The sequence below is a fragment of the Tinamus guttatus genome, unplaced genomic scaffold (genome assembly GCF_059628265.1).
Source record: "Tinamus guttatus ecotype Peru unplaced genomic scaffold, ASM5962826v1 Tinamus_guttatus_pri_ptg000459l, whole genome shotgun sequence".
In the NCBI taxonomy this organism is placed as follows: Eukaryota; Metazoa; Chordata; class Aves; order Tinamiformes; family Tinamidae; genus Tinamus; species Tinamus guttatus.
The window spans coordinates 5255926-5395039 of record NW_028288993.1 but is presented as its reverse complement, the minus strand read 5'-3'; the positions used below and the strand labels follow the sequence as shown (position 1 = coordinate 5395039).

The following is a 139114-nucleotide window of genomic DNA, read 5'->3' as shown; positions in this document are numbered from 1 at the left end:
ACTTCTCCCCAGGTGGCACCGTGCAGCTTCCTGCTCTCCCTCATCAAACGATCCACTGTTCTTTGTGTTGGCAGGCAGCCTACAGCCTTCACCAGTCAGTGCATCGTTGTGCCATGCTCTGGAAAGAGAAGGCACTCTGCAAGCAACTAAATAAGACTTCTACTCCTCTGTTGCTTCCGAAGAAGCAAGTAACATTTAAGGTGCCTGATGTTAACCCAGGAACAAGAGGGTGTTCAGCAGAGGAAGTGCCGTGGCCCTCAGAAAGCAGATGTTCACCCTTCCTCCTCGCTGCTGGGGACTCGATTCTCAGCGAGCTGTGAGTTTATAGCTCATGCGGCTTATGCTAATTTAAGATAATTCTGAAACTATGGCATTATTGGTCCTGTTCATTCTTTCCAGAAATGTTCTTCGACAAGCAAGGTTACCGCCACGAAGACCTGACTTCCTTCTGGAATCTCTAGAAAGCAAAGAACTGCTGGGAATGGCTTTTACTAGGTAGAAATGTAGGGGGTTTTGTGTGTTTTTGTGTGTGGGTGTTGTTTTGTTTTTAAGTAAATACTTAAACTGGGCCTCATGCTATGTTTTATTCCCTCAATCCCCTTCATAGTACAGAGCATTTGGTAATTATGGGGCTCTGCATTTGTCTATATTATCAAAAGCATATGGCGAACTCTAAAACTTCAGACTTCTTATGAAGTGGACAAGAATAATAGAACTGTCAGGTTAATTAAATAGCAACCAAGAGCTTTGTTTCATTAGTGAGGAACTTGCAGGGAAAAGATAAGGCACCTCACTGATTTCCAAAATTTTATAGGCTTAGTTATAAGCAAAGTTTATTTTTTCAAAGAAAACGAACCTAGAAGTCTGAGTTGTAATGATGCTTTTTTTGGCTCATTGATTGCACTTGCTCCACAACAGGCTTGGATCTGGATTTAACTAGTCTGTGGGGCAGCATTAATAACTGCTAATGTGTGAGCCAAAATTGAATATTTCTGTCTTGGCAGAATCAACTCTGCAGCTCTGAACAGAACTACTTTTTTGTAGTTACTTTCTCAAAAGATCTGTGTTGCGGTTACAGTATCACTTCTTAGCTCTGAAAGTGAGGGAGCTGAAATTGCTCTCCTCGTAGAAGCTAAAATTGCTTTTAGACTGAAATAGACTATATGTTCTTTCTTTTATTGTTGTATAATTAGCTGTCCCTTGTTAGTTTTAGAGAGGTAAATATGTATTTCCTCCCAAAGCCTGTCTGTGATTGCTGCTTGCTGCTGCTCCCCTCTTGTCCCCAAAACAAAATAAGTCAGGGTTTTGTCTGTGGTTGAAGTCACAGCTTCTGAAGAAGTCGTTTCAGCCTGGGTTAATGTGGAGGGTTTGGAGCAGGGCAGGTAGGGGTAGTGAAGACCTTTACCAGTCTGCTGCTTTTTTTCTTTTGTAGCCTGTTGTGTTGGGGTTTTTGTTCTTTTTTGTTTTTTGTTTTCCCTTAGTTGAGGTTTCCCCTGCATAAGAAGGCAGCCAGTGGGAAAGCTGCTCTAATGGGATTGCATTTGTTCCTTTGAACTACTACTCTCTTGCAGCAGGGCGAGTGCAGGTCTGGATGAGACAAGTTTCTAGCAGTCCTGTGCTGGAACTCAGTACTGTGGGGGATTTAGGAGGCTAGCTAACTCAGCAGGGCACAAATTCCCTCCTTATATGCAGGGGGCTAGCAGGATTCTTTTTTTTTTTTTTTTTTTTTAAACACTGACTGAAAAGAACAAGAACAGTGGGTTGAAATGTGGAGACCTTATTTTCTTTTTCATTTACAGATCAGAGACACCCTCTCAGCAAACAGCTGTGAACAAATGTTCTGCTCATGTTGGGCACTTAGTGCTGTCAACTCAAACAGAAGGAAGTATCTGCAATCAGCTGTCCCAAGTGGGCAGTACTGCTCACGCCCACCCATCTTCTGTACCTGCTGCTCTCCCCTCTGCACCAGCATGGCCAGACGACGAGTACCACACCGTTCAGCTCTGTCCAAGGCCAGAGCTGTGGCCTCCGTCGTCATTCATCCCCCAGATGAAAGCTGAAGCAAAAAAGGTGAGTGTTTTGTTGAGAGAAACTATTTACCAGGCTACTGCCAGCACAGGGTTGCTTATTGCTGCTTCTTCCTGTGGCTCCTCAGGGATGGCCCTTCAGTGAGCAGCTCTTGTTGTTGTTGTTGTTGCAAATTAGCTCTCTGGATTCATAAAAAGCTCCTTTTCTCTACCATGAATCTGAAGCAGCGCTTCACTAATAGGCCAGCCTGTGTGTTTTGTATTTCAACTCATGCCTTTTTCCTGCTCTTGTCTCCTTCCCAGCAGGATGATGTTCTTAGCAATTGATTTGAGAGCACAAAAGAGTTCACAGCATTACAGTTTGCCAGCCAAATTGCAGGAAATTTGAGAAACTCAGCTTAGTAGCTGTGACTATGGCTTGTAGTCTCAACAATAAAATTTAAATTCAGTTTACCTGCAAGTAGCTGTTTGTAGCTTACTCTTCTGTTTCCTGTAGAATGGGAAGCACTAACCTTGGTGAAAGATCTCTCTCACTGTTATGAGTGAAAGAGCTCCAATTTCTTGAGACATCACAGAATAAGCAAAGCTGTTGAGAGGTACAACAATTACAGGGGACTTCTTAAGGGGAGTAGGGCTTAGTAGCTTGGGTCAGGTACATCCCGGTTTGTAAGACTCACTCAGGAAAACCTTTTGAGAAAGAAATAATGTCATTTGGTCTTTTTAAGAGAGGAGGCCAGCCTGTGGATGGTCACACAGAAGCACATTCCCAAGATTCTCAACAGGGCTCTGGGGGGAAGAAATTGCAGCCAAACTTGCAGCCACATTTGCTTTCACCTGAGGACTTCATGGGAAAACAGTGTCACCAAACCACAGGTAGGTCCCCCAGCTCTAAACTGTAGCAGTTACAGGTCCTCCTCCAATGCATACAGGACTGCAAGGGCAAAGTGGTTAACTTCCCAAAAATGTCAGGGAGGCAAAGCAGTCCCTGCATCTGTATCAGGAGATAAGGAGCCAGTCATTCTTTTTTGGGATGGTAATATAGTTTTGTGGTGCCTACTGAATTGGGGAAGGGCTAAAGTTCTAGGCCAGAAGAGTGCTGGGGGTAAGCTTTTTTAGCAAGATCATACTCTATTGCAGGGCATTCGAGTACACAAAGCTGAAAATACAGCTGAATTCTTTTCTGAGAGAAGGATTCAGCTAGGAAGGATCTCTACAGCAGTGCTGTAATTACTGAGGAAACGTAAAGACTGTGTCCACCTCTCATTAGGGTGTTTTTTCATGAAATATGAGGCCTGAAATATTACAGGTTCCATGGGACCATAAGGACTGACTACTTCTAATGTAGATGTTAACCTCTGTATCATGGATAGGTCAAAACAGCCTTTGTAGCAATAAAACAGGTGCCAGACTGTTTCCTATGTTTTCTGGTAGGCTTAAAGTGGGTCTTGAGACCTTGTAATTCTTTGTCAAGATCCCTGCCCTCTTGCTGAAACCAGTCCTTTGGGTCAATCCTTTAGTGTGACAAACTGGAAGAGAAGGAATTAGGTAGAGAGTTCCATTAACCTGAACCTTCCTGAGAAGAATTAAAAACAGACAGGACTGCTGCACTTCCAGTGACTGTGCCTTGTATCATCTTTTCAGCTGAAGAAAGCAAGCACAACCCCAGAAAAGAAGGGGTGTTACAAAGAGAGCTGCAAGCAGAGCTCCAATCTATCCAACAGCAAATGCAATACTACTTCAGCAGGAAGCAGGAACTCAGGTAGTTTGCAAAGCCCCTTTATCCACTGTTCTTCATGCTCTCAACTCAGTATTGTACTTTCATGTGTGTATTTACTTTGAAACCAGTCTGTTTCACAGCAGAACTGTGACTGAAACAAGTTCTAGAGATTTTGTGCTTTCTTCTTTTAGAGCCCACTCTGAATGGGAGAGAGTATGTGTACAACTTCTTTAACAAAATTAAATTTATACAACTAATACTATTCTTTTGGCCGCTATTGGAGAAAGCATAGTAAAGATGCCACTGGCATAATCTAAATGCACTGCAAATGAACTTGGCAGAGCAGCAAAAAATTATCTTTCAGCTCTTTTATCATGAGGAGTGAAGACTTAGCTTTTCCAACTGTCAATTAAAATAACTATGGCAAGAGTTTGACAACAGATTACTTGTCTGTTAGAGCAAGCACAGACTTACAAAAATGCTTTGAGAATGGGTCTTGGAGCGGATCCAACTGTGAGGAAAGGAAGAAGTTGGGAAGTGGGGATAGGCTAGGGCACCAGCTTTCAGTCAGATTTCAGCAGATTTCTCTGCTTTCCAGCATTCCTTTTTTGAGTCCTAGCAGTGGGTCTCCTTGCAAGTATCAATTGCAAGTCCAAATTGCTTAGACTGTTGAGATCCTCCTGGGATAAACAGTCCTCCTAATTCCTTTTATCAGGTCCTGTCAGGAGCAGGCACAGATTCTGCAGAAGTGGCTAGAAACGAGCACACAACCAGAGGACCAAGATGCTATACAGCAAGTACAAGAAGAACTGCACCAGGTGAGTATCTAGCAAATAAAGTGATGTTACTTAAGGGATTATCACTATGCTATGCATGTAGGCTGAAGTTAGCTGTAGGGAACTACATAGCAAACTACTATCAACATTTCCAGAGAGAAACTTGTGCTCAGAGAGGGAAGAAGTGTAGTTTGCTGTTCTCAAGGACTGCAGTGTCTGTGCCTCTTCATTCAAAAATGTGACTGCAGCACCTATAGCTATTTTTCAATACCAGCCCTAATTCCCCCATCAGGCTTCTGCAGTTTAGCATCAAGATTTTTTTTCTGTGGCTTTTTAAGTTACATCCACTGCAGTGCCAGCATCTGCATGACTCTCAGTTCCCTCCTTTGTACAGCAAAGTCTGAGGGTCCTGTATCAGCTAACTGATACTTGACTGGTCATACGTAACGCAATTCTGTCACTTCATGGTCCTTTATTTAAGTGGGTTAATATATAGGCTGTTAAGAGCTCATTTAGTCTTCCTCAATCAAAAAGCCTGGAAGCTTTCTTGCTATGCAAATAGCTTATGCAGTCCTTCTCACTTCCAGTTGGAGATGAGGGTCAAGACTCTCACCAAAGCACAACTAAAAGAGAGACATCATGTGCAGAAGTTGGTTGCCCGTCTCCATGATATCCACAGTGCTCTGGAGCTGTAATGTTTAATCAATCTTCCAGCTTATGGGTAGGAATTTCTGCTCAGTTTTTGCCTCGTTTGTAGCGGAGGGAAAGGGGAATGGAAAAAAATGTATACCTTCTCTTCAGTCATGTATGTCATTTTTATTTTGTAAGTTAACTTAAATATCTCTGCTGTATTTTTTAGCTATAGCTGTTTTTAAAAAAATGGAGCTAAAAATACCTTATGCTGCACTTAGATTATCTACTTTAGGTGCCCCTGACATTGCAGAAATATAAACAACACTGATAAGACTCTTTATTTCAAAATGTTTGCAATTAAATGAGTTAATGTCAGTAAGTCATACACTTTGACATACAAAAATACCGTGCTACTGATACAGTTGAAGAATTAAATGGATTCTCCGTGCAGGAGAAATTCACAGCATTATCAGTACCCTCCAGGAGCTTTGCTTCCACTTCCAGGGCTCAGGGGTAACTAGTGCCTAACATCTCATGTTTGTTAATCAGCTGCATAATATTAACACCATCACAACCCCCCTCCCCCAGCCATTTGCATGTTGAACCCTGTTCCTCTTGGATTCCTACTGAAGTAAACATCAGGCAACTCATTCTCCACTCCTAGGCTAACAGTGATCTTCAAATACTGTAGATAATGATGCCAAGTAGCAAGTAATTAAAGCTTAAAGGTGCTTTGGCTGTGTCAGGTGCCATAGGTGGCAGTGGAGAAGGTGGAAGGTTTTAATTCTTTTTTCTGATTCACTGGAACAAATTTGCTTTTGACTATTAGCAATGCTGTCTTTGAAGCTGAGGCAGGAACAAGCTACAGCTTTAACCTGGGGGTTTGCCTTTGTGTTTCTCACTCTCAAATGTTTTTAAGAAGTGTACATTTCTAGAACCTGTATATACTTATATACTACTGCAGGAGTTAACTTGCTAATACCAAGAAATTTAACAAGATAGGTGGCTGAGAGCCACTTCAAGCTTTTCAAACTCCCCCCCATGTAATGTGAGGAAGCATTGACTCTTGGAGCCAAATGAATAATTTTCTCCTGCTTGCCACCCAAGCATCATCTTAAAGCCATCCTTGAAACTGCATTTCCTGATGCAGCCTATCACCCCTTCTTTCCTGATGACAAGCTAAGCATACAGGACTTGGCAAACTGGACATTTGTACAACAAAATTATATTCTATTTTCTGCAGTGCATACAAAAGAGAAATTTTTCTTTAGGAGATCAGAGATAGTCAAAGCATCATACCATCTCCTCAAAGCAGCAGCGAAAAAACACCCAAGGCTTAAGCAAGTAAATAGTATGAGAAATCTTTCAGACATCAGAAAGGCAGGTTTCATAAGCACATCCATTCCCACAAGCTCGAGGCAGCAAAAGTCAGTTCTAAGCATGGGGTGTGCCTGGCCTCAAGAGAAGAGTTTATTCTTAAAGAACAAGTGATAGATTTTCTTAAAAGTGAAATCCTCCTCTTCACTTGGCCACCAGTTTCTGTCAGTGCTATTTAGTGCCAGTTCAACAGACCCAAGGTGTTAGTATTTGTTACAACTTTTTCTCACATGAGGTTACGAAGAGGCTCTGAAGTTTCGCTGCAGGATGACGATTCACGTAGAGCTTACAGGGCCCAGCACAGTGCCAGTGTGAAGCACGAGGGCAGAAGTCAGAACAGGTGTGGCTTTTTGTATTTCGAGCAAGATAAAGAGTTGCCAGCCCATAGAAGGGTCAGGCTAATGCACCTGGGAGGCAACTTTAGATTGATTCAAAGGTCTGTAATAGTTTAATACACAGTCAGTGCATATGGCATTTCATTCCGTGCAAATTAAAGTTGGTCCTTAAAACTCTGAAACTTTCTTTAAATAGAAGAATGAACTTATCAAGAATTCAGTGACCATACAACAATTAAGATATACACCAAAAATTAAAAACCTATGTTGGCTGCCACCTTGTTGCATCACAGATGATAAACATCTTCTCTACCTTCCTACCCTTAATCCTGTGTTATTTTGTCACAATCTTGTTTTATCATTCATACAAACAAAATCTTTAAGGCCTGGAATGGCAAAATAAAACCATGGATTAGGAGTAGGACACATGGATTTCCCTGCTACTATTAAAAAAAACCTCAAGATGACCAGTTTCATTGTATGGAATGTAGACACAGTGTTTTCAGGTTTAAAATACAGTGCAAAGTCCATTTTTAAAGAGACAATGTCAGATAAAAGATCTAAAGTTATTTAATATTAGAAAACAAACTGGATGAGTCTATTGTACTGGTGCTGTCTGTTGTGCATATTGCTTAGTTTGGTCTGTAAAGCCATACTAGCCACTTTGACTGTTTGACATCCTGTGCATTTACAGGCTGCCTTTTATTTAAGAACTTTTGAGGATTGTTTTAAAACAGAAATGAGAATACATTCTCAACTCAAGGTCTGTCAACCAGATACTACAAGTCTGAGGTACAAGGTCTGAATCAACCTGTCAGTGTCCCTTTAAATATAGCTAATCTCTACCTCCACCCTTCCCATTGCACCTGCAAAGCCTAGAAAGGCTTAAAAGGGACTTACGAGCTTGGAGAACATAATTAATTACCTTGTGGCACACTGAGGGGGAGAACATAAAAGACTGCAGGCACAGGGTGGGACTGAAACCTCCCTGGTCAACGTTTTTAAAGGCAACTGTACCTGATACATATATGACTATTTGACTTTCTGCATTCAGCAGCCTTATGTAAATATAGGGCAAATACTCTCAAGTCCACCCCAGCAATGAGACCTATTTTTCTCACCCAGGTCCTGCTGAGTGATACATACTTGTTAAATGAAACACTCAGTGGTGTGATCGAGTTCCTCCATATATAAAACCTTCTTGCTGTGAGTTTCTATAGAGAGCCCAGTGCCTCTCCAAAGCGGATTTTCTGTCCAGCTTTGAGGTGGAATTTGAAGTCCTTGGGTGCCTCAAAGATGAGTACGATGGTGGAGCCTAAGTTAAATTCCCCTAAATGTTCTCCTTTCCTCATGGAGATTCCATCCTTGTTGTTGTTGGAGATAAAGCTGAAGTCGTTGTAGGAACCTTTTGAGTAGCTTGGACTGTTGGTATGCAAGTCCTGCACAGAGAATGAAGAAACCATTGCTGAGGGATTAAGAGCATTCAGCGTTCATTCCCACAACTGGAAATGGTGCCTAGCCAGGTATTTTCAGTATACGAGCTTGCACGTCAAGAGCACAAGATGAATATTTTAAAAAGTCTATGCTGAAGATGACAATTTAAGTTAGTCAACTTTCATTCTACTTTACTACCCCCAACCTTCAAAAATGGGAAGGTACCCTGTGACTCACCTGGTCAAAATAGATTCGGATGGAGCCCACGTTTGTTGCTCCTACTGCTGTTAGGGAGAAGAAGCCATGTTTCCAGTCGCCTGTAAGGACAACCCGTTCATTGTGGCAGAAGAGTTCCTTGATCCAGCGGGCAACCCCAGGATTCACAGACATCAGAGAGCCTGCAACAGTGAGAATATACTCAAGGGAGGCTTTCAGGGCTCTCTGCCTGTAATGGCCTAAAGGGTAATTTCATTAGAACTGGCCCAGTAAGCTGTTCTTTTGCTCCAAATAGGAGGGAGAGACACAAATGCTAAGCAGAGCAAATGAACACAAGGCAGTAATAAAAACAACAGGTCACAGAAAAATGTCATCTTTAGTCTTGTGGCTGGAAAAATCAACACTGCTCAGGAGGTGCTTGTATTACTTTGCTTTTTGCTTTGCAGTTACTGGGAAACAGGGAAGACCCATCTTTCAGTAGAAGGCTGAAAGCAACCTGGAACGTGATCTACAGTTTTATCTGTTAAGAGAATGAAAGGTTCAAATTTCCTACCTGAGAATGATTCTTTTCATGCTGCCCTGCTCCCCTTTCACTCATTCACACCTACGACTTCACCTTGACAGGTAGTGATGACCTGCTATTAAGGAGCAAAGTCTCTGTTGGGAACCCTGTCCACCCCTGCTGAAGCCTGTTCTGTATCAGTCCTGCCTACTCCCTATCAGCAGTTTGAGGTACAGGGACTGATATCCGCACTCTGACACTGCTACTCTACAAAAGATGTAATTAACTTCACCCTACTTTCATCTTTAAGTTCATATGTGGTAACTACTGCTGTCATCAAATCAGCCCTCGAGAGAGATCGCCAGAAAGGAGCTAGGGCCTAGTCTCAGGCCTGAAAGAAGTGAATGCAGCCTTCTAGGATCAGCTTAAGATCCATCTAACAAAAGGCCACAGTCTGCTAAAAGCAAGTCAAATAACTTTTTACAGTTTAGGAATGTGCTTTAGTGATTAACCATCCAATACCTGAAAGCCCCCCACCACGGTTCTCTTTGGTAACGCAAAGAGGTGGATCCCACATCTGCAGATGAAAAGCAAGGAGCTAGCTAGAGCTGCCAGGAAATGTTAATAAAGTAAACAAGTTTAAAAGGAAAGTTGATTACAGCAAGAACCTCCAGGACTTCAGCCTTTTCATCGTATGTGATTTACACAGGTAAACTCTATTACCTTACAGTTAATTACTGTGTGACAAATTGCTTTCCTCCAGTTATCTATCATGACTGCGCAGCTGCTCCAAGGCCCCTGTCCTTCAGCAGGGCCCTCTGCAGCTGCTCTGCATTCATCTTCCAAGAGCAGGAGCTCACCTGGGAAGTGACGTCGGTGGGACACCCTCCAGTCCGTGGGCGAATGGAAGCAGTGATAATCCCCGGGCGCAAGGTAGATCACACAGTGGTAGAGCTCATTCCCTTCCTTGGTGACAAGTTGTTGCTGAAATGAGTTGCCAGGTGGTGCTGCAAGGAAACCATGGAGAAAGGGGTTAAAAGATATTCATGCAATCATCTACTGTAGCCTGGAAGTGTATATTATAATTAGTGGTTAAGAGCAGAGCACTAAATGCAGCCCACGTGTATTGTTGAGACTATCACAAGATTTATTCAGCCACAGAAATCCAACATTTTAAGGTGCTTGTTTCTTTTTACAATAGAATTGGATCCTATACTGAATTTTAAACATTTTGGAAATTTATTAGTTTTAGAACTTTACCTTCCTCAAATGGCACAACAGAAAATGAAGTTCAGTGAAACACAAGAATTCTTGCTCAAAGTCACCCGTTCAAGAGTAAAATTTGTAGAGAGGCCTCAGGTTTACATCTGTGTATGTATTGAAATGGAGTAGTTTGTACAATCTTTGCTAACCAGGTGCTTGGGCACATTCGAATGATAAGCAGCAGTGCTACAGTGTCCTTACAGAGCAGGATCGTGAAATCTGTTTTAAGCATTACTAGAACCACACATAAAGGAACCAAGTATTTAATGGAGAAAATCAGAATGATTGGGGCAAGACAGTACAAAGCTACTATACAGTGATATGTTTATCATCAAGTGCAAGATATACATTACAGAGAAAAAAGAAGGGGGGGAAAAAAAAGAAAGCACAGAACTATTTTTGTTCCTGGCACTGTGAAGGAACAGAAAGATCTGTGTTCTCTTGCTCTCTGAGAGCACAGAAGTGGCAGAGCAGAGCACATGCAAGGTCCAGCAGATGCACAACTTTACCTTGCCTAAAATGCAACTCCTCCGTGCTGATGCGAGGTCCTAAGAAAGATTCCAGCGAGTAAGTGACACCTTTCACCTGCTCCACTTCACAGTTTTTTACCTGCCCAAAGTTAAGTATCTTTCCATCAGAGGGACTAATCTACAGAGAAGAAAAAAGAAATGAAACACATAAGAAATGAATGGCTACCTCATCTGTTCAGCCACCAGAGCAAGCAAAAAAAAAAATCTATCAACTGATCAAACAGTGAATACACTCTTATTCCTTCACATCTGGCTCCTGTATAAAGTGAAGTTGTGAAAACTCTTTGTGGGATTCTAGTCTCTGCTTTGTGTCTTTTAATTACATAAGACAAAGCTTAGACATGCTCCTTCTCTGGGGGATAAAGGCTGTAGTGTAAAGCCGTCGTTTCCTTTTACTCACAACACTGTGCAAAGAGCAGACAGGCCGGGCTTGCGGTTTCAGCTTCCTGCGGAAGAATTCGCTGAGGTTTCTGTAGTGATGCAAATCTTCAACAGCTGCCTCCTTCATGTTCACTCCAAAGGTCCAGATGTAGAGGCTGTACACAGGCTTCCGGAGCCATGTAGGCAGCTCCACCTGGTTCAGGCGCCCCCAGGCCCGTGAGAGCAGCCGAGTTGGTACCGATTTGTAGAGAGCAACCTAGAGAAAGAACAATCACACCATGTCATTCACTGTTCTCACTGCTGGCTTCCATCACCTCTCCCCATAAACCAGAAGGGCTCAGACGGCTCCTGCTGACACTGCCTTGAATTCAGCAAGTTAGATTATGCAGGAAGTAGCCTTGACATCTGCAGGAAATTACACTGCGCTTCTCCTTTCTGCCATCCCAACAGGAACAGAGGAAGGGAGAGGATGCAGCCATGGAGCTTACTATAACTTTATATTGAAGCTAGAAACTCCATTCCCTTGAAGCTTCACATTAAAGTTACCGGAAACTGCCCCTGTGAGCTTTAATAGTAAAAAAGAGACATTTCACCAGTCGAACCCTCATTAGAAGGATTTAGCATTACAAATTTGTTCATTTTTGTAAATAACCAAAAGAAAATTGATTGAAAAACCTTCTCCATGTTTGGTAAGGTACTTCTCAAATGGCTATCCACTAGGGAAGGTATTTCTCTAAACCTCACAATTGTACCACTTCATGATACTGGGACAACTCAAGAAACACAACCCTGTGGGTCCTCCCACACTGGTGTAAACTTCTGTCACTCGTGCCCCTTCTCTTTCAAGGGTGAGAGTTTCTATTAGACACTTCTACTTTGGGACTTACCCCAAAGCATAAGTTTCAGTAGGAAGAAACACAAATGAACCTCTGCACTGAGTTATGCTATTTCTGCAACTGGGCAGATGGCAGGTTTTCCTGCTGGGTATTTCCAGGGGCTAACTCCCCTGAGGTCTACGGGACTTGGTTTCGGCCCCAAAAAAAAAAAAAAAAAAAGGCAAAAAGCTTGTGTGAGCACAATGTAACTGTGCAGGTGTTTTGGTAAGTCTGGTATAGTCTTTGTGAACAGTACAACAGGCTAGCTTTCACTTTAAAAGATTAAAAAAACAACTTTTTTTTTCCTTAGCAAAAGTCATCATTTACTCCCAATACTAGTCATCATATCCTCTGCTATTAAGCCTTGCAGATTACAGTAATAAAAACACGTAAAAGCACATGCCATTTGAGAGTTTGTCCATCCTACCAAATACACTTATTTCACTCCCCAATTATCTTCCTGCATCAGATCAAAATACAGTGAGTGATATTCAAGAAGGAAGCCACCAATTTAATTTTACTTCAAATAAAAGCTTTTAAATTGGTGGTACTTCAGAATAAACTGAAATACTAAAGAAAAATATATTACCATTTTAGCTGACAGGCCTTAAACAGTGCCAAATGCCAAAATCAATTCTGCTCAGTTTTCTACAGTGAAACTGTAGACTTTCCACAGCTGCAATTCACAAAAATTATCAAAGTGACATTTCCCAGTGACCCACTCTTTTGCCATGCTACTTTTCAAATTCATGGGATCAAGAATAGCTGTTAAGAGGAAATCATTTCAAAGAACTGCAGTTTTGTTAGTTTTCAGTTAAAGGACTTGCACGGTTCTTGCATTTGTAGTTGCGTGATGCATTTAAAACACTATTTATGTGGATGGCTTCCTACTCACTGCTCTCAGTAGCTTCAGAGCAGAGATTTGCATTAGCGTGTCATTCCGACAGCCTGAAGTACATATGCTCAAAGACCTTGACAAACAAACCCTTTTTATGCAAAAATGCCAGCAAACAGACTATTCGAAGGTGGCCAGGAAACAGAACTGGAGAAACAGTCTGGTCTGCCCTGTCCTAGCCCTGGCATGCAGAGGGCAAGTGACTGGATCAATTCAAAAGTTTCCACTGATTTTCCCGATTCCCATGGCCAGGAGAAGACATACAGAAATTCTCTGTACTGAACAATCACCTCTCTGTGAAGCAGTTAGGCACCAGAATTACCAATGGTAAAACCTCAAGAGAAACATTAAATGCATCTCTGTTTTCATACTAGTAATCACCACCCTGGTCTACATTAAGGATCCCTCCACCCCACTGCTGCCACCTCCCTGCAATATAAAGCAGCTAAATATGAAGCACAGCAGAGACCTGCTCACACTTACCCTGCTCATGGGCCTCCATCCCACTCTGGTCAAGGGTTTAAGAGCACCGAAAGGCAGAAGATAATAAAGAATAGTCAGAGGCCAAGAACGGAGTTTCAGAGCAGGCCTAGACATACAGCTCAGCTGGCCCAACCTTCGCCTCAGGGCCAGCTGGGGGAATTGCAACCTGAAAGATCACATACACAACAGGAGAGGGTCAGCATCTCGGCTTCATCACCCCCAGCTCCTCACGGCTGGCAGTGATTTATTTCTGCTCATCTTTAACTATACCTAGTTCTACAAATCCCTACTGCTCTATTTTGGTCACTTCTTCCCCTTTCCCAAACAAAAGATCAGTTATCTCCAAAAAAAAAAAAAAAAAAAGTATTCTGTCCAAATAATGGCATTTACTGTCACTGGTCAAACTTCATTAACCACTCCCTCAAAAATTAAAGGCAAAAGTCACTTGCAGGGGACATAAGAAAACAAAATAAAAACTGATTCATCCAACAAAAATGGAACAGGGTAGTTTGCAGTGGGAAAAAAAATGATAACAAAACTTGGTAGGAGTATCAACAGAAATACCTCCCCAAAAAGTGTTGTTTGTGACTGTTCCAAGTCTTGTACAGCCAGAGGGGGCAGCAAAGTGAGTATTCTAAAAGCTGGGAATCTATCATTCTGGAACATTATACCCCAAACTGCATGCAAAGGCAATATTGAGGGAAGAGCAGATATTCTAGTGAAGGAAATTCCTGAAGCCTAAGAATTGTAATCCCTCACACATTTCCTTCGCTGGAGGAATCCTGACTGTATCGTGTCTTAAATTGTGTTCTCCATCACAGAAGATGTAGGAGCCAAATTTACATAGACCTGTTGGTCACTGACTGAATTCAGGAAACAAGTACTTAATACTTGAGAGACAAACAGGAATATAATTCCCGAGTTCACTAATGCAGGTTCAAATAACTGATTCCAAAAACAGCTTTGCAGGCCTTAAAATCTTCATACCTTGGATACCTTGGCTCTGAACAGAGCATACACAGACTAAGTAGATACTGCTGGAGCTGCAAGCTAATCTGGTCTCATCACTCTCTGGCCTCATAACCAACTGCACCTACTCAAAGCAAACTCTTCTTGTGCAAGTGGCCATGAGCAGAAGTTGAACTTTGGAGGCTGAGAAGGGGAAAGCCCCTGATCTTACTAGCAAGAGACATCTTGGGTCTCAGTTCAGACTGCTGTGGGGGGTCAGGACAAGAGCCCATTTAGGTGAACTGACTCCCTATTTATTCTTGGGCCTCTCCTCATGAAGAAATTCTTGACTAAGCTATTTCTTACATTTCCAGAGTGATATTATCAAACTGAAGTCTGCTTGTCTGAGAACAAAACATTCAGGTCTTCTGAGCACTGACCCTTGGCTAAGAGCCCGTTCTCCCACTATGCCTGCAACCTGAACTCAGCTCTGTGCGTGCTGGCTGCAGGCAGAAGGCTCTGACTGCACTCAATAGCTTTCTTCTTCACTGGATTCCATTACATGAAAGGTAAACTATAACACACTGTGCATTTCTTTCCAAAATGGAAAGAAACTAGGAAAGCAAGCCATAATTTTGTGCCAAACTGTTCCTTTCAAAACCTGGCTCAAAAGAGCACGCACAGCATCGTCACTTGCAGATGCAAAATGGTGCTTTTGGCTCAGATTTTCTCTGCAGCAAAACCACCTTCCTCCCTGCTTCCTCCTCCCAAAATAAGAGTCTGATCTGGGCAGAGCACAAAACCCCCGGAGGATGACGTCCTGCCTGGGCGCAGGGGAAGCCGGGGGTGGCACCATGTTCTGCCCCAGGGCCCCGCGCCGGGCGCCGCTCCCCCCCTTCACTGCAGTCGATCCCGGACCAATCCCGGCAGAGCTGCGTCCTGGCAGCTGCCTCGGAGCCCTCCGGCTCCTTGCTGCCTTGGCCTCCTTTCAGAGCAGCCCCTCACTAATTTTTCCTATTCTCCTAGTCCAACGGAGTAGAAAGGAGAGAAACCTTTGTCATTCCCCTTGTCATAAAACATCATGCCCTTCTCTGCCAATTCAATGCATAAGGAGCTTTATAGTAATTAGGCCAAACAAAAGCTTTGCAGATGGCTGTTGCTGTGCCCAGAAACCTTCCCATCCTCCCTCCCTCATTTCTCCCTTCCTGCCAAGCAGAAAACACTGAACAGTACCTGAAACGGCTTCTCCTATTTGGTGTCCCCCCGGCAGAGCCGGCAGGGCCTGGGCTCTCCAGTTGTGGGTGCTGGTCCCCGGCACAGCTGCTGCTGCCGCCGTTCCCTGAACGTAGCCTCCGGACATGGATTTTAACTTTGCGGAGGTTGTAGCAAGAGGGTGGAGGGTTAGATAAAGCTTTATAGCATCTCACCATTTCCCTGTGTGTAGATCTGGTCCCTGCAGGGTGTTTGACTGACACATCGTCAGGGTGACGGTTGCTTGCAAGGCTCAGTCTTTTTTCCTCTACCTCTCCTTCCTTTGCTTGCTCCGGCACAGGAGGGAGGGCACGTCGTCACAGTTCCTAATTCCCCCGCCGCTTTGTCTCTGGATTCCCCCTCCGTTTCCCACTTGAATCTCTGCTACGAGGCTTGCAGCTATTGCAAACAAACAGGCATTGGGTCATATTTCAATATCCCACTACAAAGACGACTCTGCACAAAACAAAAGCAAGCTCTCCGCATAAGCAGTCCTCGCTTCTCCCTAGCCAGGGTGGCCATTGAAGCTCAGCTCTCCGAAGAACAGCCCGCAGGGTCCGGCCGGCCGCAACGCGCTACAGTCGGAAGAGCCGCCGGCTGGCCCGGCACAGCTAACCCCAGCGAGTGGCACTTGGAATACGGGGCTGGAGGAGGAGCACGGCAGCGAAGAGGAGGGGATAATCCCTCGCTTCGCTTCTGCACTGCAGCAGCCGCAGCTAAAGCGGCGCCAGACTGCTGGGCAGTCAACCCTGTACCGCACCGGAATCCCTTCCCTGCTCTTCTTATCCAGCTTGGAAAGAAGGAGGAGTGAAGGAAAGGAGCATCTTTGCATCTCACAAATTCTTGCCAGACATCAATATCCATCGCCTGAAGGCTTCCAATCTCCAAGCCCTCGCCTAGGGAGCAGATAAAGGACATTGTTCTGCAAATCCCCAGATGCATAATGGAATAAGCCAATTGTAGGGCCACTGAGAACTGAAAAGGAGTGTTAATGAGTTTTATGTGGCTCCTAGGACTGGCAGTTTTTACATCCACTAGATGAACTAGAGTATGAAGCATGGATGAAATAAGATTTCCTTCCCTTCAGACTAAAGGCTGTAGTATCAGCATTCTGAGAATATATAAATTCCGCTGTTTAGCTCTGCTGAGTACACCTCAAACCCGGCTCTTCTCTATCTCCTGTTGACTAGACTTGGATTGTTAAAAAAAGATTAGGATCCATCTCGAGTAGGGCTTGAGGGGAATATTTTCTAACAAATGTCATGTACTACGACTGGCCTTCCACTCTAAATATTCCAGATGTTCCCTAGAAACAAGATCAAACTGTTACAAGATCAGTGTTTAACTTGTTGTTTTAAGATGGATTTTAACAAATACATAAAGAAAAGGAAACAAAGAACAATAAAAAACAGTAAAGTGAAAGTTAAGATTGGTTAATAAGCAGACAAAACATACTCCTTTTTTCCTGAGCCCCCGCCAGGTTTTCCGTTTTCCTATTTCAGTTACTCCTCACTCTTTCTTTGGCTGGCACAAGAAACTCCTACACAGACACGGAGTAAAATGGAAGCAGTTACCCAAAACATTACCAAAATTCACAAAGCAGTGAGAAACACAGAGCAGCCATTCCTCTTCATTTTCCACGTACATTAGAAAACCTCACTATTAAATATTAGAATTTAAATATAATCTGAAACTAAATTCACAACATCCTTTTCCAAGGCACTTGATGGGAGCACAGTGGAAGTCGCTGTTAGCCAGGCACATCCCTGAACACGTGTGGCCACCGCACACAACCGCAAGGAGGAAGATGCGTCTGAGTGCTCGGGAGCTGTGGGGAGCAGAGACCCAGCGCCCTGGGCCGGGGCCGCCTCCCTGCTGCTGCCGCCGTCTCCTCCTCAGCCTTTCACATCCGTCTCCTCCTCAGCCTTTCACATCCGCCCAGCTCCGCAGGAAGGCACGGAGCAAACACGGCTGAGCTGCTTTCCCTTGGGGGCTCTTCGCTTAAGCACGCGGAGGGAGACAGAGCCTCAGGCTTTCAGTCTGATCCCTGCACATATGCTCAAAAGTTACGATGCATTCCTAGCATCAGGCATGCTTGATCTAGGGTATGGGGCTCGTTAAACAGCTAATCTACTGTCTAAGTGTTCTGCTCTGTGATACTGCTGCAAATTAAAATAGAAAGGGACCTATCACCCTTCAGTGCAAAACAAAAACATTTGGAGCAAGAGATTCCTCTCCAGGAAGAGAGGAACGTCACCATTACGAGTTCTCTTTCTCCTCTTCTTCAAAATCTCAGTTCAAATAAGATGACCAATGTCTCTCATCCATTCTGTTCTACTGACCTAATGATGTTCACCAAGATGCAAATACCCGAGTCCTGCTCAAACACCGACATAAAAGTAGCCATTCTTGTCATTTCTGCACCAGCAGCAGCTTTCAGCTCCCCTCTGCAAGAAGGGCGGAATGAAACAGCCACCCTGGTTTACCCACTGTCAAGAAGACCAAGGAAAGGAACCTGAATTGGTGATTAACCAGCTCAAAACAGGAACTCATACAACAGTGTCTCAAAGGCTGGACTTCTCGGCATCCAGCAATGCCACAAAACGGTTTATTAGCTTAGACAAGAAGGTCATGGATGTTGGTTAAGTATTAGCTTGGACATCAGTACCAAATTCCCCAGTCTGCCTGAACACATCCAGAATCCATGCTAAGTAAATAAAGCAAGCAGTGGCCATGAGGTATAAATCCCTCCAGAATTATTATCTAATAATGCACTGCTAATCTGCCAGCAATGCAACACCATTCTGCTCTGTCAGCTCAAATAAGTGTCAAATCCAGTGACCCCATCTCATTACCGGTTCTCTCATCACTGGCTCAAGCCCTTCCCTCGGGGTTTCAAAAAGCAGCAAGCCGGGGCCTTTGCAAGAGCAAGCGGCTAGTGCACAACTGTACTTAACGGTGAAGCAGCACGTTTGAAAGCAACGGCGCCAATCGTGAGGCTGGAAGCACCCCGCGCGAGTGCGTAACCCTCCCAGTCACGCTGCATCCCTTGGGTAACCGTGGCTGTTTAAAAGATGCACCAAGGGCCTCCAAATAGGACACTGGGAGCAGCTTTCCAGTTAACGGAGGAGACAGCAACGTACAGCATCGGTTGCTGACAGTGCCAGCCCCTTCCCAGCAGCATCTGTTGAATTTCAGACTCACGTGATCCCTGCTCCCATCCCACCTCCTTGTGAGTCACCCCGCACCCAGCCAGGAACTCCTGGACCCCAGGAGCGAAACCACGGAGCCGCCCCGCGGGCCGCCCCGGTCACATCACGTGCGCCCTGAGTCACTTCCAGCCTGCGTGGGGAGCGCCCCGCTCGCTGCCCACGGACCGCACCGGCTAGCGAAACGTACCGTTAACTGCCACAGTGCTTTACTTTTAACGTGAAGAAGCCTTTTTACAACTTTCCTTGATTTATTAAGCAAAGGGCTTTGGTCATTTTCCCCTGTGGTTTTACACTGCTGACTTAGTGGTATTCCCTATATAGAGAAAGAAAAAAAAAAGTGGTATTTTAAGCTAGCCATAAAAGGAGTGGATAGTCTTGAAGATGTCTCCTGTGAAGCCAGGAGAAAAAAGAGTAGCTTCACCCCTGAAAATGTAGCGTTCTGTGTTAGTATCCACCTCAGCAACCACCTCTTCCCGTCCACACGATCACGATGAGATAAATCTCTGGGGTATTTGCAGAGCGAACTCGCCCCTCCGCAGAGACGTTCACAGGGGCCTGCGAAGGCGCCACCGCTTCCGCCGGCGCCGCGAGCAGCCGCCTGGGGAAAGCGGGGGCTGCTCGGAGGCTGCTCGGCGGCGCCCGCAGCGCAGCGCCCTCCGCGCCCCGGGGCGCTGCCTCCGGCCACGCGGGCCGAGCGCCTCCCGTTCCCCGCTCCCGCCGCGCTCCTACCTGCGGCGGCGCCGCGTGCCGGGCTCCGCTCCGCGCCGCCGCTCCGGCCGCCTCGCGCACGGGCTCCCCGCGGCCGCGCGCGCCCTTAAGGAAGCGGCCGGCGGGCGGCCCGCCCCGAGCCGCCTCGCAGCCACTGGTGGCGCCGCGGCGGGGGCAGCGCCCGGGGCGGCCCCCGAGCAGGAGGAGCCGCGGCTGGAGCGGCGGCCACGGGGGGGAAGCGGCGCGGGAAGCGCCCGGGCCCCGCTGCGGGCACAGCCCTGCTACGGGCAGGGAGCTCCGAGCGCCATGTGGACAGCACAAAGCTTTTGTGAAACTGGACACGGTTATATAGTCAAAAAGCCACCGCACTAGTGGAGAAAAAGGCTTCATTTTACTCACTTCGGTTTTCCAGGCCAGCCAAGAGAAGCATTTACAAAGTCACCCTCATACCCTGCCCTTCTCGGTGTTAAAGCTTCACCCACCTCGACATGTTCCCAGCACCTTTGCTGTGCATTTCGAGAAGTGCAGGAGTCCTGCAAGTGCCCCTTCGCTCAAGTCAAAACAGCAGAACACAGCAGCAGGTTTGCAGCACGAGAGACCAAGTCACCTTATTATGTTTCATGCCTCCAAGGGCAGAACTGGTTGGATACAAGGATACAAAATAAGCCCCCAAATTTTCCATTTTGGGGTGTTTTCCAAACTGGATTCATATCTCTTACTGCAGGACAGTACTGTCTGGGTCTGTTCCTCTGGGCCAGGACAAAAGCACATTATGTGTTGCACTGTCAGGGCACCAGTGCACTGGTTATCCAAACATCAACCATTTCTAATATCAACAGAAAAGACTTTTCTATTACCTTGGGGAACCAAGATCGTCAATCCGTACTTTTACGGCACTTCCCCAATGTCTTAAACCATTTTACAAGCAGGGAACTGGGCAGAACCGTAGGTTATTTGCCACCTGCATCAGATGTGTCTATAGGCAGTTCCTCTCTGTGCTTTTCTTGATGCTGTCATTCCAATAGCTGAGACACTTTCACTAGAGCCGTACTTAAATCACTTCATTAGATACAAAAACAAAACAAAACAAAAACGCTATGGAAGCAAAAGGACAGCAGCCAAAAAATCCTCTTTCTCCACAGAAACTCTGTCCATCAGGTCACCCTGTTCTCCAACAGGGCCAAGGTTTCCCTGAGTAAACTGTGCTACCCATTATCACCCTGGCCCCAAAAGGCAGATGAGAGGAAAATGCCTCCAGTTAGCACATCAACAGCACACCATGCCTGCAGGCCCTGGGCAGGAGGCAGCGTGTCCCAGCAAGGATTTGAAGCAGCAAGCATTAGCTTTCCATCCACCTGATAAATATCTACCTGCCTTCCCCCAAGCCCTCTGCTTTGCCTCATCTGATTAAAACAAAGCTGATCCTCACTGGTATTCACAGAGCAAGAGGGACTAAGGCTTTAATCAGCTCAAGCTATTAGCCACATAATGACTCTAAGAAACTAATGGTATATGCTAAAGAAACCAGAGTTCTCTCTCTCTCCCTATAAAAGAAAATGGAGAAAACTTGGCTTAAATCAGATTCATTTTGTTCCTCAGTTCTTTTATAAAGTTTGGGCCAAATAAAACCACGCAGGAATATATTTGTTGTTTAAATTCAGTCCACACTATGCACACTTTTATAATGATACCCCATATGCATCTCTGCAACAGGGAGATCTTCTGTACTTCTGTAATATTATGATTGTTACCTATTTATCTTTGGTTTCTGTTCAGAGCAGCAGGAATCCCCTCTGTGCTTGGAGCTGGAAGATGGAGCATTCTCAACGGCCACGAGCTGGGCACCGTGAGAGCAGCAGGCTCGGCAGCAAGGTGAGCGCAGCGCGTGCTTGCTCCACGCCACCCTCTCAAAGCCCATCCTGTCACACTTGGGCTCTTCTTGCCTATGCAAAGGCGCATTCTGCTCCACACACAACATTTTTCTCTCCACTCCTAACTTTGCTTCCAGGGATTCCAAAAACACTAAGGGAGAATAATGGAAAATGATAGGTCAGCAGAAAGGACACTCTGCTTTCCAATAAAAAGGAACAATGCAGCTCTTATTTTTTTCCTTGAATCCTTCATTGTTTGAAATATCTCTTGCAATGCCTGAACACAGTTTCCCTTTTTCCTCTTAACTGTCAAGCTTCCTTTCCCTCCCACAAAAGCATTCAACAGAGCTTAAATGTAAGGGAAAGGACTAGGAAAACCTGCTAGTGTCTCCCCACTATCTGCTGCATTTGGGGTCCTCCTTATCAGTCTGAAATTCTTTGTGAGGTTTCCTGCTGCAAATATAAATCCTTCTAGTGCTGTTTATTCAAAAGCAATCCTGGTAGCTCAAAATGTATTAACCACCATATAACAATAACCAACAATCCAGTATAATGAGAGAAAGCAAATTTGTCCAACCTTATAACTAGAAGTATGAACAACAATAAGAAAAAAGATGTTTTAAAGAATCAAAACTGATATGACATTGTCTTTTTGATTAAATACTGCACAGACACTTACCAGACTTTATTCATTTATTTTTAATGAGGGCATCAAACCTGTCTGAAATAAGCTTTAACGGGAGAAGAATAAATGGAAGATAATTTTTCAGACAAATTCCTCAAGAGCTATCATAGCCTAAGCTGTGAGCATCTGGACCCTGTGTATCATATCTGATTTGGGTCACTAATGAAAATGAATTTAAGGATCCCAGTCTAGCTCCTTATTGTCCTGTGGCTAAAAACACTCACAAAATCAAAGAGTTCTTAGGAATGCAAAGAAAAAAGGGATGCTAAAGATCATACTGAAGCATCTCCTACATAAATTCCTGTCTTTAACTCCTCCCTTTAGAAATGGCACTGAAGCAGATACTCACCTGGCTGTTCTGCAGAATATCACATCTATTTTTAACTGTCTCATATAGAACTATACAATATATTTAAGTTTTCAAAGGAGACATACAAAGTTTTCAAGAAGACATGAAACATTTCTCCCCTCAGTGTTGCAGGGAACATTTTACCCATTAATCTGATATGCATAGTTCAATTCCACAATATCTACTAAACTTGTTCAAGTCCAGAAAGAAGAAAACAAGTATCTTTCAGGATCAGCAAGAATCATTGCAGATTTAAAGCTTACCTTAAGGGAAACAGTCTTACTACACAGTCACAAAATAAAACAAAAAGCAACACAACACGGAGGTAGGTTTTTAATTATTAGATATTAATTCAGTCTCTGCTTCCTTGCAAAGTGTATGAGGCATGAAAACATAAAGGAAGCAAACTGTCAAAGTAGCATAGATTCATCAGTGAGTGAAAAACAAAAAAACCCTCCTACAACTACAGCACATGCTGTACCCGACAGCTAGAATTGCTAGGACAATAAACTCAGTAATCACTGTCTTTTTGAATGCTACCACATGTAATTTCAGTCTTGAATTACTAATTCCCGCTAAATGATCTCACAGATGATTTTGGTAGCCTTGCATTGATTTCACACCAATACAATTATCAGCAAATTCTGTAAACTTATTTGTCCGTTTGGATTTCTGTATTTAAATTCTGTAAACTATAAAATGCTTAACAATTTGCTACCTTGCAACAAGAGGTGGGGAAAATGAGAACATTGCTGCACTGAGCAAAGCCACCACTTCTGCAGCGTTGCTGTGGGTGCTTTGTGTTCCCTAGGGCTGCAGGGAGACAGGGGTGCTGAACACGAGCCAGCCGTGTGCCAGGGCTGTGATGAAGACCAACAGCGTATGGGGCTGTATCACCGGGAGCAGAAGCCAAGAGAAGCTCAAGGCAAGTAACTGATGCCCTAAGGCGCTCGTCAGAGCACACCTGGAATATCATGTCCAGTCTTTGGGTCCCTCAGGTCAAGAAAGATATTGATAAATTTGAACATGCCCAATGAAGGGTCACCAAGATGGTCTGAGGGTCGGAGCACATAGTATGTGAGGCTTGTTCAGTCTGGGGATGGCTTGCGGGGGACCTAGTGGCAGCCCTCAAATATCCAAGAAGATGTTGCTGAGAAGATGGAGCCAGCTCTTTATGAGGGAGATGGGGAAACAACAATCATAAACTGAAACTGGAGAGTTTCACTAGACATAAGGAAAATATTTTTTCACTATGAAGATAATTAAGTATCAGAGCAGGCTGCCCAGAGAGGCTGTGAAATCTGCCTTTGGGGATTATCAAGGCCCAGCTGGACAAGGCCCTGAAGAACTCAGTCTGAACTGAACATTAGCCCTGCTTTGAGCAGGGAGTTGGACTGCATGACTTCCAGCCTGAGTCACTCTATGCCTATCAAACATCCTTTTATTCCAAACACTGAGCACAATCAGGGAACAATCATCTGACTACTTAACCCCTCTACCTTCAATTTAACAAGTATTAGACAAAAATGTGCAGGTCTTACTGAAAGATGGGGCTACAGTTTCTAATGTATCATTACATTGACTTTGGCAGAAAGGACAGTTACTTAGGAGATAGAAACTTTAGTTCCATGATTTGTCAGAACAGGCACTGGCAGTAGAGCACAGACTACATTTTCCCTTGCTGGAATGAAAGCAAAGTAATGTTGCATCAAACATGCCAGAAACAAGAGCTCCCACAAGTTTCTTACCTCCCACTCACTTGCAAGCTTGACTGGCACCTCTATGCCCCTCTTCTCCAGCTCTTCCAACTTGTAATCTTCATATTTTCGGTACCCTGCATATCCCCCACCTGTAGCCACCAGAACATGGAAAGGGCGCAGACGGAAGACTTGCCTCACTGGAGCAGAATGGAGCTTTTTCCTATCTGTAACAAAAAAGGCAGACCTTCAGGAACCAGAACAAGCACAAAGTACAGATAAAACCATGACAAGGGGCAAGGGACATCAGATGAGATGGAAGCATTATCAGATATCAGTGACACAGAAGTATGGGCACACGCTCCAAAGTACTCCAGTTACTGCAGCTTACCAAGTAACTGAGACTCAGCTGCTGAGCACTAACTACCCTGCTATGTTCTTAACCTCCCAAGATCCCTCCAGCATTCACCCCTTCTGGACACAGGAGCTGCCCGAATGCATCACGGAGCTGGGTTTCAGAGTTCTCATGTCTTTGCCTCTGGATTTCTATCTTACTTTCCAACTATGAGTTTTTCCACGTTGCTACCATATGGAATAATCAGTTTAGAGGAAACAACCGTGGCACTGCACAGCATTGTGTTTCTCACGCTTTCTAGCTTTCATTATTTGGGGGGGAATCCTCAAATTGTACAGCTAAATAGAAGAGGAAAAAAAAATGACCTGTTTTAGTTCAGGTTTAGTAAACAGGATGGAGGCATTTCTGCTTTAGCACAGGTCATTATATGGATTTTTTTTTAAGCTACCTCTCTTCCTTACTGAGCATACAAAGGTCCTCTTGCTTAACCCAAGTTTTGCATATGAGATGGGAGATGCATGTAACCCTACAGGACACTGACAAAGGGCAGTTTCAGTGGCATTTTCTTTCTAAAAATCTTCCAGGAAGACTAGTGCTGCTCAAAGCACTAATGGGTGCTCCCCGATACTAATGGGTGTCACTTCCATGGCAATCACGAACACAAAGGAGCCATAATGAAAAACAAGGGACAACATCTCCTTCCATCAATGTCCAGCTTAGGACTTGACTATAAAATGCCACCTTAACAACAACAAAAAGGAACCTAATGAATTCGTGAAATACCACAACTATTTTTAGGCGTGTGTAAACACAATGAATAACTCATTGGAAATCTTAGCAAATAACAGCTTAGCAATTTAGTTCTAAGTAACAGAGTGATGAAGTGCATTTAACTGTTCTTCCTCCATGATGCTGCAAAGAAGAGATGCCCATTAAAACTATTATTTGCTCACATTTTGTTTTATCAAAATATTACTTTTGCTCATTTCTTTCGTATAGATGCACTTTAAAAACATACTTTGATTATATGCCTTAAAATTCATCATAAATTGCAATGCATTATGTAAAAACAATTCTCACTGGGAAAAAGGAATTAAATTTTTTGGAAAATACAAGGCAGCAACTAAAAAACAATTAAATCCTACTAAAGAATAAGTATCAGTAACATACAAGGATAATTTAGAAAAGCTACATTTTTTATAAAGTAAGCCTCCTTTATTTATTTGAAATTTATGAAGACTTTATAATCTTTCCACTTGGGTATGCAAAACAGCTGCATCCCTATTACAACAGAAACATCTGTGCAGGGACAAACAATACCATTTGTCCTAAAGCCCTCAGCTCCCTCCCCACTAAAACTTTGGTCCAAAGTCAGCAAAGCAGCTCCACTGTTTCACCAGGCTTGGCAAGCTCCCAAATCAAAGCCCCTCGGTGCAAATAGGTCTTTCTGGTTGGTAACCTAGGTTTCCATTTCGAGAGCCTCTATTGATTGTATCTCTGTGAACATTTCTATCTCCGGTGCAACAGAACCATTTTGTGTTCCACAGGCACAGCAAACAAATGATTTAATTTGCTGATGACTGATATGAAGAGTTGTTCCCCCACCTCCAGTACTGGCACAACAGCACTTCTGTACCGGGAAACCACAGCTGATCGTCAGCAAAGACATTCAACACGCTACAGCAAAGCTTTTTGTTTGTGCCTAAATAAAGCGCAACACCTTTCAGGCATAAGTGAAATTCACATAGTAAGTTTTCAAAATGCAAAACAAAAATATTATTTACTGATTTTGGCAACAATATCATGTTCAGGCAGCTGGCACCATTTAGAGACTTAAACTGAACACTCTTTTTGATGATAGGAAGACTATTGCAGCTCTTCAGCCAGCAGCATGAGAATGTGAGAAAAACTCGTATTTTGGTAGATGAGCCAGTAGAAACAAGTCTAAGAGACAGGAGGAAAAAGCTTGGGACTTTTAACATAGTAATAACATTTTTATGGACTTTTAACTGTAATCTAAACTCCTTACACATAAGAGAAACCTGTTTCAGATTTCCCTTCATCTTCAAAGATATTCAATAATATTTTACTGTAAAAAAAAAAAAGCTCATCTGTATCGAGATTTGATGTTATGGGGCAATACATATATCTAAACAAAATACAAGTTGATGATATAGAAATTACTTTGTTTTCTGAAAACTGTATGCAGTTTTTATATTTCTATGACAACATACACATTGGTTGGAACTTTACCAGAAATGTTTATTAGAAAACAAAATATTAATATTTACTCTCCACAGCATTGCCCAACTAGAACAACTCCAAGTACAAGCATCATTTTAATTTTAAGCACACCAGCAAGTCTTAACACATCGTGTAACTCTAATCTCCTGGTTTATCAGAATTACAGGTACAGATAAAGCATTTGAGGATATTTAGACCTTTCCTTTTTTACAGGCCGATTACACCACAGAGGTCCAAATTTCAGATGTCTCATGGTGAATCAGGAAATACAGTCAAACTGTTTTTATCAAATTCTTATCTGTTGTTACATCCTATTATCATCCACCATGCATTAACCTTGATATCTCCCTACTGATTCAGTAACTTTCTTGCCTAACACACCACATTATTTCATCAGCTTTAATGTTGATAATAGATACCATTTCAGCTATCAGACACATTACCCATGACTATGCTATTACAAAAGTCTTTCAGACAATATCCACACAAACTCCTTCAAAATACCTGTCCAGAAAGAGCCAGAGAACCTGTCTGGCTTGATTCTTGGCCATGCCTCCCTGCTAGGGATACCCAAGAGCAGCAGAACATCAACAAGGACTCTTGCTATCCAGCCCATTTGTGTAGGGACTCCAACATACATGCGCTTCCCCACGAAGTTTTTTTCCTCTAGTACCTGTTATTTGGACTGCTCTAAGCACTGAGATCACAGTCCACCTGATTAAATTTCATTTACATAACATTCTACTTTCTCCAGCTGAGGAAACTAGGCAGTACGAGGAAACTACTCATTTTGCCTACAGCTTACCTTGAAAGTAACAATTGTGACATGACTAACTGCTAGTTTATAGTATGGCATTAAAAGTTAAACAAAATTGCCTGCAAGGGAAAAACTTGCTTTACTAGTATGCTGACATGAATGTGATAAAAGGAAGGTGCATTTGCATTGTATTTGCATGCCAAGAGGCAGGCCTGAAGGACGTGCCTCTGTTTGGTTCTTGTAATGTCTGTACTTACTAAGTTATTCAAATAGCACACCTGTCAAAAAACATCACCAAGGAAGGTAGAAACAGCCTACAAAATAAATTTCCCTTACCAAAAAGATTACAGAGAGAGAGAGAAATAAGATTCCTTATGAGGTGTTATTTAGACAGATAAATACAATTATTTTACTGATTGGAGAAACAAAACATCAAAGGAGTAAAGCACCATTTGCATGAATATGCCTAAGGAAACGCAAGGAACTGAATAGACTCCCTAGTCTCTCTAGACTCCAAACTCCATCTTCTTTAATCTCAGGAATTTCATATTCCTTCATATATGACCATCAATTTGCTTCATTTAATTTGTTCCATTTGCAGATTTACTACAACCCTTAATTTGAAAGCACCGAATAGGCAAGAGTCCTTCTTCCCTTACCAGTGAAGAAGTTCCGAGAGGGCGGCTGTTTCCACAGAACTTGGCCTCTAACACACAGGTTTCCAAGTAGCATGAAGTTACAGCTAGTCAGCACACTGCAAATTTAACACACAAGAAACGGTTGCCTAAGTACCGACATTTTATAATGCAAATCTAAACAGTTCAACATAGTAAATTAATCTGATACGCAGAAGGCAAATAACAGAAATGAAAAAAGTCTCCTTGAAGAGTCATAAAATTCCTAAAGAATCTTTCCCATCTAGCCCATTCCAAAATCTATCAATTTGATTACTCCTGCAAATACTGGATTTGGTTAATGTTGCATCCATTTTATCTTTTCGTTTTCTCATTAAAACATCGACACGTGTTCCTCCTGAAGTTAATTCTATCAACATCCCTTTTGGTACGGTATATTGATGACATTATATCTTATATAACCATATCTTGGGCTGTTATCAATCCTAATATAGTTATGATTGTGAATCTTGAATCCTGGGTCTTCTAAAAAAAAATAAAAGGGGGGGATGAAAGCTCATATCTTCTATTTCATACACTGCTCAGGCCTACATGTTTTGATAATCTGTTACTGGAGGATTATTTCCTCCCACCAGGCCAACACACAAATATCATTTAGGAACTTCCTTCAACAGCTCCATTCTAAGAGACACTCATGAATTGTGTTCAGGCATCTCTTTCCTCTCCAGCCTGGTGGGTACATAAGAAAGATAGAGGTTGTATGAAGAAGCATTAGAATTTATTAGATCAGCTGGTATAGCTGGAAAATTAGAAAAGCTGCCAGGCACAGGAGCTCTTCCTTAGAGCTCCAAAACTTGTCTTGCTACTTTCTTACACTGACAAATTGTAATGTTGGTGGTTCTGCCACTGCAAAAACACTCTGAGAAAGCTATATCATGTTTCAAATAAATCTGAAAAGGATTCATCCAATTGTAGAAAAATGATTCCTCTTCAATGTTTGTACGTAAATCTGTTCAGACAAGCATGAGGATGGCATCACTGCGGACTGTTGTTACACAGGATCACAATCTGAACAGTGACAGGAGAGGGGCAGTGTTCTCACAAAGACAAACTTACTGCCGTGGGAGGAACGGGGTCTGGCAGGTGCTTGTGCAACCCACTCATTCTGGGGATGCAAATGCAGTGGCTCACATCTTGACTCAGCCTCAAACCTCCCGTGCACTCCTGATCAGACACGCACTGAACAGAGAAACACTGAATTTTCCTTTGAGCTATTACATCATTTAGGCTGATGGAATTAGAGGAGATGTTTATAATTCTCTCAGATTTTTAAGAATGAATTTCAGATATCTACTGAGGTACCTACAGGCGTTTTTAGTAACGGAAAGAATGTCTATAAATAACGAATTTCTTGTCCGGAAGTTAGATAAAGACTGTACACACTTGCTAATAATGATTTAATATGATAGCCAAGGATGAGCAAGTATAATTTTCACTTATCCCCTTGACACCATTTCAATAATATTTCACTCTACCCTTCAGTTAACCATGTTAACCATGAGGCAGTGATGTGCCCTCATGACCAAGAAGGCCAATGGGCTCCTGGCCGCACCAGGAGGAGCGTTGCCAGCGGGCGAGGGAGGGGATCCTGCCCCTCTGCTCAGCTCTGGGGAGGCACCTGGAGCATTGGGGGCAGTTCTGGGCTCCCCGGGACAAGAGGGACATTGAGCTTCTAGAGAGGGTCCAGGGTAGGGCCACAAAGATGATTAAGGGACTGGAGCATCTGTCGTATGAGGAAAGACTAAGCGAGCTGGGCCTGTTTAGTCTGGAGAAGAGAAGGCTGAGAGGAGATTTGATCAACACGTTCAAGTACCTGAGGGGTGAATGTAGGGAGGATGGGGCCAGGCTCATCTCTGTGGTGGCCGGTGACAGGATGAGGGGTAACGGGTGTAAGTTGAAACACAGGAAGTTCCACCTTCATGTGAGGAAGAACTTCTGTACTGTGAGGGTGCCAGAGCCCTGGAACAGGCTGCCCAGGGAGGCTGTGGAGTCTCCTTCCATGGAGATCTGCCAAACCCGCCTGGATGCCACCCTGTGCCACGTGCTCTAGATGTCCCTGCTGGAGCAGAGGGTTGGACTAGATGATCTCTAGAGGCCCCTTCCCCTTAACCATTCTCTGATTCTGTGATTCAGCTTCACGATCGTTATTAAAACTACCGAATTAAACCCAAGTATGACAAGACAGTCCTGTATTAACCCAAATATGACAAGACAATTCCCCCCCTGAACAGGGATTTCCCTAACCAGGTGCCAAACGTGCCACACTTCTGCATCAGCTCCCAGGATATTATTTCCTTAACGTGACAGAAAAGGCCTCCTTGCATTGCTGCAGAACCTGTATGTTTTACATAGCAACATGATGCAGTGTTATAATGAACAATGAGCTGAACTCATCTTCTTGGGTCATACACAGGACCTATACTCATCTGCTCTATTGCAAGACCTGCTTTAAAACATATTGAAATACCTGCAATAAAAGGAGCACTTCCCTATCAACAGATCAAGAGCCTCTTGTAAGGGGTTCAAGAATAACTATGATAAGTCTAATTGCAAGCAGATTAGGTTAAGCTGACCATATACCAGGAAAGTTTTAGCACCCAATAAAATGAAGAAAAACTCTTACTTTGCTGTAGCTTAAAATGTCACTCCTCAGAAACCTGCTTTGTACTGCACCACTTCATAGACAAGATGTATATGAGTCTTAATACGCAGTGAACTAAAAAGACCCGCAGGAAGAGCCACAGGGCTCCGCAGCGAGGGGATGCTGATCCCGCTGCCCAGGGCCCGCCGCGCTCCACAGATCTGCATCTAGCAGCAAGAGGAGGGAGGCAGCGACTAACTGCAGGCCCTAAAGCCCATCAGAACCGCTCGGAGCATCCAGCCTCCCCTTGGCTCTGAAATCCGTCTGGAAAGAGACAGGGGTGGCGAGGCCGGGCAGTCACGGCCCCTTGCCCAGGGCGGACCACAGCCCAGGCCACCGCAGCCGCAGAGACCTATGTCCTGCACAACCCCGGGGACGGCAGCACCCGGACAGCGTGGAGAGACGGGCCAGGGCAGGAGGCAGCTTGTGGAAACAGCGTCATGCACAGAAACAGGTTTTATATATACACAGACATGGAACATGGGTATATATACGGAAAGAGTTTGCATATACATATATACACAGCATATATATGGAATATACATGTGTACGTATGTGTGCATATATACAGAACATATGTGGATATATATGTGTGTGTGTGTGTGTATACACATATATGCACAGCATATATAAAGAATATGCATATGTGTGTGTGTATATACATACATATACACAGCACATATAAAGAATATACATATGTGTGTGTATATATACATACATACACCGCATATATATGGAATATATGCATGTATATATTCCATCGCCATGAGGCACACAAGCTGTCTGGGAAAACGCTGTCCCCAAAGCACCGCTCCCGTCCTGGCAAGCGGTGCCGGTCCCCGCTCCGGGTGGCTGCCCGGGTGACACGAGACCAGAACTGTCGCAAACCGGCGCCAGACGCTGCCAGCAGAACTGGATCTGCCCGAGGCCGCCGCGCCTCGTCCTTAAGGGCGCAGAAAACCCCTGTGCCCCCGGGCCTCCCGCAGCCCCGCGCGTGCCCCGCGCCTGCCCCGTACCTGCCCCGCGCCTGCCCCGTACCTGCCCCACCGCAGCGCCACCGCGCAGCCCCGCGCCACGGCCGCCGCCATCTTGATGCCGCCGCCGCCGCGTCCTCTGCGGCGCCCCGCGCGGCAGGGCGGGAGACACGGGCCGGGGGGCGGGGCCGGGCGGGGCTGCCTGAGGGCCGCGTTGGGAGGGCTGGGGCCGGGCGCGGGGCTGGGGCCGTCGCGCTGGGAGGCTGCGGGGACCTGGGCATAAGGGGGCGGCTGGGGCCACCCCACAGAGGGGCGGCGTGTGGGGATGGAGCCTCCCCGCAGAGGGGATGAGACCGCCCCACAGAGGGGATGAGACCGCCCCACAGAGGGGATGAGACCGCGGGCCCAGGTTGCTTCACAGAGGGACTGAGGTGTGAGCATGAAGCTGCAGCGCAGAGTGCATGTGCTGAGGGGATGAAGCAGCCCCACAGAGGAGATGAGGCGGGAGGCCTAGGCCACCCTGCAGAGGGAACATGGTGAGGGGATGAGGCTGCCCCACAGCAAGGATGAGGCAGAGGGCCCGGTTAGCTCTGCAGAGGAGCTGAGTGTGGGGCCATTGCTGAGGCGGGTGCAGGCCGGGCCAGGGCTGCTCAAGGGGAGTGAGGACATGGACCATGGGGGGCTCAAGCCTCTCAGGGGTGCTGTTGGGGGTGTGAGGCAGGTGCAGTCCCCACAGCAACAGGGAGCCCTGAGGACATGTGGGACAGGGCCACTCCTGCAGTGGGGCCCAGCACTGCCCTGTCTGGGTCTGCTTTGGAGTCCTTGCCCTGTATCATGAGAGACAGGGGTTGTAGAAGTGATTTGGGTCCCACCCTTGTAGACACATCATTACAGGGAAGAAGCTAATTGTGTTTTCTGGTGCTGGCGGAGGGGAAGCTTTTTAGGATGAATCAGTAGGAAAAGAATTCCAGAGTGTTTCCACATCCTCAGTGCTTTAGGACATGATCCTCTCACCTGACCTGTATCATTATTACATCTGTTTTTTTTTTTTCCTCTCCTCTGAGCAAAGGCTCTGTGAAGTCCACCACATCTTTATCTCATTAATCTTTTTCCTTCTCCTTGTCCCCCCCCACTCCACATTACCAGGGACAAATTGCAGAATAATATCTGTTTAAATAGCCAAAGCTTGCTCCTTGCATCTCCAATATCTTTAAAGCCTTTTACATTATTTAAGTTTCAATCAGAGACCCAAACTTAGCACTCACCAAATAATAATGACAGCATCAACCAACGTGTCGGGATGTAGGTACATCCCAAGCTAACATAATGGTAGGATTGCAGGAAGGACAACCACAGAGAAGGTGGGAGCAGATCCTGCTGGGCGCCTTGCTGCACCTTGGAGCTTTGATGCCTGCCTGCAGGCAGGACCGACACACGCATCCCCAGAGGTGACTCAGGAGTGACTCAGAGCTAAGGTGTAGTTAATAAGGTGTACTGTTTAAATAGTCTGTTTTAATTAACATTAACCTCACTGATTAGTGATCTGTCTTGGTCTCATCTTTCTTACTGTAATTCTAAGTAAATATGTGGACATTTAGTTATTTTTGAGACCCTTCTAGCATGTTTTATTGTGATTTTTTTCTTAATATCTAATAATACATTGTATCAAAAAGCTGTATAGATTGAACACTAAGGAATAAATCATAACTCCTCAACAGTGTTCAACCTAGCAAGAACTGTACAGCCAAGCCAAAGGGTGGGATGGTGCCACAGATCTCTAGCAAGTGAGAGAACAGAGAACTTGGGAAAGCTTAGGACTTGGGAAAGCTAATTTAGGGAATCCGTGAAGGAGTAAGAAATATATCTCATTCTGTGACCAGACTGGTGGGAAAGAAAACACCTGCAAGGAAACTAGAGAGGGAACTTCTGAAACAGTGAGGGTAAGGAATCTGTGTAATCCGCGTAAGTGGGAAACAAGGACTGGGAAGAGTACATAAGGCTACAGTAGAAATTTGGGAAAAATACCTGAAGGAGAGAAAGTACTAAGAAAATCCATAGGATGGAGAAGGGAAGCCTAATTATGAAATAGACCTTCTTTCTTCAGGATACTGAGAGTGGTCAATTCTTTCCTGAACAGGAAAGAGGATAAAAGTGTTAGGAAAGAGGCTACGTGTTAGGAAACATGAAAATAAACCAGTTTGGATGAGATTGTTGTGCTACAGTGAAATGAAGAGCATCAAGAAAATAACCAAGTCACAGCTCTGTTCTGAATTCTTAGGGAGGCATAGTAATACTTTTTTTTTTAAGTACTTTAAGTTTTAAGTAATATATGTCATTATCAGTTAAAAATTAGAATAAAAGAATTGTTCAATATGCTCTAGAGAGAGAGAGATCCAGTGATTTGGGCAATTCACTTAAGATACATTTTTTGTAAGATTGGCGTAAACACATAAACACTTTTCTATCTCCAAAAGGCATATTGCTGTCTACTGAAACAGAAGTACAATTTATTTCAAATTAACTTTTTTTTTTCTTTTTAATCATGAAAAGCTCTCGTAATCCATAATCCCATTTTTTCCCAGTAAAGGATCTGTGTCCTTAGTTCTTTCATCAGTGGCTAAACTTTATTTTACATTGAATAGCATGGAATGTGTGCAGCTTTCACCTCAGTGAAAGGGCAGTTGCTGTGTGAGGGACTGTGTGGTGGAGCCAGAAGTTAAAGCATAAACTTTATGCTGCTGGGGAAGTTACGTGCAGTAACAGATTATGCTCTATACTGAAGATTTTCAGGATAAAACCTAGCTTCAGACAGACGTGTGTTCATAACAGGGCAGAAAATGTAGTGGTGTTTTTCATCCGTGTGTGGGAATAGAACACTGTGGTTTTCTCCTTTGCCTACAAGGATACACCATCTTCTGACTTCTTGTTTTTTATTTTTTCTTTGTTTTGTTTTGTTTTTAATCTTGATTTATCCTTGTTGATGCCTAACCCACTTTTGTTGTCTTCCAGCAGCTTTGGTCACTGCCATGGAATTCCTGGTATGAGAAGGCAGGACTTTAGGGTAGAGAGAGGATCCTGGCTGTGCTGCTTTAATCATGAAGATAGCGATCATAATTGACCTAATCATCTTCACTTTGCTGTCTTCAGGTAAGGCTGATGCAGAGAGGGAAAGGGAAGGTTGACCCCCGGATGGGTTACTGAGATAAGAACTCTAATATGTGCTTTGGTTTTGTTTTTTTTTTTTTCTGCCAAGTATTCGCTGTGCCTGTGATTCCCATTTGCCTGTGTTTTTTTCTGTTTGATCATTGGCAGATGGTGACCTTGTTAGTCTTGAAGCAGATTAATGCAAAAGTTCCTTTGCGATTCAGTGATTGCTTGTTTTCTCTGAGCAGCTTCTCCTTAGTGTTGACAAAATGATTGAGTTTTATGTTTTAGCATTAAAAGATAATTGAAGAGACAAATACTTAAACATCTGGAAAATACTATGTTAAAGATGTTGCAGCCTTTTTGTATGCATTGCAGGGATGTCTATTTACTACCCTGTTCAACTTTAAACAGGGTTTTCTGTTGTCAATAGCCAGATTGTCCACAGTGTCTGTCTTTCATGGTGGGTGTTGTCTTGGAAAATAAACTGCTCTACGTTGTCAGAAGACCAGGAAGTTACTTTCTGTTGCTGAGGAAACGCTTCATTTTTAAACCATGTACTAAAGCCAAATTACTGAATTGCATTTATCATTTCAAATGGTCCCAGATGCTGACTTCCTCAAGTGAGGGATGCGGTTCATTCTGTTATATTAGTAGTATATAACTGTGAATTTCTTCTGACTTCAAATCTTCAAACTCCTATGAGTCAAACTTCTAATTCTGACCTTGAAACGTCAGCATGTGTCCTGTTGCTTAAAATCAGTCTTGATCTGGAATGAAAGTGGACAGGAAATAGTGTTCTAATAAAGCATGGAGCTCATTGGCTGGAGCTCAACTAGCTATTGTCTGTTTAAAAAATAACAATCCCTTGTCCAAAAACTAAAAAAAACTAAATTCAGCCTAGATATAGAATTTGGATTCCCTACCAACGTCCTCCCTTGACAATTCTCCTTCAATTGCAGACTTAGTTCTTAATCTCTAGAACTTTGTAGCAGAAATACTAAGGTTGGTATGGATAAAGTATGAATTTGGAGTATGTATGTGTGAAAGCACCAGAGGAAACAACAGGGCAAAGGTTAAGGGAATGGCCTGTTTTGATAACCTGACAGCAATAAAACCAGTAAATCCAGAGGAATGTGATGTTTACATCCCAAGCAGAAGGCCTGTGCTCTGATAAAGCCACATCACTGATGGCTTGTCAGCAGAAAGCCTGCAGTCTGATAACAGGGAAGGTGGTAAAAAGGTTACTCCACACGATAGATGCCATTTCTCTTTCTTTAATTCCAACAGGGAGACACATGGTAGCTATAAAGATGCTCTTGTCTTTGTTTTCTCATTTTGAGTAGCAGCCTTGTCTTAAATTTATGGAAAATTAAGTAAGCACCGTTCTGAGGCAGAAATTCTTACAAATCTTCACCTTATTTTTGATCCTGCAGGGAAGAAATTCCGATGGTGCACTCTATCTGACCTAGAACAGAGGAAGTGTGCTGAACTGTCCAAAGCTCTTACAGCTGTGCTGCCCCTTGCTACCACCGATTCCTTTACCAGGATTTCTTGTATCAGAGCTCACAATACATACGACTGCATTGATAAAATCAGGGTAAGTCTGCAGAGATTTCCAAAACTTCTTTTGAGACAAACCCCTCTTCCATAGGAGAAGACTCTGGCAAACAGCATTCCTAGGAGAATTAAATGCTACTGAAACGATACTATCTAACCTGTGACAAAGTACACAGTAGCTTGAGAGACAAAAATTCAAATAACCATGAGCATTCCTATTACAGATGTACTATTTTACTCCAGCTGAGGTCCTTGAATTCTCCAGGAAAAAAGTAGAACACTGCTTGGAAGTAAATGAACAAGACTAATAAATGAAAACCTTCTCAGAGATTGCTGCTTGCTTGTGGGCTTCAGTCCTACTTCAACTGTAACTAGTGCTTTCTCTTCCTTACCCCTGATGTGGGGTAAAATTACACACTGGGGTTTATGCGTGTAAGCTCTACGTCTGAAAAAGCATCTTCATAATGCTACATGCTTTGAAAACAAAACATTGGTGAAAAAGACAAGTATTTGGTGTGGAATAGTTCCACTAACATACTTTATTGGGGTAGAAAATTTCAGTTTCCATGCACGCTCAATCCCAGTTGCCATTGATGGAATCCAAATCTGACCTGGCAAACAAAACAAATAAATTCTTTCTTGTTGATTGAGGGGAATAATTTCATTCATGTTTTCATTTAGTTCCATGATCCCTGTTATTAGGCTTCAGTTCCAATTATTTATTATTTGGAAAGATAAGAGCCAGAATTTGTTTGAGATGGGTTTAGTACTTTTGGGGGAAATTTTTTTTTTCTTTCTTTTTTTTTTTCCCAGTGGTGTCAGAATTGTATTTTGGGAGTGAAAAGATCAAACAAAGATGGAAGATATTACTGAGAAAGACCAGGTACTATGTGGAGGTAACTTATGCCTCATTGCTGGCATGTCACCATGCTGCATAGCAGGGGTTCAATTAAAAACAAAGCAGATGCTTGTAAAAGTCACTGATTAGCACTTTTTAGGCATAAACTCTGGTCTTGAAGCTACTCTGAGTGATTATTTCCTAGTAGCCACACTGATTCTGGGGGTTTTGCTATCACTTTTAAGGTGAATAAAGCAGATGCTGTCTCCTTGGATGCTGGAGATGTTTACTCTGCTGTAAAACTGTACGGCTTGACAGTGGTGGCAAAGGAGATCTATGAGAAAGGTAGGTTCATAAAGCAGAAGACTAAGGTAAACTTCTGATTTGGCTAATGAATTGATGTGAAGTGGGTTTTTTTGTTTGTTTGTTTTTGTTTTGCTTTTTTGTTGTTTTTTTTTTCCATCTCTGTCAGTTCTCCCAGTATGCTCTTTCTTAGAGTAACTGAATACTGGTAGTGATACTTTAAGAGATTAGCTTCTGTCATGAGTTAGTTCTCTTCTCTTCACCCTAAGGAGACAAGAATATATAAAGGAGTATCTTGTTATAGTGAGTTTCCACTTCATTCCTTGTAGAGCTGAGCAGTCTGTGCAATGACTGACTTATAAGACAAGAATAAGTAAGTTAAGTCTGAGCCCAAATCAGTCACACAGGAGAAATTACTTGAGAGGCTTGACTCTGGGACAGAAGCTGAATTAGCAGATGAACATAGGAAGAGACCAATAGGATGACAGTAAGAGAACAGAAATGAATTTTGTTTTGGCTGAAGAACTGTGAAATCATAGTGGAATTGGTATGTTTTGGGCTGGTAAGTATGCTGTGAGGATATGACACGGAAACTCTTTCCATTATGATATCTAAAACATGGTAATACAAGTGTTCAAAATTTCTGAGAAGGAATTTGGAACTGGTGTTGAATGGATGGAGCTTGATGATTTTGGTTTTTTTGCACATTGCTTGCATTTCTCAATTTGACAAGATGCTATGTAGAATATTATGTATTTCCATGTTATGAATTCTTATATTTCACATGCTCAATCATTCTTTTTCCTTAGCCGTGTTCATAGAAGTGATTGAGCTCCTGTGCACAGGTGAAAGCTGCAGAATTTGCATTTAGTTATTTCTGTTGTATATTTGTCCTGTCACAGGAAATTGTGTGTTTGCTGTGGCCGTTGCCAGACGAGGAACTTTGAATATCCAGCGGCTAAGAGGTATGCGCAGCTGCCACAATGGAGCCAGGTGGACATCAGGCTGGAATGTTCCACTTGGCTTTCTCCTGGCTAAAAATGACATCTCCTGGGATGAGACACAACCTCTGAGCCAAGGTGGGTGAACAGAACCATGGTACTGTATCTGCCCTCAGCGGAATTGAGTGAAGTGGAAGCAGATGCAGCATGAACTACATGGAAACTGAAGGACTTTGCACATGAGATATCCTTTTGCATGTCTTTGGTGCTGATTCTTACCTTTCTCAGGACTTTTCCAGTGAACTCTCAAGCAGCATTGTTATCAAAAGCAAAAGGAAATCTCAGTGTTCTGTGTACAGTAAGGAATAAAATTTTGTAACATCTAGCCAAACAAATAATTCTTTTAACCTAATCAGAATTTGACACCTATATTTCCAGAGAATGGTTCAAATTTGACATTTAGACAATGAAGCCACATGTCTAACTTTTTTTTAAAAAAAAAAACCCTGCATAACTATTAATTATACACATGATAGATTTAGTGCCTTTTCTTTGTTCTATTTTTTTTCCATTTGACCAGTTTTCGTTATGTCTGTAGCAATCAGCGAGTATTTCAATGCAAGTTGCATCCCTGGAGTTGGAATTGCTGCTCCTCGACTCTGTGATCTTTGCCAAGGACAGAAATCCTATGTCAGAGAGAAGAACCACTTCTGTGAGACTAGTAGCAGTGAACCCTTTTATGGCTCTGAAGGAGCGTTCAGGTGAGCTCTGTGCCATTTGCACTGAGTGCGAACAAGAACCAGTGAGGGGGAAAAGCCAGAAACGTGCTAACAAAATGGCATTTGTCTTGCTGCAGGTGCTTGAAGAATGGAGTGGCAGACGTTGCCTTTCTAGATCATCTAACACTGTTGACTGCTACAGGTAATTGTAAAATCTGAGTTTCATTTTAGCTTTTGGCAGTGCTCTTTCCTACATAGGAGTTTGGGGGATATTCATGGAAAACTTAGTCCCTGCAAGCAATTCAGGGGTATTTCTCAGCTCTTCACACAAATCAGAAGGAAACAGAAAAAGAAAAGAGCAGTTAAAAATGATTGCTTGTAGGAGATTCATATAGTGAGAGTCGCCAGATGTTTTCATGCAAGTTATTCCTGTAGCCTAAAGGCTCCGAACCAGCTGTCAATGTTTATATTGCCTTACTGTTAGGATTCCTTTTAAAATTCAGTGTATGTGCTGCTAGAAAGGACACTTCTCATGTTCCTCTTTTTAACCAAGCTCAGCTCTGTATCAGTATTTTTGAAGGTGGTCAGTGGTAGTTGCAAGCGAGTATTTCTAAACAAACATATTTACATGAGTATAGCCTAAAGAGTATTTAGGAGTATCTGCAGCTGAGATCCCTGTTTGGTGAGGAAAGAGCGTTTCAAAAAGAATCCTTTCCAATGTGCTTGGCACATATGCTGCTTGCTTCCACCTTGGGGGAGCTCCTCTGAAAAACATTTTACCTTCCATTCCTGTAGACTGCTGCCAAGTCATGTCTGTCTTCATAGATTTCATGAGTGTCCTGTTGCTTTAGAGACAGAACAAGATGAGTATGAACTCCTATGTCCTGATGGGACCACAGCTGAGCTGAGTGAATACAGCACCTGTAACCTGGGACAGGGGCCTGGCCATGCCATCATCACTCGCCACAACTTCCAGAAGATCACCAACAAATTTCTTACTATGATTCAGGTGAGTGGATATTGTAAACTCTGTATCTCTAGACATGATCCTGTTTCCTGAATTTGGATGGAATTCACCAAACAGTTTGCCTTTTCTCTTAAGAAATCTGCAGTTACTGTCCACAAAGTACCAAAAATTGTCTGTTGGGGGAAGAATCGTGCACTGGGAGTGCAGATCTGTTGTAATTTAAAGCATTATTCTTCTCCTAGAACCTCTTTGGGCGAAAAGGAAAGGCAAGGGCCAGATTTGAACTCTTCACTTCTGCACCCTATGGGGGAAAGAACCTTCTGTTTCAGGATGCCACTCAGCACCTGCAGCTTCTTGAGGAACAGCTAGAGATTGCCTATGTCCTTGGCCTGGATTATGTAGGTCTCCTTAAAGGACTAGGCCATGAAGGTGAGAAGCCTTTTTCAGGATCATAGCTAGGAAGGAAAAAAGAGTTCTTTCTCCATGTTACCCCTCCCTGCTAGGCTCAAGTGAATAAATCTGCACATACCCTTAGTGACAATCAGATTGGTGCATGGATGGACATGATCTCATTATGCTCCTTCCCTCTGTGCAGGGAGCTCTTTGGACAACAGTGTTGTGCGCTGGTGCTGCATCAGCGCTGCTGAGCTTCGCAAATGTGAGCACTGGGCACTGAGCATCAGATCTTACCCGCTGGTCTGTGTCCAGGCAACCTCCATGACACATTGCATTGAAATGATCAAGGTAAGAGGCTCCTTGTGGTCAGGTTTCCTGGTAAGGTTGGGCTTGCATCTGTCCTCATCTGATCCAAACAAGAGGAAAAACGGTTTGTGCACTAGACACTCTAACGGGATCTAGACGCTCTAATGGGGATGAGAGGGAATTTGTGCAGGGAATTTCCAGTTTGTAGGAAATAACAGCTGCTTGGTTACGCCAGCTAATGTACATCCTGTTTGTTATTTTTTGTAATGCTGTTGGCAGAGCAGTGAGGCTGATGCAGTCACCCTGGATGCAACACATGTCTACATTGCAGGGAAGTGTGGATTGGTGCCTGTAGCTGCAGAATGTTATGGTAAGTTCTCATGTGACATTAGGAAGAAGGGAAAAAATCAAGAAAGAACCATAAAAAATATGATTGTTTTGCCATAGTGTGCAATGTTTAGGACCGAAGCAGGAAAGTGGGATTTGTCATCCAAGTACTCTTTCCTTCCACTGCCTGGTTCTAGAATTTGTCCTGGTTGCTCTTTTGATAAAGAGGGCTAAAGATGCTGATGTGCTGCAAGGGAAAGACAGTAAAATCATAAAGGTGTCTGATGGGGTGCTATCTAAAAGGAATGAAGCAGTTACTACAAAATCCTCAAGGTTGTCTTGCCTCTTCAGGGGAGGGATGTGCTCCAGACATTGAGACCACAGAGGAAAAGTGGAAACTAATTCGTCTTGGACGCAAAGGTAAAAGGAGATCTTTGAGAAGAAAAAGGTTTCAGCTTCTCCTGAGGCTACCTCTAGGTTATATACTTGCGTGTGTTTGCATGCTGGTTTGGGAAATTGCTGTACTGTTCAATTGCAAGTTTACATAAAACGCAGGGCTGCTAGAACAAGAGCTTCTTGGCTGAACAAAGAGCGCAGATCCTCTACCATAAGTGAAGATATCAGATGGAGGATGAGGGAGGGAAGAGGGCGGCTGGACTTGCCCGGAATTCTCCATTTCCTTGCTAGAACTGCTTATTGACATCTTTTTCACAGCGCTATCTCCTGTCTATGCTGTGGCCCTAGCGAAGAAGAATGCCAAACAGATTAATATCCACAACCTTAGGGGAAGGCGCTCCTGCCACGGCCATCTGTACAGTCCTGCGGGCTGGTTGCTTCTTTCCAGATACACAGTGGGAGCTCTGGAGAATGACACCGACAACTGTAACATTGACTCCAGTAAGGACTGCTTTGTGCTATCTGTCAGCAAGACCATTGAAATCTGAAGCCTGAGATGTGGGAGTAAAATGGAGATGGGGCCATGAGGGCAGAGAATAACTTCAGTCTTGCATGTCACTGAAGATATTTCTTTGCCCTGCTGTGTTTTTGAGTTGAACTCTCTCCTTAGTAGCAGATTTCTCTTAGATCACATGTGTTGTTCCTTAACTTGGAGATACACCATAAATAATAGAGGTGTCAATGTCTACATGAGTAGCATAAAGATAATAACAGAAACAAGTAGCTTGCTCCTTCTCCTTCTCTGTGCTTTGATTAAATCAACAACTAGCTCTAATGGGTCTGTATGATGATTATACATGATGGTCTGGCTTTATATCATAATATAAACTACATGAGGATGGTATTCCATCCCTGTCCCTCAAGTCATAGATAAAAACTGCTATCTTCCATGTTGCTATTTAACACTTCCACAAATTAAGCTATGAATAAGGATGTTGCTGTATGATCTTGTTAAAATCCCTCTCCCTGCAGCCCGTCTGAATTTTCTGAGGTGCCTTAGTTCTATTATTTTGACGTTTTCCCTCACTTGGGGAAATTACTGATTTGGCCAGAAAGTGATAACTGCAGATTCTGAGAGTACATGCTCAGCTGCTGAGGCAGCTCCTCCTTTTATCTGAGTACCTGGGATTTTTCATACTGTTTAGGCCTCCTCTCACTGGCTCTTAAAAAGGAACCCCTACAGCCTTTTCACATGAAGAGGCTTTGAACTGCCTTGCCCTAACCTCACCTCAGCTTTCTCTGCTCAGCTTTCCAGAGCTACTTTTGGAAGGGCTGCATGCCAGGAGCAGATGGGAGCCTGTGCAAGGTGTGCATTGGAGACAGCGAGCTGGAAGGGGGCAGAGTCTCTAGCAGATGTGCTGCCAACCACAATGAGCTCTACTATGGCAATGTGGGAGCTCTCAGGTAAACTTTTGGTCTGGGTCAGAAATGAGTTATAGCCAGTATTGGTTTATTATTTTGCTAATCATTTTATCTGGAGGATTTTTAAGCTGGTGGCTGTGTTAGTTTTTGCTAATATGTATTTTATTTTAGTTGCAGTTGCTATGGGATGTGCTGTTGATTGGTAATTTAAAGCAGTTATAAAATTATTTTCGGAGAAAGACAGTGCTTCTAAATATATTAGGCTTTAAGTGGTGGTGCTGGCCCATTTAAGAGAATGGATGAAAAACATAAGTTCAGAGAGAAGAGGTAATGTGTTAAGAAGCAGTGAGGGTAGAGGTGGTGATTAGAAATTATTTGAAATTTAAAAAAAAGAGTACGAAATAGTCAGAGACAGAGGCAGAGAATTTTAAAGGTGAAAGCACTCTCAGAATACTTGTAATGCATTTAGTTGAGTGAGTTGTTCATAGGCACAGACACAGTGCAAGAACTTTGATTTGAGAGCTGCTTTAAAGGATGAAAGGGCCAGTCTTGTCTCTCTATGCAGTGAATTAGCTTATATTGCATATAATTATTTGTAAAATATTCTTGTAAAAGAAGGCATATAATTATTTATGAACAACAGTGTAAACACTGCCCATGCAGATCTGTACCAGTGTCACTAATTTGTTTCGTACAACAACTAAGAAACTTCACATGAAGGGAATCGTACCAACTACTCACGTTTTAGCTTTAGATATCCCGTCATGTTGTAATGGCTGTCACTACATTCATTTTTAATTTTTTTTTTTTTACTTGCTGTAGGTGCCTCGTTGGCAATCCCAGTGGAAGGAGCTTTGGAGATGTAGCTTTCTTGGAACACTCTAACCTGCTCCGGAACATAAGGAGTGAGATGCAGTTTTTTTCTCTTCCTTTGAGAATATTCATGTGTCAGTTTCTTCCTGCACAGTGACTGTGATTTCTAGGCATCAGTGTCCACAAGTTTAATCTGGATTCAAAAAGCTGTGTTTGTGACTGGAAAATTGTAAGAACCTTCCTGCGTGTATGTATTCTAGTAAAGCTAAAGATTCTGATACTGTCCAGTTTTAGAAAATTAAAGAATCACTGAGTGCAAAAATCAAGGGTGTGGAAAGCATCCTAGGAAACTGTGCTGTTTTTTGGAAAGCTCAATGCTTTGAAAAGCAAGAGACTCTTCAATCCTTTTTTTTTTTTTTTCATAAGTCGCTATGGTGCATATAACCTTGTTTTTAATCAAAAAGGAACAAAAGTGACAAATAGGCAGATACCATAGGCTTATTTGCACTGAAATGCTCTATGGCTTCATCATGACACTGCAACTACCTCCTGTGGTTTCACAGGCAGTCATGGAATAAATAGTTCAAATAATAGGTAAAATCACTGAAAACTATTTTGCCTTTCACAGTTACTAAAAAAAGCCTTTGTTAGTACAATGAGAAGTGCTTAACTTCCACTGGGAGATACTGATGGTTTGCAACAGACTAGCAGTTCGATTTTGCGGGTGAAAATGTCTGTCATTCCTGCAGTCTAAGTTTCCTCAATCTCTACTACTAATTTAACTACTCTTAACAACAGATAACATGTTACCCTTTTCATAGAGATGAGGAGGAAAGGAAACCCTGTTTTATTCACTTAGATAAAGCACATGGTGTGATTTCAGTTTAGGTAGTTTCATTAGCTGAGAGAGACCACTGTAAAAAAGGAGACTGTGAAGTTGAGTGGGGTGATGAGGAACAGGAAGCTGACAAAAATCCATGCAGCAATGATCAGTTTGTATGGAGAAGCAAAGGGCGTGCAAGCTGAATTGCCTTGTTTTCAGGAAGTGATCTTACTATAAGTGAAGATGAGGCATAATATCTTGTTGTATGTCTTGCTGTGACTCTGTTTTTTAAGCTTCCTGATATATTTCCTCAGCAAAAACCCCAGCCTTCTCCCTCTGCATTCCCAACAAAAGACTGTGTAGCGCACTGCACTTCTTGAACACATTCACTGAACTCTTTCTCTCAATAGTTAAACTTTGCATGAGATTCACACTATTTCCAGCTTTTGTTTTTCAATAGGATTTGCTTTCACTTCATCTTCTTTGCAGATCTGGACATCTCTGGTTGGGCCAAAGGTTATAGTCCTAGTGACTTTGAGCTCTTGTGTCCGGATGGAACCCGTGCTGCAGTCACCGAGTGGGCAGGCTGTAACCTTGGACCCATTCCTCCCAGCACAGTCATGACTCGACCTGTCAGCATCACCAAAATCTATGACTTCCTAATGAAATCCCAGGTAAGGCAGGCTAAGGGATGTTATCATTTGTTATATACGGCTTCTGAAAACCTTTTTAAGATCAAAAGCTTTATGTACTAAATACATAAAGGGCCTTCGGGGCCAATATTAAAAAAATAAGCATGTGTTTCAGAGATTGAGAAAATAGGGAAATTTTGGCTGCTCTGAAGTGATGATACTTTTGCTGAGAAATAAGACACAGATGCCAAACTGAAATAATCTTTATGTATAAATAAGGGCAGTGCCGGGTGAAAGTACCTTTTCTTCTGCAAGATCCTGCTACAACAGTGAGAGTTTACCAAGTTAACTTTGCTGCTTACATTCCAAGCTGTGAAACTTCTTCAATTTTCTTTTCTGTTTAGGAATCTGTGAGAACCAAGCTGGGCTCTGAATTCCATCTATTTCAGTCTCAGAAGTATGGTGAGAGTGATCTGCTTTTCAAAGATACTGCTCGGTACCTTGTTCATGCAAGTCACATGAGCTATAAGGAAATTCTTGGAGAGTCTTTCTTCCAGCTGGCAGAATCAGTGTTTAATTGTACACCTGCAGGTAAAGTTAAGTTCTTCGTTTTGAGATAGAGAAAAATGTCAAGCAGGGAGACTTCTGTGTGCAGCTTATTGGCCTTTTATTTGCATTGAATAAAGAAGTATGTTTTACATAATCCTGTTAGTAACTATTTTCCAAGCAGTACAGCGCTTAGAGTTCCTAAAGAGTCTCTTGCAATCTCTATCCATAAGCATAAATATGTGAGCGCCACAGGAACAGTGGCACATAGACACATGTCAAAGCAAATACTAATTAATTGAAGTAACATAAGTTATCTGACTATTTTATTTCCTCTCTGATTTTTTTTCCGTCAATTCTAAAGATCAATTCTGGCATAATAGAACAAAATGTTTATTGGGGTATGCCAAGCTTGGGGAAAAAGATGAGCAATTTTGTATTTAATTCTTGTAATATGTTATTTCAAGGTTAATTTCCTGTTTCAAAGGATTATAAAGAACTCAAAGCTTAAAAGATTGTTTGTTATTCTCCACTGAAAGCTGTATCAAGCATGCATTTACCTATCACTTGAACTGAAAACTGCCTGTGTAAAAAGAGCCAGGGTCAAGTTGTTTTGACACTTGAAAATCTATATTGAAATAAATGATGATTATAAAGCAAGTTAGGTATCCAAGGAATTCTGTCAGTCAGTATAGAGGTTGTTAAATGAAATTCAAATGGGGAATTTTACTTCTGTTCTGTTTTAGTGAATATTATCTGAGTAGTTTAAATAATATTTGAAGAGTTAGTCATTTATAAAGCTAACAGCAATATATCTTTTCTTACTGATTTGTAGGTATCTTAGACTTTTGCAGACAGGATATCTGTGCATCTTCACTGAACTGACAGCTACGTGGAAGCTTTGCAAGGCACATACACCCTTACTGATGCTGAAAACAAGGAAAGATGCAAGTCCAACCTATCCGGAGCAATCACCGAGGACACAGTCAGCTCTAGAAGTTCATGCTGAATACTCTTCATATATAGTATATATAGCTTTCACATTTATGGTCATATACTAAGGCTTTTGTCATCACTATCTTATTTTGGAGGCCAGCATTGTAGGGAGTGGCATAGGCCAATCCACACAACTCATGGCAGGAACAGGGCCAGCAGTTTGGAACTGCTGCTGAGGTGATCTCAGCATTTCTGTGGGACAAGCAGGACCAGTGCCACGGACTAAAATATGGGCTATCAAGAGTTGCACAGGTTAGTAGGTAGCAATTTTCTTTGTTTCTCCTATTATGTCTTAAAAAAACCCGCTGTTTCCTCATAACAGCAATCAGCTGTCACTTTGGTTGTAGCATTGTCTTTTTATATAAGTGATTTTCATTGCAGTGAGAAAGTCCATGCTGAATATGCATACTATAGGTTGTGTATAACTGCTATCAGTAGCCTTTTCTGCTTTTAACAGTGAAGAATCTATTGCTTTAACCAAAATTTTATACTAGTAAGTTAATATGCTTTTCTTTAATGTATGAAAGCATCTAATAGCATCAACCATCAGAATTGGATTCTTACAACTTTAAGGTGAGGCAAGCAGTAAATATTCCATTCCTGTCAAACATCAGCTGTTACTTTGTAGGTTACTTCTGAGGTGTCACAATATGAATTATGAGTTAAGCTGAATATTTTCTTTATAGGCAGCAACTGTTTCAACACAATACAGTGTTCTTTTGAACAAAGTGTATCATGGATTTGTTTTGCCCAAACTTGAGGTTGGAAACATTATGGATGTAAATTAGAGTGGGTGCTACTCAGGGGCAGGGCTCATTTCAATTTTCAACCTTCTGCTCCTGTGTTTGCCTGAGCTCTACAAGATATACATGAATTGAAAAGCCCTTTACTCCAAATCCTCCAACCCTTGCTACCTCTACTGCTGTTTTATTAACCTTAGCTAGTAATGAATAAGATGCAAGTCATAAAGACAGCCCAGCAGCACTACCCAAAAAGTAAATAGAAGTTGTAGGAGCCATGTTATCTGCCATAGAGGGCAAAAAAAAAAAAAAATAGTCCAAGTGTTTTAGGCAGCAGTAGTCAAGAGTAGTGGGTTGGAAATACACTCCTGAAAGCAGGCATTTTAAAACAATTCCTTGTCTTTCCTATTATGTCAGTGTGACTTATACTGGCCCCCTCTTTATTCTCTGAGACAGAAAATGAGGATTTCATTCTGAGCAGCCACAACGGTGTTGCCTTGAGCTCCCCCTGTGTCTTAGCTGAGACTGCTACCAGCTTTGTCCTAGCCCTGGGAATTGAGCAGAGAGCTCACAAACTCCCCCATCTTTTGTGAGAGAGAGAGAGAGAGATACAAGAAATAAAAGGCAAAGGTGATGAGTCCAAGCATGAGAATGGGCCAAACCCTTCAGCTGATGGCGCTGTATGCCAGAGCAGCCAGGGAAGAGCAGGGTACTAGGCCAGGCCTCTGAGGAGCTCCCTCCCTTTCCTGCTGGAGCTTCCACGCCACCTGTGGGAGCTCCGGAACAGCACAGAGCTCCCCGGGGAAAATGCTCAGGAGCGCAGGGCAAGGACCTTCATCTGCAAACTTCATTTTCCCCAGAGCTGCATGAAGCTGAACATGCTCTATGTTGAAACATAGATTATATATAACATTTTGGAGCGGGGATCGCTGTATACTACGGACAGTAGAGAAGTCCTAATGTTCCAGTTTTGGTTTAAAAGCAGCAGCTTGCTGCCATGCACTGCCTGTAGTACATGAATCACTGTCCCGCTGCAGCTGTGACTCTTGGTACTGAACTTAGCTCTGCTGTCTAGGTGCTCCTACCCTCGTGCCTTAAGGGATAAATGCTGTCTCAACACTATAGCAGCAGTTAGGATTGCGCTTCAGATCCCCCCACATCTATTTTTTTTTCCCACAGATAACTCAAAGCTACATGGTTCACTAACAGCCCCCATCATTAATGGGGTCAATGGACTCTTCACAGATTTAACCCCTTAGTGCTCCCCTTTAGTGATCCAAAAATAATGTGTAGTTTCTGATACAGACCTAAAGAAACTTTAGGGGAAAAAGAAAAACACTATCAGAAAAAATTTATTTCCATAAATTAAAAACACACACAAAAGAAACGGTGATATTTTAGATTCACACATTACTGAACAGAAACAAACTGCCAAGAGCATGATGGAGGCTAATGGCACAGGTGTACAAATTCCCACTGAGCTATTTGTTAACATGATAGCATCAAATAGACTTTTAATCCACGCAGTTATCCATGTTCTAGGAAAGAACCTGACATAATATACCAAAGGTCCAACTCAAATCAAATACAATAAATGAGAACAGCTTGCAGAAAATTGTACCAGCAAGCATCTGAACTCAAACATACACAGCCCCAAGAACAGCCAGGCAAACTCTGTAACGCACATTAAGTAGCCTTTGCTGCTCCAGTTGCAGCATGATGAAAGAAAGAGCTTTTTAAAAAAACGACCCCCTCCGCCTTCCACAATCAGCAAACTTATCCAAAAGCTGCCTGGCTCTGCAAAGCTCACTGATGAGAGATAATACAGAGCAAAAGCTTTGCAATTTTTCCTCAAGCTGTTCCAGTCATGGTTCTGTGAGCACTGTGTACAATGTCTTTTTTTGCAAGATGGTGCAAAAGGATCCTCGCAGAAGTTGGGTCCTGCTGTGAAAAGGCAAGTTTATATGTCCTCTGCTAAGGAAGTCTGCAAGACCCCCAAAGATGCATCTTCTATACGTTTTGTCTGGGATGATCTGTGACAACAGCAGCTCGGTGGCAAGCACTTAGCTTTTGTACTGTCATCATTCCCAGTGTACAGGCTCCAGCCACAAATGGAACAAAGCTGTTCCACAAGTGCTGTGAATAAAAACAGAGGTGAGAGATGAAAAAGAGGAAGCAAACAAGCATGATAATATCTAGATGCTGGAGAGGTGGGGAGGAAAAATGAGATGCTTTGTCTCACTTAGCTTAAATCTCTATCATACAAATACTAAAACAAAACAGAAAAATGCTGTATATTTGGACTTGCACAACTCTAGAGTCTGGGACATGTTAGGCAATTACAACATTTTCTGAATTTCTCCAATTAGCAAGTATTTTCATTATTCTGCTCTCTCTGCTGTAGCTGTTGAGAGAGCTAAGAAGGGCTACCTCAGCAGCCAGAAATGGGTCAGAACAAAGGAGCTGACAAAAGAAATCCCAAAGCCAAGTTCCATCTTTGAAAGCGCATTAGCCGACTGAACTCTGCTTGGACCCCAGTTTCTTCCCTCCCCATCCAGGCCCTTATTTGGTTCAAAGCTACAGCAAGGTTACAGCTCAGTTCTGTCACAGCACTAGAAACTTCCCATAACAATAGAAAATGAATGAACACTGTGTTGCAATCCTATTTACAGCATAAAAACATGTATACATACCACGCTTGCTGCAGCTTCCAGATAGTCAATACCTGGGCTAACAAACAGGTATAGGGAATGTTTTAAATAAATATATATTTTAAAAGCAGTTGACCTCAAGGCCCTCAGGCAAGAAAATTATTTTTTATAAAAAGAAATCTCTGAAAAATGAAGAGGATCAAATGTTATAAAGCAGCCGAAATAGGTTAACCAGACCTGGCAGCTGATAGTGTGTCAGTATGTTCAAAGTTTGCCTGCCTTGTTATTTTATCTCCTCAAATACAAACAACACTACTGTATATCTGTACTTCCCTCTTTTCTTCCTGATTCAAGATAATTAACCTCCAGAACAAGAATGTAAGCTTCTAGGAATCCCAGCATATAAACTAGGTGAAAAAAATAATCCAGAATACATTTCTTTCAAGACTTAGGCACACACAAGGGTGTATTTTGCTTCTGTTTCCTTACTTTCAAAGCTCTGGAATTCAACAGATTGCTTGTTCATTTTGTGTTTTCTGTTAGATACAAGAGAACTGGCAGAGCAACAGAAGATAATGATGGTATTTTCTGTCCTGCATTCATTGGGACTTAAGAATACCCACCCGCTAGATGTTTGGTTCACATGCTCATTTTGAAGGTAAAGAAATTCCACTATAGGGGCAGATATATAAGAAAGTGCAAATTTCAAGTGATGAGTGAAAGAAATAATGGAATATTTGAGCATCCCAGCAATGACAGCCATCCCATTAAGCTTTGCCTGAATAACTTCCATAGGCACTAAAGGACAAAAATTACCTGGACTGCAGCAAGTATTCATTTTGCATTATGCTTCAAGTAAGTTTTAACAGAAGTTATCCCAGAAGGGAGTACTCTTCCCTCAGAAAGGTATGGCCAAGAAATTGCCCAGTGCTGCAGCAGATAATGACAAATGGCCTTACATACTGAAAGAAATACTTTCTACATGCTAGGAGGCTTTTTGTACAACATCAGCTATTATATGCAATAATGCTATTCAGAGATCTAATTATGAGCTATATAAATTGTAAACCTAAAACAGTAAAAAAAACAACAAAAACATTTCCCCCATCCCAGTGGAACAAATGTATTTTGTTGTTGGCATTAAAATCAAATTGATATTTTTATTGGAATTAAAATTACTTAAAACGATTCTCAAAGTTTTTGCTGGTGTTCTCTGCAAGCAGCAACTCAGCTAAATAAAAACCTCTACTTAAGTGTCCTTTAGCTTAACATCCTTCTGGGCTACTTACCTTTGCCTCTGGAGAAGAGGTAAAAAGCACCAGCTAATTATGTGAAAATTCACTGTACTTTGGGGGAGAAATTAGCACTGGGCACCATTTTTTCTTAAAATACAATCTTTTTGGAGATGCATCACATTGAAAGGCGTCCTCATGCAGCAACCCAGGAAACACATACAAAGTGCAAGTTATTTAAAGTCCTAGTCATGTGGGGTTTCTGTTGCCTAAAGGCAGGAAGGGCACAGAAACTTAGAAGAAACCTTCTAAGTAAACATAAGGAAGAAACAATTGAAAGCAAAGTCAGACTGCTACTTTTAATAATTAAAAAGTTAGTGGTATATCAAGAGTTTGTTTACTAGAATTCATCCTTGTCAAACACCCTCTTCTCTTCTCTCAGGTTGTTCAAGATAGTGACTCTAGTAACCACAGCAGACTCAAATGTGCAAATGTTCTGGAGTAAAAAGTCCTAGTATCACTGAAGGTGCAATACCCCCTCCTTTATACTTCTACTCTACCCTCAAGAGGTGTTAAACATAATTAAACATTAGCCATCATTTCCAGACGTTAAACAAGGAATGGTAAATCATGTGGGGCTGTGCTACACATAGGGACTTCAGAGAATCCCTCTCCTAGCATTAAAAAAAAAAATAGCACCTTAAAGAGGTCCACAGCCAGTAACTGATCATCACATATTAAAAGTGAGCGGTAGAGTAAGGTATGAAGAAGCAGGTAAATTTCTTCCCAGTGGACTAAAACATGAAAGGAGCCGACTGAGCCGTTCCGAGCTGGTCACCTCTCAGCTGCTGGAGGCCGGCTCATGCTCAGCCTCGTTTGCAAAAAAGGCTTCAAGGTCCATGAGCTTCTTAATCAGAAGAGCATCTAGCTCTGCACCCTGTAGTGCAGCTTTTTTTGCTCGAGTGAAGCTACCCACTGCTTTGATTTTGCTTCGTGCCTTCCTCTTTCGGGGGACAGTGAAGTCCTGAAACTCCAGAATCCGTTTCCTCTTCTGCTGGCTGACAGAGATCAAGACTCCGTTTTTCACCTTGGGCTCTTCAAAGATTGTTTCCAGGCTCCTGGTGAAAGCAAAGGATAGGACTCAGGAAGCAGTTAACTACCATGCAAGCTCAGGGAGATGGATGCACTTCATAAACCACGTAAACATGCTTCCAACTTTTACTTTTCTACAGCCCTTCTCATACACACTTATCTGCAGCTTGCATTTCCAACACCTGCATTTTTATACTCCTAACTAGATAATTTCTTAGTAGTGCAGAGATATCTGGGTTGAATCTCTTTGTGTCTTTACTTCAGTTGCATATATTTAGCATAGAAAAAACACACTTGTGTTCTGAACTTTTTTTTTAAAAATATATGAAGTAAAATCAAGTAGCAATCTTGATACTCATGCAATGTATAGTTCATTGCAGTTACTTTGGTGATTTTTAGAATATTTAGTTGCCTTTGCATTTATAAAGTGCAGAATTAAAGCAAAAATATTTGGATGGACACTGAAGGAATGAGTAGGTGAAAAAAAAACACACAAACCTTAACTTATACAGTGGCAGAATTCTTAGTTCATACTCTCTTTCACTGCTTTCTATTCAAACACTAATTTCCTTGAACTAACCACTCTGAACCAGGAAAATTTTTCAAGTGTATCCCCCTCCTTAGATTCCAGATACCTTAGTCTCCTACCACTGCTTAATTAATTTGCAAATATCTTCAGTTCTCATTAGTGAGCACAACCAACCTGGCCGGAGGAGGAGACTTATAGTTCTTGTTTGTGTATATTTCTTCTAAACTAAATTCTTTCTTCTTAAGCCTGAAAAAGTAATGAACAAAGCAGTCAAGAAGTAATTTTAAAACCATCCTCTTTCACAAAAAAGCAGATTTACCAGACGCAAATACAGTTTACTGTCTGTAAACACTAAGTAATTAAGCTTTAAATTAAAAGACTGATTTAGAGTCTAATTAGGGCTAGAATGGAATGAAAGATTAGGTCGTAAGTACCATTCAAAGCATGTTTGAAAAGGTCTGAGTCAAGAGTTGCCATTTCCGCAGAGAATGCTCCTTCTAGCTTTCTATGATGTTTTAAATAACGATGCTCAAATGAACATTTATTTCTTGAGCCCCATTTTAATTGTCGGTTATTGATACTTTAAAATTATTAAGCTGATCTCTGAAGAAACGTATTGCTTTATCAAAACTGGCACTTCCATTCAGGAACTAAAGTGGAAAAAATACTGGATGACCGACTGCATTGAAAAAAGCAATCTGGCTTCATGACTGCCCACATTTATACTGTTCTTGTAAGATCATATTCCATAAGCAGTTAGAGCCTGTGAAGAACTCCCAGCATCATTTACATCAGGAAAACTTCCTGACAGGTCACTTCACCTCTCTGTGCTGAGCAGGAATACTGAAATTTCAATGTACATTTCTTTACTTGAACTAAATAAGAATTACTCATTTTTTTCTAACCCTTTGAAAAATCATTCCATTGCAGCTTAGTGTTTCGTGTTTTGTGTAAAAACAAGTCGGTCATTCCAATGCTGTAGTCCTTTACTTATCCCTTCTCATTTGAAAGAAATTATATTCAAAGACTTATGTCCTTATCCAGTCTTTTATAGATTTGTAGCAGGTAGGTCTCAATCCTTCCTTATAAAGGAAGCAAGCATGAGGCATTGCTCAACTGGGAGTGTACAAAATAGTGCAAATTAAAAGACACTGCTCACCTTTTTGGTCTGGGGAGTCCCATAGGAGTAAGGTTAGGGTCTGGCTTAGGAACAGTTTTCCGGATTCGGATCTGGGAGACTTTCTTTGGCCTCTTTTCTGGCTCAATCTTAAAAAAAAAAAAAAAAAGAAAAAAAAGTCACTTTAGTGAAAGAAGTAATAGAATTACCCTGCTAGTTAATAGAATTCCCTTCATCTAGAATATGGATTATCATGTGAAGAACTTTTTCCTATTCCTCTGTTTTGCCATTTTTTCTCTCTGCTTCAAAAAAAGAAAGGAGCAGCACAGACTAGGACTAGGAGCCTGTTCTCCCTCCTGGTCTTTAACACTAACTAGATACATTCCCTCAGCAGCAACTTCAGGTGCTTGTGGTAGAGAGATCTAAAAGCAGTAACAGCTGTTGTTCACAATATGGTAATTCTCCTGAACAGGTACTATGTCTGTTTCTAGCACAAAAACATAAAAAAGATAGCCAAAACCAAAAAAAATGAACTCACTTTTTTCAGGTCTGTGTCATCTTGGGATTTAAGACAGGCTGGAACAGAAGCATCAGCTTCATCAAAGGCAGGGACCTGGAGCTCCGACGCTGAAAGCCTGAGGGGAGATGACGATGATTCTGGAAGCGAGCAGGGCTTTGGTAATGGAAGAGGGAATGAAGGTCCCAGACTATAGCCAAAAGAAAAGGAAAAAAGAAAAAAAGTAGGTTGATAACTGATTTATGATTGATACCCGATTTATGCGGTGGTAGCATTTCATGCTGTCAGGCAGTGTTCCTAAATTGCAGCATGGGCACAAAAGCAATGCAGTTCAAAAAGCTGCCTAAATGAACCTTTCTATCTTTCTCCAGTACCTGCATACAGCCTAGAACTGCTCCAGCCCTCACTGGTACTGATGCAAACTAAATTGCCAGTATATTTGAACTTCTATTTTAAAAACACATTTTTTCCCTTTTCCACAGAGTTAAAGTGTTTACAGCTCTTTATGGTAACTACTAAAGGAAGTGGTTAGTCCTCCTTTTCGATCAGCAAATTTCTTTTGCACAGCTGTTGAGTACTTTTTGTTCACAGATAAATTTTCAAGATAGCTTCTATATCTGCCATTCCAACAGTGGCAAAGGACAGAAGGAAGTATTAATGCTTGTATTAATGCTTAATGTCCAGCTACTCAAATGGAAATAATATATCCATAAACAAAATATCCATAAACAAAAATTGCACAGTTTCACAGATATTCATTTCATAGAAAGTGGCGCAACACAGTTGCAAAGTAACAGAATTCTTCTGCACAGTGATCTGGGTGGTATTTTCTGTGAATCAACGCTTATCTTTTCTGTTATCTAGTCTGTTTAATTCACCAAAACTTTTATCACAAAGCTGCTCTGGTAGTGAACTGCCAAAAACTGAGAGCAGAGTGACACAAAGGCCAAGAGACTCACCGTATCTCATGAGCTGCTGACTGTAGAGCTTCTGTCCTCTGAACAGGTAAGTGCGGTAAAATGGCATAGCTGGTTTAAAAAGGAAAATTAAACAAGCAAACAATGACAGAAGTTAGATTGACACCATAATAAAAGAGAGAAATTTCTTAGTACAAACTATATTCTAAGAAAAAGATGTTGATTTCAGGAATGGGAGGGAGAAGAAAGACTAAAACCCTTCAAGATCAAGCCACTCTACTAGTAACTAAATTTCACTGACAGCTTGTTAAGGAAATACTCTTATTTTCCCTTTAGAGTGGTAATAATAAGAAATGAATATAGAAAGAGCGCGTGACTGTTAGTCTGAAAATTGAAATTATTTCTATGAAAGCCAAGATTCTTTATTCAAGAATCCCATTAAAAAAAAAAAAAGCATAACCAAAAACTTTAAAGGATTTGGCTACTAAACAGAAAACAGTGTGGTGGCAAAAATAACAAGTATAAGGAAGATTCCCACAGGATTAACTCAGTGTCATCTCTCAATCCTATACTCTTATTGGAATACTCTTAATTGATGGGAGTAACCATTTCCATAATGGCTGGTGAACACCATAACGCTGTGAAATAAAATGTAGCATGGCAGCTCTGGGTCCTTAAAGCTTAAGCTTTGCTTTTTTACCCATGCCATTAACAGCAAGAACAAATGGGTCAGTTGGGTCAAGTACTGAGCAGCCCATCTTGTACTTGCTACTTTCCTAAACTAACAGGTACAAATAGGTCACTCTTTGAAAGCAAAGAAGATACATTCAGATCAAAATGCTACAAAATAAATGAAAGCTAACCATGCTGACAGCACAGTGTATAAGAAGATCAAAACAACTGATTTCTTGCATTTGTCTTTTAGCATCAGAATTACAAAGTTTCTTTTCTCTCAGTGTTTCACTCCCTAGCCCAGAAATACTGGAATCTGCACTCGCTGTGTGATCAGAGTCCTCCTTGCTAAAGGCAGAGCTGTGTGCTTTATGCAGTAAGAAAAAATTACAGGAGAAGAAAATAAAACCACTTCAGAATTTTGAATAGGAAAAAAAGGCAGATTTCACTTAAAGAAGCCTTATTAATGGCAGTAGAAAGTACAGGATAAACTTTTTAGAGAGCAGTCTCCAGACTTAAGTTTAGGAGGAAATAACACCGTAAAGCAGCTCCAGTCCAAGGACAATCTGTCTCAACAATTAAAAATAATGCATTTACTTCATTCATAGAAGTTTTAAAAAGTAGGGAGTTTGTTTTGTTTTCATGAATGGCAATAATATCTTAAACTTACTGCTCATCTTACTGATAGCTAAAGTCTACTAGTCTGATTGCTTCCAGAGCACTAATCTGTACACTTTCAAGTTTAGCTTGAAATACTGTCTCGCATAAAGCAGAAAAAAAAAATGCAAGTCCAATAGAGCATCCTGCAAAGCCATTTGGACCTAGGGACCATTATTCAACTTCATTCTTTCACTGCAAAGAACTTGCAGAAAGGAGTATTTCTTTCATAAGCTCACTCAAACCTTTAGTGTACAATGGAATTTAAATTAGCAGGCTAATTACTTAAGCTGTTAGATAAATTCTCCATTTCCACAAAGCAAAACATGGTGTTAATTATCTGGCATGTTTTCTAATTTTACATATATCAAGTTGGGACACAGATAAGCCAATTCAGCAATCCTCTAGAGATAACAATTATTGAAGAAAGGAGTTAATGAAGTGACCTTTTCTGCAGTGCTCATGAGCTTATACTCTGTTCAGGAATCTGAAGACTGCGAAGTTGGGCACTGAACAGTCCCATGTCTCAAATGCTGATAACAAAAATAACTTAAATGTGCAAAGTAGACTTCACTGCTCTTCGCACTGGTATTGAGAATAACAGACACCAAAGTCCATTACCAACCTGAATTGGAGCTACACTTTCTTGTGCCAACAAAACACCTGGCAGATGCCATCAAAGGACACGGCACGTATAAAGAGGTTACAGTTAGCACACACCAGCCACAGAACACAATTCAAAATTTAGTGATGCCCCCCAATGAGGATTCCTCCTAATTTGATATTGAGCATTTTACAGCAATCCAAGTAGCAGTTGTGGCTGAGACCTCTGGAAAAAAAACAAAACAAAACAAAACAAAAAAAAAAACACAAAAAACAAAAAAACCCCACAACTTTCCTACCTCAGAAATCCAGTTGTTCTGCAGTCACTCTGAATAGACCTAAAGAAGTAGCTCACCTTTCTGCATTATATATTCTGATGCATGGTGTGTATATTTTGCAAGGGAGAAGAAAATACAGTTAGCCACTCTGCCAAAAGACGATAGTATTAAAGAAGCCAATGCAAGTCTGTTTAAATTCAACTAACAAACTCTTCCATAGGGAAGAATCTTCCATGGTGAGCCATCTTTGGAGCAGAGTGTGCAGATTTGGAACAGGGAAAACTGACCCTCCAAGTGCAAGCTGCAAACACCCTCTCCCTCCCAAAAAGGAGCAAGTATGTATCCTATAAATAAATATATATATATATTCATTTATTTATTTATTCTCAGAAAAAAGTTGATGGGTTTTACCTGTTCTCGATGCCCCCACTTGGCTGCCACTTGCACTGATGGGAATGGAGAGGAGTGATTTCGGAGGGACGGGCAGAAGGACCATGCTGACTCCATATGGATAGTGCCCTGCCCAGCGAGTACGGCAATGAAGAGAAGAGGTCATCTGCTACGGAAGTTGCAAACCTTACCCCTTTCAAACCCTGGGTGAACTGTGACATAAATAGTCTCTGGATGGTAGGAATACGACTGGTTAAGTTTCTTCTTCTTGTCCAAATCCTGTAACATCCAGGGGAAGAAAGTGCTAACACTGTCTGAAGGCCAAGCATAGAGTAACTTTTTCTTCGTGCAGCTATGGCATTTCTTCCATGGTCAGGATGAAGGGCAGCAGCCCCTGGAGTTGTTAAAGAACGAGAAGAAGGCAGCTCATTAGCCAGACTGCAATCTTCCTTGGAAGCTGTTGTACCTGAAGAGCTCTGAGACAGGAGAAAAGAGAAGGTCCATTCTGAAGATAGTTCTGGTGTTTCTCCCAAAACCCGTCTGTGATGTACAGAGCACTGGGATATAATCCCTGTGAGGTCTGTCACAGAACTAGAGTCCAATTTTATTTGAAAAGAAATGGGGAAAACTGGGGTATCCACGGGTGAGGATGGAGACCTGTGCCTCAAATCTAAAAAAGGTATTTTGGTAGATTTTACAGGATAAAGTGCCAGAGACTGAAAGCTGAACATCTTGGTGCACCAACTGTCAGCCCAGTGTGAGTGTAAGTTCCTGTTAATGCAAGAAAAAGCTTCCAAAAGATTTTTAGCTCTACGTTGGCTGTACCTCCCAGCCACTGGAAGAATTTCAGAAGAACATGGCAGGGACTTTAAGTTATGGATGCCTTTGGCAGGCGCCAGGAGTTTATTGGCCATTGCAGACAGCTTGCTTAACAGTGCTGGTTCTTTGGTACATTTTCTAGTATTCAAGTTGCTCAACAAGCTGCACCTTTTGGCCCTCTGCCTCGGCATACGCACCAACCTTGTGGCCATTTCCGTTTCCATTGTTGGTGGTTTATATGAAAGGTGCAAAGAATTGAGGAGCTTACAGAATGTTTCCGAGGGAGTCTTTGAAGCTGAACTTCTCATTTTGTTGCCTTTTCTTACACTTTTTGGTTGTTCTGATGTAGGAACTTTTTTGCATGCCCTTCTAGGCTGTATTTTTAATGGAGGAAGTCCTCTTAGTTTATTTGTAGCTCCAAAGGCACCATGGATTTCATCACATGCAGTTTCTGGGTGTAGATGGCAAGCACAATTCAAACTGTCAGAGGATGGTACTCCTTTAATGCAGGACTCTGAATTAAGGCTCAGGTTTTCTGTTTCTGAACCCTGACTCTTCAAAAGCTGTGAACTAATAACATCTGTGGTAATCTTTGGCCTTTTGACATCTTGTAAAGTGCTATGTAGTTTATTTCCACTGTTTATAACAGCAAAAATCTGCTTTGAAGGACTTTCAAACTTCGTATCTCTTGATATCACCAACTCCTTTGAAGAGCTGCATAAAAGTTTCGAATTGGACAATGCACTTGGTTGTAGTGTGACTTTTGCTTGGTAACTTGACCTGTGTTCTTGTTGTGCCTTGTCTGGCAGATGCGCTTCCACCTCATCATATGTTTTCTTTCGTTTAAGTGCCTGACATTTTTTTATTTGATCAAGTTTCTCTGAACCTAAAGTTTCATTTTCTTTCCAAACTGAATGAGTTGGAATAGTGTCTTGGCCTTCTCTAATCTCCTTTGTATTATCTTTCCTCTGTGCATTTAAGTTGTAAGGCACACATACTTCCCTGCAAACTACATGCTTTTGGGATGATTCTTTGCAACTGTTTGACTGCATGCTCATACATGGAAAAAACGTGGGTGTTGCATCATACTGGATTTCGGGTGAAGATTTTGTGTCAAATAGATCTTCAGCTTGACAATCATACATCATTTCTGAAACCTGATTGATCCTTCTCTTGATTCCTTCATCAAGAGTAGAATATATTGGCAACGTTTTTCCAGGGGACGCTTCTCTCTCCATTTTATCTTCTACACACAAAGTCTTAAGCTTCTCTCTACAATCATTAAAATTATTTTCTGGTAAAGTTACATCCATGTTTTTTAGAGGTAGTTCACTGTCCCCATCACCTGTGGGGCCTCCTTTGCTCTGTACACAAACTCGGGAGCTCTTTGCATTTTTCAGCAAGCCAGTTGCTTTTCCATGCTCTGAAGATGGACTCTCACATATATGTATTCTGCCTTTTCTCTTCACACGCATTGTTATATAAAGAGGTTTTGTCACTGAAGAAACTTTGTTAAAAATATATGTTGAAGATGAATCAAGTTCATCTATTGGTGTATTCTCAATTGACATACACTGCTTTTCCTTCTGAGGAAGAGAGACTCCCAAGCTCACAGCTGTGTGTGTTTCCAAATCCACATGAGGCTCGGTGTAAGCTTCTTGGATCGCAGACTTCCTGGGCTGGGGTAGATCTATACCCTTTTGAACATCAGTTTCTTTACCAGGCTCAAACAGTAACTGTTGCTGTGTGTTATCTAACATAGGTTTTACTCTAAGACTTGATTTGTTTTCCATCTCTGAAAACAGATTCATGTTTTCTGGCTTATCTGACAGACTCCCATGGATTAATGTGGAAATGGGCAAAGATGGGACATTGACTGTATTTTCTTGATCCCCCACAAAACACTCTATCTTTGACAAAGTTTTATGAACTGTGTTTCCTGCAAATACTAGCAACTCTCCTTTCTCCTCCTCACAACTGACAGAGCAACTGTGTTGTGAGCAATGTGTTTTGCTACAAAAGCCTTCTTCAAAAGTTCTTTTATCTTCTCTTCCATGTGCTTTCTTTGATTCTTTAAATTCATTTGTTTTTTCCTCAGTTAGTTCATTTATGAAGCATGTGTATCCTGAAAAATCTGCATTTCCCACATGATTTACAGAATCAAAACCCACTGTGTTATCTTTTATAGTTGCTTGAAAATTATCTTCTCTTACGCATTTATGAACTAATGGAGTCAAGTTGTCGCCATTTTTTAAAAGCATCTCTTCACCTTGACTAGGATCAATTGTTATTTTATTTTTTTCTACAGAAATAAGTAAAGTTTGTAAAACAGGTTGTTTGTGTAAGCTTTCTAAATGTTGAGTCTCAACATTTTCATCTGGCAGCTCAGTTTCATTTTGCCTGCTGCCTGAAACTGGCCCAACTAACTCACTTTGACCTGCAAGAAACTCATTTTCAATTGGACCCATGGTTGTTGCTGGTTGACTAGTGCATGGTCCTTGAATATTCAAGTTGTCAAAAAACTGACTTGAATCATAGATTGAAGCACTGTATTCAGAGAGATTAGCTGTGAGTGATGACACGTCTTTTTCCTCTAATGTGCCAATTTCTCTATTCTTTAGGCCTAATGGAGAGTTGCAAAATCCATAATTATGAACACATTGTTTTTCGATCAAGTATCTGACTAACAGCTGTTCACTAGACTCACTTCTCTGATTGCATTCAGGAGCATCTGGAGAATTCACAGTTCTTATTTTATCAGATTTATCCATCTGGAGAACACACATGCTAATTGGTTCTTGTGCTTTATCTCTGTCACAAATAATTTCATTGCCATCTTTATCAGGGTCAAGCTGTTTTAGACCTTCAACCTCCATATTTGCATTTGATACCTCATCCCTTAACAGGGTAATAGTGGTCTTCTCTGTAGCAGAAGCTGAGCAAAGTATGTTTTTTCCTTTGGAAGTCTCATTTACTACCTGCAGAGCTACACTTCCATTACCCTCGTCATTTTCACAAGGAACAGATCTACCTGCTGAAGGGAAGTGTTTTTCAGAAATGACAGCTTCTTTACTATTACATCCAAGTGAATCTTCTCCTTCCAGACTATCACTTTCTCCAGCCTTCGTTTCAACCTCATCCTTAAACAAACGACCTGGGAAGTCATCACCTACATGTGTCCTCTCTGATAAAATAGAGGAAGCAGTGGCAGTTGTACATTGGTCTTCCATACTCTGATAGTTACAATTCCACGTGTTACTCTGTTCATTTTCTGAATCAGTGACCACACTGTCTATATTCCTCAGTAAAAACATCACATTATTTTGGGAAACTTTGTTTGCGGGATTAGGGGTATCAATAATCTTAAAATTTACCGAAGGCTTGAATTTGTCTTCTGGAAGCTCAAATTCAGCAATTTGTTCCTCCGTTGCTCTAGAAGCATCAATTGATCCTTTTCCAGATAGGCTATCCTGAGCCTTGTCTCTGCTTGACACTTCCTTAGCAGTACAAGGAGTAAGTTCATTATCATGAGGTACTTGTGAAATTTGTGCAAAAGTAGGTAAAGGCATATTTAGTGAATAAACCAAATTAGTTTCTTTGCCAATGGATAAACTGTCAATACTGTTGGCTTCTGTAGCTTCAACTAAATTGCCAGCCTCTTCTGATGTGGTATTACTCTCAGATTCCTCTCCAAGAAGTTGTAGCACAGGTGAGCCTTTTTCTAACTTGGTATTGAGTTCCACACAGCCATAGCTGTTAGGAGAAGTAGTGTTTTTATTGGAGGTATTATAAAAACATACGTATGTCTGCTCAGTTTCAGGGGGAACAATGTTATTTGTTTCCATCAATAGACTATTTTCTGTTGCATCACCCTTGTGCTGATCACTGACTGCTAATTGACACTGGTCTTTTTTCCACTTACCAGCTTCTGATGGGATGATTTTTAATTTTTCTCTTGAGAAATCCTCAGGAGATGAAGCAATGGAACTAAAAACTGAAGAATTACAACACTCAGAATTAACATCTCCTTGAGCTTCAGGATGAATACGATCTTCATCTTTATCTCCCATAGCAATTTTTCTCTGGATTTCAGCAGTGTCTTCAAGTTCAGAGCTGTATGAATTATCTATATTATCACTTACTTCTCTATGATCAGTTTTATCCCTATATAATTCTTCATTCCCTACCACTGAGGGCTGTTCTGCTGGTATTGATTTGGAGCTCTGGTTCTCTGGAAATCCAGTTTCTAGATCATGATGATTTTGACTTTCTGTTTTTTCAGAAAGATTCTCTTCCTGGCCTTCTCTGTGAATTCTACAGACTGCAGTACTGCTGCTTTCTCCAAGGGTATTTCTGAAGTCCAGGTAACAGGTGCCTTTCTGAACAGAGCATGAAACATCTGAAATGGGTAGGCAGAGTGTTCTAGAACTCTGTATTGATGCCCTGTCAGGTTCATTATTAGGTAGAGGAACAGTTCTGAAGTCATAAACATTCCTTCCTTCATCCTGCTGATAGGACTGGCAAATAGCAAGTGGTGTATTGAATTCATCAACAGGAATTTCCCTGGGTAGCTTTTCTTTTCTAGTTTCCAAAATAGATACATTACTCCCTGTTGACAATGGCATGACAGTAGGGGCCTTTAACCCATTATATTCATTTATTTCTTGTGGATGTTCAATGGCCGATTCAACGTTCCTGACTGCTAAAGGCTTTGAAAAAACTAATGTGCCGGTTTCTGAAACCTTATCACTGGCCATGACTCTGCCTACATCTGGGCATTCATTGCTCTCAGGTGGAAGATCTTTACTCACTCTGTCATTCCTGTATCCTGCTTTACTAAACAGCCTAGTCCCATCAGCCTTCATACCTTGTGCTTCTTCAGCAGGCTTTGGTAGAGTTTCAGCTGTCACCTGAACATTTGCTTGGTTTTCTTCTGCACATGAAAAGTAAAGAAAGTCAGTACCACACACTAATTTTAGAACAAATTTAACTTACCACGTTCCCTTAAGCAATACATAGAATACCTTGTATAGAAATGTTGGCTTGTTGCTACTAATGCTATCACAATTCTAAAAAACAAAACAAAAAACTGACCAAACCACCACCCCCTCCCAAAACACACAAAACCAAACGCGCAAACAAGCTACCAAAACATTAATGCAATAAGCATAATTTGGAGGAATGTTTGTATTGAAAAATATTTCATCCCATATCCTGTATTTTTCAGATTCCTCTCAATGAGCAACGTGCAGTACAGGCGCTACATTAAGAGTCCTGTTCAAAATCATTATACTTAGTTGGAACAGTGATGCTTAATATAGCAGGACACTTTTTTGCATTAGCTGTCCTACTTTAGAAATATCTGTGAATTGAATAGCCATTTTTCTCCCTTCCTGAGTGCACTCTAGTCAACAAATGATCCACAAGAAGGCAATGAAGATCCTATCCTATCCAAGCCATCATGGATATTACTAAACACTTCAGTAAAATCACAAAGAAGCTACTAAGTCAAAAGTGACAGAACATTAAAAGAAAGAAAGAGTTACTGAAGAATATCTTCAAAATCAAAACGTTACATGGAACATATTCATTCAAACTACTAGAATCCTTTTAGCATTTTTTTTTTTTTTGGTTTTCAGCAAAGGAACAAAACAATGGCACACCTTCAAACAAGTAAGTACAAAGGGGTTTTTTTGGTTTTGTTTTATGGTTCATTTCAGTAAACAGCAGTAAATACATAAATTTTGTGCCACTGTAATCCACGAGTACACTGATTAAAACTTTTTGGTAATTTTTCAAATAAAGGGGGATCTGGGAGAGAAGCAGGGGGTAGATACAAACATACAACTAAAATATGCACCTTTGTTCTTCAGAGATCCTGGTATTTCAGTGCAACAGATCCTTGAAAACTTCACCCCATGCTGATTTAAGTGAAGCTCGTCCTGAAACAAGACAGAAATACCACTGAAGGCTGATCAGTTCTCTGATTATTTTTGCACATTCCAGGAACTGCACTTGCTCAGGTAGGTTAGTGCTGAAGAGAGAACCCACCAAGAAACCTCAGAAAATATCGGCCCTTGGAGGGAGGAAGAAAAATAACCAATTTATGCACATAAGCTTGATTTTAAGATTGACAATACAGGCAGCCCTGCCTATGCCAAATTTAAAACAGATCCTGTGTGATCAAAGTGATCAGAGATGAGGCTAAAAAAATATCATCTCCCAAAGTGAGCATTTTCAGAATCATTCAACGCAAAGATTTGTTACTTGTTTAGAAAGAAAGAGGTATAGAATGGCCCAGATACTTGTTCTTCATACGTACATTTGAAAGTTGTTAAACATCCAGGGCTTTCAGAATGGTTAAGCCAAACTGACTGATGTTTTGAGTTGGAAGTCTAGGTCATTCAGTAACTATGGAAAATTTAATGAATTCTGATTTCACATATTTACAAGTAAACCAAACATATCCAATTCTAGAGTTACAACAGCAAACTCTTTTAGCTTTTACATCCAGTAGTACATGTAAAATATGTATCTTACCCAGATATTACCTAACTGATGTATGTTTAGCCACAATACTTTTTTTCTCTCCCATCTCCTGTTTCTGACAAACTAAAGAGAATTGAGTTGAATTAGCTAGTCAACTGAGAATCGAGGAGTCACTAAAATTCTGTATATTACTTTCCCTGAAAACAGTCATGCATGTATTTCTGAAACCTTGAGGTAGTTAGAGGCAAACTATTTTCTAATACCAGTAATCAAAACAACAAAATTAAGGGAGACAAGGGAAATCTGAGTTATACCTAGGGAGTATAAAAAAATGCCACCTGCTGTAAAAACACAAACACACATAAAAAAAAATTGCAACTTTTAATAGAAAAATTTGGGAATCTTCAGTTTTTAATAGAGTATTCTTCAGCAGTTTTTATCCAATACTAGCATATTATTTATACATCAAATTTACTTTTCTTTACACTCAATGAGCCTTTGCATAGAAAGAGCATTTTTATCATTAGTGTTTGTTCTAGGGGAAAAGGAAAGTGACCATGTAAGCCTTATTAATTTGAAAAAGGACACCAAAATATTTATAAATGAAAACTCTAAAAGTGAAGAAGAATCTATGTTTTTAGATAAAAAGAACCCTTGAAACCCTAAATTGGAGCCCTTGTGACACTGTAATACTACTACAAGACTAAAATAACTATTATTTAATGATTAGTACCTTCACTGGGGATATCATCTGTGGAATATATTGTACCCATAAGGACATGGAGACTGGCCAAGGCAAGATTGTTTAGTTGTTTCTTTTCTTCTCTTTTTGGGCACCTGTCTTCTTATTGTTGCATATCTGCCTGATACAATTCCAATAGTATTCACAAAAGGGAAAAGAAAACCTTGGTATTTTAAAATGCTGTTGGTTTACTCAGTGATAAGTACTAGCTTTAACTGAACCCTTGAAAACCAAAAGAATGATACATATTACAGAAGAAACAAACACAAAACAGGAAACCCCATGGACAAAATTCTCTCCCTAGTCACCATAACCCTGAACTCAAAATATCATGCAAACATCAATTTTTCTATTGTCTTACTTGTTTTGACCACGAACTTTCCTCAGGGCTTAAAGCACCGCATTCAGGATACTCCTCAGCATCTTGTCCCTCTGTATCTTCTTTCTGGCATCCACCAGTAGAAGAGTCTAGTTTCCTAGAGTCTCTTTTTTGGGTTTCTTCATCCTCTTCACGGCCTCCCGATTTCAGTAACTCTTCAGTGCAAGATTCTGCCAGCCCGTGAGAAGTCACCTCGGACGCATCACCCAAACTCTCCAGTTCCTGAGACAAGGTTTCTACCCCAGAAGTCCTGTGATGCTCAGATGGCAACGTGTCCCTGGGTGCCCGCACAGCTGTGGGGACATCAGACTTTGCAGCCACTCCAACCCCAGGCTCCGACACAGCCGTGAGCTCCGCGGGGAGGCTGCCCGGCAGCCCTGCGCACAGCTCCTCCGCTACGGCAGACATGGATGAATCAAGGAGCGCTTCCACCCCAGAGGAGAGCATCAGGGCAGCTGGAGACCTCTTAGGTGGAGCTTGTCACGGTTTACCCTAAAACCAAATGCTGTGTTAAAATCAACATGCACAAGAAGCAATCTCTGCATTAAAACCAAAAGCTTCATCCTTCCCAATGCAAATGTGGGTGTTCAAGGGTAGCTCCAAAAAAAATTTAGGCGGAGCTGAAAAGCACTTGGGCATTAAAGCATTTGCTTCAAAAAGAAGTGAAGAGCACGCAGACAAACGGACTCCTAACTCTCATTTTCACGTTCAAACGTCTCCCAGCAGCTCCCCCCGTCTCTCACGGGAACTTGGCTGCGGAGACGATGATCTCCGGGGCTCCCATCGCTCCTCCTTGGCTACCGCATCCTTTACCTCCCCGCGACACGGGTGCCTGAGGAGCGAGGACCTTTCTGCCTTCCCGGACTGGAAGGGGTTCCCAGGACAACCACCGCGCGCTGCTCCTGGCGCACCGGCCGCCCGCCGTGCACGGCGGCCCCCGTTGCTGCCGGTTCTCCCCCCGCGCGAGCAGCGCCCTCGCGCCCAGCCGCGAAGCTCCTCCGCGGGCGCACCCGAGGGGCGCCATGAGGCGCGGCGGTGCCCCCGGCCCGGCCCCGCGCCGCGCTCCGTTACCTGCGAGGGCAGCGGCCCCGGCTCCGCTGCCGCCCGCGCCGCCCGTGCGCCCGCCCCCGCGCGCGCATCACTTCCGCATCCGGGCCCCACCGCCGTCGCCTCCCGTCCCACCCCCGTTCACCGGGCCCGGTGGTGGCGTCATGTGGCGCCCGGATGCGGAAGTGGTGGGCGCTGCCTCCCGAGGCGGGAACGACGGGTCGGGGCTGCCGCTCGCTCCTCTCCTCAGCGCCGAGGCCCCCGGCCCCGCTCCGGCCGCGCGCGCTCCCGGTGCTCCGAGGCTGCTCGGGGCTGTCCTGCGCCCCGCCGTGCGCGCTCCCGGGAGCTTCTCGCGGCGCCGCTCGCGGGAAGAGCGGCCGCTGGTGCCTGCTTGCGGGGCCCGGTGTAACGAGAGGAGCCGCAGCCGACCGGTACCGCGCGGTGTGAGTAACGCTCCGGAAAGTCAGTGGGAAAAGTAGCGCCGCTCCGTAGATAGCGGCGCGCTGCTTTACAGCCGGCAGGAGGAGAAATGGATCGTGCAATTAAAAGTACTCGGTGCGAGGCGGTGTTCAGCACGGACCTTGCTGTTCCTGGCGCTGTGGATACATCCCGGTGCCCTCTGCCGGCTGAGCCTGTGCCGCTCTGGTGCGGAAGCATCACCCGCGGGGGGTGATGGTGTCACTCGGTGGCAGCGTCCCAGCTGACAGAAGCAGAGGAGCTTTTAGCTGGGGGTGTTTGCGTGTTGGACTTATGTCATAAAAATGTTACGTTCAGAAATGCATCCTTGAAATGTAAAAGATAGCATTCTGGAGAGAGATATGAGCTGTGCTGCTAGAGCAGGAACCTTTATCCAGCTCTCCCTCTGCCCTGTGCCAGCCCTTGGATGCGCCGCTGTTGGCTGAGCAAGACCCCCTGGCAGCCGGAGCTTCCTTCTCCGTGTCAGCCAGCACGGAGCGCCCCGGCTCCCTCTAAAAGGCTTCCTTGGGAAAATGTGCTTCTTTCGTAGCAGTAGGCTCATCCCCTGAGCCCGTATTTTGTTCTCTTTTTAATTTCCCTGTTAGGTGGGCGAGATGTCATCTGCTCTTTTGACTCCAAGCAGCTGAGTTGAGAAGCGCTTTGGTGTTGCTGGTCCCCACCCAAGGTGGTGGGGGACCCAGAGGCAACCTGGAATTCAAGATGAGAACCAACAAGGTGTACAAGCTCGTCATACATAAGAAGGGGTTTGGAAGCAGTGGTCAGTATCTTCTGGCTCACAACAGTGGATCAACAAGCTGTTTCTTATTTTAAATGTTTTATTGATCTTTTTAGCAAAACAAGCAGGGTGGAACTTTAACTCAATGACCAGTATTAGCAGCCAGTGTGTGGAAGGCTCTTTTCCACACAATAGCAAGATAAAGCAGAACGAAGTTGTGTTAATTTTTCAGAATGAAATGAGATAGTATCTGTAAAATTAAATGCTGGATTCTGCCTCTTCTGCTGCTCTTTTGTCACTTTTCATCTGCTTCTTCTAATGGTATATTTCAGTCATTCTTAATAATGATGACAGCGTCACCCATGACTTGTTATCACTGCCTGTGGATGCACACAGGGTTTCTGGCTACTAAGAACATTTCTTTGTTTGCTTTCTACTCCTGGCCTCCAAATCATAGCATGTTAACAAGGTTTTGCTAATAAGATTTTACAGCTATCTGCTTTTCTGCCAGTGCTCGTTGAGTGGGAAATAGAAGATTTTGCTTGTAAAGCGTGCTCTTTTGTTGAACAAATCTGATGTGAATGTTCTGTGACTTGAAAGAAAAGTTTTGTCTGCAAGATTGGCCAGACTGAAGTGGCTGGATAGGGGCACTATAATACAGTGAATATACTGTATTGTTAATGTATTAATCTTGAAGTAGTACACTAATATTGAGGAGGCTTGTGCATGCAAAAATGCAAGTTTCTGTGTTTGATACGTTTTTATCCGTTGCAGGTTTCCATATTCCTTTTTTTTTTTTTTTTGTCCTGTAGATGATGAACTGGTGGTAAATCCTAAAGTTTTTCTTCAAATCAAGCTGGGAGATGTTGTGGAAATTGCACATCCCAATGATGAATACAGGTGAATTCTTCGTGCTGTTATCAGCCAAGTGTGGCTGGAGAGCTGAAAGAGCCTGGGGATAACTATGGCAAGAGGTCTTACCTGAAAGTTTGTGGGGAATGACAAAGGGGGAGCAGGCAGTGAGAATGATGTATGATTTCAGATGATTTCAGAAAACATTAATATAAATATTTGTTAATATGGTATGGCAAATGCTTAGTTTATCCTGTGCTCAGTGTTGCTAAATTGCTTTGAGAGAATGATTTCATTAGAGTAGATTGGTGTTTCAACTTTTCTGCCTTTTTTTTTTTTCTTTTGTGTCCTAGCCCCCTTCTTCTACAGGTGAAGTCACTTAAGGAAGATTTGCAGAAAGGTGAGACTCCAGACTTGCCATATGCATAGTCATATTATGCAATATGCACAGATTGTAGACAAAGATTATGTGTTTGGACTGTAGCAGTTATTGTAGCAGTTGTTGAGTAATATGGTATATTTTAACCTTAAAGAATTATATTTTAACCTTGTAAGAAAATCAATGCTTTGTCTGTTTAGGAATGGAAAGATTACTATTTTATCAGGAAATGAATATCCATTTTTAAAATCAGCTTTTGGCTAGTAATGTTTAAACAAAATTGTTGACTTTTTAGCCTTAGCTTTCTTCCTGCTCTCTCTGACTGGCTGTACGTCTTCTCTTCTTGCAGGAATTAATTCAGCCTAAACTTTATCTCCTCTGCTTTTATTTTTAACAAATCTTTAATTAAATAATAGCCGAGAGGCTTTTTTCTTTAGCTAAGTTCCAAAGTTTCATGAGAATTCCACTGCAATGAATTTTTTATTTTAAGCCCCTTGGAAACATTCTGGGGATGTTCACTTCTCTGTTGTCCCTTTTTTCCTTCTGTGGCAGAAACAATAAGTGTGGATCAGACTGTTGCACAGGTCTTCCGCCTGAGGCCGTATCAGGATGTCCATGTGAATGTTGTTGACCCAAAGGTGTGTGACTGTAACTTTGTTTTTGTCTGCTCCTTGACTTAGCTAGTTTGGAGCCCTTTGAATCCCCTAATGTTGGAATAAAGGGCTTTTTATTGTTATTTAAAGTTTTTTAGTCTCCTTTCACAAGCAAATGAGCCTTGGACAATTGCAGTGTTTTTGTCATATGTTTTTTTCTTCTGTCTTCATTGCCTCCTCTCTCCCTTTGAACTCTATAAGCTAGCTTTAACATAGCTTGGCAGAGATGTAGAAATCTCAAAGATAATCAGATTCCCAAAGTTTCAGGATAATCATGCAGAAGGAAGAGACAAGGTAACTGTGCCAGTTAAATGAAAAGTCGTAATATGAATTCCCACCGTTAGATACCTGAAGGCCTTTACAAGAAGTATCTTGTATGAATGTCCCAACTATTAGAAGAGCTTTATTCAAAGTATGCATTCAGTACAAGACAAAAATCCACAGGAAAAGAGTCTTCCTTAGCTTCATGAGCAGTGGAAGCCATTTGTTTTACTTGTGGTTCTAGTCAACACTGGGACTCATAGCCTGTAGTCATGAGGTTTTTTCTGGCCACATTATGCAACATTCTGCAGGTCACAGTAGTTGCAGGTATGTGTGCAATGCTGGCAGCTCTTATCGTGGAATTTCCTTTTTGTCTCCCATCTGTTGGGATTACTGACTTGCTTCAGAATACCTGAAGGGTGCTGTGTAGGAAACGACGAGAAGAATCTGAACTTCTTTCTGTTTCCTAGGAGGTGACCTTGGACCTGGTGGAGCTGACTTTTAAAGACCAGTACATTGGGCGTGGGGATATGTGGCGACTAAAGAAAAGTTTGGTAGGTCCTCTGCTTACCATACTGTGTAGAGCACAGGAGATTTACCTTTTCCCTTGCTTGCTGAAAAAACAAACTGTTTTTTTCAGGATGAAGAAAACCAGTATCAACAGTTATTTGCTGTGCCAAGTGGGATGTCAGAGTGGGAGAAATGCATGTAGTTATGTTATAGAAAGAGTTATGGCCCTGTCATTTCATGCTCTCTGGCAATAATGTTCATTAGTCTCTTGGATTGAAATCACTGGGGGATTTTCCTGATGTTCTGAGTTTTGGTAATTCATTACCTTTGAAGGGAATTGAATCAAAATGTTTTTCAACTAGAAATGCATTGAAGTGTCTACTCTGTGATGGCATCATTTACTAAGCAACTATTTGTAATTTTTTAGGTTAAGTTACCTTCTTTTGTGTGTGTGTAGATCAGTCTATTTAACTTTTTAACACCTGAAATTCATCTTTCTTAGGTTAGCACATGTGCTTATGTCACCCAAAAAGTTGAATTTGCAGGTATCAGGTGAGTGCTTAATTTCTGATTTATTGCCCAATTGTAGGAAAAATTCAGGAGAATGTAGGAATCCCTGATTTTACAGACAGCTATAAACAGGAATGCTCTAAACATGTACATTTTTAGCATTTCCAACTGTAAGGGGGAATAATATGTATTATATAATATATTATGTATTATTATATAATAATATATATTGTACGTTATCTACTGATGTTTATTCCTCTGATACTTATGACTTCCATGACTGACTTCAGACTCATAGTATTCGTAAGTATTCAGTGTGAGAATCTTCTCTGAAAAATCCTCCACATATTTTCCTTCGCTTACTTTTTCACAGACTTCTGTCTGTAGTGTGATGTAGAGGAAGAGTTTTATCTGACCTGAAGGAAAAGAAACAATGATAGGTTGATAGCAACCACACTCACTGCCTCTGTGAATGCTAAGTAATTTGCCTTTCACCTGTTAAGAGTATTCTGCCCTCCTTGAGATGGCACAAGGTCAAGGAGCCGTGCAGGTGTGGCAGGAAACAGCTGTTCAACATCTTTCTAGATTAGAGATAACTTTTTATTCAAATGCACTTTTAACTCTCTTCAAATCACCCTTGAATGCAGAGTTTGGCACCTCGTTAATTTGCTTGAAGACCGTTTTTCTAATCTTCATGTTCACTGTAGTTGGTAAATAATTTGTCCTTTTGCTCTTCCAGGGCGCAAGCAGGTGAACTGTGGGTTAAGAGTGAGAAAGTCACTTGCGGCTACATCAGTGAGGATACCCGGGTAAGATCTTGAGTTAGTGAGGGAAATTTTTCCCTTCCTTTCCTTGCCAGTCTTCGTATAATTCCCTCTTGTTTGCAGATTTGTGTGAATCATTTGAATTGTCTGTGTTGTAAGGTAAAGAATGATAACAAATACTTGAAGATGAGTGATTAAAGCAGTTTATCTATTCTGTACTGCCAGCCCTAGGAATTACTTTGGCAATTGAAATGCAAACTCTTCAGAGAGGAAGTACCCATGATGCAATCATATAAATTGCCCTCTAGCTGACTTCTGCTTTTGGCAACCGTAACACATTCTGTCACAAAAAGGATTGATCAGTTTGTTCCATCTCTTTCCTTCTTCCCTTATGGTAGGCTTGCAGTAGTGTTAGTACCACTGTGTAGTGAACTGTAGACCAAAGAACTGATCTGTTGCGGGGTCTGGGAAATCCTTTTTACTGACGTACTTCTCAGCTTGATCAGTGTCCTGATTCATATCCTTGTCCAAGTCTTTGTCTTGACAAAATGCAGGAGGCCTCAGAAGTTGAGACTGATTGCTTAGGAATTGATGGGGCAGGACCAGGGACTGCTTTATTTTGTAGTTCTGCCAGAAGTATTGTCCTTTAAACTGTTCTTTAAGCTGAAGACTGTGAGGGAAGCCACTGCTTGGCATCTAAGCAGTTTCTTCTAATTAGTGTGCTTCTGATGCTTTCATTGAATATACCTTGTTTTAATAAAGGTCTTTTGCTGTTCTGCAGGTGGTCTTCCGCTCCACTTCGGCCATGGTTTATATCTTTATCCAGATGAGCTGTGAAATGTGGGATTTTGATATCTATGGTATGTAGGTAACTACCTTGCTGCCTGATTGTGAATGCAGATGGCAGTGAGCGTTTTTGTCACTGTCAGAACGGTAAAATTTCCCACCTTTGACCAAGGCATTGCTCTGTGACCAGCACCGTGGTCCTGCTGTGGAATTTTCCTTGCAGGGCCAGGCCTATACCTCTCCTGTCTCTTCTGTAATTTTCTTCCCTTACTGTAGGGCTTAGGTCCTGTTATCTCAGTGAATAATATAAAGGGACAAATGAGCATGAGCCTTGAAAAAGGTTTTTCTGTGGATACGTCCATATTGGGTGATGAGGACAGGTGCAAGCCTGGGTGAGCCTTGAAATTAGAAATGTATGGGAGCCCTGTGCAAAGAGGTTTTTGATGTTTTACACCTCTCTGGACTTTGGCTTAGCCAGGGACCAAAACCCCTATGTTAGCCATGGTAGAGTTCTCTTAAAATTGTTAAAATTTTAGCAGTTAAGAATTCAGTGAGTTATCTGTGTCATTGTCCTATTTTTGTATTAATTTTTTAATAATTTCCTTACCGCTTCCTTTGACCATGTGTTTAGGCATATGTAACTGGGCAACCATTCAAAACTGAGCAGGGGATCAGTTGTGCCCAGTATCTCTAAAAGATAGTACAGATGCTTTCCCAGCATGTTGCCAATATCTTGTAATAATGAATTTAAAGGTCAGATCCTTCAGACCATACAGTAGTTGTCTTGTTTACATTCTCTGAAACTTGATCTTGTTTTATTACCTTCTTTTATTATCATCTTTGCTTAGAAATGCTAATATTCAGTGTGCACACAGACATAGCAAATCATTTGGCTCTGATTCTTAAAAAACAAAACCAAAATAAAACAAAAGGCAAAAAAACCTAGAATCTTTGGGTTAAATTTACTTGGTTCCATAAGCGTATGGTTGAAGTAACTGCTGCTGTTTGATGCCTTGGCGATGTGCTTCCTTTGCAGGGGACCTGTATTTTGAGAAAGCTGTGAACGGTTTCCTTGCTGACCTCTTCACCAAATGGAAGGTAAATAGCTGCTTGAACTCATCTTGTCCTGAAAGAGGAGGTCAGGGTCATCTTAATTACTGAGCCCTTTGATCTGCTATTTTGAGGAAGAAAGACCCAGGTTTGGTCAATCAGTGCTAGTGTTTACAGGACTCAGCATCAGAAGGCTGATTACAGCAGGTCTGCAGATAAGTATAGGAACTACTTGGCACACGCAGCTTGCATTTATGGTGTGTGAATCATGCAATTAATTCATTCGTGTGCAGGGGTCTGACTGGGCTCATGTCACCTGCTGTATCATATAGTTGTGCAAGAGTGCACTAGCATGAGAAGTTTTACCTTTTTCTCTGAAGTTGTTCAGGCCATCTCTTTCAACATTCACAAATAAGAATATCAATATTGTCATGAGAGTGTATGTTTATGTAATCAAACAAATTGAGACAGCTCTCTCTTATTACAAAAATATTGTATCCAGGCAGCAACAATTAAGAATCTCTTTAGAAGCTAGTAGAGAGTGCTGCTGTTAAATGCTATATAGCTTGGCAGAAGAAGATTCAGGTCAGAGCATTATGTGTATCAAAACCCTGTGCAGCAGTGATGCAGATATGTAGCAGTCAATTTTGTTTCTAATTGCCTTGGTTGAGGGAGAGATGCTGCTATTATATATGTCTCTATTTATATACATGTGTGTACACTTGTAGTTTTCTGTTGTGTGACCCCACTTTTTTCCTTCTGTCCTTCTTGTAAAGGAGAAGAACTGTAGCCATGAAGTGACAGTGGTTCTGTTTTCTAGAACATTTTATGAAGCAAAAACGATAGGTAAGTAAATCCTGTATTTTCACAACACTGTCTCCTCTTCTCTTTCATGTTGGTCGTGAGCTGGCAGTGATTTTTTGCAAATGAAGAAGGGTCATTCTTGTAATGGATACTGTACTTTGGAGTTCATAAGTTATGGAACACAAAAGGAATATTGCTCATGAGTTTTGAATTCCATGACTAGTGTGTTCAGTGATGCAAAAGCTCACTCTGTTTTTATGGTTCCTCTAGTTTCTTGTTCTTCTGTAGAGATGTCAAGGAAAAGTGAAAAACATTACCATTTACTCTGGAGAGAAAACTACCCTTTAGTAATCTCTTCAATCAAGTATTTCTCTAGTAGCTTTCAAAAGCTGTTTTTCCCCCTCAGTTTATTAAGTCCCCATCCATACTATTCCATGTTAAACACAATGGCCATTCTTAATACATGGCCATTCTTAAGAAAATACTGCAGTGAAAACCTTATGTGGAAGAGTATATGGCAAATTTTCCATCTCATACTCAAATTTTTCTAATGTTGAATGTGTGAATGTAAATATGAATGAATGTAAATAAATGTTCCTTGCAAGGAATTTTTTCTTTACGAGGACAGAATAATACTTGCTTTTGTTCCATTTCAGATGAGTTTCCAGAAACGCATCGTGCGTCAATTCGCCAGGATCACGAGGGAAGATTTTATGAAGATTTTTACAAGTATGTCTTCCTAAGGGTTCTTTCACCTCTTGTCTCACAGTGTATTTGCAACTCGCATTTTGAATATCCAGTTATTAACTCCAGTACCTTATGTCCGAAAATGGCAGCAAAGTGATGACTATTTCCCATCCATTTAGAAAGTGCAAACCTATCGATAGCTGCTATATTATTCTTTCACTTCTGGCAAGTATATTAGTTGCCAATAAACTTAAAAGTTCTGTAGTATTTGCAGTAGTTTTTGCTTAAGACTTGGTTACCTTTTGACTCTCTACTTTTGTAAAGCTGAAGAACAGATGGTGCCACTGCTGAAACTGGAAGTGTTTCCAATTAGGTACTAGAGCTTCTAGGCTGATGGTCACAGCAGATGCAGCTATTGAAGATGCTGGCTTGCCCTGAACTTGGGCTTCAGAGTCCCACTGCTTTGCGGAACAGTGATGTGTTTGATGTATAAAATTGATTGTCTTTTTTACTGGGATTCTTTTTGGAACAGGCTTTAGTATAAAAGCTGTCAGAAGCAAGAGATGAAACTACACAGGGCTGGCGATGTACCCAGCTTTGTGTTTGCATCTTTAATGGTTGATGCAAATATGCAGCAGTTCTAAAGCACTACCTAGCAGAGGGAAGTTGAACTTATCTTCTTTTCCGCATGTTTTTTTTTTTTGTAGCTATAGGTTGTTCATCTGTTCTCACTTCCTCATCATAGCTTCCTTTTTACAATCCTAATTAATTTGTGCTCTCTCCAGAGTTGTGGTTCAGAATGAGAGACGAGAAGAATGGACCTCCTTGCTTGTGACCATTAAAAAACTTTTTATCCAGTATCCTGTGCTAGTCCGACTGGAGCAAGCAGGTATGAGAAGCTTCCTCCCTCCTGCTTTTACCCTTTTATTTGGAAGTTACCTGTAAACTCTGTAGTCTCAGCTGGAGTCTGGTATTTGCAGTACTTAACAGTGCTTTCTTAAAGAAGCTGCTCTGCTTATATCTTTCTGAGAGCAAACAAATACCAATTTTGTTTATAGGTCGTACTACCAAAACAATTTGTTTTAACATGTTGATTTTATGGAGGTAACTTCTCTCTCTCTTTCTCCTCTCTTTTTATCTTCTTTTTTTTTTTTCCCTACCCTTGCAACACTTGCTCAGAGGGCTTTCCACCAGGTTACAATTCTACCTCAGCACAAGGGAACTACCTGGAGGCCATAAATCTTTCATTCAATGGTAAGTTGTGAACAGCGGATAAAAACATACAGAGAAGGAACCATTAAAGCAGCTGTCAGTAAATGGGTGTGGATTTCTGCTGCCTGGTGCTTAACACTGGGAAGAGAAGGAGAAATATTAAGTGCTTAAATTTGTTATTTTCTGCCTTTAGGAATAGGTGTTCTGTTTCTGTCTCTGGAACAACTGGCTATCAACCTCACATAACTGAATATTGAATAGTTCAGTCTTCAGGAGACATTTACAGAGCCTTGTTAGTGAGATTTTTTTTTCTGTCCTTTTTTTTTTTTTTTTTGTAATTCTTTACAGCAGATACTTTTCACCTTAATGACTGTTAATTACTGTGAGAGAAAGAACATCATGTTGATTATGATTAGTCTGATTATTAATCAGGTTAAGGAATTATTTTTTAAGGTGTAATAAAGGAAGCACTAAGCATATAAGAAAAATATTCCTATGTGCATACATCTGCTTTCCATCTTTATCTCCTCTGCTCTGGGTGTTCTCTTTCCTGTAGCTTTATTGGCACTAATGCATTGGACAAGGCTTCATCCAAGTCTTCCCATGAGGAATCCTGCTTAATATCATGTGATCCTGCTCTCTGAAAGCATCTGTTCTGCTCTTCTTTTAAACAGTGTGTGTTCTCTGCCTCTTCTTCCTAGTGTTTGACAAGCATTACATCAACCGGAACTTCGATCGGACTGGCCAGATGTCCGTGGTTATCACACCCGGCGTGGGGGTGTTTGAGGTAGATCGGCTCCTTATGATTCTAACCAAGCAGCGGATGATAGACAATGGTAAATACCTTGCAATTCTGGGCAATTTTGTAAATGCCAACAAGTAAATCTTGGAAAAGCATCTCTTCCTTTGGCCTGGAAAAATAACTATAGTAACCTGTGACTCTGGAAAGAGGTGTAAGAATATAAAGAGGTGTATGGGAAAACTTGTCTCCAAGCTTTGTATAGAAATGGCCAAACTTTTAGAGAACTGAAAAGTAGTTAATGTCACATGAACTGAAGATAGCTGAGAACTTAATCAGTCATGTCAGACCTTTGCCTTGAAGGATAATTTTGTGTCATTTATATTAATTTAGAAGAAATGCTTCCTATATCTCCACTGATGCTATCAGTTTGCATTTATATCATGGGCTTCCTAACTAGTATTTTTCTTATGAGACTTCTAAGATGCAGTTATAAGCACAATGTGAGGCTTAGTGACAATTCAGAATCTTTGTTTTGTCTTATAGCATGTTAGTCCTGCTTGTTGTATAGCTGAACTCTTCTGTTCCTTGTTCATAGGGATTGGTGTGGACTTAGTATGCATGGGAGAACAACCACTACACGCTGTTCCACTCTTTAAGGTGATAGAAGCTTCTTTTCCCTTCTGTTTCCAGTGCGCATGTTACTCACTTTGTTACCAGCTTGATGTAACTAATTTCTACATTTCTGAATTTCTCTTCCAGCTTCACAATCGCTGTGGACCGGGAGACTCTAGGTTGGGTGATGACTACAATATCCCACACTGGATAAACCATAGGTAGGTGAACCTAAGGTTTGCGAGGAAATTCTGCTTATCTGTTGTGCTGTGACGTGCTTTTCTCTATAGATATGTTGAATTCTCTCTTTTTTGTTTTGCTGTTTATTTCTTCTGCTCTGCTTGTGAAACATTGGCAGATACACAACAGCCTTGCAGAAATAGGAACACTTTTGTAGAATGGGGAATGCAAAAGTTATCAGGTTAAGAAGTCTAGACAGAGTGTAAGGAAATCAAAGACTTGGAGTTTAGGAAGAAGAGTAGCTTCTCTCATCTTAACCTTATCTATGAATCTTTTAAAGATGATGTCTTCCTCGAGAAAGTTCTTTCCTTTTCTCCATCGAAAAGCTATCTTGAAGTGGCTGGCCAGCCTTCTTACTTACAGTGTTCACTTCCTAGACGGCAGCTGAAGAACCTTATTTTTTTTTTTCTTTTCAGTTTCTACACATCCAAAAGCCAGCTCCTTTGTAACAGTTTCACTCCACGGATTAAGCTGGCAGGAAGAAAGGTAGGTATATTCTGATTATCTTTTCTTCTTATGAGTTAAGCAGATAATATTTTTTCTCAGCCAGGCATCATAATCCTTCTAGCAATGTTAGCATTTGAACTGTAGAAACTAGTTTCTGTGATAAAAGACAGTTTATTTTGGGGATTGTGAATGAGGGACTCATTTCTATGTCTGTCTTTTCTAAGATGGAACTAGATGAGAAATATTTTAGCCAAAATAAAAATTGGAGATGAATTTGTAACAGAGAACTCTTTAGCAAGGAGGAAAGGTGTCAGTGAAGGTATTGGTTTTACACAGTGGATTATGAGTGTCAGTATTGCCTGTTGCTTAACTGTGGTTTGGCTGCCTCGTTCAGTCAGCAGGATAAACTGTGTTTCTCCACTAGATACCAAGTCTGATGCTTGATCACTCTGTGGGGGATATTTGCACAGAACACGCTGACTTTCTTTCTCCCCTCTGTCCTCTCCTGTCTGTTGTTGGTGGGTGTCTGTCCCTTCACACTTCCTGTGTTGGATCCTCCAGCCACTGGTCGAGAAGGCAAAAAATAGCCGAGATGCCTGTGAGTAATCCTGTTCTGGAAGGACCTATCCCTTTGACCCACAAAATAATAAATAGTTCTAGTAAGATAATGACACTAGATCAAAAACACTATTGATAGGATAATTGTTGCAGAAAACCATCAAAACCAGATAGTTGTTATCAAGGATGCTAATAAGTGTGGATGAATTGACTTGGCAAATGAAGGGAGGGGAAAGATTCTGTCCTGTCTGCTTGTCACTGGACTAGAAAATAGATTGTATCATGCTGATGTTGAAGAAGTACTGCTTGTAGGAGTGAGATTAAGAGGACATTGGCTGCCTTGCTGGGATGTTGTCAGTACTGTGTACACACACACACACACACACACACACACACAAAAAAAAAAAAGGAAAAATCTGCATTCTTCTAATATGAACTCATTTCAGGAAGGTGTGTGTGCTTTTATGTCCATTCTTTTAAAGATACTTTCAAATGTGTAAGTTCCTTTTTAAGATGTTTGCCTATATTCATACAAGGATTCTGAATTTAATATCTGATTGTCAGGGAGAAGATAATTAGTGGCTCAGCAACTCTCGTTAAGAGACTATGAGCCGATGCATCTGCTGTAGTTTTTCTGCTCATGAGACTTTGTATGCAGTTTCTTTTACCACAGACAGTAGTAACTATTCCAAAAGTTGGGTGCTTCTAACTTGCAGATCTTGAACAACATTCTTGAAAGGAGTTCCAATGTTTGATGGTTTTATTTCAGCTTTAGGGGCTCCAAAAGATGCTGAGAATGCCCTGCCTATCCAGGTAGATTATGATGGTTATGATGCCCAGGTGTTCAGACTGCCAGGCCCGTCTAGGGCACAGCGCTGCACCACTTTCAGGTAGGATGCTCATGAGTGCACTAATTCTAGAGCAGTATTATGGGATAGATGAACTTGTGTTAAAGTATTCTTTGGCTTTCTTTCTTTCAGAGGTATTGTCTAACTCTGAAGAAACTGTTCATGTAGACTCCTGTTCACCTGAGCAGCCTGTGCAAATCTATACTGAAAGATGCCAATACAATCTACTGGAGTTACTGTAGTTTCTCTCTAGCTCTGTTTTTCCAGCTGTGTAGGCACTGTGCTGGAAGCATTTTATTACTGTGTCCTTATACGATAATGTACAAAAGTATGCAGTACCTCTATCATAAAACATGGTGATAGCTTCTAGGTAGCCTCCTTGAGCTCAGCTATCTAGTATTGAGTCTTTTATATGTTGGACCTGTTCTGCTGTGACCCTGTGCCAGGTGCTCTAGGTGTCCCTGCTTGAGCGGGGGAGTTGGACTAGATGATCTCTAGAGATCCCTTCCAACCTCAACCATTCTGTGATTCTGTGGAGCCCCTAGATAATACAGGAGTTAATTAATCTCTCTTTCATATCACTGGACATGTCTTTTTTATTTTCAGTAGGTCTGTGAGGGAGAGAGAAAGTCGTACCCGGAAGAGCTCCAGTTCCTACGACGTGTCGTGCAGCCCTTCTCTGCAGAGCCGCACGCTGCCTCCAGAGGAGGTGAGGAGCCAGGCTTCTGATGACAGCTCCTTGGGCAAGATCTCCAACATCCTGATGATCCCACGGCCTCACCTGCACCAGTATGAAGTCAGCAGCTCTTTGGGCTATACCAGCACCAGAGGTCAGCCTGAGGCGGATGGGAAGCAATCTTAGGTGGTGAGAGGGGAGAGAGAATATGGAAGTTGATGTTGACCGCAGCCAGGCCAGCACAGAGGAGACGGTGCTCGCATTAGTATTCCCGCTGTAGCTTTTTCACAGCTCTAATTATGACTGGGTGTGCATTTTTCTTTGTGTATTTTTTGCTGGCTTGTCCTAAATAATGTGTCCTGACACTGATTTACTCATTTCCCTTCTCTGTTACAATTTTTAAAATTTGACTCCTGTGCCTCTCTGCTAATGTGAACATGTACAGGTAACTTTTTATTATCCAGGTCACTTAAAATTGGTGAAATGAAAATGTGCCTTAGTGGTGAGCCCTGGGGGGACCCTTCTTGTAACTTCTGTCTTTTAGAAGTAATTGTCATTACCTGTCACTTTCTGGATCCTTCCTTTCGATAGCACACTGCTGAGACATCTTGTTGTGTTAGTAGTGGTGACAGTCCCTCTTTTTTATCTTCTAATTTAATCTTTTTCTCAGGCAGCATGTGATATCTTTCACAAGTCCTGATTGTTTCTAGGTAAAATGTGTTCCTCCCTCAATTGCTTAATATTCTTTAGAATTAGTTTGCTATCTCCAAAGACTGTTTATGCCTTTTTTTCTTTTTCCTTGCTGTATGGCACTTCTGCCTGATCTCACACTAACTTTACATTGTGTTTTCCAGATGTCCTTGAGAACATGCTGGAGTCTCAGCAACGGGACTCCAGTGCCCCAGGGAGGTTCCATGTGGGCAGTGCAGAATCCATGCTGCACATTCGACCTGGTGGTTACACACCCCAGAGAGCCCTGATCAACCCCTTTGCGCCGTCCCGCATGCCCATGAAGCTTACGTCGAACAGGAGGCGCTGGATGCACACTTTTCCTGTGGGTAAGGCTCTTTTCATAGCATGTTAGATTGCAGTGACTTCTTTCTTGTCCAAACATCAGCACAATGAGAGAAACAACATGAACTCCAGCATCTTGAAATACTCTGCGCTGTAATATTAGCTTAACTAAGAAGGTGTAGGCTTGATAAAGCCAAAATCCTATTGGAAATATTATGACCTTTTAGTAAACTTGGAATATCAGATACTGTGGAACAAGCTTATAGTAGATGGATGTGGGGGAATTGCAGCATTAGTGTGGTTTGGGTTTGGCTTCCATGCTGAATCATTTGTTTAATGTTTTGTAAATAGCCCTTCCAAACTGCTCAGGAGCGTATTGTGTTTCTCTGGCTTCTGAAAAGATGCCAGAGGTTCATGTCTTGGAAGATTTCCTAAGCAAATTTTCTTAATTTTTGCTAGTTACAATTGCTCATGCTGTTGATGAAAGCAAGCTATAAGCAAATGCAGAGAACTAAGAAAACCAAGGCAGATGATTTGATTAATGATCCAATTGTAACTGGGTAGGTCCGTCGGGAGAAGCTATCCAGATTCATCATCAAACCCGCCAGAATATGGCAGAAATGCAGGGCAATGGGCAGCAGGATTTGACACACTCTTCTGCTGAGCTGCTGGAGCTGGCCTACCATGAGGCCGCTGGCAGGTAAAGTCCTCCAGGTAGCTGTGGGGCTGATGTGATATGTTGGAAAGGGGCATAATAACTATCAGGGGGCAGTATGGATCAGTATTGAACCCTATTGATGGGTACTGATAGTTCGTGTTCCTGACATAGATGCATAAATTTTCGTGTAAGGCCAGTGTTGCTCTTGGTAGGCACCGATGTCTATCGATGTTGACCAGTTTTGACATAGATGGGCCTTGAGGGGTATTGATTTCCACATGTATTTCTGGGGTCGACATGCCTAGCTGCAGCAAACATCAGGGTGGACTGCAAATGAAAATGTCTGTGTTCTCAAAGCACAAGCCTTGGTCAATATTGGGAGCTTATATATTCACTGGCTGACTCTGAGAGGGGAGAAAGATTTCAGTATTTTTGGAAGACAGGAAACAGTTCTCGCAGAGAGAACAATTTGATCCTTCATCTGGGCCATCTGTCAAGCTGCTCAGTTAGTCTGCAACTCCCACATACTCCTTCCTTGCTCTCTATCTGATTATTCTTTTTTGACAACATTTTGTCCATGTTTTTCACTCGTTATTTAAGGTTGTTTACTAAAAGCACTTTGGTAGCTTCTGTAACTTTGAAATTGCCAATAAGTTAGTTTGTGTCATTGTTAGTTCTAATGGGTCTTTTTCCTACTGTGTGTTTCTTTATTCTTGCGGGCTTGTAAAAGTTCTTGTTACTGTTTATGAATGTCAAGGATGACTGAGGTTCTCACCAGTATCTTCTCCTTCTTTTTCCCCTCCTATCGTTGAGCAATCCTTCAGGAAATTACATAGCCTAATTATTCTTCCATGTGTGTGTTGTTGTTTTTCTTTCACAGGGAATTTGTCGTCTTATCGTATGTGTTGTAGTATCCTTTGGGATTTGCTCATTTTTTTTCCAAGTCACTTTATACCGTACTTGTCACCTTTTTATTGTTGCCTTTATTGCTTTTCTTTTGCTTCATATGAACATCCTACTGTGTTACTAAGACCAATCCTTTTTTTTGTTGTATTCTTGATGGTCCTTCTGGATGACACAGTCATCCAAAACGATTTGCTCACTCTGAAATGTTGTTTTCCACACAATGAGTTCAGTTCTGTGAATAAATAAGCCTTATTTGTCTCCTGGGGGGGTATATGAGTGGCTTGTTCCCCACCATCCTGTAAAAATCTTGCGTCGGTCATTGCTAGAGGCAGAGACCGAAATTGTATGGACAGATGCTCCTTTTCTGCACTGCGTTTGCTCCTGCTTGAATCTCTGTAAACAGCATTCGGAGGGGGGTTCACCTGAGATGGCAAACTGCTTGCTTATTTGTCTTGTTAAAATTGGCTTGAGTGGGGAAACTGTTTCTGTAGAAATACAGCTGTTTTCTTTCTCTAGACACATCAGCTCTCGTCATCCGGGTGACGGTGCCTCCTTCCTGAGCTTCGGTGGAGCAGAGGAGTATCCCAACGGTCTGGCTGGCGGCAGCGGTGCAGGTAACAAAGCAGTGGGAGAGCAGGCAAGTCAGGAGACAAGGCCTGTAGCAGCAATGGCAAATAACACAACCAAAAATCATGGAGAGTGGGTGTTCCAGTGGCTATAAAAAAGAAATGATCAGCCATGATTCTTCTTTTTCTCAAAACTGATTTAAAGATTTTTTTTTTTGAATTTCCATCTCTAAATTATAGCTGGATGAAAAGAACTGTTTTTTCTCCTGTGCTCATGTCTAATAAAACCAGAAAGAAGTCTTGTTAGCAGACATGATTTTCTTACACATTGCTTGTCTTATGCTTAAATAATCTCTTTAAAGGCAATTTCTGTTCTATTATCCCCTTTTGTGTTTCATTTGCATGTGTTTCATGCTTTCACTTTACTTTTTTTGCCTTCCAGATAGAGTTTGTTTGTTCTGGCAGTTGTTTTAGCTACTGGGTATAATTTGAACAACCTAGATGCAAAGAATATCTCAGTAATCAACGTACTTGAATTTTATAGAGGTCCTTCACATCTGCAGATTGCCTATAAATCATGTATATGGTGGAAGTTAATCAGTGTCTGCCTGTCTTTGTGGAAGTCGTTGTGAGCCACCTTCCCTGACTAACCTCCCTCGGCCATCTGTAGCTGCCACACTGTGACTCAGTGGTTTGACTCGTATTTCTCCCTTATGATTTGAGTCACCTGTGAGATGAAACAGTTCTTTTATTTCTAATTTCCAAAAATATGGTTTCACAGGGAGTTTGATTGGTTCCTCTCTGACAGCATGTTTGCTGCACCACGTGCTACGTGGAGAAATATTACCCCCCCTCTTCACAGTGACATTCAGCATGCTGTCTCTCTCGCCCAGCAGATGGTAGGTGGCAATTCAGAGCAAATAAATCTTGCTGCACTTCCCTAACTAGATGGCAGATGGCATCAGAGTAGATGGTGAAAGATGAGTGCCAATGAGACGCATCTCCTTTTCTGCTGTGCTGGCATCATCTGTTAGTAAACGCTATTTAGAATAGTAGCTATGATGCAGATATTTATTTCCCGGATAAATCCACATAAGCCAGCTTTATAAAAATGGCTTCTTTAAATGTTTGGAGACCTCGTGAAGTTTGCATTTTGGTGTATGTTTTTTTTAGCCAGCAAACTGCCTTGTCTCCTCAGCTGTTCCTTTTCTTTCTTAGGCCAGAAGAGCTGCTTGTGCAGCTATGTACACATGCAGAACCAGCCCGGGGGCCTGATGCAACTGAAACATTACTGGGGATTTTTTTTTTCAGGAGGAATTGTTTCACTGTAGCTATCAAAAAAAAAAAAAAAAAAAAAAAAAAAAGTGCCTGCAAGCAGAACAGAAAGATGCGGAATGGGGCCTGGGAAGGAATGGGCAAGGGATAGGAAGGCATCATGCAGGCTCAGCGCGCTCCCAGAGCCCTCGGTTCAGCTTCTGTTCTCCAGGTTGTTTAACAGGCTGCCTAAATCCAATCCTTAGGGCGATGTAAAAAAATGATAGTCTCTAAGTCCTAATCAAGACTTAAATGTAATTTTTCATTAGTTCAAGTCTACTATTAGTCTTTAGCTTAGCACAAATGACTGAATTTGCTGAAAATCAGGACATGTTGGGGTTGTGGTGAATTTGTTTCATGATTTTGATAAATTACTTGGTGCTTTTATTAAAGCTCATATATGCTTTTTTCGCCCCCCCTCAGCAGGTGAATGTCTGTTGTAATTTCTTTTCTCGCTGATCCTGTGTTCTATGACATTCTTCCTCCTAATTCATCACTTTTTCCTAGAACAAGAATCTGATCAAAAACATTCTGCTTTTGAGTGCTGAGTGGATTTACAAGTATAATCAGCTCCGGAGACCTTGGGATTAGCATACTGAATACTTACAAGTGGCTTCTTTTTATTATTTGCTTTTTTAATGGTATATATTTTAAAGATGTTCATCACCATTTGGGGGAGATATTTATTTATTTATTTATAGAACAAAGAAAATCAAACTCCTGAGCATTGCTAATGAGATGTTTGAATTTCACTGAAGAGTTCTTACTTACCCATTAATTGGCTTTCTGTGTTTTTCTGCTGTGCAGAACCATGATTTCTTCTCAGAGAAATGTTGTCATATTCTTAAAACATTTGTATACTTTGATTTGCCTTTATTTGGAATGAAAGACAAAAGTGAAGTGCACACAATTACTTAAAATATGAAGCTGAAGCATGTACTTTTTTTTTTTTCATGTAGGCATGAACCTCAAAACTCAGAACAAGGATTCACTGGAAGATGCTATTTCTAACTCTCCAGATCCAAGTAAGCAGAAGGAGGGTTTGTACAGCAGGTTTGCAGAGGGGGGAAATAGGAAAGGGTGTGTTTATATCTAGAAGCATCAGGAGGTGGTAGGCAAGAAACTGGGAGGAAACGCTGGTTTTTGGCAGGCGTTTTGTTCTGCAGTAACTGGCAGGATCTGCGTGCATTGCGCATCTCGTGGAGATTGCAGCTCTGTAGCTCTTAGAATATCTGAAACAGGCTGTCATGTTACTGCCACACTTCTTTCCTTAACAGACACTATCATGCAAAAACTTGCTGAACTCTTATCTGCTTCTCAGTATGAAAAGTTTGCTTGGCACCAGCTAGTTGAAGCAGAATTAGTACGGTCAGTTTCTGTATTTGGTACCATTTACTGAGAAATATGTGCCTTCAGCTAACACAGAAACAAGCGTGTGGCTGCTTAAGAAAACATTTTCTTTGTAGCAGTCTGTCCTGTATAATTTTGTTGCAGTGTTTGGCCTGTTAATGTTGACGTTTTCATTACAAAATATATATTTTTTTTATCTTTAAGACCTCTGTGACAGTATGTTGAGAATTAGCAGTTGGCTGAGTGCCTCAAGATAGATTGGTTGAGGCAGGTCAGAATGTAACACAGTAGTGAAGTCATGATTTGATATAATTTGTTTGGCTTTCATTTTTAATGTCTGTCCCTTCTCCAGAATCCTGAAATTGCAACATAACTTTGGGAAATGGTGTAGAAAAGGAATGCTTTCCAAATTACTATTTTTCTCATCTTCCCACCCCTCTGGGTCTGTCTTCTGTTTTTATAGCTCTAGAAATACTCCCTTTTCTGCTGTTGTACTATGCCAGAAACAAGCCAGTCTGTCATTCTCTTTCCCCATCCCCAGCTCCTTCTGCAGTTATCTAAGATGCAAAGCTGGTCTGATTTTCTTGCTCAGACTTGGAGTATTGATCTGGTTTTGGTTTTTATAATCTGTAATTGCACCTGACTTGCTATAATTTTGGCAGAGTGGTGGCTACGTCAGCTCTAGCTTTCAATCAACTGAAAATTAAACATATTAACTTTGAATCCCATTTGCATGGTGGGATTAAATTAGCATGTGCACTGCATTGTTTAACAAACTCTGTCTCTTTCTCTCCCTCCCTCTTCCCCTCTTACTTTCCTTTTCTATTTCCATTCCACCCTCTTTCTGTCTCTGTTGACTTTGTGCCAACTCTGCACTTGTCCCTCATTCTTTCCACCTTTCCTCTTCACATGTTTCTCTCATCTCTTTCACCCTGATTTTTATGGGTGACCATATATGCCCCCATTGTCTCCCCCGCCAACTATACGAGGCAGTTCTGACGCTGTCTGCTCCCCCCGTAGTGCCAGGCTTCTGTTGTACAGTTGGAGTGGACTGGAAATCTCTTACTACTCCGGCGTGTCTCCCTCTTACCACGGACTATTTTCCTGATCGTCAAAGTCTGCAGAACGATTACACTGAGGGCTGCTATGATCTCCTGCCAGAAGCTGACATTGACAGGTTTGCCAGCACCTTCTCTAGTGTATCTTGAACTGGATCAAAATACTTAAGGTGCAGTTGGTGGAAGAGGAGTGCTCTGGAGTCTGCACAAGAGAAGGATGAATTGCCAGCGTAGTTGGCAGTGGAATACTTAATTTTCCCTTCTCAGTGGTAACTTTGCACCTTTTCTGATGTATTATTATTTTAGCAGATTTTATGTTAGAAGTGATTTCAGGATATAATTTTAGTTCTCCCTGCTTTCTGTTAATCACCTTGGTTAATCTGTTTTCCAGCAAGTATTTTAGAACCACTAAATGAATAAATGTTTGCACATACACAATATAAAAGATGCTTATCTTCTAGATATATTTAGTTTAGTGCTTCTAGAGATATTTAGTTGAAAACATTTTGGAGGAAAACAGTGTTAATGGGATAAATAGTCTCTGAGCTTCTCCTGCAAGTCTCTTCTTTAATTGCTTTGACTTTCTGAAGCTGTGTCAACCTTTTAAACATCTTTCAAACTTTGCACAATTTATACAGCATCAGACAAGCCTCAGCATATTGCTGCTTTGTGGCGGTGAAAAACAAAAGCTACCTACTAGTTAAGGTAACTGAAACATTGAATTCTGCTAGTAAATAGCAGAATTAAAGAAATCTCATGACCCTTTACAGCAGGAGGGCAAAGTTCAGGAGAGCAGAAGCAGATGTAATGGCATCTACTATAATGTGGAGTCTCTCCTTATCTCAGTTGCTGGTTGGTGCTTGAACTGTCTTTTGGTCTCTGCTCCAGACTTGTCTCTCGGGGATAGATTGAAGCCCCCACACTTGCAGTTCTGGGTACTGCTGAACGCTTACAAACTGCACTGAGATTCTCTGGGAAGTACTATAGAAGTGATCATTGCTAAACTACTCTGAAATTTAATGACTATTGTGAGCAAAATTCTTTTTGTGGACTTGGTGTCTGCAACTTGATTCAAAACCACTTTCAAAGACGTTGTTAAATATTGCCAGAGAGCTACAGAACAGAAACAGAACAGAAAGGTACCCACTCTTCTTTACAGTTCCTGCAGGTTGGTTTTCTCAGGCAGAGGGCTCCACTCACACAGATCCCAATGCAAGAAGAAATCCTCAGTCAGGAAAGGCAGAGCTGAGAATAGCTGCATGGTCAGCTTCCTTATTCTGGTCTCCTTCTTAACCTTTGTGCTCAGGAGAGATGAGGAAGGGGTGCAGATGACAGCCCAGCAGGTGTTTGAGGAGTTTATTTGTCAGCGTCTTATGCAAGGCTATCAAATTATTGTGCAACCCAAGCCACAGAAACCAGCCCCGACGGTGCCACCCCCTCTCAGCAGCAGTCCCCTTTACAGCAGAGGTGAGTGACTTTACGCTAACAATTCAGACTTTTGTTATTCAATCCTTTCCAGCAGTGCCAGCAACCTCCACGAGTCAGGTGCTAGATAGTCGTTTTAGCTATTTGTTTTTTTTCTTATTTTGTTAAATCAGAAAGAGGTAGAAAGCTAGTTGTGAGGCAGCACAGACAACTTAGATTTAAAACAAAAAAAAACTAACAAACCAAAAAACCCTCTAATTTTCATAGGAGTGACCCCAAATGAGATATGATGTCAGTACTGTTTGAGTGAACACATCTTAAACGCAATTCACATGGTGTCTGCAGGGCAGGTACATCTCTAGGAAAACATACCAAACCCTGAAAATGTGTTTATCTGAAAGTTAGCGTGGAAGTAGTTTCCTAACTCTAAAATAGCTGCAAGTCTCAGGTGAGCAGACAAAGCTTCACTGTCCTAAAACCATGATTCAGCTGCACCTGGTTAGACTGCAGAGGCCTGCGAGGTGGAAGGCCTCATTCCCTTGAGGGAATCTGGTTGTTAGTTGCTTCAGATATTTTTGAATATTCCATAGACAGGTTGGAGTTTATAGAGAAGGGAATACACAAAAGCAGGATATGGTAGTTTTTCTGTGCTGTAGAAATGAGCAGCCTTTGGTGAAGTTTTGAAGTGGCTAATTCCAGTGATGAAGCACTGAGAGGAAGGGAAAACGGAGCCTAGCTTTTCTATCACATCTGCCAGTTTCTCTGTAGTTCATATTGTGTGCTCTCAACTTGTCTCCACTGGAAAGTCTCCACTGGTAGTCTATGAACTGCAAATGCCCTTCATCTTTAGTTGTGCCACTAGCAAATGTTAACTGTCAGAACATAAGGCATCATGCAAACACCTCTTGGAAAACGTAGCCTGAAAGATGGGTCTTGGTTTATGTCTAAGTTCAGAAACCTGATCCTGGAGTCTCTTCCTATGGATGTGGATTGTTGATAATGTTCTGGCTATTGCTGTAAGCTTAAAACAGGTGTGCGTTTTGCTTTTTACAATTAGGTCTTGTATCAAGAAATCGGCCAGAGGAAGAAGATCAGTACTGGCTGAGTATGGGCCGTACTTTCCACAAAGTAACATTAAAAGACAAAATAATTACTGTGACTCGGTACCTGCCGAAGTGAGTATCCATTTAGTTCAGTGGTTTGCTATTAATTTTTCAGATGAAAATGTTTTTTCAGGTGTCTGTACTTGCTTGGAAGAATGTACTATAGAGCCTCCTCTCTTGAGGAGAAGAGAGAGAAGTGCTGCTGTCTGATACTGAAATTAAAGTTTGCTTTGTCTCTTTTAGGTATCCCTATGAATCTGCTCAGATAAACTACACATACAGCTTATGTCCCTCGCACTCTGACTCTGAGTTTGTTTCTTGCTGGGTAGAATTTTCCCATGAGCGACTGGAGGAATACAAGTGGAACTACTTGGATCAGTATATCTGCTCTGCTGGCTCTGAGGATTTCAGGTGAGACTTTCTCTTCCATCCAGACTGTTCTGTGTCCTAATTTCCTTTTTTCTTTTTGACCTAAAATTTCTTCAGCAAGTTCAGCCTACGAAAGCTCAGTACTCCAGGGAGAGTGGCTGGCCTGATTTCATTTGTGTGCTGCCAGCGGCTTTGTTATCCTTGTGCGAGTGTATTGCCATTGCTGTTGTATTATCTGATCTTTGATACGAAGTCTTGATCACAAAATTCAGTGATCACAAAATTCTGTTTTTTTCCTTTCCTACAAATGCAAATAAATAGATATTTTGTATCCCTCAGATGCTTTTCTTGGCTTCTTATTCATTTCTGTATCTGACTGAAGACTTCCATTTAGTTCTGAAACTGTTGGAGGCTGGTTTGAGTCCTAGGCTTAGCTTGATTCTAGTCATGCTCCTAAACTAGGTACTGCAGACTAGGTACTGGGCTGTGTGGAGTGTGTCTGAATAGTATCAGTAGCCTTTTTGATATCTTAAAACCAGTCTTTCTGTATCTTTGTTTCTGTTCGGGTCTCAGCCTGTTTCTGTGGCTCTAACATGTACCTCTGAAATTCCTTTTTCTTTGCTTATTTCTGGAAGAGCACTTGCAGATATGTTTCTGTAACATGTTGCAGAAAAGGAAGTATATCCATATGATGTAACTGTTCTGAAGATGGGCTTCTGTTCTCTTCAGCGTATCAGTGTGCTGGAATAGTTCCCAGGGCTGCTGCTCTGGCTGGCCGCTCCATTCCGTGCTCTGCTCTTTCTCACACAGGGGTGATGAAATGAGATTTTACTGTAATTGCTGAGATTCACAGCCTCTAGATAAACATTTTACTGACTGCAAAATCCTTCGTAGACAACTGTCTGTCCTGTCTGTCTTCCATGTTCCTTTTGCCAGCCTTATTGAGTCACTGAAATTTTGGAGGACCCGCTTCCTGCTGCTGCCTGCCTGCATCAGTGCCACCAAACGCATCATGGAAGGGGAAGTGCACTGTGATGTGTACGGAGACCGGCCGCGCTCCGACGAGGAGGAGTGGCAGCTCCTGGATGGCTTCATTCGCTTTGTGGAGGGCTTGAACCGCATCCGCCGTCGCCATCGATCCGACAGAATGATTAGAGTGAGTCAGCGTTGAGCTGGGCACGAAGCTCGTGGGGGCGGCACCTTTGTCCTCTTGCAGCGTTTTTGCCATCCACTGTGTGGCTTCATGAAGCATGAGCAGACGTGCTTGAAGGAAATGAGGTGTATGGGCTGTAGGGGCGTGTGTGTGTCTGCATGAACAGCACAGTCCTGTGTGCCAAACTACTCCAGAGCTGAAATAGCAGGGCCATGGAAGCGCTTTGCTAGTCACAAACTGCTGAAAGGAATTAAATTTGCCAGGAATGGGTATTCCCCCATGCTGCCATGACTGGAACCAGAAACGAGGCAGAGGTAGCTCACCCCGTGAGCAGACACCTCTGCGCAGCGTTCTGTGCCATAGCCTGAGGCTGCTCTGTCTTCTCAGCTAATCTGCTCCAGACACAAGTCTGGTGCCACCTCTTTGCACTGTGCCATGCTTTGGGTTGTACCTGTGTACATTATTATAGCTTGTGATGCAGATATCGCTGAGAAGGAATCTTTGAGGGAGTGGAGCTGTAATTTCCAGCTGGGCTGGCTGTGTGCAGCCCACTCAAATGTGCAGAGTGTGCCATTCGGTTGACTTCTTGGGGAACAGTCTTAAGGCAGCTATCAAAGTGGCTGATCTAGCAATTTCTCTTCAAATTCACCTACTGAATGGACTGACTTAGAGGAAAGCCACTTTTATTTAAAGAACAGTGTTCCTCTTTTTCTGAGAGGAGCATCCCCCTAGGCCAGTGCCTGTGGTTTAACTCCCCTTGAAGAGATGCCTCTCAAAGCCCTGCTGACACAGGCTGTTGCATCCTCACTTACTGCTGAAGCCTCACTTGACTAGGTCTGTGCTTCTGTTCCTTGTCCTTCAGAAAGGCTCTGCCATGAAAGGATTGCAGATTGCGGGTCCCATTCCCACCCACTCCCTGGAGCAGGCTGGGCCTCCCATTGGGAAGAAAGGAACCTCGGCACTCTCAGCCCTTCTGGAGATGGAAGCCAGTCAGAAGTGAGTCCTGTGAGCTGGCCACGCCACTCACTCCCCAGTATCCTTCCTTCATATCTTCTTTCTGTACTGGCTGAAGCAGATTAGGACAGCTCTGCCTTGAAAAGAAGGGAGCTGGAATACTGCTGCTTTAGTGTCCTTGAAGCTGAGCTGGAGTTTTCCAGGGATTCTTGTGTGTTCTGTTTCCATAACAGAATGAATACCAGAAATGGGGAGGGAAGGAAGAGGTGCCTTTCTGGTAGCTTAAAAGGAGCTCATTTTTATGTAGCATCTCAGTTTCTGATTTGCCATAGAGTTGTATTGTGTAAGAAGAGCTTAGCTTGGCGAAAAGTGTACATAGGTATTCCATACATCCAGTAGAGTAGTGCAGGATAAACACAGGGTAATGAACATAGCCAAGCTTTAAAGAAAATATGTTGTTTGGGCTGATAATGTCTGTTGAAATGCCTGTGGAATTTGAGACTCTTTTTCAGTATTGATCTATGATGATTCAAAGAAGTTCAAAACTACTAATACCAGATAGGCTGAAAACAGAGCTTGAAAACAGAGCTTGAAACACTGTTTTGTAGCTGTTAAATGTGCAAAACATTTAAATATTTTTTTTAATCGTGAGGTTGTATTGCTTATGCATAAGAAAACTGAGCAAGTTCAAGGATCCATTTTGTATATATGGGGTAGAAAATACTTATAAAACATTGGACTGACTCTGCTTCAGAATAAGGGGAAGCAAATGTGTGAAGATGCCCTTCTGCACCAGTGGCCTTTAGGCAGAGGCTGAGCTGGAGCACAGTGGAACAAGCTCAACTCCTTCCTTTGCTTTAGGAGCCTGGGGGAGCAGCAGGCATCAGTGCTGTCTGGAAAGAGCTCTGGGCAGCCTTCGGAGAGCGGGAGCATTGCCATCACACCCACCTATATGGACAGCCCCCGTAAGGTAAAGATTTCCTGATCTTTGTTTAGCTGCTGTTTTCATGTGCGAATCTTTTGAATAAGTGGATTGTACAAAGGAAAAAAATAGTTTACTTTTCAAAGTGTATGGCTGCAGCACACTACATTTTACTATCTAATCTCCCAGGGACTGGGCCTGCACATGGAATGTCCTTAAGCCTTTGTGTGCAGTGGCCTAAGGAGAGGTTCGGATAAAACCAGCCTACAGTTCTTTGCTGAAACTGTGGCAATGAGATCAAAACCCTGAGCTACTACCTCAGCATGTGTTGCTAATTTAAAGGTCACTTGTTAATTCCTCCACTTTCTTTTTTGGCAGCATATTTCAATCGGAATGTGATTTTTTAGATTAGGTGTCTGATTCCCCCTATCAATTGGTTGGCTACTTATCCATTTCTTTCAGTATTGTTCTCTTAGCATCTCATATTTCAATGTCCCAACTTTTGTGTACCCTGAAGTCCCTTCATGCCTGGTGTCCTTAGCGTCACCACAGGGCTATGTGTTAGGTAATTCTGGGGCCGTGGATATTGCTACCTGAAGTAGTAGAGAAATTGCCGTCAGCTTGGTAATAGATGTCAGTTTGCTTGTACTCATCCTGCAATGGAAGAGATGAGGAGCATGTCTTAGAAAAAGTAGATACAGAAGTTGAGTTTGAGAGGCATGTTTGCAAACTTCCGGTTCCTGATTCATGCTTTGCATTTTCTGCTTTTACCATTTAGGAACATGAACTTCCTCAAATTTCTCCCTTTAAAAAAGAGATTATAAATGTCTCTTTTTACCAGCAAAGCTGGTGGAAACTGCACATCATACACAGGACAGAAGATTACTGTGGCAGGTCTTTCTGCATACTAGAGGGAAAAAGGCAAAACTTGGCTTTCTGGGCAATGGCTGCTGTGTACTGGCACAGCAGTGTTAGAAAGGATTTAGCAGATCTTGTGCTATGCTGTTCTCTGTAATTTCAAAGTATCTATGTTAAAAAGCCTCTCAAGAAGGCTACTGTAAGATCTGGAAGTGCGTGTTACCAACTGACAGCCTTCCAGCATGGTAATAAAGACTCTATACACAGTTGCACACAGGGACTTTGGGGGTAGCAGATGCGATCTCCCACTTGATGGCTCACACTTGTTGGAAGGGTTCCAGCATGCAAGTAGCCATATGGGGCAGCTCTGTGCTGCTCAGGGACCACGGGCATGTGGGTGCCTCGTGCTCCCAGGGCACACGAGCGCTTCGGGGCCCCTCAACACAGTTCATGGCTCCTTAGGGCTCTAGGGCTCCTGAACAGAGCGCTTGTGGGCTGGCCAGAGACTTGCAGCCCAAGTACTGAGAGGTTGTCACAGCTGTGTGCTCCATCAGTAGCAAGGGGAGCAAGTGCCCTTCCAGGTTGCCATTCAGCACTGGAGCTGGTCCAAAACAAAACTGAACCACCATCTCCACCTCTTCTGCTTCAGAACAGCACTGACAAGTCACTTCAGCAGACACTTGTTGGGCAGTATGTTCCCTAGCATGAATACATTGCAGAAAACATTTTATATGTATGTAACAGCGTAAGTATCCTCCTAGCTGCAGGCTATAGACAAAATGTTTTGCCTAGGATCAGAATAGAGAACTGCAAACAGGGAACAAAAACCTAGCTGGGTTCCAGCGCGCTGTCTGGTGTGATAAGAGAATTGTGACGTATTTTAGAATAGTAGCTGGGGATAAATTCATCCTTGGTTTGTAAGTAGGCAGGGAACACAGGATAGGCAGTGCCGATGACTTTTGTACAAGATATTAAACACACCGTTGGAGAGGTCTTCTTGATAAATTTTTCTTCCTTGGCTTTGTAAAGCAGAATCTGCATTTGAGAGAAAGAGTATGCTTCCTGAAGAGTGTTTCTTTGTCTCAGGCTCCTCTCCTTACCATCTGAGTGACTAATAGACCAGAAAAGAGCTGGCCTTATTTTGAAAGATGTCGGATAGACACAGTTACATAGGTCCATCTACCACTCTTCAGCTTTTGCAATTGCAATGAAGACCCACTTAGTTTAGGGCTCCGTCTTTCTCCTAAGTGAGAAGGAAGGCTGTGGTTTTGAAATGGCTTCTGATCAGTGTGGTTTGCAAGTCTTTGGAAAAGTGTCTGTGCTAAGGAAAAGTAACATCTTGGTACAGAGAGAGAAAGTAAGGTTGTATGTGAGCATCTCCTGATGCTCCTGCTTGCTGCACTTGATTCTGTGTCTGTTTGGGATATGCATTCTTCTCATACTTTCTCTCTGTGGTCATTTCACACTTGCACAATCTTGTATTTGCTTTTCTTCATCTCCTTTTTCCTGTTGCTGTTGCCATTACTGGGCCTGCTTCCTCTGATGCCTTCAGGATGGGGCCTTCTTTATGGATTTTGTTCGCAGCCCACGCACAGCTTCAACCTTCTACTCCCAGGTTAGTTTTGGATGGTGTCTCGTCATCTCTGGCTTTTGGACTGAGGTGAGAGAGAGCATTTGTTGTCCTCACTGTGCAGTTCAGGGAACCTGGTTTAGTTTCCAGATCCGCTTGCTGAGGAGATGCCCAGCATGAACAGAATGAATTCTTCATGGTGGATGCTCCAGTTTCCTTCCACCATTCAATAGTTTTGAAGTGCTTTGGATATCCATACACCTTGCCTTACTGTGCTTTTCACTATGATGCTACTGTCTTGCCAGCTACTAAAGCTTCTCTTTTTGTATGTCAGTGAGTGCTGTTTTTTCCGTTTCCTCTGTGAAGCAAAGACAGCCACAGCTTACATGGTTCTTGGCTAAATTTCTCCAGTGTTAGTTAACTGACAGGTGGTTCTGAAGATATCGAAGTCAAATTGTGCCTGCAGATTCTTAAACAACTGAGAACTGAAAACATTGGTTTCGTTTTGGTCTAAAAGTCATCATGACGGATGTTGTTTGTACACTTAACACTAGTTAAGATTTAGCAATAAAGCAGCATAACCACAGAAAATACTGCAGGGTGAAATGAGGTCTGACAGGAAGAATGGATTTAACTGGCTGTGAGGACTGTAGATTCAGCCTGGAGCATCTGCCATTTCTGGCTGCCCAAAAAGGGACATCTGCTGTTGCAGAGTGAGAGATCTTTGGGGTGAGAAGTGGCGCAGATAGAGAGGGCTCTGTTCCTCCAACCACCAGAGCTAAGTCGTATTACAGCTCTGTGGTTTTAGCTGGGTGTGTGCTGCGGGTTTGTGAGGCCCAGGAACCATGATATTTACACCCATTTGAGTTAGTCCTGGCTGTACATACGCCACTCCCCCACCTCTCTAGCTTTTATATAATGTGCTTTTCCAAAGCCATACGTGTTAATGGCAGATGGCAATTACAGCCTGTACTTTGCTGGATCTTTCAGCATCCGTGTTCCTTCTGAAGTGATTTTATGTTGATTTTTGTGAACTAGTCAGTCTACCATGGAATAGTGCAAGTGTTCCTGCGGGAGGAAAGTGTTCTTGTCTTAGTGACATAGGTGTGGGTGGGTGCCAACCAGCCTCCTGATAGTGCCCTAAGAAAGGAAGATGAGCTGCTTTTGTGCATTATGAAACTTGAATTCCTTGTGGTAAATTCATGTGTTTTTGTCTCAGAGTTCAAGTTGAAACTATTTTGATAATTGCTTGCAGCTTGTCTCAGTGACTAGGACTCCTGTTTCTGTGCGTCGCACGTTTATAGTCATACTTAAGCTGAACGTGTCAGGTTGGGGTCTGTTGCTGGCTGGGCAGTGGCTGTTGCTGCATTGGTGATCCTTGTCTTTACTGGGGTCCCTGTGAATACTGGGGTACTGAATTTTTGTTTTGTCAGTAACTCTGTAGTGATGACCAAAGCAAGATTGTATTTATCCTTTCTGCATCTGTTTGTACCCGCCTTGCAGCATTGTTTGCCCTTCGCAGAAACTTGAGGGGCAGAGGGGAAAAAGAAAGGAAATGGGAAAAGGATTGTGTTATCAGTGCCATAAAGATGCTGCTGTGTTTTACTCCTTCAGGTCTCTATAGATCAAACGGCTCCTACAACCTTAGATGGCAACATGTTGCTAAACACGGGCCAGTTGGCTGACAGGGGCAGTGCCCCGGCCTCAGGGAGCTCCCAGAGTGTCACAGAGCAAGGATGCACCACGGGCGGCAATGCTGAGAGCAGGTGAGGGAGCACGGCAGGGCTGGGGCGAGGATGCGCCGAGAGCGGGGAAGGGAGCGCGGCGGGGCCAGGGCGAGGATGTGCTGGCAATGCCAGGAGTGGGAAGGGGGCACGGTGGGGCTGTGCTCCTGCAGCCGCCAGTGCCTCCCCGCTGCCAGGGAACAGGCGCTTGGACAGGGAGCTGCTGGGACAAGATGACCTTGCTGCAGCGCTTCCCCATGCAGAAAACGTAGTAGTAAATCAAGCCTTGCAACCTGGTTTCCCACAATTAAATGAGCATGAGGCCTTTTTTTTTTTTTTTTTTTTTTTTTTTTTTTTCCTCCTCCCACCCTACCCCAAAAAAGTTTCATTCTTTTAGAAATGAAGAATGAAGAAATTCTATTTCTGAAACCTGTTAGCAGGCAGTTCTGCCAGGGAGCTCCGAGGTTCTGAAAAGCAGGCTCTGCACTGACCTCTGTTTTCTCTATGTTTTAGCAAAGAGGTTCCTGCATGCCTAAATGGAGCAGCAGGTTGATGAAATCCAAGAGGTCCCAAGCTGGAGGCGAGACACTGGGGAGGAAGCAGTGCTGAAAATAAACTGCATTGATACCTGCTTCCTGTGTTTGTATATGAACATTAAAAAAGCCAGCTTTTAAAATATTTGCTCCCAATAGCTCTTGAATCTGGTGGCATGTTTTTACAGTGTGAATTGGGTCAGTATAGTAATGTCCTTACAACTTAAGGCTGGGAAAATGGGTCTGATGCTTGTAGTTATCCTTTGTGAAATGAAGAAGGAAATGTGGCACAGCACAGAGATAACATTTTTCTAAATGCATATATTTGAGTAAATCTGGCAGCTGCCTGGATTTTTAACATGATTCTATTTGCTTCCCAGCTCTCAGCTGTTTTCGACAAGCTCTCTGACTTCTGCATCCACCTTGATGGAGATTCTTGAAGCCATGAAGCATCCTACGTAAGGATTTTTTTTTTAATATATTTTTGTTTTCGTTTTACACAAGTATGCTTAATATCTGTCTGGAAGTTTTATAAGATGATGTGTCACAGAGACACTCCAAGAAACCCCATGTCGGCTCTGAAGGAGTTTTTCCAGCTGCCTTTTATTATTCAGTTCCAGTTGCTCCGGGAGGGAATTCTGTAGAAATTTACATACCGATATGGCCACACAGACTTGTATTATCAGAATTCCAGTCTTGCTAAAGCAAGATTCTGCAGCAAGGGTTCTGTTTATATCAAGTATTCATCTTTGTTACCTGAAGCGAATGTCTTTTGGGGGCATTGTCACTTTGGGGGCATTGTGCACTTCTTGTTCTGTGTCTTTATATTTTATTTTTTATCTTTTTTCCTTTCTTTTTTTCTTTCTTTTTCGGCAATGATTTTGTCCTTGTTACTTGCAGAACTATCAGTCGGTTCATGCTAACAACATATTTGACTTGCTGTGATTCAGCACAGGGATCCAGCTGCTCTCTGAACAGAAGGGCCTGTCCCCATCCTGTTTCATCAGTGCAGAAGTTGTGCATTGGCTGGTGAACAATGTGGAGGGTGTGCAGACCCAGGCCATGGCGATTGACATCATGCAGGTAGGAAAGTTGCTGTGTTGGGAGAGCCAGGGTTATCCCTCTCTAAGTAGAACTGTCAAGGAAACCATGGTATAATCCCTGTTTCTTATTAAAAGCCTCGTGTTGATGCACACTGAAAAGTGTGCTAAGCAGAATATGAGGTAAGGAGGGCAGCACAGAAACTAACTTCTGCCACCAGGATGTTCTTGCTGCCTCTTGAATGCTAGTTGTTAATTTATGATACAGATGATATGTGTGTGCTACTGCTACCTGATTTACATCTTAGCAAATTTGTTGTGTTTTTGTGAAGCAGCAGCACATACTTCAGTAGTAATATGCATTATATTTTCCACTGTTATGAGATGCTGACAATTCTGTGTACAACCTGCCTTTAGCTGGTAAGTTACCAAGATGTCCCCAGTTTTTAGAAGCATGAGACACAACAGTGACTTTTTCTTTCTTTCTGATAATTTGTTTGGGTAATGAATCTGTGATGCAGACAGGAGAGGAATGCTCTTTTATGGATGATGAGGTATAAACACTTTGCGCAAGATACACTGCTTGTATTCATGGATTTTTCTTCCCAGTTGAACTGTGTTGGAGGCGGAAGGTTAGAAATGCTTTTGAGTAGATTCCTCTACTGAGATCCCATATCAATTAACAGAGAACAGAGATGTTTCTGACTTCTTGCCTTCCTGTACACCAATCAATAAAACCAGAACAAGGTAAGGGAGGAAGGCAGACATCTGCAGAAAGGTCAAATGCAATTTCTCAAGGAGATATGACTGGCTGCACTTACTGAGTATCAAAAGATGCATTGCTGATACTCTCCTTAGGTACATCTCTGGACAAAAAGACTTCAAGAAGGAAAATAATTCCTAATGTTCTCTATCAACCTGTTTATTAACTCTGAGAATGGCTTCTTTTTCTTCTGTGTTTACTTCGATCTCTTTTTCAGAAAATGCTAGAAGAGCAACTGATTGTGCATGCGTCCGGAGAAGCTTTACGAACCTTCATCTATGGCTTCTATTTTTACAAGATCGTTGTGGACAAAGAACCTGAGCGAGGTCAGAGTTCTGTTTAGTTACAAGACTTTCCTCATTATCTGTTTGCATAATTGCTAGCTTCACTTGATTCTTAAGGGTGCTGCTGCAGAAAGTCGTCTTTGGAACAACCAGAAACTGTCTGCTCTAAAGAGAGTCAAGGAAATTGATTAATCTTTGGCCACTTTCTTATTTTAAAAAAAGAAGGCAATTACAGGGAGTGTGACCTATTTTTTTTATTTCCCCATTTTCAGAGTTGCTTCTCTTTCCTAATTGTGATCACTTGTTCCTAGCTGTGACCTCTGCTTCCCCTTGCTTTTTGCTCAGTGGGCATGCCGCAGCCTGCCATGTGGCACACAGCTGCCATGGATGACTTCTCCGCCTTCCAGAGGAAGTGGTTTGAGGTGGCGTTTGTGGCAGAAGAGCTCCTGCACTCCGAAATCCCTGCCTTCCTCCTGCCCTGGCTGCCCAGCCGCCCAGCCTCCTATGCAAGTAGGCACAGTTCCTTTAGCCGCAGTTTCGGAGGACGGAGCCAGGCAGCTGCACTCTTAGGTAGATGCACAGCACAGGTGACAGCTGGGGAAGTGCACGGGGATAGTTTGAAGGGGGAAGAGCAGCCAGCCAAGGGTATGATCTCACGTGGACCAGCAATAAAGCTGCGAATTTCATGCTGGCCTTACATGTGTCTTGCAGGTGATCTCGTTCTGAGGTATGTTTCACTGGCTGAGCAGGGCAAGTTTTGCTGCTCAGCCAGCAAACTTGGAATGGAACTGGAATGCAACAAAAAATATTTTGGAAAAATTCATTGCTCCTGTCTGTCCTCTCCCCCCCATGCCACCCTCCAGAATTCAGAGAGGAAACACTGATTTTGTGTCTCCTTGCAGAGCCAAATAGACTCTTTACAACCTGTGATGAGGGACAATTTGTGAGAACAGTAGAGCATCCAAACTCTCCTTAAAATGACATGCCTAAGTGCTTCCCAAGGACAAGAACCCCAGCGAGATCCAGATGTGTTAGAGAAGTTTTCTGTGATGTGGTGCTGGAGGCTCCTGGGCGAGTCTGAATCATTTACAGCCAGACTCCTTGTGTTCATGTCTGAGAAGCTCAGCTGCCAGTGATCCCTGCAGGGTGGGAACAGCAGGGTTTGCATATGGAAGATCGGGATATAGCAGGACAAGATACAATTATAACATCTAAAGGTCCTGCAATGTGTGAAGTACAACACTAGTACCATTAACAGCCTGTGAAACATACTGGCTGCATGTTGGACTGTGTTGCTTTGTCATCTTTTTGTCGCGTTTCCAGGCCAGCCTGAGTCACTTGCTTTTGTTACCCTTTCCCTGTCCAAAATTGCCAGGAAAAAAAAAAAAGAATAATTGCTATGAAACTGCAGCTTCAGATTAATTTAGATGCATCTTTCAAAGGAGTATCTCAACTAGAGATAAAAGTAAGATTTTATAGTGTTTTTTTTTCTTTATATATTTGACCTTCTGAAGAGACTTATTTCTGGTGTATCACCTGGATCTCTAAAACCTGAAGTTACAATAATGCATATGTATTTCTGAAAGTTTTGTTTGAAGAGGAACAGCATCAGAAATGGGAAAGCATTACAGATAGGAAGCCTGAACTTAGGGTTAATTCCCTGAAGCCAACATATGCAGGATATTTTTCCCTGTCACACAATAAATCTGTTGCCTTGGCCAGTATCCAACCTCATTAGCTCAATGATTGGCCAAAACCAGCCTGAACATAGGCTGGCATAAAAGCCTTGCGAGGGCTGAGGAGCTGGGGCCAGATCCTGTTCTTGCTTTGATCTCTTACTCACTGCTTGGCCTGGGAAAGCAGCTTCACTTTTTGATGTCTGTGCACATCTTGAGATGATCAGGAATCAGTGAGTTTGTACCTGGGGGAATGGACAAAAAGGGAAGGGTGTCTTAGTCCTCCTTTCACATTTTCTTTAACACCACCCAGAAAAGAGGGGATTCCCAGGGGGTGTGATATAGTCACACACTTCTATAGCCCTTCTCTCTCATTCCCATTGGAATTATGTCTGTCTGCTGTTTAACTAATTTGCAGCCCATGGATGAGCCACCTCCAGGCTGCTGACATGCGCACTGCTTATTCCAAAACCTGTTTCTTGGAGGAAAACTCAGTATAAAAGTTCTAAGAAAAAGAAGTGAACTGGCTTGATAAATGTTTCTGTGTTGTCCCTCTTCTAAACAGTGTTCCAGCAAAATAAATAAATAAATTATCAGCATATCAGAGCTTTACTAAACCCAAGTGACCTCTGGTCCACGTGACTTCATTTGTTCCTCTCTTGGCTTTGATTTGGTTGTGGTTTTGATTTCTTCCCCTCCCCACCTTCCCTAAATGTCAGGCTGTGACACAAAATTGCATGCAAGCATTGGGAGCTCTGGAACAAGCTCCATGTATCCTTAAAATCCTTATTCTTCCCCACTCCCTAATCACTTGCTCAGTGATTGTCCCCTTTCCCTTCCCACTGAAAATCTGACCTGTGATATACCTAATCTTGTCCCTTTTGATTTATAGCAATGCATGCACTAGCAATTGTAGCCATGTATGTAGCATAGTCTGTGCCTGGAGAATAACCTGCCTGCTCCTCTCCGATCGATAAATCGTTAGCTAAATACTCAGTGGTACAAGACAATTGGGAAGCAGGTGAGTCCTCTTAAAATCAGATACACGGAAGCCAGAGAGTTTATTTTATTAAAATAAAGTTGATCATAATTTGAAGCTTCTAAATTCAGAGCAACGTGGATATTTTTCTTTGGTTTGTAAGGTTGTTTTTATTAGTTCCTCTGGCCGGGCTGTCTTCCTGCCGCTTTGCCTGTGAGTTACAGCCACAGGCGAGGGGGCCAGGGAGACTCCAGTGCAAGGGAAGAGCCTCGGGGAGCAGGGAGCTCATTCTTCACAGTGTCCTGGTTCGGGTACAGTGGGCTGGGTGCTGTCACTGGCCTTGTAGCTAATGAGCAGCCCCTACCTGCCTGAGCTGCTTTTGCTGTACATCTGTTGGGAGGTTGCCTTCCAGCATCTCAGATCACGGTTTGTATTTTGTTGCAGTATTGGCATTGTAACCTTCTCCTAACCACAAGCATTGTATCTACAGTGATACAGCAAGTGAAAAGGAGGGCGAAAAATAAAATCATGAGATGTTGATCTGTCTGACAATATGAGACTAACTCAGCTTGCAGATAACACATCTCCTACAGACAGATACAGATTTTATTTACAAAATAAAACTGGGTGGTATTCTTCCATTTTGGGATATTTTTTTTCCTGTTGCTAAGCTGCAGTAACAGCAATGTAAGGATTTGCTTTTAACCCTGAAAACTGTCTCCAGCTAACTTGCAGCAGAAGTGAATGAAGGGGGGAGCTTTCCTCCTACCTTGAGGATGAACTTCAACCATTCAGTAAGGTCCTTTGAAGCTGAGCCTATAGAAGGGCGAGTGTCTTCCTTCTCTTAGGCAAGATAGAACAGTATTTGTCCTAGGACATGTAACTGAAAGGCACCGTGAAGTGCCACGCAAGCAGTTTTCAGCAGTATTACTGCAACCCTTTGTATTTTATGTCAGTGGTACATGCTGCCTTTGTATAAAGGAAAGTTGACACCATAGTTTGTAGCAGGGCTTCGGCCCATAGTTGGAAGGTCTGGGCTCTATCCCTGGCCTTGTCTGCAGCCAAGTCGCTTCCACTTTCTGTGCTTCTGTTCCTCCTTTGCCTGGTGTCTGAGACTTTCTCTGACTGGGATTCTGGGATGTGGGGCTCAAAGGGAGCTGGATGTTGGGCACTGTCCTAGCACGGGTTGCCAAGGAAGAGGAGGTATCGCAGTGATCTGAACACTGCTGCACGAGTCTTGGCTGACTTCTCTTGCTTTTACAAAACTGCTGGGTATGCAGTTTTAGCAATGCGGTAATGTGGGATATTGATGTGGGGTTAAAGGAACAAGTTTTGTTTCTAATCTCTTTTTGCTATGAAAAGTCCTGGAATGCTCCTACCATGGATAACAGTGGCCCGTAATGATTTCTGGTGGGGACATAAAGAAACCAATGTGGGATGTCCTGGGTACTGAAGGAGGTGGTGCTGTCTAGCCATGTTTAATTATGGCACCAGTCGCTTATTGATCAGCTCTTGGATTCTTGGCACAGTTTCTTTATTGCAGCTGATATGTCTCAACTGCTTGGAGAGGTAATTTACATCATAGACCTCTAGTATGGGTAATGCTGTTTGTTTTTCTGTCTTTTGTGATCTAGGTGAGCAGCATTCCTAGACTATTCTATTAGCCCAAAAAATATTTGGGGAGGAGTGGGAGGAGGACAGATTCATTCCAGATGGCTTATTTGTCCTGTTTTCTTCTGTTCTTTTCTCCCACTCACTCTTGAACGTGCGTTTAAAACATCCCCCTATTCCTTGGCTGCTCAGCTGCCACAGTGCCTGAGCAGCGGACGGTGACGCTGGACGTGGATGTGAATAACCGCACGGACCGCCTGGAGTGGTGCAGCTGTTACTACCACGGCAACTTCTCCCTGAATGCTGCCTTTGAGATCAAGTTGCACTGGATGGCGGTGACTGCGGCTGTGCTGTTTGAGATGGTAAGGGTCCCGGGTGGCCACGGCATCCCAGCCTAAGCGCTTCCCCGCTGTCCTGCTGGGAACATCGTCATGGCCAGGTGGGAAGTTTGAGGAGAGCAATGGGGGGTTGGATTTGCTGCCATTTTAGTAGGTAATTCTACTGATGATGGTGCTGCTAAAGTGTTGGCACTGCAGCATCTCCTCTGAATTTATTGTGCCATCTAAATCATTCCTTCTGCAGGACGGTATTCCGCCTCTGAGCAGTGTCCTCTGCGCTAGGTGAAGGCCAGTATAGGTGAAGGTGGTGTTTTAAGTCCCACTTACCTAAATCTCAGGCCTTAAGCTGTGTCTTTGGAGATGAATGTGTTTCACACCACATTTCTTCTCCCCTTAAATGTAAGAGCTTTGAAACTCAAATCGCTTTCATGATGGGGCTTTCTTAGGCAATATGTTCATCCCATTCAGCAACAATTTTGGGCTTTTTGTGAACTTGCTGAAAATATTTTGAATTATAAATGCAAGCAGCTGTTGATGTTTTTATTTTAGAGTTTTCTTAACCTTTATTTTGTTTTCCCATTTGTATTTTTAATAAAGCTCCATCTCTGCTTAACATCAGGCTTTATTCCACCCAACCAAATAGCACTAGTTGATTGCTTTTGCTTTTATATAAAAACCCTTGCACTTTCCAGTAAGGCAGCAGCCTTTAGCCACTGCTGATAAGTAGGCTGAACCAGTTCCTGAAAAATGTCCCATTTTAAAGTGCTTTCTGATTGATGTGGCACAAAAAAAAAAAAAAAAAAAAAAAAAAAAAAAAAAAAAGGGCAAGCTTGATGTCTTGTGCTTGTACAGCTTTGCTTACGAGGATGCTTGTGTGCTGGCCATGCAGAGCGAGCTGAACCAGTGGAGAAATGAGCATAGCTGATCTATTCTTGGCAAGATGAGTTGCTCCTATGCACATTAGTGCCTCTCCTCAGCTTGACATATGTGCCTTGATTCATTGTTAGAACCTTTTTCTCAGGTTCAGGGTTGGCATCGGAAGGCGACGTCCTGTGGCTTCCTGCTCGTTCCAGTCTTGGAAGGTCCGTTCGCTTTGCCCAGCTACTTGTATGGAGACCCCCTCAGAGCTCAGTTGTTCATCCCACTCAATGTCAGCTGCTTGCTGAAGGAGGGCAGCGAGCATTTGTTTGATGGTAAGAAATGCTCTTTATTATACCCTTTGGGATAGTTTCCTGCAAGTAGATCCCTTCTGGCATGAAGAACCTCATTTATCTATCAGAAATGCATTAGTGGGATGAAGAGCCTGCCTCCTCCAGCCACTGGCAGAGCTCGGAGGAAGCTGCACTGGCAGAACTGATGGGCATGCAGCTCTGCACCAAGCTGGCAGCAAGAAGTGCCAGGGCACAGGATGAGTGGTCTCCCCCTAACCGTGGCCTTACAGAACCTGCATCGAGCAGTTTTTCTCTTTGACATGGTGTTATACTGAAAAATCTATTCTGCTATAGGTCCTGCCCATAGGGGATCTGCATTTGTATCCTGCATTTGCTGCTTCTCCCCCTCAGTGAGATTAGGTTTTCGTGACTGCCATCCTTTTTTTTGTTGCTATGGTTACAGTCATGGTAAGAGTTTGCACTTGAGATTAAGAGCTAGAAGCTGCAGTCTTCTTCTCTGCAGCCTCTCCCTTTTGAGCAACAGTGTTGCCCCAGGTCTCAGGTGAGAGCTCAAATATCAGAGAGCACCAGCCCCATGCAGAGAAAGGCAACGTTACATTGTGAGGAAGGACAAATTGCAAAAGGCCCTGTGCTAAAATAGTGAAGATGATCAGACTCTTTGTTTTTTTTAACTCTCGGCCTAGTGTCCGCATGTAAATGTGACAAGCCCGTGTGTTGCGAGGTCACTGTGGCCCCACTGACTCTGAAATAAGTATTTTCAGTGCCCTCTGTAGGGGTATGTGGTCACCAACACTCCTCCCTTGCCCTTTCGTGCATCTCTACAGACAAACAAGCTTAATTCAAGGATGAATTTGCTACTGATGCATGCAAGGCCTAAGAGGTTGTTATTCAAGGGACAGCTGATAGAAAATAGACAAAATGATGAAAAGAGATGACTAGGAAAAAAGTGCACAGAAGGAGTCTGAGGAATACTGAAGCTTTGCAAGAGCAAAGGAAGTTCAGGGGCTTTGCCAGGTGATCATTGCCTTTCTGTTTGTTTCAGGCTTCGAACCAGAAACCTACTGGGACCGTATGCATCTCCTCCAGGAAGCTATAGCATACAGGTGTGTAGAGCAGACTGACAGCAAGGTTTGTGCCTCCCTGCATGAGCAGGGATGAAAACTGGCGCTGAGCGCTCGCTCCCAAGGCACCTGGCTTCGGTGCAGGCTGCCTCGCTGCAGTCTGCATGCAGCTTATTAGATTAAACATAGCTAAAATGCCTCCAAGTGTTTCTGTGCGGGTGAAGGAGGCAGGCAGATACAGTATTTCACCTTGTCACTCCGTAGCAAACCTTTCCCTTGTCCTGGTACCTTTGGAAGGTGCCAAGGTTAGGAGCAATAGACCGCAAATACAGAGTCTCTTCCCAGCGAGAAGGGAGTGTTGTTTCCTCTCTGTGCTCTTAATGTAGTGCTGAGCTGGATGACAACCAGTGATTGACAGTAAGCAGGAGACTGGGTTATGAGCTGCACTGAGGAGGCTGGGAACCATCTCAGAGGAAATTGCTGATCGCTTTGAATATTACCTAGCCTTGCCCCTCTGCGTGCTTGATTCGTTTCACAGTGCTGCTGCCAGGCTCTTTTTCATGCTAGGGAGGCTGGCTTTGTAATGGAATTTAGCTTGGACATGCACTTTCATTAGCTGAGAAAGCAGGAGAGGAATGAGCATCCTGCAGACAGCCAAGAGCTGTCAGGTGAGCTGCCTGAAGCTGGGAGGAACCCTGCCCAGCAGGAACAAAATGATCTCGCAGCTTGAAGTGTGCCCCAGCAAAGATTTGCTTCGCTGTAACTCTTCCCTCATCCGTGCACAGCCACCCCATCTTGTCGGAGACAGCTCCAGGTCTTCCCAACCTGAGCTGCTGGCTCTTGTTCCGGACACCGGGAGAGGGAGATCAGAACAGGGCTGCAGGGCTTTCACACTGCACCTCACAGGGATGGGGCACGTGGAGAAGCTCAGGCTGTCAGCCCATGGAGAGAGGGGCTTGTGGGTGTGATTGGGGAAGATTTTCCCTCATGTACCTCCCTTGGGCTGAAGTAATCCTATTTGGCGCAGCATTTACTTTCTTTCTTTTTCTTTTCTTGGTGTTTGTTTCCCCAGATTTGGATTTGTGCAAGATAAATACTCAGCCTCTGCATTCAACTTTCCAGCTGAGAATAAGCCCCAGTACATCCATGTCACAGGTGAGCAGTACTTGGCAGGCACAGGGGCCAGGGGAGGCTCTCAAACAAAAGAACCATTTTATAGTCAGGTTGTGTTTGGTGTCAGGGGCGCTGATCCTCACTGCGTCCCTAGTCAGGTCAGGAGTTAAATGTATCAGCCAACACAAACTGAAAAACCTAAAGACAGCGTGTGAAACAAGCACAGAGCATTGCTCCATGAATGGCACTACTTGGAAGCCTGGTGTTACAGTGTCCCTGAAACTTTTCATTTCCAGGAGAGGGAGATACAGTTATAAAGCCAGAGCCCATTCTGTGTGTAGCTTCTATAAATGCCTGTCCAGAAGCTCAGAGGGAAGGATTTGGGAGAAGTCAGTACCCTCTTCTCATGAGTTCTGCCCTTGATTCCTGGTTTAAGTTCAGCTAGAGCCACGTCTGCCTGCGTGCACAGTGTGGGAGGTGGTGGGAGCACTTAGGACGTGCTTGCTCTCAGTATTCTTTGTTAATGCTGGGGATCTACTGGTGCTTTTTAACTATGCTTTCATGCATGACATATTACATTAAAATGGTAGCATGTCCAAGTGGGTTTCTGGGGCAGGAAAGCAATAACATGAAACAGAGTTCTTGGAAGATTGCAGAAGAGAATGGAAATTGGTTTAAGGATGGAAAGATGGGACAGAGCTTACAGTTTTGCTACATTCCCTTCCACCAAGAGAAAAACAAGACTACATGTTGTCTAAGTGTTGTAATTTGCAGAAGGAAATGGCATGTAAAACAGAAGAAGGAAAAGCATGTCTTATTTTATCTTGCTTAACAAAAAAAGACAAAAAAAAAAAACACAATTGAATGAAACTCAGTCCAGTTTCCCTTCCAGAACCCCGTGAGTCAGCTGCTGGTCAGAGAGGCTTAGGTCAATCTGAGACTAAAGTCCTGTCCGTTTCCCCAGGGACAGTGTTTCTGCAGCTCCCCTATTCCAAGAGGAAATTCTCCTGCGGGCAGCAGCGGCGCCGGCGCAACTCCACGAGCTCCACCAACCAGAACATGTTCTGCGAGGAGCGCATCGGCTACAACTGGGCCTACAACACCATGCTCACCAAAACGTGGCGATCCAGTGCCACCGGTGATGAGAAATTTGCTGATCGGCTGCTCAAAGACTTCACGGACTTCTGCTGGAACAAAGACAGCCGCCTCGTCTTGTTCTGGACCGACTGCCTGGATAAGATGCACGCAAGTGCTCCGTGAGAGGGGATGGCAGCTCTTGTGGCTAAAAGCTCTACTGTGTGACAAGAAAGCAGTAGTGACTGGAAAAGAGCCTCTCTGTTGCTTTCATTCTGAGGCTCAGAGGGGATCTGATCCATATTGCTGTTGATATTCAACAGAATTTGATTAAGTCACTGGAAAAAGACCCTGGGCTCTTGGCTTGCCAATACCTATTGCCTGATCTCAGCTTGATTTTAAGTAGCTGCAGCTCTTGATTGCCAAAACTTGAGTTAGAGCAGAAGTAAAGCAGGGAGGGCGTGGACACTTTCCAAGGGCAGGTGGATGCAGCACAGAAAACGATGGTATAAGCTTGTTGTCATTGGAGGCCATGGGTGCAGTTTGCATCTGATGTGCTTGCCAGCACCCGGCCTCTCCCTGTTGAGATGTACCTGCTTGTGTGAATATGTAAGATAAAAATGTGAGAAACTTATTAAATGTTCATACGTGTAAATAAGCAAAAATGCTGAAAACAAAGTGACTGCAGTGTTCTGTGATGTTCTGTTGTCACTCTTGACAGTGAGTAAATACAGAATTGGGGAATAATGAGGTGGAGGAGGCAGAGCTTTGCCAAAAGGAAATATTGCTTATGTCTAGTGTGATAATGAAGTGCTGCTGAGAAAGTCAGACCTCCTTTGGCTTTTAAGTTCAGTGGCGGAATGTTGCTCTTCAAACACAGAGGACTTTCTGGCCCCAGCTCTGGAGCTAGAGCAGTGTCATGCAGCAGGAGCAAGAGGCCAGTTGCCATTCAGCTAGGCCAGCATCCAAGTCTAAGGAGAAACCAAGGGTGATTAAATGCAAGATGTTGCTGCTTAGATGGAGAAGGGAGATGATGAACAGTGTGGAGGATGTGGCTGCACCCAGCACAATGAGGATGCTCTCAGGTAGGCCATGCTGGGGTGGGTAGAGAAAGCTGCTGCGGAGCAGCACGGACTCCAGCAAGAGCCGCCTGGGCCTGGGCCCGAAGGTGGCCCTGCGGCGCTGTGTCCCACTGGAGCAGTTGTGCTCCTGTCACCTGCTCCCCCGCCGCGGGGCTGTGCGGAGCTGCCCCTGGGAGCGCGGAGCTGCTGCAGCTCAGCGAGGAAGCCAAAGCTGGGTGAGTCATCTCCAGCTCTGGGAGCAGAGCAGGAGCCGCACGTTTTCATTGACTCCACTTGTGCGTATTGATGGGCTGGGAGCCATTAGCATCTTAAAAAAAAAAAAAAAAAAAAGTTGCGGTCTATTACAAAGTAACCTGTGGCTGCCCGTTCCGCGGGGGTCCTGGCCCTGCACTCGCCGTGGCCCCGGCAGCCGCTGTCCCAGCCCTTCCCTCCCCGGGACCGGACGGGGCCGGGCCGGGCCGCGGAGGAGCCTCGGGCCGGCTCGCAGTGGCGGGGAGGCCCCACCGGCCCCGGGGGCGGGCGTGGAGGCCCGGGCCGCCCCCAGCCCCTGGGCCGGGCTCCGGCTTCCCGGCTGCAGCCTTAGGGCGGCTCTTACCGTCCTGGGCTATCTCAGGCTTCCTTTTATTTAAAGTGCTTGGAGCTCCTCGGGGTGGCTTTCAGCACTGCAGTGAAGTCCTGCCTTAAAAAGCAAAACAGGATCGTGCCCGAGGGATTTGGATAAGGATGCAGATTTTCTAGCTGACCTCTACTTTGTGCATTGTGTAGAAAAGGCACCCAGAGGAACAGGAGGATGAAGCGGTTCATGGCCATGCTGAATAGGCATAAAAGCAAGGATCCACCACCAGGGCAAGTGCTGGAGCTGGCAGGAGAGCTTTGCCAGCACTTGCAGAGCCCGTCTCCTGTCCTGGAGAAGCTGGTCGGGGCCATTATGGCATGCAAGCACACGATGTATTTTCTCACCAACATCCACGTAGTCCGAGCTTGCGTGTTGGTTCATGTCCAGAGAGGAGAGCACGAGGCGGCCCGCAGGCTCCTGGAGGTAGGGATGCCGCTTCCCAAAGCAGCAGCAGCAGCAGAACAGCAGCTGGAGCTGTTATGGTTAAAGCAAAGCAGAGCATGGAGATTTCCAGCTGTTGTAGGGTAGTGAGATAGGTGGTTTGGCAGGCCCACAAGGATGAGCACTTTGCTATGGGCAGTTAATCAGCCAAGGTGGAGAAGGTAACTGGATGATTATGGGGTTGGTCATAGTTAGAGATGGAGTATAGGCCACATATTGGGTTCCCAATCTTGGGATCCCAATCCCAGTCTTTGTCAGTCCAGTAGGTATCTCTGGGCAAGTTTCCATGTGTTGAGGGTCTTCTCCTCTGCAAAGAAGCCTGATTGACTCCCACGTAAGGTTTGCTTAGCTGCTCTTTTGTTTTAGTGTTGCCAGGCAGAAGAAAAGGAGGAGCTGGTGCAACTCTGGTATGAGATTCACTACCAGCAGGTTATGGAGAAGCAGCACACGGACTTTCTGACCCCGCTGCAGAAGTTCCGCTGCAGGAAGAGGTACCGCAGTGTGGGGGGGTACATTCTTCCTCTGCTCTAGTTGGTAGGTGTAGTGGGTAGAAACTCAGAGGCTGGTTTTGCCATTGCAGGATGACAGCTTCTTGGAGATAGGTTTCACTCGGGACTTTGACCTGTTTCAATATGATGAGGCTCTTATAAATGCGAATGGATCTTTATGGTTTATTCTCGATCCTGTTTCCTTTTGTGTACAGGAATCCTCCGCCTGTATCCCTCTGTCCTGAGGGTTTGAAGAACCGAAACTACCCAGATAAAGTCCGCCAGGAACTGCACAGATTTGCAGCAGAGGTGACCACAAATCCGAACAAGGAGCAGCGGGTAGGGCTTCTACCTCCCAACAAGTCTCTTTGTAATGGAAAAACAAGTTTCTGTGATCAGGGATCTGTAACTGGTTTCATTCTGATGGGGCCAAAATTCCCTAAATTTGATCCCTCACTAAAGGTTTGCTTTAAAATAAGATCAAGCTAAATAATTTCACTTAATCTGGACAAAAAGATCAGGGGAAAAGATCTGGCCTTCTTTGGGCCCTTAACAGAGGAGTCTTTCTAATTTTGTAGTTTGACAAAGACAAGGAAATAACCATCACTTGCAAGGGGTATGCTATGATGATAGGTTCTGCTTTGACTGAGCTACAGTCTTTATAAAATTGCACTTTTATCATCAGAATATTTATATTGTACTGACTTATCATGTTAAATTTAAAACTTGCAAAGTCAGTCTCCTTAATGCGGTCTAACTGATTTATCAGAGACTTGGTAAATCTTTAGTTGATTTGAAAGCTCTTTTACATGGCTACTCTTGCAAGTAGAAGGAAAAGCCGAATGATTTGTGTGTGGCTTATTCTTTTTCCCCTGATCCGTCCCCACATCTGGGTTTGTAGGAGGAATTGGCTCAGGACATGAATCTGAAGCCAACTCAGGTCTATAATTGGTTTGCAAATTATCGACGTCGTCAAAAATCCCGGCTTGCCTGCGTGGAAAAGCTCACGAGGTCACACGCTGAGAAGGCTTTGACTCACCATGCAAAGCAGCAGCAGTGCAGAGGATCCTGCACTCCACAAACAGCAGGTTAGTCTTAGTAACAGGCTTGGGATATATTCCAAAGAGCTGAAAAACAATTTTAAGTTCTCCTGGAAGGATGATGTCCTTCCTCTGGAGCAGCAGCTATATGTTGATGGCCACTGGGGACTGCCTGGGGGATGGTACTGAAGTAGCACCCCTGCTACTTCATCTGACTTTTGTTATCAATAATTACCACTATTGCCACCACTCTGTGAAACTGAGATTGAAAGAGTTGCCAGTGTTCATGCAGTGATGAAGTTAGCACCTGTTTTCTTCTACAGCAGGGGATCCATCACCCGCTGATGGATCTTGTCTTTCCCCTGCCTGCCTGGCCATCCTCAGGCTACTCCTGTCTCTTCTGTAGCCTTTCCAGCCGTGGATGGGATGCAGAGTGCCCTTCTAGGCAGCACACACTGGTGGCTAGCAGAAACACACGAATAGTTCATAAGTCTCATCCTCCAGGATGCAAAGGGGGTTATTGAAATGTAGATGAGTAGTTCTGAACTCCAGTAAACCCCAACATTTCCAGGCCCCCTCTCAGCATCTCAACTACACTTCAGCCATGGGGAATGCTCAAATCTTGCTGCATTTGAGAAATCAGACTGTTTTTCATTGCCTTTTGGAGGGACTGTTAGAATCCCTTTACCTGCCTTCCCCTGTGGCTTTCAGATGGATCTTATGCAGGCCTCAGCTCGGAGCAGATGGAGATGACCCTTTTGCCTAGTGACCCGCGGCGGGAGCAGTCAGCTGTAGACCTGGATAAGTCCCATGAAGGAACATATTTAAAGATGCTGGAGTCCAGGTGAAGTATGAAAAACCTGTTACAGTGACAATTCAATGACAAGAAACATCCTTTAAACTTCTTTATGGAACTGACTTTCATCTCAGTTCCCAGGGGATATCATCTAGGGAGCTTTGACCCCATAAATGGGAATGGTTTATGCCCTGGCATCAGCTTCAGCCAGTGTGAGCAGGGGGCAGTTACCCACCTGCCTGCCCAGGGAGGCATTCAAGGGTTTAGGCGCTGGGTCCCCCTTTTTGCAAAGGCCAAGTCTGGCTGATTTATCTCCTCCACCACCACAGCTTCATGCAGACCAGCGGGCTGTCCGAAGTGAGGACCACCAATGCTCTGCTGACCGCTTACAACACTGAACAACCTGTAGCTTTTTGCTCTGAGCCTGTGCTGGAACTAGGAACATACTTTAGCCCTGCTGCCCTGCAGAGCAGAGAAGCACCAAGCAGGACCGATGCCAGCCCCCAGCTCAACAACTTTGTCCCGTGCTCTTGCGGATCGCTCCCCTTCCCAGGCGAAGAGCTGGCCCCGTGGCAGGCCCCTTCCAGCGCCAGAGGAGCCTCTGGCTCCGTGTGGACCCCAGGTACAGAAGGTCAGTATGATTGCACCTGCCTTGCTCCCTTTACTAGGTTTTAAGCTTCTTTTCCCTTTGGTATAAATGCTCTTGCTCCCTTACATGACTTTTCCTGTGTCTGGATAAACAGGAACCTTAAACCTTAGCTGTGCTTGTCTTCAGCAGCATGTTCTCACTTTCCTTTGTCCTTATTTGGTTTTATTTCTCTCTCCCATCTTTTTTCCTCTGTTTACTTCCTATCCAGTCTTATTTAGCTTTCCTACCATCTCCTCCCTTTTCTTCTCCCTGTTCTTCAGAATAGCCCTGCTATAAACTGATGTCCACAAGCCAGGTAGGTTTGTGGAATGGAAAGTGCTGGGGCTGCCGGTCATACGGCCGCTGGTGGATGTGGGACAGGGAGGGGAGAACTAGCTGGTCTAGAAATGGGCTCTTATTACCTGCAAGTCTTTAACGTGAGCATTTATTTCAGCAGGTTTCAGAGTTCCCTTGAGCAGGGTCCCTCAAGGTGGCTGTATCGAAGCCAGTTCAGGAAGCATCATTCCACAGTCAGATTTAGAGCATGAAAGCTTCATCCTTAGAGGAGAACAGCTAGGGACTCTGGAAGCTCTTCTTCCCCACAGGTAAAAGCAGCAGAGAGCATAAGGCTTCTCAAAGGCAGGAATAAATGAGGTTCTGGGTCTAGGCTGTCCCTGACGGCCCTGTTGAAGAGGGCTGCAGAAACAGGGTGATGATTTGTTTCATTCCAGGGGCACAACTGTCTCTCTGTATCAATCAGACTTTGCTGATGATTATCTGCGTGCAGGAAGCAGGAAATGCTGTGTTAGTGTCTAATGCTGTGTAGTGCAAAGAAAGTCCCATTTTGGCTTCTGAGCTTTTTGCCTGGTTTGTTTTTGCCAGAAAATCATAGCCTATACTGATCTCCTTGAGAGCTGAATCCTGCAAGCTCTGGTGGTACAGCCTGTAGTTAATACTAAAATAGTCTTTTATATCTTCATTAGCTCGTGACAATATTGTTCCACGATCAAACTTTCCCATTTGGAAGACAGAAGGACACTTTTGTCTTTCTATTCTCCGCCTATATGAAATGTTTCAGATTGCAGGTTTTCACTGGGACTTGAGATAAATCCACAGAACGTGAAACAACAAAAATCCATGCCATCTTCCATATGCTGTTACACATCTTCATAATGTTTCATAAAAATAAACACTGCAAAAGAGACATTATGAAGTTGCTTTAGCTTACGGATCTGTAAGACAGAAGCAGAGTGGTAGTCCCTTCTCATAACCTTTCTGCTTAACTCTTTTCAGCATTTGTGCTAGTATGACATTATTAATGATAACTTGTACACATCCCCTCACAGAGGTAGTCATTGTATTTCCACTTTTCAAATAGGGAAGAGAGGCCTGGAGAGGCTTTGTGGCTTTTCAAGGCAAGAGGGGAAGACAGCGGTTCACTGGAGATGGAGACGTGTGCTTCTTGCCTCCCAGCTTCCTGCTTAAACTCTTCCTGCCTTTTCCGGTTTCGCAGTTGGTTTAGTGCTCACGTTCATGCCAAACTGCCCACTCTGAATTGCTGGGGAGAACCCAGGCCTGGGCGTTGTGAGTCCACCTCAATCTGTATTTTGGGATTCACATGGTTTTACATGATGGCTAAAGATCACGAAAAATCAGAGAGAAACTGCTGCCAATATTTTGGCTGAATTACAAATTGCATGTTCTGACTCTAGATTAGTAAGCCCATGTTTATTTTTAAAGTATGTTCCACCAGTAGAAAAAATCTATAGTGAATGTCTCCTTGTTGGGTATGTCAGTTGTGCAAGGAATCCACACACCCTTTATCATATTCCTGGCATGGCAGCACTTACCACCTTCTGGTAAGGATGTAGTTATTTGAACTGTGTTCATGAACCCAGCTGGGCAGGTGCAGTTCACCGAAAATGCAAAATACCATGAATACTACTGAACTTTAATCTCTTGAGAAATTCTTCTTTAGAATGAGCAAGGCTTAGGCTGCACTTTCATCCAGGTGTTTTTGCCAGGGAACCACAGATGAGTAGTGTAGGGTGAGTCTCTGTGCGGGGAATGACTGTGCATGAGGAATCATCTTTGCTCGCAGGCAGGGCCCTCTAACAGATCTACTGGATTAGAGAGGAATTGTGTCACCTGAGTCATCTTTAGCAATACCGTGACACAGAGCATCACTCATCTGGGGTGAAAGGAGTTAACAGCTTGAAGTGCTAGGCAGATGAATGTTGTTATCCTGGAAAAACAGGCCAGCGAATTTATCTCTGGTTTAGAGATAAAAACGTAGGGAAGTTTATGCAAGGTCACCCCGAGAGTCACTGCCAGAAGCTGCAATGGGCTCCAGTGCCCGCTCCTCATCCTAAGGGCAGGCGCGGAGCTGCAGGTGAGCCCCAGGAACCTGGACCTGCTCCTCATCCACAGGTGCTCCCCTGGAAGGAACTTGGCCTGGAAGCCAATGAGAGCAATTCCAGTCCATTTCTTACAGGGGCTTTTTACAGTTGGTTGGCTGTGAGGTGGGAGCACGAGGGACAGCGAGACTGGGAGCTCAACTCTCCATCTGCTCCCCACTGCCCAACAGGGGCATTTGATGCAGCTGGAGAAGCGCAAGTGGCTGCGGGTACTGAGCAGATGCCGCCCTTTACCCACAGTGGTGCCGTTTGCCCTCACTCCTGTGGCTGGGGCAGGTGGAATGTAGCCCAGCTAATGGTTCGTGCAGAGCCTTGCTCTCCTGTGCCTCGCATTTCAAGCAGGAAAGCACACTGAGGTCTGTGGAGCAAGACAGGACTGTGTTTCTGAGCCGGCGTATTGATTTCGAAGCCGCTGGTGCAGAGATGCTTGCTGCAGCTTGCTGCTCTGCCTGCGTTTTGCGGGTGCAGCTCTGGGCTCTAGGAACCCTCCTGCCGTCGGGCCCTCTGCCTGATGCTGAAAACCAGCAGGTTTGCCACGCACAGAAGCAGACTGTTTTTGATATGCTACATAATTACGTTGTAGAATCTGTTGCTAAGGGTATTGTGGATGTCAGAGTGTAAGTGGGCTTAAAAAAAGATGAGGTAAATTCGGGAGGGCTGAATCCATTTGAATTTAGTAAACATCCTCTGTATGCAGCCTGCAAGAGAGGAGCCTCTAGGCTGCTTGCCAGGAGGGGGCTCCAAGGAAGGGCAACCTGGCGCTTGCCCTGTTCCTGGTGCTGCTCTCCTGAGCTCCATTCGGACCGCAGGGCATTCCTGGGAGCAGAACGGGCAGTGTCATGGCAGTACAGGTACTCTGGAGCTGGTGGTGAGGGGGATAGGAGGAGAAAGGTGCTGCTGAGATCATCCCATGGTCAAGTGCCTGCGTCTCCTGCTTGGCCCTGTGCCCACAGGCTATGACCCTTTCTGAGAGGTAGCGAAGCCCCAAGCGAAACCAGGTCCCCAGACTCCAGACTGGAGGCCTTGAAAACCTACAGCAGGATCGTAGGGAATGTTTTGGCTACATCTAAAACTATGTTTGTCTGTTTTGACTCTTAAAATCTGTGGTTTTTGAAGTATATTCCAGGAAAGATACATTGTAGCAGATGCCTCCATGTTTATGGGGATTGCTCCGGGGGCATAGGCAAAGTTGCAAATCTAGATGTGGTCCCTGTATACGGCTCCTGGTTGGACTAGTTCTCCTGATACAGAATATATTCAGGCCTCAATAACAAACTGAGGAGAGAGCATGGGATTGCAGGCCACTGACCAGAATTCCTCCTCTCTGCAAGGAATGGTCTTGCCAGCAGCTCCTGTTGTCCTGCTGCAAGATGCTGCTCAGTGGTGAGGAGAACATAAGTGCAAAGAAAACACATGTTCTTTTATCATATTTTCTTCCAGTTCCTGTCAGGCTGTTTTCAGCAAACCTCAATGCCCACCTGTTTCTGCACCCTGCGTGGAAGAAAGCCAAGCCCTGAGGCACAGCCAGGTAAGAGAAGGCACCTCCTGTACAGAGAAGTTGCCCAGCCGTGTGCGTGTTACCCAGTGCTGGCTTTCATGAGGCATGTGGATCTCACATCATAGTTTGCATAAAATACCCCTGATCTAAACATATAATTGCCATACAGTTCAAAATAGGCTGGGCATTCCCCATGCAGTGTCCAACATATGCTAGGAAGTGTTTTTTTATTTTTGTTTTTTTTCGACTTGGATTGCTTATCAGACCCTGATTTTACTAAAAGGGGCACTGTAGTGATGGGCAGAGCAGCCTGTGCACATCTGAAGTATCATTTATGTATTGAAACATGGAGGGTTTACCTAGCAGTGTGGTAAGCAAGTAACTGGAAGGTGGCTGCTTGCAGGCGCTCGCCCACCAGGATGTTCCACGGAGTTTGGCTGTGTGCTCTCAGACTGTTAAAATCTTGGATACAGCTTTTGTCCCCCAGTCTGTGCTGCTGCTAAGGAAAGGGACTGTGCCCCATCCTGCACTGGCTGGGAGCAGCGATTACCTTCCATGTTCTGGATTCAACCCACGTGCTGACACTGGTTATAAAGCAGCAGAGAACAGACACTAGAAATCTGGTGCTTTCAAGGTCATAGGAGCACATTTCTAAATTAAAGGTTACTTGATGGGGACCCAAGAAAGCCTTATATAAATTCTATCTTGTGCTATTCTTCAAGTTTATTTTTTGGCTTGAAATGTGCAGGTCTACTGATCACTCATCCATTTCTGTTTTTGCTGCAACGTAAACTGCTGGAGAAAGCCTTTTTAGAAGAGGCTTTCAAAAGCAGGATACCATATTTGCTGGCCTCATTATGGGAAGTGTCTGAAGCTCTGAGAACAGTAACAGAACCTCTTTGAGCCTCTGAAAGCATCAATATAAAGATCTGTATCTTGGAAAGTGGCCTTTTACCAGCCATAATGTGAGCCAGATGAGTAGGAGAGCTTTGGGCATTAATAATGAATGAGCCTTTTCTAAGATTTCCAGAGCGTGCAGTCTCTGTAGCTAGAGCTTCCTCTCGCTGTTTTGGATTCTTGCACTGATTTTGTGATCGTGCAGAAACACGACACTCGGTGCCATATAGGCTACGGAACAAGATAGCGTGTGATGCCTGCAGATGTCAAAAAGGGACATCTTCATACCTTCATAATGACCATGGAGTACAGGAAATTAGAAAAGCTTCCCCCCTGCCCAGCTCCCGCTTGGATAATTTAACGTGTATCACATGGCAAGGGAGGGAGCTTGAATGCAGAATGATTTTGCAGTATCCTACAGGCATCCTGGGCACTCTGATTCTTGCTGAGTGAACTTTTCATGGGCTTGTCATAGGGATATCAAATGCTTGGTTCCTGTGTCTGAGCTGTGGGTGTGCAGACATACCCTCCCTGTAGTTCAACATGACTTTTGAGTTTGCTCTTTGTGACTCATTCATCCCTCCACAGTTACCGTGAGAGTAAAACAAAACAAAAAACCCGTTTTGGAGACATTTTTTTCCTTCCTTGAACAGGACCTCTTTCCCAGTGAGCAACTGCATTCTTAACAGTCGCAAGTGATGAGGCTGTGATTGCTACTGTCTCTTCCAGGTACCAGAGGATCCAGCTGGGGACCCATCAGTCAATGACACATTCTGGGCAGCCTGGCTGCTCTTCGAGTTCGCCGCCGGGGGACGAATGTGACCTGCCCGCCGGGAAACGCGGCAGGTCTGCACTTCCCCAGGCCCTTTTTTCTAAAATTTAATGAAGGTTTTGACATGGAAATGAGGAATGCAGAGAGAAAAGGCCTCCATCCTTCTACCTTGTTAACAGTTAAAAAGTTTGCTTTAGTTACTGTTTTATTAAGAATACTGCAAAGAATTGAAGAAACTAAAGGTGCGTTGCAGACTGTAGATTTAAATGTGAGTTAAAAAATGTAGGTTTAAAACTTCTGCTCTAACTCACTGGGCAAATACTTTGCAGAAAATTTGTATTGCGAGGGGTAATCTTTACCAAAAATACAGCTGGGAGCTGCACCATGTAGATGTCCTCGGTACCTTTTGTAATGAAAGTAGCAAATAAAGGTTATGTGTGACTCTCTCCAGGGCTCGTTTTCGAGGTGATCATATGAAGTTATGACACTCACCGGCGCCTCAGCGCCCCAAGGCCCGGGTAGGTGTTTGTGTTGTAACCCCCTGAGCTTCCTGTGGGTCTCTCTCCCTGCAGCACTCTCGGAAGGGCGTTTTCCTGCTGCCGCATGCTCAGCATTCACAACGCTTGTGCGAGAAGGGAATTTTTATTAGACAGATGTTCACATTTTTACTTGCTCGAAGCACGGGGCCGGCGCTGGGTGAATCCCCGCGGGCAGTGGAGGAAGCCCCTCACACACATGCCCGGGGCGCGCGGCCCCCTCGCGCCGCCCGCGCCCGGCCCGACAGCGCTGCCGCAGCCCCGCGCCGCCCTCGGGAGACACCGACGTGCGCGGAGGGGGCGCCGCCGCCTTCCCGCTCCCTCCTGATTGGCCAGTTGCCCCGCCGCGCGGGTAGCAACAGGGACAAATATATCCTCGCGGCCCCTGATTGGCTGCCGCCGGCCGCAGAGCCATAGCAACAGCGGAGCCGGGAGCGCGGCGGCCGTTAGCGGCCGTTGGCGGCCGTTGGGGGAGGGGCGAAGCGCCGCCGCTCAGGGAGCCTCGGGGGTCCTGTGGCGAGGGCAGGGAAGCAGCAGAGCAGGGAGCTGCTGCACCCGCACTTGCGCTGCTGACGGTAGGCAAGAGGTCGCTTAGGGAGGCCAGGCTGTCTGCGTTAAATGCGCGTTGCGCTGTGGTGGGCAAGGTGCGCGCCTTCCTCGTCGCCTGGGGTGGAGTCGAAAGAAAATAAGGCACTGTGGTGTGCCAGGCTCTGGAAGAGCTTCCATGCCAAAGGAGCCACCCGTGTGAGCAGAACTCAACTCTGGCTCTTGTTAGCCGTGTGTATGAAATACCAAATAAGGTATTTTATTCCTCAACCCTTAATGACATGATGTGTCAGTATTGCTACAATGATTCAGCTAGTCTATGGAATGTAATATACGTGGATGGGAGCTTGGGTGGTTCCAGTGTACACTGACGAGTTGAAGTACAGAGGAATGATGCTTTAGTTAGTGAGATGTATCTTCACTCCCTTTCAAGTACTTTGTTGTGCTGCTTGTGGGGAAATGACTCTGGATAGATTAACAGTACTCCACCTGTATAGAGATTCTAGGTGCCTGCCATTCAAAATTAAATTAGGTTATTTTCTAAAAAGACAACACATGCTAATCTATGCAGGCATTAGAGTTTCAGATATAACTGGCCTTTGCTCTACAGTCTTACAAATACAAGTGTGCACAGGTCTTGTAAACTTTATAATAATCCAAGAATACAGTTGTTCAACATTGTTAAGGAAGAATCTTCAGAATTTGTAAGGAGTGCTGGAACAACAAGTATTCCTCCAAATGTAAATTTAAAAAGGTTTTGCAGTTAAAGCAGAGTTGAAGCCTTTTGTCTTACACTTCTCTTAATGAATTTCATTTCCAAATTTAGCACAGGGGCTCTCTGGAGGACAGTTGAATTTTCTAGGTCGTTTCCCAGATGAAATAAGTTGCTAATTTTCCAGAAATTTATATTAATAATGATTCACAGCTCGATACGCGCAATCAAGTTAATAGCAAGAGGTGTAAAACCAAGTGGCAGAAGCACCATGCATCCTGGCCCACTTGCATCCCTGCCCTGTACTACCTGGATACTGGATCCTGGATCTGCCTGAAAGGCTTTGGTGGAGCCAATTGCACAGAGAGCAGTTTGCAGGCTGTGCTTGCAGGTGATCTCTGGCCACGCTGGGGTGCAGGTGGCTGCGTAGAGTTGGAGAAAAGCTGTCCCCTCCCTGTGCATGAGCTGGCACAGCCTGGAGGCACCACTATACTGCATAGGCAGAGATCAAGGGGATCTCTGCTTAGCACTGGGTCTGGCTTTCTCCATCTGTGGTGCTGAGGCTTTGGGAGTGGTGGAGTTCTTCCAGTTAGACTATATCCACACTGGGCGATAGAATTGTTCAATTTGTGTCTTATCTTGTTCCCCTTTCCCGGCTGTGATTTATATCCTAGCCTTGTTCTAGTTTCCCTCTCCTGCCGTATGTAGCAGGCTCTGGATGTGTTGGTGTTTGTCTTCCTTGGAGCTGTAATTAGAAGTACTCTGAGCATGTGGCTGACCTGCCCTGAGCTCAGTGTGCTGTACCTGCTGTTGTCATTCCTCCTCCCCCTTAACATGTTGTGGCCTAACAAAAGACGACTCTTGCCCTAGATAGGAAAAACAAAGCCATTTTTATCCTTAATGTTGTAGGAGACCTCAAAGAGCAAAACTTACACGTGTCAAATGGTCACAGAAAAGAGATGGAAATCTAGGAGCATCTTCGGAGGCGTTGTTAATTAGCTGTCTCTGAGGGGAGAGGGCCATTTTCCCAACAGGCAGGCAATCACATTTTCCAGTGCTGCAACTAAAACCGACTTTCCTCTTTGCAGCAGATGGGCCTGAGACAGGCAAGGTCAGGACTGAACTGTTGCTAAGTTAGATGTGTGATACAGAAATGGGAGTATGGAGGGTTTGCACTGTAGCTACTCATGAAAAACTTCTCTGAACCTCATCTGATACAGTGCTAAAGAGGATTAATTACATGAAAAGTCACTTTTCCTTTTCAATCCCCTTGATGGTCTCTGGCAGCTATCATGGTTACTGATGGGCTCGTCTGGGGCCACTCTGGACAAGCGGCAGGCCAGACAGCTTGAAGGCCAATGTTTCCAGGCAGTCTCTCATTCTGGATGCTTGGCTTGATTTGCTTGGGGCCTTGTTTTCAGAGGAAATGAGCGCTTAAGCAGTGACACAAGTAGAGCAACCAGAATAAGAGGCCACTTCTGAAAAGGCTGGCAAAAGCATTTTATCTCTGCTCTTCATTAGTCTTATCCCCAAAGTTTCATGTTATGTTCTACAATGAAAGGTCATTGTTTCAGATCGATCGTATTCAGTGGAATTTAATCCAATTCTAAGTCAAACTAATCCACTTTAGTAAAGTTTGAAGAACAGTAAAAAATCATTTGTTAAGAAAGATCTGGGGTTATTTTTTTAATATGGCCATTGATTCAGAGTCCCTAACTGTGTGTGCATGTGCATGACGGCGTGCTGCATCTTGGGGGTGATTCTGGAAACGCCAGACATCAACATTCTAACCTTTTCCATAGACTGCAATGCTCAGCACCTCTGAAAACCCCTGGGCGTTGGCAGGATTGTTTTTCTCATGTGCAGTAGTCGCTTAACATAGACTTTTTTTTTTTTTCTGTTACAGGTGGAGGGCTTTTTTTTTTCTATATGACATTCTGCTAAAGGTTTCTGGTAAGAGGCTTTTTCATGTTTTCCTGCTTATTGTAAATTCCAGTTACCTTAATTTGATTAATCACATAAAGATTAAAAACACATTTCTATATCTGGACAAGCCTTTGGCAAACACTGCGAAGCAGCTTTGTAAGAGTTAAAGCTGCTTCCCATTAGCTACTGTGTTCTTGCTACTTACACAAACCTCCGTAACTGAGCATGCTTCACAGCTTCCTGTGAATATTCCTGAATCATTCTGGCACGCAAAAACACTGCTATGATTTTTTATTCAGACATAGTGTTCGTTCTTTGCTGGACTCTAAAATGAGCAAGCGCTTGAACACAGCATGTTTCATGGGAGAGTTCTGGGGATTTATCAATTCATGTCTGCACAGGATCTTGAACATGCAAAGGGGTCCTGCCTATGAAAGCTGAGTGGTATTAAATATATTGCAGGTGATCACAATCAGTAGGTTTCAGTATACAGTGTAGATCCCTTTCCCCTGAGGGAGCAGGAACTTCACAGATTTTGCACAAATCACTGCCCTTCTCTGGAAAAGGTCTTCCCCATTGTTGAACAGCTGTACAGCATAAATGCCACAATTCACGTCATGAACACTGCTGGTTCTGAGCACTGTAATCTTTCTGCCTCCATTCGGGATTTACCTTTGAGTTATGAGGAAGGTTCTTTGAGAATTATTACAGATTAATATGAAATTGAAATATGACAAATAGTATTTTCTCAAACACTGTGACAGCCCAAAGGATTCTGCTGCTTGTTAAACTGTGGTGTATGGTTTGGCTAGAAGTATATCATTGAAATTATAGTCTCTTGTGGTTTGGGAAGGAATCATCACACTTCAGCTACACCCACTCCTATCTTTTGCTCTGATCTTGTCATTGGTTACAACACCTTCCCTCCCTGATGTGCACTTACCTCGCTTTATTGCGGGGATATGCTGCCAGGCTTCTAACAATAAAGATTATAGATAGTCCTCAGCCTGTGAAACAATCTGTCCTTACAGCACAGTCTGAACATCTTGCCCCCACCTAAGTAAGTGCCAGTCCCATTTCTTCCAAGATCACATGCCCCAGACCCCCAGTTCTCTTTTCTTTACCATCCCCATCTCTGCTTCCTTTTCCTGTGATGTGGAAGCTGATCAGCCTCCCCCATCACTTGGCAGTTGTGTCTGCTCTCTTTCTGGTTTTCAATGCCTTGTGTCTTAGTATCATTTAGCAGAGCCCTAAATAAAACATTTCCTTGCTGCAGAGGAAGAGCAGGAAGATTGCTTGCTCCAGGAATGAGAAGTATGTTAGCAGCAGGGCCTTTTACTGCCAGTGCTTTAGCTCCGTAAGTCTCAGGAAGAGTGGTGTAAAAAGTGGGATCCTTGCTCCAGAACAACCAGAGAAGGCAGCCTTTGGCAGTGATGGAAGGCTCTGGCATGGCACCTCTGTCATCACTTCATTTCCCTGTCATGCTTCCTCTGTGTCAGTGCACCTCATAGCCTTGGTCCCTCTGCTAAATGCCAGCACTGGGGACAGTCTCTTCGAGAGCGCTTTGCTGTCCCCAGTGCCCCGTGTGGAGCTTAGCAGTGAACTGGAATGGCATTTCAGCAAGGAGCTATTTGCGGAACATCGGTGCTGTCCAATAATCAGATATGCCAGTGGAGCAGAGCCACTGCCTTAGGTCATGGTGCAATTTTCAGTACTATAAGTTTCTCTATTATTGCTGGGTGTGGTAACTATGCCAACAACTCAAATCCTGCCTCATGAGAGCCGTATTTCTGAGCTCCTGTCTGGATTTTGCTGGGAATCACAGAGCTGTGTAATGTTGTGTACTGTGCTGGGCATCCAAGCTCTGCAGGGGAACCACAAAGCTTGCTCGCGTGTTGTGTGCCCCATTCTGTGCTCTAGGAAGGGGTCAGCTGACGTTGCCAGTTCCATTTTTAGTTAAAAAAAAAAAAAAGGCATTGTAACTAAGCTTCTAAACATTGCAGCATATTGAAGCCTACTGCATGAGCACTAATTGTTTTTTATTTGCACCTTTATAGCTCCTGGGAGCCACTGATACAGCAGAGGATTCAGGGCACTAGGTGTTGAACACACAAGGGAAAAGAGGTACTCTCCCAATGCCCTTGTATGTCTGAAATGTACTCATTACCTTGTTTACAGTCAGACTGTGGAAGTGCTACCTGATTTTTGTGCTTTTTCTTGCTATGTTGGAGTTAGACGTACGTCTGATTTTAAAGCAGAAATGAGACATGTCACCTTGTGGGTTCAAGGTTAAGAATTTCTGAGATGCTTTAGCCTGAAAAATGGCCATTTACACAGACAGGAAAAAAAAAGCATTTCATGAGAATGTTTTTAATGCCGATTCTCTTGATTCAATGGGTAAATAAATGTAACTGGTTTTAAAAATACTTCAAAATCTGTTTCCCCCAGGAGGCTGAAACTGCTGTGCACAACTGGGAGGCTTTTTCTAGACCCTACAAATTTTTGAAACTGTTGACACTCTTTGCAGACCAATTAATCTCTACTAAGAAGCTGGTCTAAACTGCAGAGTTTCCAAAGTTTGAGAACTGGATAGGGGATTTTGGTTTGGCCCATCTCTTCTATTTTTGCATATGATATGAGATAAATTAAGGTATTAGATGCATTAAAATAGGCATTTTTAAATAGACTCATGCCTTTTCAAGAACATAGTCTTACAGCCCGTAGATAAAACTTTAAATTTAGGTAGAATCCGAAGAAAAAAGTTTTCTTTTAATGAGTTTAATGAATTGGACAGATAATTGGGATCCATTCTGTTAAGATTTCACCGTCTTAAAGAAAAACAACCAACAATAAGGTAGGAAAAAGACACTTTTCAGTTTACTGATATGTAACTACATATTTCACAGTTCTGCAGAGAAAGTTACTTCCTTAATCTTGTGCCAGTTTATAACTTGTTACGTGAAATCTGTTCCATATTTTAGTACATATAAGTTTTATGAATTTCTATTCTTCACAGTATTTATTCATCCCCTTCTAAAAATAGCCAAATTCATTTATATATTCATCTAGTCCCTTTAAAAAATAACTAGAGCATTTATTTTAAGCGATTTTGTGGGTTAACTCTAATGCAAACTCAAAAAAAAAAAAAAAAAGCAATGCCAGGGTTCAGGCTAAACTAAAGTCACTTTAGTGACTTTTTGGTGGCTCAGTGGACCAGATTTGCTCCACCAGAGCAATGCAGCAGTACTGATGGTAATGGATAGAGAGCCCTGTCACTCATGACACTGGGACTGCTGCATTTGTAACATGCAGCCTTCCTTCTTCCTTGTGGGGAGGACAGATGTGCCCTGAAATTTATGTTGGTGTTGTGGCAGTGAGGCTGCAAAGCTGAGTTGCTTGATCGTGAGCAAATCTTTTGTTCCAATGTGTAGTGGTCCCATGTTTGCAAAATGGAGTGCTGGTAACTGTTGCTGTGCCGTGAGTAGAACCGAGAATGTCGATGGATTAGGTAGAAAATAGCAGCCTGGATGCTGCATTTCTGCACACACCAGCAGCACCGGGGCACTTGTACAGCCATGTTCCCATAAGATGATTTTTACATAGGGCTGGTATTTGTTGCTTTGCTAAAGAAGAACCTGGCCATTATGAATTAAAATATGTGGCAAAAAAGAGTTTAGTCAAATCAGTCGCCTGAGGTAGCCGAATTGCCCTGTGCTGGCCACCCGCACAACCAGGAGCATTTCAAGCCGCAAGGCTGACAGACTTGTGTATTTAACAGGAATGAAACAAAAGGCTTCAAACACAGCGCCCAAAGTGGCAGTGGCAGTGGCGCGGGGCCGGGCCGTTGTGACCGTTGCGGCCGTTCGCGCGGTTCCCGCAGTGTCCGCGCGCATCGCCCACCTCCACCTTTGCAGCAGGAAAATGCAGCACTCGCAGCGCGCATGCGCCTCCCCCGCCCCCGAGCCGGCGGCCCGGGATGGCTATTTATAGCAAGTGACGTCACCTAGAAATAGAACGCGGGGGAGCAGCGCCCCCCTCCCCTCCCCTGCAGTGCCCGCGGCTCCGCCCCCTCGTTGCCTTCCCCGCGCGCAGGCGCAGGCGGCGGCAGCAGCTCGAGGCTCGGAGCCGGGCGCGGAGGCGCGAGCTGAGAGCGGAGCGAGCGCGCCCGGGGGCGAGCGGCAGCCGCGAGCAGCCCAGCGGGCGCTGAGCGAGCCTGAGGGGCGGCGGCGGCTGCTCCTGCGCTTCGGCTCCCCGCGCCTTTCGAGCCGCGCGTTCTCCCGTTTGCTGTGCTCGTGAGGGGCGCAGCGTGCCCAGCCCGGCAGCCACCACGGAAGCGGCCATGGGCGACCGAGAGCAGCTGCTGCAGCGAGCCCGCCTGGCCGAGCAGGCGGAGCGATACGACGACATGGCTTCGGCCATGAAGGCGGTAAGTGGGGCTGGCAGCACGGGGGGAAGGAAGCGCGGGCTGCGCCGAGGCGGGGCCGCCGCATCCCGCCCGCCGCGCTCAAGGAAGCGGCGCGGGGCTGAGCCAGGGGCGCCGTGCAGAGCATCCCGCCCGCTCCCCGCGCTGCCCCTACCCGGGGGTGGGACCGAGCCCTCTCCTCCCCCCGCCGTCGCCGCCAATCCGGCGCGCGCCTGGGCCGTTTGAACGCGGCGGGGTCCGCAGGCGCCTCTGCCGCCCTGCCCGGCCCGGCCCTCCCGCGGGGCCCCGGCGCTGCGGCCGCCCGCGCCGCGCAGCCTGGGGCTGCCACCCCTGCCGGGGGGGCTGCGCGCGGAGGGCAGAGCCCCTTCCCTTTCTAGACGTTTCCTTCCATAGAAAAGCGCGCGCCCAGAGGCCTCGCCCCGCTCCAAAGGCGGCGCAGATCGTGCAGCTGGACTAAAGGGTGTACCGTGCCCCGAGCCTCTTTCCTGAGCTGTAATACTGCCTTTTTCTCCTCTTTTTTTTTTTTTTCCTCTATAGGATAACAAACTCTCAGTGCATTCCTTGCACACACAAGTACTGAAATGTGTTTAAACCATAAGGTACAGTTGCAACTCAGCTTCTCTCAAAGCCAAGCAATGGAAGTTATTTGTGCTGACCTGTCTGTACTGCTATATAATAAAATTGCAGAATGATCAAACCTCACCCGTCTAGTCCTTTTATTTATTTATTTATTAAATACATATATCATCCGAAATTTGGAGGTAACGTTAACATTAGCAAATGCTTAGCAGTGTCTTTGCTGTACCTGTTTACACCTGATATTAGAGTCTTGTTGATCAGTCCTTTATCAATACCAAAAGCCCCAAGAGAAATTGGTTTTCCCTTGAGAATAGTCCTGTTTAAAGGGGAGAAGGTTCTCGTTTGAGAGAGCAGCTTCAAATGGCTTGTTTGACAGAAATAGTCTCATTTTGAGGCAGATGTATGTCACATTTCTTAAGTGAGGGCTGTGAAAGACCTTTATTTTGCTGTTTTTTTTTTTAAATCACTGCTGTTTAAGCTTGCTTAAAGCAGAAATGTCATAATGTCACCATTTTGACATTTTGTATACTAGGATCAGCTCAATTCTAAAGCAGAAATACTTCATGTCTCAGTATCAGATATATTAGGCATTAAATAAGCTGCCTTTTGATATACTGCTAGAATTCCTGATAATTGTATTTCCAAGTAATCATGGAACTACTGTGCCTATGTGAATATACACAAAACAAGAAATAAACAGTAGAGTTGCTGTGCTTTAGGAAATACATTTTAAAAGTGTGTAACTACTGTGCATTTCCAGTTGTCTTTTTAAACTGTCCTAATAGTGTTTTGTTTCACTTTATCTTGAGTCATGATATTTTCTTCACTAATATGGCTTTGGCTCTCTAATAAGGTGTATAATTATTGGCTTCTGTAATTGGAAGCTTGATAACAAGTATTGTGAGCTGTATTTTGAGCATTTAAAAAAAGAATGTTTTAGACTTATTTCAAAAATACAGAAAGCAAAGCTGAATTTAACGGGCGACATCTTAACGTTATAAGCCACTCATTCAATGTGATGGCCTATAATACTGTATCTAGTGGTGACTTAAATGTCTTTCACTGATGTTGGTTCTAACATCGTAATTTCCAGAATGCGCTTTAAAGGTTGATCTAAGTTTTGCAAGTCTGAACTTAAGTTCCTATGAAATGTTGTATGGACTGTTTCCACACAGATAATATTTCCTTCAATTTTAATGACAAGAATTTTCAGAGAAAAGTCCCCCTGTATAAATAATATATCAAAAGCGTCTTTTGTGCTGTAGAGGGTAACTTCCTTCAACAGGAAATCAGTGTTGTCACTCAGATATCTCTTTCTAAAGCAAAATGTCTTGATTTGAAACATTTCTAAAAATCTTTTATGGATTTAACATAACTAGTTTTTAAATTGGTGGATAATTGTGTTGAAGATGCTATATGAAAATAGTATGCTACTGGTATCGTAGAAACTGAATTTCAGTTGCAACTATTTCTCACCATTTTTTTTTTTTTACTATACGTGATGTAGCAAACAGCCTTATAGTCGCTCTTAAAACATCAAGTAACAAACTATTTTAGGCAAATAATAGGTTTGTTGTTATTTTGTTTGTTTTTTAGACTGTCACTGAAGGAGTGGGGGAAAAAAAAAAAAACAACTCGCTATTTTAGCGATTAGTATAAAACTGTCGAAACACTTATAACTTTCCAGTCCTTGTAGTTACTTCTCCTGGTTTTTCTATAAAAGACTTAACAGGTGTGGCTTAAATAAAGGAAACTACTGTGTAATAGTAGTTTTATTTGTTGCTTTTCCATTTTCTTGGAAGAATTCCAGTATGTCTGCTTATAATGTGCAGGTAGGGGAGTATAACAAAGCTTTCATGTCGATTGCTGTGAACTAGTTTAGTTTTTCGCAGCCAAAAATCTCTTAAGAAAAGCATACAAGCATGTGTAAATATGCCTCTACTAAATGGCCTTCTTCCAAGACATGTCCATGCTCATTGCATTAAGTGTTGCTCTAGGATTCCAACAATTGGAAATAACATTACATGGTAGGTTTAAAATTGCTTCTTAACACAGTAAATACTGAAGTTGTGAGTGGGGTGGAGGAATAAGTGTGTAAGGGTTATCATTTATCACTTGTCTGAACAAACATGTGTAGCATGATGGAAATACTGCATTGAGTGCTTTTGTTTTTAGACAATTTCAAAAATACAATTATATGTTGACTGGGAAGTAAATAGAAAGCAGTTAAACTATTTTGCTGTATAAATCCTTAGTGTTTCAGACTGTAGGAATTTTAATGTGTAATTCTCAGGAGTTTCATTAATTTTGGTTGCTGCTCTAGTGTAGCTACATAGTAAGTATACAGTCATTTACACTTCAGTTTAATGATTGTTAAGACGCGTCTGAGTTACATGAGGTTCTACAATTTTAAAATTAGTCCTTTGTGTGAAATACTACTTGGGATTCACCAATGCTATTATATGCAGGTATTGCTGGGTATAATTTTGAGATTTTATTTTAAGTAAAATAGTTTGAGGTCCTAGTTTATATGTTTTATCTCTGTGTATAAATAGACTTAAAGTTTGGGGAGTTCCATTTTTTTGTGTTGTATCATCCGTTTCTCCTTCATTCAACATCAGTGTCTGATTTTGGTTAACAAAGTATTTGTATGTAGGAGGGAGAAATGAGATACCTTTTATATAAACAGTATATTCTCCTACCGTGAGAAGACTTCCTTACTGTGACTCGATACAATACGTCTAGCTATAGAGCTTCTAATGTCTGATAGAAAACACTCAAGCCACATGATGCAAAAAAAATGATCTGGTTTAAATTCTTTTGGTTCCCGTTTATTCAGTAGTTATGAACTTTATAACTTTGCACTAGGAGGGTTTGCAGTGATTCCAGTCTTGTCTGGCCCGTGCTATCCTTGCTCTTTACTGTATCAAGTACAGTCTGTTTTTTTTGTTTGTTTGTTTTTCCCCAGCAACTTGTGAAGAACTGGCACGAGATCTAACACACATTCTGACTAATAAAAAGTGCTAAGAAAATATTCTGTGTAACAAAATAGAAATGTGATCACATATATGTAATTGATCCAGGTCACATTTCATGGTATTAGGTGATCTGCAGTGCATGGATCTGCTGTTAACAGTGGAACCTTCACTGTACTGTGTTTTTCATACAAAGCTAATTCAGCTTGGCGTGTCCTACGTGGGATCCCACACACATGTAAGTCATTCATGAGCTAATAGAACTGGGTGAGCTGTGCATGTGGAATTAGGAATTTTGGAGTTACAGTCAGAATTTCTTTATTTAATTTTCCAGTAAACTGAAATAAATGGGCACAAAGCAGAGGAGGAGTTACCTGTATCATAGAAATAAATTGATTTAGCCTATATTCTTACTACATAAAGCAGACTGTTAATCTGCAGGAAAACTGCTAGCACACCACAGTCTGAATGGTTGATTGTATCATTTTGCTCTGGACTGAAAATAATTCCGAATTTAGGTATGAGGGGGTCTATTTGCTTAAGGAAAATATAGGATAACACCTTATTAAGTTAATGCTATTTTGAAATCGTCATATAAGTGTTTTTTAATCCTTCAAGTGCTAGTGTTTTTCCTAACAGATATGGGAAGTAATGAGCTTTATGTTGATCATGTCTAAAATTTAAATACGGTTGTTGCAATCCAATACCTTGCTTCTACTATGGGTAGAAATGGCTATGGGTAGAAGGGAAGGTTCCCCCCCAATCTCTACATCCTCCCTATATAAGGAGGAGACACATTGTCTGCTTTCTTACCTGCTTTGCAAATCTGCCTGCAATAGATAGCTTCTTGATACAATTTTGCACCCTAAGAGTTATTTTAGATACATCTACACAAAGTATCAGAGCATCCAAAAGTTCCACAGGAACTTAAGGAAAAATTTTTAACAGTGAGGGTGACAGAGCCCTGGAACAGGCTGCCCAGAGAGGTTGTGGAGTCTCCTTCTCTGGAGATCTTCCAAACCCGCTTGGACGCAGTCCTGTGCCACGTGCTCTAGGTGACCCTGCGTGTGCAGGGGGGTTGGACTAGATGATCTCTAGAGGTCCCTTCCAACCCTAAGCATTCTATGATTCTATGCTGTAGCTAAGACTGGGGTAATCTGTTCCTTTTCTCTGAAGTTACTGCATTGAAGAGCAGAAGAAAGTAGTGCAGGGTTAATGAAATGGAAAGGGGCCTGGGGGACATGTTGAAAGGTGATACTGGGAAGGAAAGGGCTTCACTCAAACTGCTGGAGGCTTCTGCTGTATGAAGCATTACAAATGTGAAACTGCTAGTTTTTATGCTGAATTATAGCGCACAACTTCAGATGCTGCTTTCTTTGAAGGTGACTCTCAGTTTCTAGGTGAAGTTAATGGGATCTGCCAGGGGATGTAAGTTGCTTGTGGGAATGGTATTTTTTAACTTTATCTGAAAAAGTAGTTCATTGTGGTTCAAGTGCTCTGTGTAGCCTTCGGGATATAATGTCTGTTATGGCTGATGTAGACAAGTGAGATGTGTTGTTGGGTTTGAAAGAAAACTGAATGTTTTGTTTTTGTCTTACTAGGTTTTAATTTTTATGATACAATGCTAGTCTTGCTTCTGTAACTTTTAAAACATATGGAATTTGAGCATATGCTCTGTTTTCTTCTAAAAACCGTCTTAAATAGGGATAGAAATGTGGAAAATTTGAAGAAGGAAAGAAGAAATAAGATCTTTCTCGGTTTAACTCCCCAAGGTTTTCTTCGGTATGTTGACCTTCTTCGGGCTAATTGTGCCATATGCTAGATTTGAATAGGTTTATTGTGCAAGACTAATCTGACTATTGCAGCCTGGATGTAAAAAGGCAGTATATTTGATAAAGGGAAATATAGTTGACAGATTTTGTTTCCACTTTGTTCTCCAGAATCTGACTTTTTTTTAGTCTTTTTTTTTTTTTTAATTCCTCACTAATTCTTCAGAAAACATTTTTGAAAATTATGGTTGACAGATCAGAATCTTGCAGTTGTGCCCCTGCCCATATGTAGTGTATCTTAAAAAGACAATACTCACTACATTTTCTTTCTTGATGGGCTAGAGTTGATGATATTTGCTGATTCTTTCATTTTAAGAAACTGTTTCAAGGTGTGTTCAAGACAGCAAATTCAGCCACGTAAGTTAATGATACCTGGATTAGTCTTGCTTTGATTAAGAAGTTAACGTTCCTTTTCCATATGTAAACAGCTGCTCTGCTTTTAGTAGCCCTGAGGGATGACTACTCCTGTGTGTACTTGCAGATTACATGGGTGCACCTTAAGTATTCTCTGCTGTTTCTCAAACTTGTGTCAGGATAAGCTTTGTAGTCAGGTGCTTTTTGATAGTTTTAAGACTTGCTCAGTGCAATGTGATAGTTAAACTTAAGCTGGCAGACTTAAAGTCGGTGTCAATGTGCTTCCAAATGGAGTGCTCAACATCATGGATAGTAAGGTAGATGTACAGACAGGCATGTTTCATCTTCAGAAATTCCTGTAAATAGGCTGTTTTCAAAACATCCTTTGACGTTCTGTTGTGATTAGGGAAGGTGAAAGGCTTTTTAGGTGTAGTTTCTCTGTAAGCGTTGTCTCCTGCACAAATGGACTTTATAAATGATACTACCTATTTCAGGCTGGATGTTGTGCATTTTCTGAAATTCAAAGTGATTAACATCTGAAGAGAGAAAATACACTTGAAAAGACCTTGACTAATTTTTTTGTCTGGCTACATAATTGCAGTTTTTGACTTAGGACAAGTGGAACAGAATTTTGAAAAATGATTAAATTATCTCCATTAAAGTAAATACAACAGCCATATAATGTAGTCAAAAACTGTGTTTAAATACTGAAAAGTTATTTGCATTGTGTTGGTTCCCAGTGCCTTTGTTAGGTGCTGTTAAATCTCTTTTGGTGTCTTCAATACACAGAATACACCTGTTTCTAAAAGCTTATTTTCAAAAGCTTAAAGCAACCTCCTTAAGAAGTTAGAGGGTCAGTATCTCTGGACATTGAATACATAAATACTAGCACTAGTGAGAGAGGGAGCTACTTAATTTGAAGAAGAGAAAGATCAAAGGCAAAGGTAGCAGTTAACTGAGAGTAAAAAAAACAGACTGTAAATGGAGGATGAGGTGGAATGGAAAAGGCAGGGACAAGATGCATAAGGAAGAGAATCAGTAGCTATAGTTGCAGTCTTTTAGCTTTCCCTTCCATTGTATAGTGCTTCTGGGTTAGGAATCCAGTCTGCTACTGTTGTCCTGCCAAGACATCCTCAGGTGTTTTTGTCTTGTACACTTGTCCCATACCTTTTTTTTTTTCCTTTGGTGTGTGGATGAGGTGATGTATGTTTCCTTTGTTTGTATTTCTTTTTTACATGCAAATGTTCTGCTAATACACTGTAGCTCTTAATAGAACCTTTGTTTTGAGGAATGTGACATCTTATTAGAGAAGATGATACAGGTCTTGGAGTGTGCCTGTGTTGCTGCAGAGTGCAAGTTGTGAAAAAGCTGTGAAAAATGGCACAAGAGCTGATTCCTACGCATTTGGCCTTTGGCAGGTTGTTTTAAACTGCATCAGGCTGGGCAGAGCAGTGCTTTGGGGGAGTTCTCATCCCCGAGCTGTGGGGCGAAACGTATCTTGGAGATGAGGCTGCGTTTATTTTAACAAAAAAGAATGTAAGAATTAAGAGTTGTTATATTTTAAGAAAAAAAAAGTTATAATAGGCTGTCTCTGCATCTACGTATGCTTTTGTTAACACCTGCAATTAATAGAAATTGCTGTCTTAGGCTTTGAAACTGTACATTTACTGAATGCCACACTGTTTTTAAAACACAGCTTCTGAGCAGTGACAGGTCAATTTTCACACCTAAGGACATATCCTTAGAATTCTAATGACTTCTAAAGCAGTATAGTTCCGCAGATAATGAAGTATGTTTAATGTAGTGAAGTTGTTTCTCGTCCAAATTTCTGGGAGTTCAGTTTTATGTTTAAGTTTCGCAAAGAGAACAACTCTAAGTAACTATAAGTCTGAGAATTTTCTCTAAGTTAATATAGCAACTCAAATAGTCTAAACGCAGTATTTAGAAGTATCAACGTTATCTGAGCTTTCTATAGGAAGAATTTGGAGTTAATCTTGGTGCTTTTTTTCTTCTTTTTTTTTCCAGTTCTTATGTAGTTTCTCACATGTCCTGTTCCTGAAATGTGACTGCAGCACCACTAAATAGAAAAGAGTGACTTTTATTTTACATTTTAAAATTGCTCAGTAAGTGATTGTGAGATGCTATGAAACGCTAATGATATGTGTACTACGGAGAGCTTGATCATAGTGGCTTCAGCACATCCATCTCTTTCATCTGAAAGAAAGCCGCAGGGGAAAATAAATGAAAGAGCTGCACCGGTTTCCATATGTCTGTGGAGTGTTCAAGATTCATGTAGCTGTTGTTCTAGGTACATTTACATTCAGTGTGTAGCCTGAATAATTATTGTCAAGGCAGAGAGTCTTCCTTTTGCGAATGCTTTTTCATTACTCCAACCTGACTGTGAATGTGCTTTGTAGTGGCTTTTGAATACAACTTCTGTTAACAGCAGAGCTATGGAGTTTTCGCTCTTGAACTTGTCTGCAGTTTTAAACTTCTGTCAGTACAGATTGGCTCTTGTCTAGAAGGAATTTTGACTCTTGCTCTTCATAATGGAAGTATTAAACAAAAATTGCATGTTCTTCTCTTTAGGCAAGCTCTTTAAATTTGATCTTTGTCTATATTTTCAGGTGACCGAGCTGAATGAGCCTCTCTCGAATGAGGATAGAAACCTGCTGTCTGTAGCCTACAAGAATGTAGTTGGAGCTAGAAGATCTTCTTGGCGTGTCATCAGCAGCATAGAGCAGAAGACTATGGCAGATGGGAACGAGAAGAAATTGGAAAAGGTCAAAGCCTATAGGGAGAAGATAGAGAAGGAGCTCGAGACCGTCTGCAATGATGTTTTGGCCCTCCTAGATAAGTACTTGATCAAGAACTGCAATGACTTCCAGTATGAGAGCAAGGTCTTCTATCTGAAAATGAAAGGAGATTACTACCGCTACTTGGCAGAAGTTGCTGCTGGAGAGAAGAAGAACAGTGTTGTGGAAGCCTCAGAAGCTGCCTACAAAGAGGCTTTTGAAATCAGCAAAGAGCACATGCAGCCCACTCACCCCATCCGGCTGGGGCTGGCCCTCAATTTCTCCGTGTTCTACTACGAAATCCAGAATGCTCCTGAGCAGGCCTGCCTTTTAGCCAAACAAGCCTTTGATGATGCCATAGCAGAGCTGGACACTCTAAACGAGGATTCCTACAAGGACTCCACTCTCATCATGCAGTTACTGCGAGATAACCTCACTCTGTGGACGAGTGACCAGCAAGATGAAGAAGCAGGAGAGGGCAATAATTAAAAAGCTTTCCTCTGATCCCTCTTTCATCCACTTCACCATCCCCATCATCACCAATATTTCCTTGCCACAGTCACACTAAATATCTAGTGCTAAGCATATCTGTATTGTACAGCTGTTCAGATCTGCTGTCCACTTTGTCAGGAAGCAGCTTCAGATAAGTCTTCATGGGCACTGATGGATTGATTGGTTTCTTTGCCCTATTTATCTTAGTTGCACTTGAACAGTGCAGAAGGATGCATATTAAATGAGGCATTTTTAGTTTGATGATTATAAAATATGGAAAGAATAATGAATAGTGATTGAAGATAATTAGATTCCAGTTTAAAAAAAATCCATTTAAAATGAGCTGGCAGTTTTGTTGAGCAGTACATTCTGTGCATGCAAAGTAAATTAGCCACCCCAAAGATTTTTTTCGGTCGATGAAAACAGTAAAGCTGATGTGAAGTGATGACCGTATTCATCAGTTTACAATAAACTGTTTGAAATGTGAGGTTTCAGTAGCAGTTTGTTTTTTTGCCTAACTTATGTGCACAATTTCCTTTAATGCAGTGCATCTACCTAAGAGTTTTGATACTTGTAACCTTTTGCAGTTGTTTTGAAGAATCATGAATTTATTTTTTGTAAACTCCTTGCTGTTTAGTTGTCTGTGTATTCTGACAACACTTATGTCAATGTTAGCCCATGACTGAAATGCCAGACTTCTAAATTAAATGTTTTGGAATTAAATGAATAAAATAAAATGCTGCTTCGGGGATACTATCTCTACATAAGCTGTCCTGTCTTTTGTTAAGACCGTAGCACATTATTCATGCATTAAGACTATTTAATCAAAAATTTTGTGACAGTTTGCCTCATACGGTTTAAAAAAATAAAGCACAGGAGTCTAGAAATTACACCACTCACATCTGTTGAAGTAGCATTTCCAAGGACATATTTAGCTTAAAAAAATAACCCCACACTTATACTGGATGTAGAGAGTTGTATTATTTGCTTGTCTGCAGTAACCTTTAGATTTTCATCATAAATGGTAATAATTTTCTTTTATTAACCTGCCTCTAACACAAGCAGTGTTT

At 42.9% G+C, this 139114-nt stretch overlaps 7 protein-coding genes across 17 annotated transcripts in view; 5 read left to right on the top strand and 2 right to left on the bottom strand.

Annotated features, from left to right (window-relative positions):
* The window catches only part of SFI1 (SFI1 centrin binding protein), a 24065-nt gene extending 18697 nt beyond the window's left edge, over positions 1 to 5368 (top strand). Inside the window, exons 23-29 of the mRNA XM_088532237.1 lie at positions 75 to 316; positions 400 to 495; positions 1800 to 2070; positions 2753 to 2900; positions 3669 to 3786; positions 4460 to 4562; positions 5108 to 5368. Of these exons, the coding sequence (XP_088388363.1) occupies positions 75 to 316; positions 400 to 495; positions 1800 to 2070; positions 2753 to 2900; positions 3669 to 3786; positions 4460 to 4562; positions 5108 to 5215 (1086 nt within the window). The 3' untranslated portion in view covers positions 5216 to 5368. The remainder of the gene's footprint in view (positions 1 to 74; positions 317 to 399; positions 496 to 1799; positions 2071 to 2752; positions 2901 to 3668; positions 3787 to 4459; positions 4563 to 5107) is intronic.
* A 2160-nt stretch (positions 5369 to 7528) lies between these two features.
* Positions 7529 to 28273, bottom strand: PISD (phosphatidylserine decarboxylase). Of its 4 annotated transcripts, XM_088532381.1 has the most exons (8): positions 15820 to 16256; positions 15626 to 15742; positions 13445 to 13610; positions 11211 to 11447; positions 10790 to 10928; positions 9878 to 10024; positions 8537 to 8697; positions 7529 to 8304 (listed from the first exon to the last, which is right to left on the bottom strand). In XM_088532381.1, exons 1-8 carry the CDS (start codon positions 15867 to 15869, stop codon positions 8080 to 8082), a joined length of 1242 nt encoding a protein of 413 aa, XP_088388507.1. In that variant the 5' UTR covers positions 15870 to 16256; the 3' UTR covers positions 7529 to 8079. The 4 variants fall into 4 exon arrangements, with proteins under 4 accessions (XP_088388507.1, XP_088388508.1, XP_010226967.2 ...); XM_088532382.1 differs by lacking the exons at positions 13445 to 13610; positions 15626 to 15742; positions 15820 to 16256 and adding exons at positions 24217 to 24392; positions 28181 to 28273; XM_010228665.2 differs by having other exon boundaries at positions 15626 to 16256.
* A 6508-nt stretch (positions 28274 to 34781) lies between these two features.
* LOC104581109 (serotransferrin-2) lies at positions 34782 to 46972 on the top strand. Its single transcript, XM_010228664.2, has 17 exons — positions 34782 to 34978; positions 36412 to 36575; positions 37619 to 37718; positions 38579 to 38755; positions 39216 to 39378; positions 39474 to 39538; positions 40188 to 40345; positions 40546 to 40732; positions 40899 to 41047; positions 41285 to 41375; positions 41684 to 41752; positions 42047 to 42229; positions 43036 to 43192; positions 43973 to 44055; positions 45276 to 45460; positions 45823 to 46009; positions 46800 to 46972. Exons 1-17 carry the CDS (start codon positions 34927 to 34929, stop codon positions 46847 to 46849), a joined length of 2220 nt encoding a protein of 739 aa, XP_010226966.2. The 5' UTR covers positions 34782 to 34926; the 3' UTR covers positions 46850 to 46972.
* Positions 46973 to 51747: 4775 nt separating this feature from the next.
* PRR14L (proline rich 14 like) lies at positions 51748 to 67272 on the bottom strand. Of its 3 annotated transcripts, none has more exons than XM_088532385.1 (8): positions 66767 to 67272; positions 64992 to 65116; positions 58377 to 64112; positions 55798 to 55866; positions 54860 to 55028; positions 54364 to 54470; positions 53379 to 53450; positions 51748 to 52701 (listed from the first exon to the last, which is right to left on the bottom strand). In XM_088532385.1, the coding sequence occupies exons 1-8, from the start codon at positions 67229 to 67231 to the stop codon at positions 52425 to 52427; spliced, it is 7020 nt and encodes a 2339-aa protein (XP_088388511.1). In that variant the 5' UTR covers positions 67232 to 67272; the 3' UTR covers positions 51748 to 52424. The 3 variants fall into 3 exon arrangements, with proteins under 3 accessions (XP_088388511.1, XP_088388510.1, XP_088388509.1); XM_088532384.1 differs by having other exon boundaries at positions 58377 to 64107; positions 65035 to 65116; XM_088532383.1 differs by lacking the exons at positions 51748 to 52701; positions 53379 to 53450; positions 54364 to 54470; positions 54860 to 55028; positions 55798 to 55866 and adding an exon at positions 57986 to 58060 and having other exon boundaries at positions 58377 to 64107; positions 65035 to 65116.
* Positions 67273 to 68938: 1666 nt separating this feature from the next.
* DEPDC5 (DEP domain containing 5, GATOR1 subcomplex subunit) lies at positions 68939 to 110880 on the top strand. Of its 6 annotated transcripts, XM_088532377.1 has the most exons (43): positions 68939 to 69065; positions 69836 to 69923; positions 70229 to 70275; positions 70807 to 70892; positions 71639 to 71722; positions 72181 to 72230; positions 72928 to 72997; positions 73734 to 73812; positions 74775 to 74836; positions 75565 to 75634; positions 76249 to 76321; positions 77065 to 77168; positions 77459 to 77533; positions 78193 to 78327; positions 78829 to 78890; positions 78993 to 79066; positions 79502 to 79571; positions 80094 to 80130; positions 80860 to 80980; positions 81545 to 81768; positions 82469 to 82672; positions 83193 to 83328; positions 84709 to 84806; positions 87032 to 87097; positions 88416 to 88621; positions 89283 to 89284; positions 89787 to 89947; positions 90963 to 91080; positions 91252 to 91419; positions 92314 to 92533; positions 93393 to 93526; positions 94346 to 94454; positions 96817 to 96879; positions 98449 to 98600; positions 99472 to 99549; positions 100042 to 100174; positions 101112 to 101220; positions 101524 to 101748; positions 105637 to 105806; positions 106804 to 106975; positions 107997 to 108057; positions 109088 to 109170; positions 110093 to 110880. In XM_088532377.1, the coding sequence occupies exons 1-43, from the start codon at positions 69008 to 69010 to the stop codon at positions 110386 to 110388; spliced, it is 4833 nt and encodes a 1610-aa protein (XP_088388503.1). In that variant the 5' UTR covers positions 68939 to 69007; the 3' UTR covers positions 110389 to 110880. The 6 variants fall into 6 exon arrangements, with proteins under 6 accessions (XP_088388503.1, XP_088388504.1, XP_088388502.1 ...); XM_088532378.1 differs by lacking the exon at positions 89283 to 89284 and having other exon boundaries at positions 68940 to 69065; positions 81548 to 81768; positions 88443 to 88599; XM_088532376.1 differs by lacking the exon at positions 89283 to 89284 and having other exon boundaries at positions 68940 to 69065; positions 81548 to 81768; positions 88416 to 88599.
* A 1194-nt stretch (positions 110881 to 112074) lies between these two features.
* ANHX (anomalous homeobox) lies at positions 112075 to 120927 on the top strand. Its single transcript, XM_088532223.1, has 9 exons — positions 112075 to 112323; positions 112708 to 112832; positions 113045 to 113168; positions 113731 to 113917; positions 114581 to 114713; positions 114995 to 115296; positions 115748 to 115898; positions 119151 to 119238; positions 120835 to 120927. Exons 1-9 carry the CDS (start codon positions 112075 to 112077, stop codon positions 120925 to 120927), a joined length of 1452 nt encoding a protein of 483 aa, XP_088388349.1.
* A 7781-nt stretch (positions 120928 to 128708) lies between these two features.
* Positions 128709 to 138811, top strand: YWHAH (tyrosine 3-monooxygenase/tryptophan 5-monooxygenase activation protein eta). The gene is made up of 2 exons (XM_088532374.1): positions 128709 to 129023; positions 137385 to 138811. Exons 1-2 carry the CDS (start codon positions 128937 to 128939, stop codon positions 138039 to 138041), a joined length of 744 nt encoding a protein of 247 aa, XP_088388500.1. The 5' UTR covers positions 128709 to 128936; the 3' UTR covers positions 138042 to 138811.
* Positions 138812 to 139114: the final 303 nt, after the last annotated feature.

What these genes read in the sequence shown, in the direction of transcription:
- PISD (XM_010228665.2), bottom strand. Translation starts at nt 15,822, where the DNA reads ATGGTGAGATGCTATAAAGCTTTATCTAACCCTCCACCCTCTTGCTAC. An exon ending in AATAGGAGAAGCCGTTTCAG is followed by an intron (nt 13,611 to 15,625) that starts GTACTGTTCAGT and finishes GTGATCTTTCAG; the next exon opens with GTTGCAATTCCCCCAGCTGG. An exon ending in TCCGAATCTATTTTGACCAG is followed by an intron (nt 8,305 to 8,536) that starts GTGAGTCACAGG and finishes TTCTCTGTGCAG; the next exon opens with GACTTGCATACCAACAGTCC.
- LOC104581109 (XM_010228664.2), top strand. Translation starts at nt 34,927, where the DNA reads ATGAAGATAGCGATCATAATTGACCTAATCATCTTCACTTTGCTGTCT. An exon ending in AATTTCTTACTATGATTCAG is followed by an intron (nt 40,346 to 40,545) that starts GTGAGTGGATAT and finishes TTCTTCTCCTAG; the next exon opens with AACCTCTTTGGGCGAAAAGG. An exon ending in TAAAGGACTAGGCCATGAAG is followed by an intron (nt 40,733 to 40,898) that starts GTGAGAAGCCTT and finishes CCCTCTGTGCAG; the next exon opens with GGAGCTCTTTGGACAACAGT.
- PRR14L (XM_088532385.1), bottom strand. Translation starts at nt 67,231, where the DNA reads ATGCTCTCCTCTGGGGTGGAAGCGCTCCTTGATTCATCCATGTCTGCC. An exon ending in TCAGCAGCTCATGAGATACG is followed by an intron (nt 55,029 to 55,797) that starts GTGAGTCTCTTG and finishes TTTTGGCTATAG; the next exon opens with TCTGGGACCTTCATTCCCTC. An exon ending in ATGACACAGACCTGAAAAAA is followed by an intron (nt 54,471 to 54,859) that starts GTGAGTTCATTT and finishes TTTTTTTTTAAG; the next exon opens with ATTGAGCCAGAAAAGAGGCC.
- DEPDC5 (XM_088532377.1), top strand. Translation starts at nt 69,008, where the DNA reads ATGAGAACCAACAAGGTGTACAAGCTCGTCATACATAAGAAGGGGTTT. An exon ending in CTTCAACCTTCTACTCCCAG is followed by an intron (nt 96,880 to 98,448) that starts GTTAGTTTTGGA and finishes TTACTCCTTCAG; the next exon opens with GTCTCTATAGATCAAACGGC. An exon ending in CGGCTGTGCTGTTTGAGATG is followed by an intron (nt 105,807 to 106,803) that starts GTAAGGGTCCCG and finishes CCTTTTTCTCAG; the next exon opens with GTTCAGGGTTGGCATCGGAA.
- ANHX (XM_088532223.1), top strand. Translation starts at nt 112,075, where the DNA reads ATGAAGCGGTTCATGGCCATGCTGAATAGGCATAAAAGCAAGGATCCA. An exon ending in CGGCCCGCAGGCTCCTGGAG is followed by an intron (nt 112,324 to 112,707) that starts GTAGGGATGCCG and finishes CTTTTGTTTTAG; the next exon opens with TGTTGCCAGGCAGAAGAAAA. An exon ending in AAGTTCCGCTGCAGGAAGAG is followed by an intron (nt 112,833 to 113,044) that starts GTACCGCAGTGT and finishes TTTTGTGTACAG; the next exon opens with GAATCCTCCGCCTGTATCCC.
- YWHAH (XM_088532374.1), top strand. Translation starts at nt 128,937, where the DNA reads ATGGGCGACCGAGAGCAGCTGCTGCAGCGAGCCCGCCTGGCCGAGCAG. An exon ending in TGGCTTCGGCCATGAAGGCG is followed by an intron (nt 129,024 to 137,384) that starts GTAAGTGGGGCT and finishes CTATATTTTCAG; the next exon opens with GTGACCGAGCTGAATGAGCC.